Source organism: Seriola dumerili, unplaced genomic scaffold, assembly GCF_002260705.1.
Source record: "Seriola dumerili isolate Sdu_G_001 unplaced genomic scaffold, Sdu_1.0 BDQW01000161.1, whole genome shotgun sequence".
Lineage (NCBI taxonomy): Eukaryota > Metazoa > Chordata > Actinopteri > Carangiformes > Carangidae > Seriola > Seriola dumerili.
Window position 1 is genome coordinate 2,320,835 of NW_019174416.1, and position 144,179 is coordinate 2,465,013.

Below are 144,179 nucleotides of genomic sequence, written 5' to 3' on the forward strand. Positions count from 1 at the left end.
GTAAATAGCCTCTGGTTTTACAACAAGAAATAATAAACATGTTCATGAAGTCAAGAAGAATATTGTTTTCAACTACTGTATGGCCTTTCTGTTAGAAAGCAGCAACCACAGGATTGCAGCTGATGTCTGTTTCATCCAGCTCAGACTCATTAGATGTGTGTGTTCTGGAGTTGAGGGTTCCCGCGTGCTGAACATGGCCGGGGATGTAGATATTTAGTGCATCTCTGCTTACCTCAACGTGCACAGATTAGACAGCAGACCGGTCCTTATCTTGTTTAATGTGTAATGCTCTTTCAAAAACATTGGTTTAGGAAGATGAAAGCAGAGTTCCCTCTGTGAGGCTTATCTAATTATAGACAAGAATCGATTATGTTTGTCAAATTATGATTTGTGAAAAATTGCCTCTTAGCAAATCTCAGAATGCCAATTTCTAATCTTTTTAAGAAAGCATGAACGAATTCCACATTAATTGGCTTTCTGCTGATGTCTTATTACAAGCACTACGCCATTCAGGATGTAACAGTGGGATATGTTATGAATATACCGCAAAGAAAATGTCTTTCAGCTTAATATTTTTCACGACAGTAATATGTAGCATAACATATAGAAGATAAGATAATAAATTAAAAAACAAACTTTTATAGCAATGAAAACATTAGCTGTATTGTGTTCAGAGCCACAAGGAGATTGGGTCAATCTCCAGGGAAACTGATGCATTTTATTGTGAAGAAAATTATGAAAATTGAGATTTTTCATTTGCATTCACCGTTGTGTCAACAACCATTTTAAGAGAGTGACTTTAGACTTTATAAATAAGTGTCTATGTGATAAGGAAAACCTGTATGGAGTTCAGTCTTTTTTTATTTTGCAATTTTTTCACATGATTTAACATATGACGTTTGTTTTATGAACTTTACAGTAACATTACAGATTGAGATGCATTATATAATAGGAATGATATACACTTAAAAAAAAAAGACTGAGCTGTTTTTGACTCTCATTTACATATCAGATGATTTATATTTTTCCTTGTATTTGTTTTAAGAATCTTATCTGATGGGTTTGTGTTTTCCTTCACAGAGGTTTGAAGTACTGATAGTAAAACAATGTTCTCCAACCTTGTGCCCTGTGCGGCTATTTCTGTACCGACCCTGAATCTCACAGTCAAAGCATGAGAACTAGATTTTATTCAGATTGGTTTTTTGAGAAAAATGATCAAAAGTCTATTATTATTGAATTATTTGTGATGTTTTTAGTGGAATTACTGTAAACACATCACAGTGCTGTAGGATGTTTGCTAACCTCTAAAGGCCATGACAGAGCAGAACTGGCAGGCATCATATCATCACTTGTGTCCAAACAACTGATGCATCTGTCACAAACAACAAAATTATTAAAATAATAACAGTATTACAAAGTGACTTCTTCCTCATTAAGTGTGTGCATCATTTTGTCTGCTCCTTCTAACACCTTTGTTAATGCTAGTGTTTCTCCATGAACCTCAATGCCACATAGTCCTTCTCCCTCTATCTGGTTCCTTTATTTCTTTTGAACATCAGAAGGAACAAAAGATAATTAGTAGTGATTTTCCATTGATCTTTCACTTGTTCCATTACCCATTGATAAAAACCTTGAAAGCTTTTCAATTGTGCTTGAAGAACGGCACTCTCTAACTATTCTGTGCTATAATGCATCTAATGATTCCAATAAGGAAAATACTCTAGGCTCTTCAAATTAATAATGATCAGTTACTAATAGCACATACTGATGAAAGCTTAGTGTAACACCAGATCTCAAATGTAGAACCACAGAGTATGTTTCAAAGGCTGAACAAATGTGGTTAACACAACTGTAAAAAATATTGTTATGTAAGAGGGAAACATAATGTTGCAAATGCAGACAGCTGATTGCATCTGCGCTGATTGTGAGGAGGTCCAGCTGGTCAGGTGATGAGCTGAGGCAGGGACTCATTAGCGGCAGCTGCTGGGCAGGTGTAGAACAGCAGGTCTGGAGCTCAAAGGGATGGTTTGGGTTATTTGATGTGGGGTTGTGTGAGGTACTTATACATAGTCAGTGTATTACCTGCAGTAGATTCAGAACGGCGTATTCCCAGTTTTGGAAGTAGACACAAGATACACAAAGCTGAGCGATGTCCTGTGAATGGGGACATCTGCAAAAACCTTTTTAGCCACTTTTAAAAAATTGCCCAATGAAAAAAGTCAATATCAGTTGGTGTATGCTATACTTTGAATATTTTCATCGCTTTATCTTGCCGTCAAACAGGCCTTTCCTTTGAAACTACATTTCCTCAACCAATGAGTGCATCTACGGTGCACACTATACTGTGCTGGTCTGTACCATGAAAGTCGGTGGTGGTACATGCACATCTACCACCCTGACCACCACACCCAATACTGTCTACCTCACTACACACAGGCACCCCGCGTCCTCCACTGGAACTGAACTACTAGACTGAGAGGTGTGGAATAATCCAATACAGATGTAAGAGATAGGCTACTTGGCTGATTTGACAAAAATGATGACAGTATCTCAATGGAAAGGCTCAGTTGGTGGGTGGGGTGATATTGGGAACTTGCTTTCGTAGATCTTCTTTACCTCGACTCCAACTGACCCACAACTCTGCAGCGAGGCTTTTAACGAGAACAAATCATAGCTCAGAGGAGCGCCACTGCTCCTCACACTGAAAAGAGCCAGCTGAAGTCTGAATGGGATCCTCTCGGAGGCCTTCTGGTAAAAAGGTATTCTGGACACATCTAACTAGAAGCTGCAGTAGATAACGCTGGAGAGGTAATATATCCCAGCTTGCCTATAAGCCTCTGGATCCCCAGGTGGCTGGAGAGAGAGGCATGTGGGTCATATTGCTCAGTCTGCAATCTTAGTTGGGATCGTCTAGAGTTGTGCAGGTTGTCAGTAATGTCACTGTGAACAAAATGAGGAATGGGACAGCAGTCTTTTCAAGGCCTTACATGTTTGCATGAACTGACATATCTCCATAATGAATCTCTTGCCTGTCCATTCAATTATGAATTATTTTTATTCAGCTGCTCACTGTATAAACTGGAAAACCATGCAGAATACCAAGTCATGACCAACCAGTTTGATGCGCAGATAAGCATAAAACATTCTGTGGTGTTATGCTTGATGCAAGATCTAATCAAGCAGCCATTGTGGATGTTGCTGTGTATTTGATGGGTTTACTGTGTGATGTAAAAGTCAAATAAACAAACATATATGCCTTATTATATAAAGGCTTTAAAGAGGTCTATATACACTTGTTTTGTCCAACTAAGGCGTTCAGTGCACTGATGACCGGTTTTGAGCCGGCAGACCGAATGCAACAAACATCACCTACAAAATATTGACTGTCAACGGAGAAGATTACTTGCAGCTGAACTGAAAAATTCTCTGTTTTTCCAAGATTTTCTAAATGATAAGTTCCAATATCTGAGTACACATTCACCATCTCGATTTCTGAACTGATACCTACATTGGCAAAACAACATCATTTGTCAGTGCCTCCTAGACCACTACAAATCACTGCAGAGAAATAAATAGTCTCTATGATGTGGCAACACCATGGTTGCAGTTTTGTTAGGTTGAGGCACAAAGTTGTTGGGAAAAAATCATGGGTTGGGTTAAAATCATTACTTCTGTAAGGTTAGGCGACCTTTGTTATCATGTTTACAATAGTTGCGGTTAGGAAACAATCGTGTTCATGATTTCTTCTGTGTTGAACTCAATTCAACAATTTATTGATCCATTCATCCACCCTAACCTCCTCCGTCTTCAGACTTTATGGCTGTATGATAACATCAGCCAACATGGACAAGAGTCATACCTTCATATGGGTATTTGAGGGCTTTGTCATTTAAGTGTTAAATTGTTTTGGTGTATTTGCTGAAACGACTGATGCTCTCATCTTACTTGTCTCATTTACAAATTCTTTTACACATTAACAAATATGAGTTCACACATGGGGTTTGACATATAGGTTCATAACTCCTCATACACATACACAGTTCACACCTCATACACTGTAGGACTAAATGCAGTTGCAGGATGCCACTAAAATACCAAAGATGCTCCCACTGGTTCCCTTCCCCTCTCACTTCAGCGCGTGAAACAGTACCAACAATACCACACATGAAAAGGACAGAAAACATCACTGTGAATTTGCTGGATAACATACATAGAATCCCTGGAACTGTTTATTCAATTGAGCAAATTATGAGCATTTATGGCCGCTCACTGCCTCGTAAAGGCCAGAGTAAACATTGTTATCCCCAATTTGATTTTAGTAAGTATATGTATTTATAGACAGAATCACTAAGATGTGTTGTTGTGTTTGGGACAGCAATATGTCAGTGTATGCTATAGCTGCTTGGTGGAAGTCGAGTCATTCCAGTGAAAGAAAAAGGCAAAAATAAGTGGTTTGAAGAAAGAAAAAGCCCTCATTTTTAATAGGACAGCCAGTGGTAATGAGTCAAACTTTTATTAAAGAAAAATAATTACTGTAACAAATAAGCTCTTCCATGATTTGACTCTTGTCTGACTCTTTTGACACTGCTCTGTGATGGCATTTTTATCAATAGTGTCTGAGCTCCTCCTACTAATGTCCTGACTCCCATGTGTTCAAAAACTATACCTATTAATATGTTTACCATATTTTTGGATGTGGAGAGTTGCACTGCAGGGTAGTGTGCACGGCATTTGATTATGCATTAATAAAAGATTTTTCTTGCAAGTACAATCAAAGCACAAAATCACACTCTGTCTTCCTGCCATGCCTGTTGCTGTTTCATCATGTGGAGTGCCAAATGCTGCATTGTTGAAATGACAAAACTCTTCTGCTATTATTTTTATGTCATTTTGAGTATTAATGCCATAATTATTCCATTCTTCTGACTTCAGGCAGGGCACTTTTTCTTTTTATCCTGACAGCCATCAAAGTGTTTTTATTAGAGAATATAAAATGTCTCCATGCAGTTTATCATGGGTGTGTCTTTTGATGGTTTTGTAAAGATTATAAGTGTACATCAATCAGCTTTCCAGAAATAAGCAAAAGTCAAAGAGCTTATTTTCACCTCCAAGATGTAAAAAAGAAAAAAAAAATCTGTATGCCGTATTGATCCTGCTGGGCCCAGTGGGCTTTATGAATTAGTGCTCACCATCTCTATAGCAAGTGCTCTCACCTCTCTGTAGCATCTGAGGATTCATACAGTGTCTGTGGGGTTTCAGCATTATCAGTATGCAGCACACACGCCTGCAGGTCTGCAAATAACTCTGTGGCATCCCCCCACCACCCACCCACCCACTCCCCCACCCCCCTTTTGTTGATCTATATTTTATTGCTATATTTATGAGTAATATACAGGCTCCAACACAGTCGTTCCAATCAACCAGGGGTTGTGCAAATTTTTCTCCACTAGCCGTAAAATTGAATGCATAATTTGAATAGGTGCTGATGCAGATGGAGCTGGTGGTCAAGTCGGTTTATCTGATTAGTTCTTAAAAATACTATGCTCAAGTTACATGTTAACAGATAACACATGAAGATCTGGTGAAAATGGGATAAATCTGTGTTCGTCTGCAGCCGCCCTCCTTGCCTATGAGCTCTTCAGATCAAGAATCAACATGTCAAAGATAACATCTCTCAGCTGCCTTTCTTTACAGATGTAGAAACTGCAAATGGTCACAAGCAAATCGACCTGCAGCCAACCTTAATCATTGTCCTCTGTGGACTTCAGTGTTTTCATCATGAAGACATGGACAAGCACTAAGCCTATAGGGGGGATCGATAATAGATTTTTACACTCCAGAGGGGAATGGTTTATACCTGACAAGTGACAATCTTTGTTCTGGTAGACATTCATCCACCTCAAAGTGTGACTCAGGCCACGTTTTAGTCATTTAGTCATGCTCCCATACAAACTCAGAGATCACAGGAAACAATAAATGCAGGCCAGAGCTACACAACAAAAATAGCAAATTAAATTAGCGAATTAAAAAAATCACGTTAAGAGGACTGTTCGATTTGGTCCGAACAAGGGAGAAAGTCGACCTTGAGCTGAGGCTGTTTTTGCTGTTTCCAAGGTCAAGCTCAACTTGTAAGTCAACACAGAAGAAAAGTATTAGAGATTCTCAGATTCATAAAAGGTTTAAACATCTACATTTTTGTGGCAACTGAGTAAACTCAATCTACTGATGAGAACCACATGGCATGGTGGAAACTCCACAACAAGTCATTAAGTGGACCCAGGAACATTAAAAGAGACAATGCTGAAGTGTGTTGTTGTTTTCAGTGACATAGTGAATATATTTTGTGTATTAATAGTAGATATACGGTATATTACACAATTTTTAAGGCAATAACTGTTTTTAATAATAAACTGTTTGCCTTAAAACTTTAAAGATTTTTCTGCCTGCTGCTGGCACTGCAGTAAAAGCTCTTTGGCACTGACTCAGCCACTTAATATGCATGTATTTCCACCTACTGGTCAAGTGATAACACTGCACATCATCCTCAACCCCTTTTATTTTTCAGCCCATGATGCAAATCAAAATTACTGCTGCAAAATAGAGATCCGGGCAGATAGTAGACACGCATGTAAAAATTTAGCATATTTATATAATAGATTGCAGTCAGCTGAGCATATCACAGGCAGCCTCTGAGGTTTATGGCTGTTATAAAAACAGGGTGGTTTAGGCCTGTGTTGATTTGTGTCTCTGTTCTCAGGTGTTGCAGCATGTAATTTATCCAGTACGTCCTTTTTTGATCCATGCTGCAAATTTTCTCTTCAACAGGACGACACAGAGCACGGGCCCTGTTTGCAGAGTGTTTTACATTAAGCATGTCATCTAAACCTGTTCTGATGTTTAGTTGTTGGCGATAAAATAGGTGGTGGTGGTGCCCCTCTTGTGGTTCTATTCAATATTACATTGATCTGCAGTTGTCGCCCTTAACTTCTCCCAGTCATTAGAGCTTTTGATAACCATGCTGAGGCTGAAACTGAGCTGGAGCTGCACCTCAGAATCTGCAGTTCATGAGAGAAATGAAAGTGTGTGGATAGCACCTATGTCTCATCTGGGCAAAAAATATCATAGACTCGTTACAGTGAGTATAATGTAGAGTTATGTGACTGTCTGTGATCACAAAGAGAATGTTTGAGAGGACAGAGAAAGAAATCAATGTCAGGATTGAAGTGGTTGCCTTATTTCCTTTGGAGTGCAGTGTATTGCTGATTGAGCGTTCAGACCCATTCAGAACCAAGATTGCCTCTCCTCTTTATAGGCAGCCCCAGCTTGGATTGGCTCTCAGTCTCATGATGCTGGTAAAAATAGCTTTATTCTCAACAGGCTAGATTTAATTTAGCAGGCCTGTGTCGCCACAGTGATAGCTGATGGGAAGAAGTGTATTCATAATATAGGAGTTGGCAGATCATAGTTTAATAGAACAATCATTTTTATTTAAAGAAAACAGCAGTTTGCAGTCTCAGTGATCTCTGTAGCAGAAAACATGACTTTGCTTTGTTTGCATTTGTTTGCATGTGAACAGTTCCCTCTACCTTCATGTTATTGTGCATGTGTTTTCCTTTGACAGTGAAGACAAGTGTTCAGAGTAGCAAATGTTTCTCCATGCGTTCAGAATTTTCTTCTTTAATCTCCTCCAGGGAAGCTCCCAGGCTTGGCTGCAAAGCATGGGTGGCTGTGTGAGTTATGGCATGCCAGCTCTGCAGGAGGGTTTAAAAGAATGGGTGAAAGAGAGGATTTCACCCAAGAACACGCTAATAGCGAAAACTTATCACATCACTGTGCCGAGCAAGAGAAGTCCTCCCAGATACTTACCAGATATGAAAAGGCTCTAATATAGGACAGACATTATCATGCAGAGGGGAGCACTGGTCCCTGAGGGGTGACAGAAAAAAAGCCACAGGAAAGTATGTTTTCTCATGGCAATGAAATCATGAGCAAGGAGACCTGGATTCATTCTTCTTCACCTTCCTGAAGGCACTGAATTTTATGCCTCACTTTCTTTCTCTTTCCTCTTTCTTTGTGTTTATGTGACCGTGCGTGCTACACTCTTGTGTGTGTCTGTGTGTGTATAGGGTGCCGGGGCGTCAGTGGGTTGAAGCAATGCGGAATGAAATTTATCAAAGTCAGTGGAGAATTGTGATGAAAGCTTTGTGAGGGAATTTCAACCACAGCTATAGCCAGGGTCCATGCAAAGTCGTTAGTTTTGTCTTGTTTTTTAATGAAAATTCTCCCCAGCTAGTTTGGTTCACAGGCTCTCAATATAGCTTTAACCTTTGCTGTTTATACTGAATTGGCCGGTGCCATTGGTTGGGCGGGTTGTGAGAATTAGAATCATCCAAAAGTTGTTCAGCTGGCTGAGAATCTGACCAAATGTCTATCTATCTACTCTGTCCCTGGAGACAGATTCTCCATATTCAATTTATATTTGTTCCATCCAGTTTCCATTTGGAAACTGATTGAGTCCGTGCTACTCAGTGCTTCCCCATCCACTATAATCACCAAATAATTCACCTTGTTGTTATCAAGAGGCAGATAATGGAAAAGAAAATAAATCCCAATCTCAATTTTGTTAGGCCAGAACATTACAATCCAATGCTTGAGTTGTTTGTTAGGGAAAAAGGAAGAAAATACTCTCTATGTAACACTTATTTGTGTGATTTCTTTTGTGGCTCTCTACCTGTGTGCTTTGCCTTTGTGTCCCAATGGCTTCACACCTCTAAGGACAGTCATTTATTTACAATAACCCAGCACATTACTGTAAATGGCATGTCTGAGACCAGCTATGATGTCCTCTGCCACTTGCAGAATGATCACAGTCCATTGCCTATGCATTTACAACCTCCAGGTAGAGCACAGGGTATACAATAGACATTAACGCACTACCACTGCAAATGGAGCACAGTAAACACATTCATGACTGCAGCACAATAGCCTTGTATCCGAGCATGATGGATGATATGCCATCAAAACTCTTTTTGATGACAGATTTGCTCCAACGGTTTCTTTTCTGCAGGTTTGACAGTGTTGAGAGGTCCACAGCAGCTAAAAGAAAAAACAAAGTAAGCATCAGCACTGCACTACGAGCAGTGAATTATGTCTCAGTTAACATAATTTATATTCATTTTTTTAGGCGATATTCGATCTGCCACTGCCACTTGCTCAAAGGAAGTGTCTCGTATATGCTGATGTGGAATTTCGTTTTGAGCTGTGAAAAGTTTCAATAGTCTATAATTATTTTCAGATTGGATTATGAAATTCACACCATCGCTGCAGATATAATACGATTTGCTGTATTAGAACTGCGGTTTCATCAGGTGAGCACGTGAAGGCTTTTAGTCATGCAGGCCCAGAGAGAGACACACACACACACACACACACACACACACACACACCAACACGAACACAAACAGAGGCAGCAGCACTTTCTTGCCACATTCTTAGGTTTAATATAGCACATTCATACCAGGCTCCAGACAGATCACAACGTCACTGACTGTTGACTGAAAACCCATATTTTTAACATTTATATAAGACTTGCAAAACACGATGGGTTTCATTTTAAAAATAGTCCACCTCATTAAATTTTTTTCTACAATAGAAAATGTGCCAAATTTACTCCAGCTGGATCTTCCGCTCTGCCACCGTGTTACAGATTACTTGCATGCACCAGTAGAAACATATGTCATTTTTAACACCATTAACTAACAAGAACTGACAATAGTGTTGCTTTCTCCCACTCATACCTCTGGCTATCATATCTGTCTTTGAACTCTGGTCCTGTGCTGCTCAACATTCCTGTCCACTCTGCTGTGAACAACTTTGCATTTCAGTGCAGTGCAGAGAGGATACTGTAAGCCTGTCAATGAGCAAACCAGTGTCAGCTCTATCTCCTCAGCTCATCTCGTCTTGTACATCTAACCGATTTGGTTAATTTCTCACAATAAATGCTCAATCAATGTGCTAAACGTAAAGACCTAGTTTGAAATGCCAAAATGTAAACTTATCTCTCAGATCACCATGCATAGGTGCAGCACAAAGCTCACAACTCCAAGCCTAGTTTTAGGAGGAGTTATATTTTGCACCATATTGTTTCAAGGCTTATTACAAGGCTGAATGCTTATTACCTCAGTTTACTCCATCATTACAACATGTATTTTTAATTATGCCTTGTTTTCAACAACACTGGCCAAGTTAATAGCACTGCACCATAATTAATACATGATGAGTTCGTAGACTGGCACACACACACACAAAAGGTCCATTTTGCCATTTATGCTTGACTCTCATTCACACTGAAAGACATGTATAAATTTTAATCAACAGAAACACACAGAATTGGAAAAAGCAAAATCAATTCCAATCAGCAGGAGCCTGACCTGGTACTGAGTCACTTGCAGTAACTGTGTAAAGCGGAGGCTGACCACATTACTGTGGAAATAAACAGCATTTTCAGCTTGGCGTTAAGGAGGTCTATAGAGTTTACCTCCCCAGCCTTGACAGCAAAACCGTTCTAATGAAAGAGTGCATCGTAACCATAAGTTGTGCTACCTGGTGGCTTTCACTTTGCAACACAGTGTATATGGTTGGACTAACATCATTCTGTATCATCTGATACAGAATGATGTTAGTCCAAGTATGATGTCTAAGAGCTGTACCGTTAGGTCACCTCCCAGGAAGGATTGAACATAAGGATCCTGGTCTTTGGAGTGTGAGAGGGAATGAAAGTATAATGAGAAATCAACACAAACACTGCAAGAACATAAAAACTCTGCAGAAAGGATCAGGACTGAAATTGGAGCTTTTCTGAGAGTTTGAATTCATTGAGTTCATTTCTACGACTGTGAGCTGCAAAGAAATTATTCTGTGTTTAAGTTGAGTGTCATCAGCATAGCACTGTAAACATAATTCATGAATGATTTCTCAAAGTAAGGGATAAAGCAAATCTGTTTCCTACAGATTATGTTTAGATGCAACTAACTTGCAACAGCAAATACATTTTGTATGGTATTTGTATTGATTGTATTTTCTATTAATATAATTAGGAAATGTTAATTTATGCATTTGGCAAGTTGAAAATGTTGATACTGAATGTATCAGGGAACTGGTCGTAGACAATGTGTTTGTTTGCTGACAAAATATCTGATATTGTAGTACAGCATCCATTTTTAGTGACTATAGAATTATTAAACTTTTTTTATTGTTATGTTTAGGCGCTCACAGCACTAGGTTGAGGTTAGAGAAAGATTGTGGTGTGGATTAATACAGAAAAACCTCAGACACAATGTGTTAGGGTTAGGGTTGCTTTTGTTGCCTAAATCTTTTAGAAAACTTTGATAGTCATGCATTGCAGTGCATTAAAAGCAGAAGGGTGGTTTTTAAATAGGAACACCTTTACTATGATGTAGATTTGACCCGATGTTAACAGTGGCCCATTTGTTTTGGTATGTAAAGATTAAAATAAAATTGTTGTAAAAAGAAAAAAAAAAAAAAGAGGACATGCTGAAGTAAATGCTTGATGGTAAATGTTTACATTTTGACCTCAGTTCAAAGTTCATTGTGATTATGTTTCCAGTCTCTACCTTTTGTCATCTTGTGTGAAAGAGGTTTGAGTGTGTGTGTGGGTGTGCAGCATACATATATTGTTCACAGGTTGAAGTCGCACTGACAGTTGTTATTAGTTTGGTATAAAGCTCCTGACCAGACAGTGTCAAGTGGTTACAGGTTCACTGAAATGAAATGAAGCACTAATTCTTTGTAATATGAAAAGATAGATTAAAAAATAGATTAGCAACAATTGAGGTTAATTTAGGATCAGCATTCACTAACAAACTTAAAAACTTGAAAAACTGACATCACACTAGCACTTTCTGGAACACTCCCAGCGTTTGGTGTTAAGTTTAAAAGTTTATAAAGTGTGCAAGGACAAAAATTATGAAATAATTAAATAAGACTGGAATCTGTCAAGAGTATTAACTGTCCTCCTACTTTTTTTAGGAAGAGATTAGGAAGTGGCTCATCTTTCTGTAAAGAATGGCATTTGCTGACGAGTGAAGGGCACTTATTATGAAAAATGTATTGTCTTGATCTACCAACTCATAAGACACCCACACACACCCACACCCACACATACACATATACATACTGTGGGTGTTGTCATTGAGGCTCATAATCTCTTTTGAAATATTAAGTTAAGTTAAGTCATGTTGTACACGTAGTCCATGAGGATGTGATAGTGAACAACCCACAAATTAAATGAAAGACACTTGGGCTACAGTTCTGTATATTAAACTGTGTTAGGGCTGATGTTTGGGCTGAAAATCATCAAAATATGTTGACAGACACACGGTCACTACTGTGTTATGATGTTTTTATTTTTATAACGTATTAGCATACAGTTGTCTACATGAACATCAGGCAGACACATTGTCATATTAGTATTCACTTGGAGAATTTTTTTCTCAATAAATCATACATTTAAGTCAAATATTCACTTTCCTTTTCCTTCTGTTTTAAGCTCCATTAATAATTTTCCTCACCGACAGTAAATGCGTGGGCTGTGAAACTAAAACAATGAGCTAAAACATCCTGAGAATATCTGTAGAGCTGAGGGGCTGAGTGTTAATTCTCCATGATTTTAGCACCAGCAACAACACCTCTCATATCACACATATTTTATTGAATATATATATCAGAAATTATTTATTTAGGGTTTAGGAAATTTAGAAATATATATATATATCTTAGTATGCAGTTCTCTGGTCTAATTTGTGATTTTCAACTTAGGGGGCTCAATAACTTTAATATTAATGACTTTGAAATATGCAAGAACTCATTTTGTGTGAGTCAGTGTTGTATTCTTTAAATGCAACTGAATGCAGGCAGCATTTGAAGAATTTGTCTTCACAGCGAGTATAGATAGCTTTCTAATCAATTCTCTGCTGGCTTAGCCGAGTCTTACATGGCAGGAGCGGCAGACCCAGACATCTGTCCAGATAAATTTTTCATAAGGAAGCCCTCCTTGTGAGCATACCCCCTCCAATAGTGTATGAAACATTTACAACAATCAGTGAAATGAAGCTATAGCAATCAGCAAGAAATGAGTTGAAGGTGGAGAATGTGGTTGTGCAGGAGAAAAGGGCCAAACATAGCTCTTTGACATACTGTACCTGCAACAGGGGAACGGATGCTGCAACACCCAGGCCGGCTGCAGATTTCTCAGATATTCCTGTGCCTCTTCTTAACTAGCGCCAGTCTTCAGTTTGGGTTTTTGCCTTCACTCTGCCCCTCCAAACCCAGTTCCCCCTCTCTGATTCTGTAAAAACACAGCTGGGTCGTTCTTCTCATTCCATTTATTATTCTCATCTTTTCATGCTTCATGCTTAATGGTTTCATTATACTTAAGAGAAGACACATTTTTTGGATAAGCTGCATTATATTTGTCACAGGCTAGTTGTTTTTTTCAGCCTTGTCTCCTGTCACAACATAACCTTGGTTTGTTAAATGGAGCAACAATAGTCCTCAGATGAAACTTCAATGTGACAGTGTCTTTTATTATCACTTCGTCTTGTCTCTGTCTGTCTTCAAAGACATGTCAGTGCCACAGTCAACTGAAGTTTAACCCTGGGATTAGTTTTCGCTACTGTGTACTTTATCCGACTGTGGATGTGCTGCTGCAGAGTGGATGTCAGCTCTGTCACACAAAATGTAAACTGACAGGGTGTGATCATTTTTTTCTGGACATAAATCCTTGTCTTTCAGTTCAGGTTGTTTGTACACAGCCAAGTGTAATTAGAGGACTTTTCAATGAAAGGTCACTAAACGAAATGTCACTTTGCAACACCCATCATTACTGGACACATTTTTTTTTTTTTTTTACAGTTTATCAGTTTATCTATGTCACACATCTGTCGTGTTCAAATTTGAAGACTGAGTACAATATTACCACTACTATCTTTTCAAATTCTTGACTCCATGGATATGACCATTAGCAGTAGTCAATCAATTAATCAATAGTCAATTGAAAGATAATTGGCAGCTATTTTTCATCATCATTTGATTGTTTAAGTATTTTCGGGGGGCTTAAATGGCAAAAATGAAGTGATCTTAGTTTCTCTGATAGTACATATTTACTTATATTATGTGGCTGGATAAGGCAATCTGGTGTTCAAAATCACTGAATTGAAAATGTCCAGTCTAAGAAATCTGTCCATTGATTTTATGCTGCATCACAATTTATCTCCTCCAATGAAATATCGTGAAATTTTGATAATAGACGCATGGGATTCCCTGTTATTGGCAACATTGACGTGTCAAAATAGAAATCCATAAACCTCTCTTGACAGTGCATTAAAGTGGACACATCCTCATGATTGATTAGACATCCAGCTGACAGATACCCGGCGATTGTTTACTGTGGTGGACCCTGGCAACGACTGGACGTTTATTGCTGTCTGGTCCAGCAGTATTTCAACATTGTATCTCACTCCTCAGAGGTACCAGCAGGTTCACAGCCACCACACACTACCAAGTAAGCATCGCTGGTTTGTGACTAAACTGCAACACAGCCATGCTGTTTTTGCCCCGGCTGCCACCTCTGATGTTTCCACTTGCCTGTATATTGCATTTACAGAGAGAATAAGGAATGTCAGTCCGGATAATTTATGGGTAATTATCCATCGCAATTTGACGATCAACATTTTCACTGAATTCCCTTCAGGTTTGTAAGTACTCTTAGAGGAATGAAATCTGCTGTTTACCGTGTTGGTATTGGGAAATGGTAGGCACGTAAAACATTCACTTCAGCTGCATTTGTAGTTTGTGTATTTTTTATTTCGTACACGATTTTTGCATATCATTGGATCAGCTTTTCCTCAATCTCGTATTCATTATTCAAAACACAGCTATTTTTGCAAGAAATGCCTCTTGAATTTTAAAGTCTTCAAGATGGAAGATGCCTTTTGCTTCCATCAGGTGCCGCTAAAAACTTTTCACTCACTTCTGCAGCTCATTATCCATTCAAATCACTGCAGCACATCAGGTGAGAGTGACTGACAACACCTCAAGATGGAAACCACAAATAAACAATGATGCTGGTGACATCCTCCCCACCAGGACTCCTTACATCGGAAAGAATTAATGTCAGACCAATAGAGCATCGCTTTCCCTTGCTGCGTTTTCTGTGATGTGTGAGATTTTATGCTTTCAATGACCCATACTACCCACCGTATCAAAAACAAGGCACAGACCAGTACAAAGAAAGAACAACATTACTTCCCCTCTTTTTCCACTGTTTTGCTGCCTGAAGAGGACTTGTGTGGTTCTGTGAGGTGATTGCATATTTTATATTTGGAGGAAATTTGATTTTACAGCACAATGTGGGAGGTACTTTCTAAGCAGGCCAGTAAACAAACAATGTTTGGGGGTATCAGTTATGCTTGAGCTAAAGACAAGACAAAAAAGAATAGCTGCATTTCAACAAGACATCATCTGAATTGTGTGGAGAGTGGGAGAGTGTGCTCACTGAATTACTACACTGCTGCTGCTGCTGCTGCTGCTGCATTCAACAGAGACTCGGGCTGTGTGGTAGTTGGTATGATAAATTTTTATGAAAGTAAATATGGCGTAAACGAGGGCTGTGGGTGAGCTGGTATTCTGTTCATTTCCAATGGATCACATGGACACAGTCAGATCCTGATGATGTCATGGCTCTCTGCATCATTAATATTGAAAGGTCATTTCCCCTACTTGGAAGTCATGTCTATCTCATACTGGGTTCAATTTCCAATTTGCCACAAGACTGCCTGGGTCATTCTTACTATTTATCTGGGGAAAGTATTGTAAAATTTTGCGAGAAATTAGCTGACTATACCTCTTTTATTGTTCCTATGGAGACATTGACTTGGAGGGGCAGCATAATGTATCATCCACTGTCCACCTACTATAGTCTCATGACATTTTCAGTGAATGGCTTATGTTTAAAGCCTGACCAAATGATACTGACACTGACAATGTTACATGCATTATTAAAAACTGCACAAATGTGCTTTTTATATTTCCTGCACTGAATATTCAAAACCTGCTTTGATTTCGCATGAAGGTATATTCATGACAAAAATCCCACCAACCTGGGTTTCAGGCTTGAATGATATTTGGGTCATGGACACTGATTTATTATCAAGTTTCTATTGTTTTATTTCCTATATAGGTGACACTGTCTGCTTTCTCTATTTTGGCAAATTAGAAGTCACAAGCAACAACAACAAATCCAGAAATAACTAGTTCTGTTATTATTGTTTTTTTTAGGCTGCCTTGTAGTCTTCTAATTAGGAACCTTAGGCTACAGTTGTACTTTTATGCATAATTAGTTTTGAAACCTCAAAGAAGTCTTACTTTCTACCTGCCCAAATCCTTCTATTAATTCTATTTTTATTGGACTTTATTCATTTCTCTACCAAAAGTCAACCTCAGAGCTACCTTTTTTTTTTTCTTTTTTTTTTTTCTTTTTTTTTTTTCTTTTTTTTTTTACAAAAACTGAAGCCTCCCAGTAATGTACAGTCAAAATTGTCTTATTATTAGCTATTTCAGAGCTGGTGATATTGTGACCTTCTACACGTACAAGCGAGCGCCATATACTGTATTTTTGAAGCACATGGATATCTGTATAATACGTTTGGATAAAACGCTTTGAATGATGTCTGAATCTGTGGCTCATTACAGCTCTTAAATGCATTATGTTTCATTTTGTGGCTTCCCCCAGATTCCTCACCTTCCTTTTAGCCTGAATCCCACATGGTAAGCTAGAAATTGGGGCAGTCGCTCCCAGGAGAATTTCGGTATAAAACAAGGTTTCTTGAATAGTGCGTGTACTGTGAATGACAAGTGTGTTTGCAATCGGTGGTCTGCTGGTAATTGCCTTTCAGTCAGTGATCATGGATTGTGTAAAAATGATTATGAACACACTACTGTCTCTCTGTCTGTGAAACATATCCAGAAGCAGATCACATAAAGAGCTGCTGGGAGAGCAGGAACAGGTAATCATATGCACTTATTGTATTGTTGTCAGCAGCACTGTTCCCCTGAAATGTCAACATCACCTCCTTGAGTGGAACTCTTGCTGCGCATCAAACACTTGTCTGACTTTGAAGTCTCCTCTCAGACTAAACAGATCTAAGTTTCATAAGCAACACTTGGTAAAAAGCAGATCATCTTCGCAAATGATACACTATGAAAGGTTACTCAGTAGTCGCACAATAGGCAGAGGCATGCTACAGTTACTTCCTGCCTCTTCGAAAGCCAAGGAGAGGTGCTACACAGACTAACTAAGCCAGAACAGAAGGCATCAGTCTGCATCAGTCTGATGCCATAATCTAAACCAGCAGGTGGAGCTCAGCAGACTGCCAACAATGAGTTAGCAGCATTTGAGTCATGGGAACTGCAACCTTCTCAATGGTCCAATCAGATGTCATGAAACCATTACATCACTGTTCCAGCACCTCATTGTAAACATGTCTGATATGTCCTTCCAAGGGACTTTTTGTTACGTCAGTGTGATAATGTATGTTTCTTCTCACCTCTGCAAGAAAGTCACGGTGAATGACTGCTATCAAGAATAATCATCTGTGTTACTCGCCTGTTGACTTTCCTCTCCACCCCTTAAGTGTCACTGTGGAAGAGTTACGCCTACATTGCACCACACTCATTTCTAATCGTGAAGGTATATGGTCTTTCTTAGGAAGGGAGAGCCTGCAGATGACATCATGCAGATCCATGGACAGCTGTCAGGATGAGTCAGGTGAATGTGGGCAGACTGAAAGTCGCTGTGTTCCTTATGTCAGGGAACAAAATCCTCCTGCAGTGAGGGAGCTTCCAGTCCAGTCAACGTCAAAGGATGAGTAACTAATATGACAGGAGACTATAACATACAGTAACTTCCATGTCTGCAAAACAATAGATGGTAACACAATTGTGAAAAAAGCTTATCAGCATGGAGCAGTGCCAGGGCTGCCTTTCGATAAGACATTGTGTTCCTGAATAGAAATGTAAAACTAATCTATAGAATTACTCAGCAGAAAAGTCAGAGAAAACATTTAATGTAATATGTATATTTAATGTATATTTTATATTTTGGAAAGATTACACCCAGTGCTTTGATTTCAAATGTAAAGGCATATTATAATATTCACCACAGTTTCTATTTTTCTAGTGCCACACACTACAGATTTGCATTTGCTCAATTATACATTCAGTGTGTGACAAACATGTGCACTTCCTCATAATGAGAAGGAATTATTTATAGCATGCTGTGCTCTTATCATTTGTCGGGCCCAACAGGTACAAAAAGATGAAGTTCAAGGACACCCAAACTTGTCCTCTCAGCAAGCTGTTACTTGGACAAACATTCATCATTCAAGCACACCATTGCACCACATCTAATCCCTCTCCACCACAGAGTATTAATTGGATAAACAAATCTCTGCTACACTATGTATGTGGCTGGCCCCTCTGTTCTTGACTGAAATTAATATTACACACAAGATAATTCAGTGATATATCTCTGTTTGCGGGAATTTCATACGCCTGTTTAATGCGTGACCCCTCAGTTTTGGCATGGTCAAAACTCTATGGAGAAAACAATCACTTCGCAAATTATTATCCCAGGAAAAATATTAAGGAGTGCCTTTCCAGAAGATAATTATATTCTGAGGCCTTCATTAAAGAGCTTCATGAGTACATTTGTTAGCTCATTCTCTTCAGGACTGTAATTCATGCTGCACTGGTGGAGCTTCTTAATTAACACCTACTCTAGCCAACAAATAGACGTGTGTTAGTTGTACTTGCCGCAGAACAAAACAACCATTGTTGCTTGTAATGTTCTCTGTGGTCACAACCTTGACTTGCAGATGACTGTCTCCTCTTTTTCTCAGCAATTTTCTCTCTATATAATTGGAATTATATGACCAATCGCACTGACTTATTTGATTATATTTTCTCTTTTGTTAATAGAATTATACTCTAAGGCCACAGAGGTTTACTGAGCACACACACCAACAGGATGGTGCAGGAAAGGATGCAGGCTGTTAAAAAATGTTTTTAACCAAATTACCACCTGACACTACCTTTCTAGTTAGTTTATACAACCATCAAGTAAACATGTTAACATGATTCCACTGTGTAAAGAGACAGTGTATCCATTGTGTGTGTATGTGTGTGTGTAAGGTGAAAAAAATGAGGCAGGAGGGGTGGCACCTGGGCTCTTCAGATAATCTATTTATGGCTTTCACACTTGATTAAGCCCAAACCAAAATACTTGCCTCTTGAATATGTTTATCAAATGTCTCAGTGTTATCAGTCACAGCTGCAACAAACCATAAAAGAGAGACTACTGCATACTGATTATATCTTATATAGTTTCCCTTGACCTTGAAATTGTAAAAAAATTGTGACATATGCAAGCCCTCCCTAGCTATCTGAATAAAAGTTTCATATGAAATGCCAGCGCTGCTGTAGAAATATGTTTATTATATATTAATAAAATATGAGAAACCGAAGCTACAACCTGCTCACTGTGTGTGGGCACCTGATGCTGCGTCAGCTGCATCAGCACTGCCTTTCTCTGGAGTCTTCTGTTACTTGAATTCGTTAAGCCAACATTTGGGCTCATTAACTTTTTTAAAACACACTCTTATTTTTAGTACATAGGATGAATGCAGTAGTATATAATTTCCAAGAGGGTTTGAAACCAAGCTACTCTAAAGGGAACAGATTGGGCCATATGGTAGCCATGAAGTACTACTAAATATGTAGTTTTAAAATCTGGACAACTGAAACAACATCTGACACTTTGACATTGACAGAAATCCATTTTCAGTTCGAAAAGACTCTATTTTGCATCCTGTAAGGACAAACTTTAAAAAGACAACAGTAAAATAAAGCAACCGCCAAAATGATGCATCAACCATTATAAGATATGACACATGAATAGCTGTATACGAAGGAAAAGATACTTTTAATATTACAGTCACACATAATTTGAAAAGATTTAATAATAGATAAAAGGTGGGTACACATGATTTGAGAATGACACTTTTAACCTAAATCAGTTTTTTATTGTGGTGAGCAAAACTGCTGTGTGATGGGCTGGAATGCTGGAGGAGCAGTGGGATCATACTCATCACACTCATACACTGATCATTTTGGTTGTTAGGTTTGACGTGTTGCAGCTGGACAAAATTAAAAAACTAAAGAAAAGAAATAAAAACACAACTGAATTTCACCATAGCAGTAAAGAATTAAAATCCCTGTTCATGGAATGATTTACAAAGTGGCAAAATTGTGCTTTTTTTGTTGCTGTTATAGTAAGATAACCTAAGATTAGTTTTTTTGGGGCAGTTTCCTCTGTAGTAACTAAATTAATAGAAACCAAGTGGGTTGCTGCTTTCAGGATTAAATTAGATATTCATTTTCGTCTGTACTAGGGAGACCTAAGGTGTGCAAATATAGCTTTCGGGTTAAATTGGCACATACATAATTGGCAAACATACTTCACACTTGTTAAAGCACATGACTATGATTCTTGAATAAGTCCCACATGACTATCACACTCCGAGGTTTGTCATTCCTGGTGAGTAGTTCCCTCTTCAGACTGAATGTTAAGAAGATAAAAGTGTTGTCCCTCAGCTTGGCCTGCTCCTACACAAGTTTTATGGAAGCAATAATTAATCCATATATGGACACACACAGTGAGGGCCACGCCCAAAACACCTCCTCGTTTTGTGGGCTTGCTCTGTCCTGTGGTCGCCCTGCCCCGCTGCCAGGAAGTTCAGGAACTCGGTCACCGCCCCAGCCCCCCCTCCGCTTCATCCATTGTTGGGCAATAGTCTGCGACATCGACACAATCTTAACCGAAACTTTTCAGGTAACTAACGGCTGGTGATCATTTTTAGACACACTTGTATTTACTTTTCGATATACTTTCGAAGGGGATGTGCCTTGTAAGGTCGGCAGTTGGGAGCACAACTAAACTGAGTCAGTGAGGGGAGGAAAAGGGAGGAAAACTTTTGAGGCAAGGAATTCCGTAATTCTCATTCCTCCATTTTGAACTTTTAAACTCCAGTTTTTCTAGTGGACCGTTGTCGGTAAGTTCATTGCGTTTTCTTGCGACTCCATTTAGATACATACTTCAGCCATTGTTACGCGAATATTTTATTTGTCACCCCGTTAACACGACAGTTAAGTTTTTTTGCGGCATTAAATCAGGCCAACGGAGCCAACGTGAATGTTTGTTGTGTCGGCTAGCATTAGCGTTAGCAAGGTGCCGTGTTTGGGATACTGAACGTTAGCAGGTAACATGCTAAGTTGGCTCAAATGTTAACGGTGACCCATAAAAAGGAAAAACCTGTTGAAAATCGTTTAACTTCGCCAGCACCGAGTTTAAAGTGTGCATGGGCGCACCATTTACGTATTTCTGTATCAACTGATGTAACTTTAGCTGGGTTAAACAAACATTAATTTGGGTGAAGTTGGCTACAACAGGTGTAACTTCACCTAACGTTAGTTGTTAGCACCTAGCTTCTCAGGCGTTGGACCCGCCCTGTCGCTCTTAGTAATCAGTGTTAAATTTATTTCTTATTTTGGATGTTTCTTGTTTGGGTGACCATAACATACCCTGTCTTGCTGGTCTCTCTTGGGCCAAATTAGTTTAAAGTATTATATCATCCAAATCACACGCATGTACCCTTAGGGGTATCTAGCCTTGCAATTTGTTTTGGTTTCATTTGGTCTGATTTTGAGATAGCTGCCTCTGAATATTCTTTTGCCACACCCAGAGAGAGGAAGTACACGGAATCTCACCACCGATGTCGCAGTTACCTGGAATAATCCATAGGCTAGTTTTAAATGCAGTTATTTCTTTGGTAGTAGTTTCAGTAAAATTGGCCTCAGCGAGGTGTGGATTACAATGGGAGACTGATATATAAAGCTTTTAATGCTGAGTTTACAAATGTTTTTTTCAATTCATTTGCACACCACAAACGGTTACATTAATTGGTGTTGTATCACAGCTGTTTCAGCATTGGAGATTTCAAAACCTCCACAAATCAAAGTATCTTCATGGTTAGATATCATTGTTGTATATTATATCTAGTGGTTTGTGTGAAGTGACCTTTTAATATTATAGTGGAGCTAAACCTTGCAGTGGTTGATAAGTAATTGTAGATTAAAGCCTGGAAGAAGTGGAAGAGCCATAAGATTTTGGTTCATGATAAAATGGGTTACAAATGTGCCAGACAATCTGCATCCATCCATAGTGGCTGGCATTTTTCCCTTGTTTGATTAAAAGTTAAACGGTGTCATAGATCATAACAAGTATAGCTCATCCAAATGCAAACATTAGTCAAGATTCATGAAGCCAAAATTGAAAGCACGCCCACCCAATAAGTAACTGTCTGATGTAATGTCAGGTAGTCATCATTCAAATGTTCTTGTGGTGTTTTTAATATTTTAGCCTCTTTGTTGACAGCATAGGCTAATAGCTAGCTACAACATTGTTCTTACAGTACAGCTGACCAGCTTTTCAGTTGAAGCCCCCCAGCCCTTAGGGCTTGCTGATTATCTCTGCCCTTCCATGTTTGATAGCTAATCAATGGAGCTGCAGTCACTGCCTGAAAAGAGAAATCGAAATTGGGCCACAGTGTTACTGTGCTCTGCCTTTGGCAGTCATTCTGTGAGAGATGAGGCATTGCTGGCTCTAACAAGGACCTTAATATTTTGACTATTGCACAAACTTTTAAAGACTACTCTGAAAATCACAAAGGAAGATTTAAGAAGCAAACTTCTAATTTTTTTACTCACTGCATCTTTTATTGCAGTTTTTGGCGGAGCAAAAAGCCTATCCTTTATAACTTACAACCACAGTCATCTAATTTGACAACAGATATTCAGTGTTTTGGAGGGCAAAGATGTTTTGTTTGATGCAGTCCAAATTGTGTTTCATCATTTCATTTGAAAAATAAAGCAGACTTGGCCCTGGCCATCATTTTTCCTTGACTTTGTCCATTTATTACCCCCAGAATTTCAGACACCATGACAAACATCAACACAGCTAACATCAATTTTAAATGGGACCCAAAGAGTCTAGAGATCCGTACTTTGGCAGTGGAGAGGCTGCTGGAGCCCCTGGTCACTCAGGTAATGTAAACTGTGCATTTATATTTACAAAAATAGGACATGGTCATATGTTGAATGGTCTCAGGATCTTGGTTACAAAAATGCTTGAATATACAATGATTTGAATGTTTATCACCTTTTCATAATTGTTTTATATTATGTGAATATACTGTATTCTACTTAAATACCCAATAAGTGGATACTATTCCTATGATAAGAAATAACTGAAAGCTAATGCAGTAATGTCATTGGCTTTACATGTGAAAAAGAGCTGTATAACCATAACCATAATCTGCTAACTACATTTAAGATCCTTAAGCGGCTGGTTTTGACGTGAGCTGTCACGTTAAGCTGTTTTGTTTCTGGACCATACATAGGTCACTACTTTGGTAAACTCCAGCAACAAAGGCCCATCTAACAAGAAGAAGGGACGCTCCAAGAAGGCTCATGTTTTGGCTGCATCGGTAGAGACGGCTACCCAGAACTTCCTGGAGAAAGGAGAAAAGATTGCAAAGGAAAGTCAGTTCCTGAAGGATGAGCTAACTGCTGCTGTGGAAGATGTCCGCAAGCAAGGTATATTGAAAATACATATTGCAACAGTATGTGGTTTCTAGCTTGTACAGAGTGGTTCTTAAGATAGGAGTGATGATAAATAAATCATAAACTATGTACATATCATCTCCCCCAGTGGAAGACCTTGAAATAAGAATATACTTTGACTGATAGATTTCTTTTTGCTGTGGGGTTTTCAGGGATCCCATTAATAGACTTTTCATTTAACTTTTCATGTTGGCGGTTCATATTCATGTCAGTCTATACACTTTCATCGCTTTACCTTCTACAAGGATCCAATTTAACCATATTTCCCCTCAGAAGTGCATGTGTTCTTGTAGTCCAGTGTATTTGGACTTCAGCATCACCAACCTAATGTGAGATTTGTATGGCATTTTGTGTTAAAGATTATCTATTGGGTCACTTAGTGCATTACCACCTCATTGTATGGAAGAAGTGGTACTCGAGGTATTGAACAACATATGCATACATTTTTGTTTCTGTTTTATAATTAAATGCTTTCCTTTTTATTTGTTGCCACATAGATCAGAACAGGGGAGTGCAAGTACTTCAGGTATAAAGGAAAAAAAGTGTGGAGATGTCAGTGATGATGTCAAATGTATTTAAATGGCTATATCCACCTGCCTGGTGGGACTGAACTCAACCACAGTCCATTTCCAACTCAATTTCATGCCTCCTACAAGTCTTTAAACAGGAATCCACCATCAAATCACCAGCCAATGAAATTACCATTTGTCTTCTGATAGCAGGTTCCATCATCTAACAACCACACTTGCAAGTCTCATTTATTGCTTTCTGCTCTGGATATCTGATCCTCTTTTGACACACTAGCAGACCATTGAGACCAGGGAGCTATGACTTGAGGGTGGCTGTTATCACCTAGTGAAGCGACATCTGTGTCACTGTGTCTCTTTTCCCCAGATGCCCAGCGCGCTAGATGCCCCCTCCTCGAGTTCTGCTCTGAGTAGTTGGGAGGTAGATGACATGTCGCTAGATAGCCTGCGCAGTGCTCAGTGCCCAGGAATGTTACTGTAGTTGTGGTAAGCTGTCACTGGGCAGGAATTCAGTGACTGTTGTTAGCTGGTGCCTAGGCCTGGCTGTCAGCTATGCCATGCTGCTCAGTGGAGCGTGCATAGACTGATAATACGGCCATTTAGTAGGGTAACACCACCCACCCCCACTGGATTCAGAAAACATTTTTCCAACCAGCTGTGGCTTACCAGCTGTTTTAAGTAGGAGAAAAAAAAAATTCTGACATGATCATTAAGAATGGCTATGCATGTCGAATGGAAGTTAGTGGATGTTTTGCTACACTTAGCGCATTTTCTTAGTATCTTAAGATATATTTTGTTTATTGTAGATATCACTAATAGACATCTCTACAGTGACATTTCTTACGCCTTTAAAGATTTTCTTTACTGAGCCATTTCTATCTGCTCTTGTGCTTGTTCTCTTCGTCTTACCCTTCCCTCCTGGCCTTGTGTCTTTGTTGTCCTGCTGTTTGGGAGGCTTATTGTGTGATATACATTTTAATCATTTCATCATGCACTTGGCTGGCCGCAGGTGAACATTAGATAGATGGAAGTTTATTAAAGGAGCACTGATCACTATCTGCCCCCTGAAAATGGCCTTATTGATTTTTGCAATGGGGTGGGGGGAAGACAGCCTGAAGGTGCGGACTGTGTTTAAGGCCTGTGTTGTCGATCATTTGCACAAACTGCTTTAGCTCTCTGTCGGGGTAAAATGGTCAGAATCTGCGTGGGGTCTTTGTTTTACAGATTTGATAGTGCATTTTTTTCCTGTCCTTCACTGAATTTGAAGTTAATCTCCAAATGTGCATTTGCAAATACAGTATCTTTACTGGGAGAGTGAGGAAACAAATGGCTGATTTGTTGATAACAAAAAAAGTCATAAACTTTGATTATCACTCCAAAGTAAGTACTATAACCTCATTTACATCTTAATGTCTTACCCTGAGGATTTTGATGTTTTCTCTATTGGTCTGTTTTATAGCTGAAACAATTACTTGATTGACAGAAAATTGATCTTCATCGATTCTGATAAATGATTAGCAATTTCAGCCATGTTTCAAGCAAAAATGCCAAACATTCACAGTTTGGAGCTTTCCAGATGTGAAGGTTTGCTGCTTTTCTTTGTCAGATATAAACTGAATATCTTTGTGTTTTAGGCTATTTTTGATACTTTATATACTAAAAATAATTGGTGAGGGAATTCTTACTTGAAACACTGTTGGAGTTTTTTGCAAACTGAGTGGAGTTTTTTTTTTTTTTTAAAGATTCAATACTTCATGATTTCATGACAGTTGCTGCGGATGCAGTGATGGTGCTAAAGCCACAGTCACTTCTGCCTCACACTCACAGCTGTGATTCCTCTGAATGAAAAGATACACTTCACTTTCTACATTAGCCATGTGTCTTTTTAGGTTTTTCTTGAACAACTAGTTCGTTCGTTTGTTTGTTTGTATTGGGCTGTGAACACAACATGCCACACAGCAACATTGTGGCAGACTAGATCTGGTGTAAAGACTGATAGAAGACTACTGCAGCTATTGCTGTGTTGCAGATGCGCTGAGCAGGTAGCATGAGTTGGAATGGACACATTCACTACCTTGAAAGTATCAGATCCATCCATGTTTGCTTATTTGTTCTTGTCTGGTCTTTTTGAGCATTAAAAATCTAGGGTCTACAAAATAATTGAAATTACTTAAAATTAAATATTACCAGTAGGAGAAGATTGTTACATAGTGGCATAAATAAGCAATCAGAATGACTTTGATATATGTATATCCCACAGCTTAATCAATACTGGATTTTTGATTTTAAAACCCAAGTCAATATTTGAGTTTTTAAAAACTCAATACAAGCATATTTGCTGATAATTTTTGATAAGGATCCCTTATTTTTAAACAAAAAGTATGGCAAATCAACATACTGAGCAGGAAACTTGAAAATAACCTTTCAGTGGTCAGCGGTGGACAAACAATAGGTACACTTCTAAATTACCTCAAAGACTTCTTTGGCCTAATAGATATATGAAGATTCTGATATCTGCTATCTACATTAAGGTATGTTACTGGTATTAATATTAGATAATGTAGTAGTAAGTGACTGCACAGTTTAAGTATATAATTGTTGAAGAACACCTGCTGAACTGTAAATGCTATTGGGCATGCATGATCCTGACATTAGCCAGGGGGAGTTCTCACAGGTTGTCAGTTTACTTACTCACAAGGAGGGGGTCTATTGATAGCTTGTTGTTGATTTTTCAATTACACCCAGTCGTTTAAGCCCAGTTTTTTCCACCAAACACTGAAGTTTCTCAGTCCAGTTGAGCCTGTAGCTTTGCAGCTTTAGCTTAGACTTATACTGGTCAGCGAGGCTGCAGCTTGTTGTCACAGCTTAATTTAAAGACACAAATTTGATGAATAAAAAAATTTATTTAAATTATCATTGAAAGCTTTACTACCACTAACCAACACCAACATAAAAATGCTCTTACAACCATAATTATAATAATTTCACAAAAAAATTGCACTGACCACTAATGGACTAAAAAGGTCGTGATCACCAGGAGCAGGATGTTCTCATGAAGCTTAAAGAGTAATTTAATACTTCCTGGAAATCCATCATCGCGCATCAGGGATGCTGGGTATGTGCAGAGGTGAAACAGTCTTGAAACTTTCAGCCTGAGAGGGCAGTGAGACACTGTCTGTTGTCAGGTTACTTTTTAAGCACAAATGTCTGAACTTGGTTGGATTCACCAACTGGACATAAATCTAAGCAAATGTGATCAATTCTGATGTTCAGTTTGATTTTAAAATCCTAAATCATATTATGAGGTGACATACATACAAAGTCTGCGGATAGACTTGAACATAGACGGACGAAAGCTCTAGACAATGAAATTACAGCAAAGACATATATTGAGTTGAAAATGTTTCAGCTGAGTGAAAACATGTAGTTATTCTGAGTTGCATGACTCACTGAATGTAAGGCGACAGGGGCAGAAAGGAGATGGTCTGAAGTAAAATAAGAGAGAATGAAGTTCCTGATGATTTTGGAAATCAGTCTCTCTGAGTTGTCACACATACAGTCTCCTCTTGTTCAGTCAGTTTGGGAACTCAGTGACTGCTTGTGGCCACAACTCAGTCTTTGAAAACATTCCAGAGGTCTAAGCCAAGAAGTCACTTCACTTTGTGTCTAAATGCAGCTTGCTCGTTATCTCGGAGTGAGAGAGAGTACACTGACACTTTGACTTCGTAAGAAAACTATTTGCAGCACTTACTCCACACTGCTCACATAGCCAGTTTAGAAGATTTAGTTGATATTGCGATGAATTTTTCAGTGTTGCTGTTGTGATGTTTCATAAAATATCACACCACAGCATTTTGTTATATCTTTATTGGCATCTTACTGTTGAAACCATTCATGATTATCTAAACTGCTTACCCTGTTTAGGGTCAAGGTGTCTGGAGTCAGTCCCGGCACGCATTGGGCAAAAGGAGAAGTACACTGTCTATGAAAACACTTCTTTCTAAGCAGTGGTGCCAGAAAAATAGAGCTGCTCTCTAAATACACGGATGTCATAGAAAAAGTATTTAGCAAGATGGTATCAACTGACTGAGAATAAACCGCTGCTAAATTAATTTTCAGATGTCTTTTTTTCAGAGCACACTTCATCGGTATAAGAAAATTATTCATGTATCGTTTTTTTTTTTTGTCTTCGGTCTCTATGAAGCCGTACGACACTATAGGAAAGTGGACAAGATAAGTACTTGTCTGTTTGTTGGCTTTGAAGCTGTAATGCAGCCACAGCAATAATTTTTTAGGGTTTGAATTTGGCTGTGCCTCCACTGAAATAAACTTTACGGATTGTTCATAATGTGAGCCTACAAATTCTATTTGTGTGCCCAGTCAACTGTGCAGGCCCAGCCAATGTAGGACAAAGCATGGTGCTGGACAATCTGGACAGTAAGCCTTTTGTCATGGCTTTGACCTCTCTCTTTTCTTTTTTTTTTTTTTTAAGAGGACTGTGTGTATGTCAATTTGCAAGCAGAAATTATCAGTGGACACTGGAGAGGTATGGGTGTCTGTGTGTCTATCTTGCTCCGTGTGACACAAGTTGACCTTAGCCAGGCAGGGAAAATGCATCTCTCCCGCACACTCCTCTTCATTTCAAATGAAGACTTCTGACACACTAAACTTGTAGACAGGAACGGACCATGACTGCTCTAAGACATCTGTTGTTGACTCCTGTTGACTACTACTATCACTGCTACTGCTTCTGTTACCACTGTCACTACCATTACTACTACTATAGGCTATTTTTGCTACCACTGTTACTAGTACTGCTACTGTGGGCTAATTTTGCTACTACTACAATTGCTACGGTAGGCTAATACTGCTAGTACCAATAGTAGTGATAAAAACAGGGTTTAGACATGAAGAATATTCTCTGACTTAATGGATAACAGAGGAATGCAATTAATTGCAATGAAAAGCAATTACTATTATTTTCTTTGATTTTGCTAAACATTGACTTAGTTTTTTGGTTATATTTTCATATCACAACCTGTTGGTGAGGCATGTGCTTAGGTAATAAAAATGTTAACATGTTGATGGTAAGATAATTGTTCTTTTGTGATTGCAAACGATTGGAAAGCTGATTACTGTTTTCCACAGACTACCACGGATTAAATCCACTTTCTAGCATTATGAAAAGTAATTCATAGTGGTTCAAAACAGTTTGTATTTTTGAACATTTACTGGTTCAAAAGTCTGTTTTTGAATCAGTTTTTATTTGAAGGTTCAGTTTAAACCTTGGAGTTACAGCAGATGTTTTGTTTTGTTTTGTTTTGTCACTCATTCTCAGGTGATTCAATGCGCCAGGCTTCTGGAGAATTTGCAGAAGACCCCTGCTCTTCTGTGAAGCGGGGCAATATGGTTCGTGCTGCCAGAGCCCTGCTGTCGGCGGTCACACATCTGTTGGTGCTGGCAGACATGTCTGATGTCTACAAACTTCTAGTGCAGCTTAAACTGGTGAGCGAGTTCAATTTTTTTCTGCACATTGTATATTATAAACAAGCTTATTCATGAGCTGTTATAATTTCAGAAAAATTACTTATTTTTCGGACTGAGATTGCACAGTGTTTGTTAGCATTTAGCACAATCTGATGCTATTGATAACCACATTAAGGTATTAATTTTATTCAAGAATTTGCATGCATGGGAGTAATCCACTTCATCCAGCAGTGAAAGTTTACATGAGTTGTCCAATAATGACCAGAAAAATATATGTTAATGTATTTCTGGGTCAAGACTGATTTGTAAGTTGTATTTTTTGCTATGGCATGATCAGGAACTGCTCTTAATCTCTACCTTAGCCACTCACTCATAGACACTACAGGGCCAGGGGGGGTAGGGCCCCATGCGAGTGTAAGTAATGCAGTAAAACCAAATGGGCCAGATTTTTGGAATAGCTCTTCCATGTCACAGTGTCACAGCAATTAGCCAAATGTCCATGCTGGTTTTGGACGAAGAAGTGGCATGGTATTTGCTTAAATTAGTAATTCTTTGTCAGTAACTCCCTTTTAATAAATGGATTCTTAACTAAAATTTAGAAATTCTGTGGTAGAACCCCACTTAAATGTATCAAAACAAAAAAAATGAGTCCTCACATTGATATCAGCTGACAGGAACTTTTCAACTCTTGAAACTGAATATGACAGGCTAAACTAGATAAAATCATCTCTATTGATTGGCTTTATTTTATTTTAAAATTGCCCTTTGAAATGTTGACATTTTCAGCAGGTTAGCATTGTCCAAACTGATCATTCAGTTTGTTAAAAAAAAAAAAAGTACAGTACTTCAGTGCATGTTAGCTAATTTCAAGTATTGTCTACCTCATCTACCATCATCTACCTTGCTCAGGTGGAAGACAATCTGGTGAAAGTGCGCAATGCAGGAACAGAGCAGGACCTGGGGATCCAATATAAGGCATTGAAACCAGAGGTGGACAAGCTGAACATCATGGCTGCGAAGAGACAGCAGGTAATGCACAGTTAGCAAAAAAACTTGAGACAACATCAGAATGTGGGAGCAAAGGAGTCTTGTGGATTTAAATGGGCTGGGAGGTTATTAGGTAGTTGAATATAAGTGGTCTTGTCACCTGTAACAAAACATGCTATCCAAATGACATAGCAAATGGTGAGTAAAACAAAGGCAAGAAGTAAACCTGAAGAATAGTGCCCCATGCTCTAGCTGGACAGCAAAATGCAGTAAGCATGAGCAATCTGGGCATGAACAATCAATTACCAGTTACAGTGAAGTGGGCTGGATGTACAAGAGCATAAAGGCTTGACAAAAATGTGACAAAACCCATTTCCTTGTGACAAGAAATGGCTCCTACATTAGGTACGAGGTAGTCAATAGTGTGGTGCATTTCATGATGCATCTTTCACGAAACACAGCTTCATAAGGTTCTTGGTGCAGAATTGAAAATGAAGGTGAGAGTTGAAAATATCCATTCCCCACCTTCTCGTGGGTCAAATTCTGACTTGTACACATATAAAAGTGTTTTAATACAACTTTGTGGTGGAAATTTATTTGACCGCTCCTCAGCAGTGTTTGATTTTTACCTAATGTCAGTTAGTTCCAAGATCCTCACACCAGCTTTCACCACTGATGCACCACTAATGTACTGTTTGGCTGCCCCATGAGTTTTTTTGGACTGTTCCTACCAATATACAAACTTCATTCAGGCATTGCTGTAGAGAAGTTAGATGATGAATATAGTAAGGTTTTTTCATCTGTCACATCATACTGGAAAAATATTTGAATGATGTAATTGCATCAAGTCAAAAAAGTTGAAGCATCAACGAGTACCAGATTCATGCTTCAAAAGCACTTAACTAACATCTCTAAGTGCAAAATCCACCCGAAGACAAGACAGTTCTTGTTCTCCATATTTCCCCTCTTTAAATGGAAAACTTGCCAAAGTGATCACTGATGATTTTGTGAGCAAATTACTTTTACTTGTAATTGCACTTTTTTATGGATAGCTAAATGTGTTAAAGTGAATGCAGGAAGTAATGGGGCTTAAAGACTGTTTTTTTTTTCTCTCAGAGCATGTCTCAGGCAGTAGAGGAAAAAAGCCCTGGGAGTGTTCCATTTGAAGGAGAGGCTTTCATTTTGTGTATGCAAGCAGGTTTTTTTTTTTTTTTACACTATAAATCTATGCCAGCGATCACTATCTCCTCTCCTCCCTCCTATGAAGATGTAATTGCAATATAATGCTGAGGTCTGAATAGCAACGCATTAAATTGCAAAGGCATATTATAATGGCCTGATTATGACTGTGTTGTGTTACCGCAGGGGACAGAAATAAATCTGGGTCATCCAGAACAAACTCTGTCACACTTAGTGTCTCCATAAGGGCATGACAGGCCCATTTTGAATCTAAAGTACATTACCACCCCGCCCCCTTTAGGTGTTCCATCTTCCAGTTTAACCCTTGATTTTCCATCCTTTTCTTCTTTCTTTTTTTATCTCATTATGCTAGGAACTAAAGGATGTCCACCACAAGGACCAAATGGCTGCTGCTCGCGGGGTTCTACAGAGGAACATCCCCATGCTGTACACAGCGTCCCGTGCCTGCCTGCAGCACCCTGACGTGGCAGCCTACAAGGCTAACCGTGACCTGATCTACAAGCAGCTGCAGCATGCAGTCTCTGGCATCTCCAACGCCGCCCAGGCCACTGCCACTGAAGACTCAGCACTCAGTCAGCCAGCAGGAGGAGGAGAGCTCGCCTATGCCCTCAACAATTTTGATGTAAGTCAAATGAATGGTTTACAAATTATAGCACTTCCAGGTTCAGCCAGATCAATTAAAAACATGAACTTGAAGATCACGTTTCCCCGACAACAGTAAGGCTCAGTTCCAAATGTGTATTAAAAATATTTATTTATTGACAGAGATAGATGAGGGCCTATTCAGAAAGGCTATAGTTAGGTCAGATTTTAAGTTCATAGAGCTAAGCCAACTGAATAATAAAATGACCAAAACCCTTGAAGGGCTTGGGGTCGAGGTGGAAATTAGAATGAGATATGTGGACAAATTGGGACATGGCTTTAGGGTACATTGAATATGTTCATGAGTCACTACTACTTCATTCCTTGATTTGCTTCTATCTCTATGTCAAATGGAGGAGATTTGCAATACTCTAGCTTTCAGAAGGAGACATACATTAGGCTGAACTTATAAATGCATCCTGTGAATAACTCAAGTTTACATGAATAAGGTTTAACCCCTTGTCTGCTACCTTAATCTGCTAAAAACACTTTACATGCTGATGTTTAGTTCCTTGTATATTTGTGCTTAAACCTTTATATCTCTGAAAGTCAGTTGCTGTAATACAGCACAGTTAACAATTTTAGTTTTATTTTGTTTGAATTTATTTATTTCTCTAGTCTTTGTGCTCCACATCTCTGATTGTTCCTGTAACCGTTTTGGTGCTAAAGTGCATTCAGATGCAACCAAGATTCAAACAGATTTATAAGACCTTATCCAATAAAAGGTTGCTTAATATTAATTGGAAATCTGTAACTAAAAAGGTATATAAAAATATGACGTATTAGTCATCATAATATTGACATGAAACAACATCAGGATAACAGCTGGATAAAACATTGAGCTAATCACCTTAATGCTGCCTGTGGTGATAAACGCAAAGATGATTAACCAGATTTTTTTTTTCTCTGCCACTGACTTCTGTCACACTTTCAAAGAACATTTTTTATTTACAGAAGACTGTTCATATTCAGAGAGTTTCCAAAGGCACAGAACACATCCACAGGGATGAATTACAGGTTTCCATTGTGTGCTCTTTCACCAGACACAGGACTTATATTGTGTTAATCAATTTAGTCATTTAGCAAGTAGCACTGTGTAAGGAGGGATTCAGACCAAAATCAGCCCAGCAATAAAATACGATTCAGGAAGTCCAGTTTGAGTAATTGATTAATTTTCTTAAAGTTAATGCTCTTTCAAAGCCTCATGGTTTGACTTTGTAATGTGTTGAAAGGGTGAAAAGTATGTTAAGTATCAAATATTTGTTAAATCTGATGTACTGTAATATACTTTTTATACCAAAATTAGCATGTATAAGCAGGGTTTTTTAAACGCGGGTAAACCCAATAAAAAGTTGATGATTGACACCTTTCACACGGCCAGCAAGTTTGCCTTTCTGTTGTGACTGAGAGGACAAAATTGGCGTGTTCACCCAGGTGTCATGTTTACATCACTGCCAATTGGAGTTGGAGCCAATAAATACCCATGACTACTGCAGAGTCATTTCAACCGAGAGTGAATGCAGATTTTACACTTTCACATTAACGACAAATGCCAGATGTCAACGGGTGTTAGTTGGTTTTTTGTATAGTGTAAAAGGGGCTTAAGTTGTCAAAGGCCGTGTGGCAGTAGTCAACAATATTGCCTTGCAGTTAATGAATAATGCTGGCAAAAACCCAACCAGAATCTGCCCATACTGGCACAGTTTACCTATACAGATTTAAACAATAACTTTTTTAATTTTCTTCTTTCATCTAACTTTGATTTTGATATAGCCTATATGATTGGGAAAAATGAATATTTTTGCATTTATTTACCTTTTTTTTTTTTTAACCAGGAGGTCTGTTGAAATACATACTCTCTTTTTCAAGGGACATCTGGTCAAAATGGCAGTGGAAGATATCGCATAGTTACATGTGGCAGTCCCATGCCAATGTGCCTTACCCTGTTTCTGTCAGAAAACCTGCGTAGGACCATCTTTAGAATCTCCATCTGAGTTAGTAGCTCTTAGCAAGACTAATGAAAAATTTACTTAAGCTAAGCTTTTTAAGAAGCATATGTGGTAATGTGGTGCATTACTCTTACTGAGTATATAAAACCATGCCATTTCTGCTTTCAACAAATTTGTATTTTTAGGGTAATGGTAGTCTGATAGCAAAACTAAGAGAAACTGTGCATTTCATATCATTATTAGCTTCTTGTTTCTAATGTTGAAGTTTTTGTGTTCAGGAAAGGACAGAATGTCATGAACAGTCATGAAAATTTATGTTAAGTTGTTTAAAGCTATAAAAGCATCTCTCTTTAACGATAGATGGTATGCCAAATGATTTATGTGCATAAAACAAGTGGCAACAATGTCTCAGATCTGTTGCATCAGTGATTATTTAACAGTTAGCCATGCAGAAAGTCTTTCCCCAAAAAACTTAGAGGCAGACCTTTTTCAGACTAGCTCGCTTCTGATGCCCAATTTCAAGTGCAGTGCAAAATTAGCACATGAGTCAACCCCTCTCTCTCTCTCTCTCTTCTGTGAGTCTCTCTCATGTGCCTGTTGCCATGGTGATATGACACGCAAGCAGAGGAGGTCAGATGAGACGGAATGGAGGGGGCTGGAGGTGGCTGTGACGGAGGGCGGGCTGCCTAATAAACCACAATTCTAACAGCTTAATTGTTGAATATTTTGTGGCAATAAGGCATCTGCAGAAGCACAGAGTTCATTTGTCATTGGAGAAGTTGTCTTTTTTTTTTTTGTTTCAATGCCACAAGCATTATGGTGATACCTTAACCCTCTGCAGTACCTCTCCAGCATGTCAACTAGTTGCCTCTCTCAGCAGGCCTGCCCCTGTGAAATCAGACATTTAAGTGTTCTCTCTCATCCTGCAGATATAAAAGAGTGGAGAGTGGGTTACTATAACACTTCTGTGACTCAAATCAAAGTAGCAAAGGTAGCACACACATATATATATATGTGTGTGTGTGTAGAAAATCCTGCTATGCTTTCAAATATTTGTTTTGGAAAGAATAGAGCAATTTCATTTGTTCCTTTTTTTTTTTTTGCATAATTAGAGAAAAGACTGAATATATATATCTCATTTAATCCCCCCCCCAAGACATTTAATTTGAGAGTAAGGGGATAGTGTTTTACAATTTTTATTTTTTGATAAAAAAAAGAAAAGAAAACAAAGTTAGATTTTCTTTAACCCTGTTTGAGTACTTAATGAGACATTCAACTCTTACTTTTAAAGTCTTGTATATTTATTATCCACACTAGACTGGTGACATCACTTATTAAGTGCCATTTCCTTGAATTGAAGACAAAAGTGACTGTTATCTTAATTCCTTTCTATCATAAATTATTCGAGAAATGGCACACTATTTTACATTACCCTTCCTTCCTTCCTTTTAATTTTGTTAAAGATGTGGCCACTGTGATACTGTTTCTGAAACAAGTTGTTGGCCCACAGACAAAAAAAAAAGAGCGCATGGCACATTCTTCCCTTTAGGTTTTCCAGCTGGCCTGTCAGTCTGTCAAATCTGCCCTCCCCTTGCCTGCCAGATTTCTCTCTTTGGGCTTGGAGCAGGAGACATCAGTGTACCATGATGACTTTTTGCATTTTTTTCCGTGTGTAATTTCCCCGTCTGCCCCTTTCCTTACAGAAACAAATCATTGTGGACCCTCTGGCGTTTAGCGAGGAGCGTTTCCGTCCCTCCCTGGAGGAGCGCCTTGAGAGCATTATCAGTGGTGCTGCCCTCATGGCTGACTCCTCTTGCACACGTGATGACCGCAGGGAGCGCATTGTGGCCGAATGCAATTCTGTGCGCCAGGCTCTTCAGGACCTTCTTTCTGAGTATATGGGCAATGTAAGTGTCTTACCTTTTCATTTTCTTTCTCTTGCCACACCACCACCTCCTACTCTGTGTCTGCAACACAACAACTCTCTTTAGTTTACCAATTTATCAACCAATTAATTTACAAGGTCTTAATTCCAGGATAGTCAACTAAACCCAGTGGGGAAAAAAAAAAAAAAATTATCAGCTATCTAGTCATTTACCTTGCATTGTCAGTGTTATAAATATTAAGTCTTTTTTTTTTTTTTTTTTTTTTTTTTTTTTTACAAATTCTGTTCATATCTAATATTTACTAGTGTGCTGAACAACAATACAACTACTTACTTTAAGGGGTACTTACCTTTCCTTTACTTATTCTATGAGAGAGTTAATGTGGTTGAGAACAAATGAAAGTCCCTCTTTCAGGTCATTGTCTTCATAATGGCACTATCCTATTATATGATTAATCTATGGAAATGAACAGTGTCACTTTGTCCCAAAGTAAATTGATATGCACGGCTGAAATCAGCAGTGTCTCTTTTAAATCAGATCTTTGTAGTTAACATATAAATTGACTCTGAAATTGAACTTTTGTCATTGTTAGGTTGTACAATGCTCAAAAAGTAATTAGTCAAAATTGAAGTGGCAGTAGTTCTTTTGCTTTAACTTATCATTTTGAAGTAATTTTTTGGTTTAGGAAAATGGCCGTTGTACCATTTCGGGGGTACTCTGGAGGCAGGTTAGTACTTTGCATTTAAAAATACATGACAACTGGATGTACATTTTCAGTGGCAATTGGTGCATTTACACTGCCATTTGAAATGTCTTGTATCCAGATGAGATTCAAGACACTTTCATCTAACCTTAGCCACATATGTGTGACTCCGTTGGCCGTATCACAAATCTAATTACAATCCGTCTTTGGGTCTGCCCTGAGGTTGTAAAGAACCTAAAGCTGTTTGGTAACTGCCAAAATGCTAGAAGATGAATAACTTCTAGGCTGCAGTTAAGTTATGGGAATTAATGCTTTAGTTAGTGTCAGAATGACTTGTCTTTATGAGCTACAAACGAGACAAAAATGTTATCATCCTCACAGGCTTTAACTCAGGTCGCTCTCTCACCCATACAAATCAATGATCTGTCACCCAACACAGATCATTCAGTGGTTGAACTAATCAGGGATCAGATAAATGCCACAATAGCTCAATGTGCCTTGTATTTGATCGTATGTGTTGAAATCACTGGAGCTATTTTCCCTGTTGCTTTAATGAGACAGAGAACAATAGCTAATTTCAGTGTAATTTAGCGTAAGTTTCGCTGCTGTTATCACAAGGACAGAGGAGACAGAGCATTGATGTATTAAGAAAGACAGAGAGTGGGTATTTCCACAGACTGCTCATTGACATAGTTACGCTTTGGGAGGACAAGAGAATATGTATAGTTCTTGGAGAGATGGATCCATTCTGGTTAGAATGTGTCTCAAACCATGTATGGAGGTGGTTTCAGTGTTTGGATTTTAATCAGTCTTGAATGCCTCTTGGATGCATTTACACTTAGCTTTTTTGAGATGTGATGGCTGTCTGATCTGCCCAAGACACATGAAGTGACTAAGTGTAAGTGGGGTCAGTGTAATTTTGGGAAACAAGATAGACTGCTATATTACCTTTTGTTGAACAAATGATAAGCTATTATGCCGTTTAAATCATTTAATCAACCATTTTTCTTTGGTGAGAGAGGTAATTGGGCAATTATCCAACAACATAAAATTCTTTCTTTTTAGCACAAAAATATGAACTTTCAAAATGAATCAGTTGCTATTTTATGTTGTTCATTTACTTTTTTTATACATATACATTGCACTTAAATAATTGAAAGTACATCAGGTCTTTTAGTAAGTAGATCATTGGCTTTGTGTAAAATATTTGATCCAAAAATCACAAATGATGCCGAGTCTGAATCCATCCTACACTGTAAAATCCACTTAGATTCCATTTAGATTGGTTATCAGCTGTCGCTGGCTGTGGAGGCAGTGCACAAGTTGAGTCTTTCCTTAAATGATAAATCTGCAGTCAATATTTATAGTGTAATCAGAAGATCAGTGACGCATCTGAATGTATTATTGTCATGCCTCTTAAAAATCTGTTCAGTATTAACAATTTAGTTACAGCAACTGAAAATCTGCTGTTTTTTGCTGCTATTTTGTTGTCACTGTATTTAATTGAGAATATGTCATCTGGATATTGAAGCACTGTTTTTTTTCTGTTTGTTCAGTATTAGGTTTTTTTGTTTCTGACAAGGTTGGTTGCCCACTTTAAGAAATGATCTGTCATTATTTAATATAAATGAATCTAACTGTTTCGACATTCAGGGGCCGTGAATGGTGCATCATCTTTGATTTTGAATATTTAAATAATGTTTTCACTATATGTGTTATTAGGTCTTTCCTAAGAGATCATTTCAGGGCGGAGGGGGCTTTTATTAATTAAAGAGCAATGACACTGCAAAACTGTTCTTCAACTGTTCTTCAACTTTTACATTATGTTCCTCCTCAGCCCATTACTTATTCAGTTTTTTCTCTTTGTAAACAGCTCAGTGTAACCACCCCCAAATATCCTCCCCGTAACAGCAGAATTTCAGTGTGAGCAGCCATCCAGATAAATTTCATGGATGTGCTAATGCCGTATTGCATCTATGTAGTTATTCATGTTATACACAATATAAGTTAAAGATATCTGAGCATGACCCTCCCCGCCACCACCACCACCAACCTGAAACTGAATTTCTAAACGACATTTTAGATGATGCTATGTCCATTTCAGACTGAATTCAAGAACATATCCAGAACAACAGCTGGATAATGGTCAGTTTCATCATTAACCCATGTTGGTATAATGTACTTAACTCTAGTTAGTAGAAAGCTTTACATTTCTCCGTCTGTATGTGTCTTTCACAGAGGTTGCTCGTGTTTCCTTGCATGAAAAAGCCTGAACCACACTTCCAAACGTTTAGTTGTCTCCGTTGTCACTAAGTGCAGTGTGTGTGTGTGTGTGTGTGTGTGTGTGTGTGTGTGTGTGCGCGCGCGTGTGTGTGTGTGGGTGGGGGGGTGGGTGTGGGGGGGGTGTGGGTGTGGCTGTGGGGTGCACGGCGCTCCAAGGTGTGTGAGAGCGCTGCCCCGCCCCTCACACACAGGGTTAGAGAGAGAGATGCAGATGAACTTCTGCATAGTAAAAGCGAATATGCATCATAGACGAATATCTTCATCAGAAACGGAGTTGGTGAATGTGAAAGAAAACTTTTATGTTGCAACAACAAATACGAAATCTATTTTCCTAATTCCTGCAGTACCGAGAGCGGAACCGTAATCGAAAATAAAATTCGATTAATTGCACAGCCCTAGGCGGTAGTATGGATTTAAACTCTTATCCATGCACACAACAGTAGTGCTGCCACAGCACAAATATCTTACTGCAAATGCTACAAATTGATTTCTAATTAAGCCTGTGGTTTTTTGTATCAAATACTCACCTGCTATAACCTGAAAAGTGGATGCTAATTTGTTGGTGGTGATGGCTAACCAACAAACTAGTAACAGGAGCCGTTTAGGACTGCTGCATAGCTGCCCAGCCAGGCTATTTACCATAACAGAGAACTAGGCAATGGCCTAAGTCTGCCTGCTTAATACAGTGAGCAAATTAGTGTGCTATATGTACTCAATGTGCTCTCTGTCTTCTTAGCCTTTGGCCTAATGCTCTGTGCTATGTCACTGACATCTGTTCAGGAGGGTTTGACAGATTCTGCAAAGTAGGCAGAGGTAATAACTACATATCAAGGTGGTACTTGAATATTTATGATGAATTGCAATACCTTTACAGTTTACTTTGGAGTAGTTTTGTTTAAGTTTGGCTAAGTAGTACTCAGTAGAAGTACGGTAATAGTTTGGCTCACTTCGATAGCCCTTGGGGGCAAGTATATGTCATTAAAAAGATACATTGATGGCGAAATCCCTGATTTTAGTTTTTGCTCCTTTTTATCCCTTCCTATAGTTCTGTTTTCTTGTGATTGGAATTTATGAAATACATTGGCCATGAGAAATTGATAAATATATACATAAATCTGTATAGATGTTTGAATGTCAGTCTTCAGTGTTTCAAAGGGGCTGTGGGGGATTATCACATACATGTTACACAGTACATTTTTGCGTTTAAATATGTTTTCACATACATTGACAAACGAAATGATAAGACTCAGTTTGCATATCATTCTTTCCCAGTACCTATCCTGTCCATGTTCAGGCATTACAGCTGTAGTTGGCTTGCATTGCTCATCCAGAACACTGCCAGTTTATTTTAAGGTTCAGGCCATTCATGCAGCATCTCTGGTTTGCTTCAAAGTTTTCTACTTCACTGGACTCCTCCATGCCACTCAATGTATCCCTGTATGACTTGAGGACTTAGATTTACAGAGGAACACATCTCATCACTGCAGTAATGATGAGTGGACATGACAGGGATTTGGCTACTCATTTGACCAGATGAACAAAACAGATGAGCAACATAATATATCATTGTCCACCTTGTGCATTTAATGGCCTAGTATATTGCCTAGAGAACTGTGGTTGATATGTAGTTAGCATAGTAAGATAGCTGATGTTTCGACCTGGTCCTTTAAGCCAATTGTAAACACTGTGACAGATAGCCTGACTGTGTCTGTCATTAAGCTTGACACACTAAGAAAACACCACAGTGGCTTGATGAGGATGTTTCTGTTGTGATTCTAAGGCAGAGCTGCAGAGATGTAAAGAAATATGTAACTCATGCAGGGAAGAAAATACCCTCTTTGAATATATTATATACAATAGGCCAATACAGATTTTTTTATCCCCAGGGAATATAGTGGTATGATGGCGATGTTTTTTTCAGCATATTATTCTGATTGTACAAAAGACAGTGCAAGTTATTAAACAGTATATGTTGCCATTACAGCATATGGGTTTACACTCACAGCTGAGGCTTTTGGATAGACTCCTAACTCATTCTTCTTTTCTCTCTCATCCCTTCTGCTTCTTCATTCCCTCAAGCTACAAGTTGTTTCTTTCCCCCCTTCTCAATTTTTCTTCCTCTCACTCAGAATCTTTGAAAAAAAATTCTGCTAAAGATCCTTAACTCACCAGCTATTTCGACTATATCCTACAGATATATCAAAGAGTGAAACTTTGTTTTTCACTAACTGCTGTATAGTCCTGTTTAGCATGTCTGCCATAATTTAGTCATTTTTTTACAGGTAACATAGAAGCCTTAAAGTATCCTACAATACAAAAGAAAAAAAAAAAAATTCAGAAAGCAGTGGTCATGAACTAAGCGCCACTTGCCGTTGTGTATTACTGATGACATGTGTAACAGCAACTCATTACAGTTGAATTGACTATATTATAAATAATGACAGATTAAGCAATTATGGAACCAGCTTTACTAAGAAATTCCAAATATCCAAGTATACTGTATATTCCAAGTATTACATGATACAGAGGAAGTATTTGTTCTGGTATCCTGACATCTTTGTGTGGATAATTAGGCTGAATGCAAGTTTTTAGTTTTCTGGGAAGATAAAATTAAATTTGTTACCATGGCAGAATTAAGGCTATATCAAGACCATGATCAGATAAGTTCTAAACAGAAAACAAACACACAGGCTATCTCTCACACACAGCCACAGCCTTTTAAAGAAGAACAGAGGCCAAATCAAAGAATCCTACAACTGTTGGCTAAATGGAAGAGATCAGACTCTTCAACATGCATTATTCACATGAAAGGACAATGTCAAAATACTTTTCCCTGATGTTGATGTTAAAGGCATTCAACTGTTGGTATGGTTACTACGTTTTCTCAAAAGAGCAAACGATGTTCAGAACAAATTTTTCAACATGCATGACATTTTCTTTTTATGTATGTCAAGGATGTTATCATTGATTTTATTTCATTGAGTTTTGTATAAGTTTGTTTTATTATGCATACCACAACAGCTAAAACCCTAGCACCAGTGCACAAGGGATCCATCTGGGAATAAGCAGGTCTGTAGTCATGTTGAAACAGAGCATTAAATTGATTATTAAAAAAGGACATTTGAATCTGCTCTGCAAAAAATGTCTTGATGATTTTACATAGAACAGGGATTAGACTAATAAAAGCAATTAGTATAATGGCTAAAAAGCTCAATTTCAGTCTAACAGACCGTGGAACCATTTTCCTTTTTTTCCAGAGCTAAGATGTCAAGTGTTTCTTATTTCACATATTTTTTTAACCTTGCTTTTTTCATGTTTTCATGAGAACTGTTCAAACTTTCATGCAGCACATTGATTTGGAAAGTGGCAGTAGCCTTGGGTTAAACTGTTATCAGGGAAAGGAAGGTGGACTTTGAGATGAGGGAAACATAAACGTCTAACTATATAGAATACATTATGTTTTTGAATAACTGGGGTACGTGTTAAGTGTTTTTTTTTTTTTTTTTCTGTTCCTGGACCTGGAGTGGAAATTGTGTACAGTGTTAGGATAATCATTTAACAAGACTAGAGCTTGTCCACTCAGCCGGTGAAGGGGTGGGGGTAATGTTGCCCCAGCACTGTCACATATTATGACCTCAATTATTCCATATTGTCATGACAGTTTGGCATAGTGTGTGTTGAGTGTAATTGTTTCTGCCACTTTTTATTAATAATGCATGCTCTTGTTCCCAGCTTGAGGGAGATGATGCTAGGTTGCTTTGACATATTAGGCTACTGACATTTAAATTCCTTCAACTTGAAGTGATACATTATCATTTGGACCTGCATGAAAAGGACATGCCTGTCCACTTCAGTGGGACCCCTGCCTCTCTCTTCATTTGCCTTTTTGTATCTCTGTATAGTCTCCCACTCTGCGTGCTTCAGCATTTCTTACACTTTGCTTTCTCCTTGCTGAATCCTCTTTCCCATTTTCTCCAGCCTAGCAAGCTTTCTCTTCCCGTTTGTGTCCCTCTCTCTCGACAGCCCACTTTTTCCCCAACTCTTGCTGTCGTTTTGCCTTGGGCATCTACACTGAGTGGCAGAATTGTGCTTTATCCCTATTCCTCTGTGCCTATATAGTTGCCTCTCATTTTAAACACATTTCAGGTTGAATGGGTCTTGGACCATCTACAATGCCTACCTGAATATTATGAGCTATGTGTAACCTAACAGAAAATTATCGATTTCAAGTTAAAAACAACTGCACACCAAGTTACCTCTAATTGGTCTACCAGTGGGCATTTTAGAAGTTCATGAAACATTAGGTTTGATGTCAGGTGACAATAATGTGTATGTCTAGGGGTGGGGAGCTAAAAGAAAATGTAGTATAATGGCCCAAATTGTGTTTATCTTTTTTTTTTCCCCCACATGCTTTTAAAAAAAAAAAAGTGGAAGACAGTTCAAAGGGACAAGACCTAACGCAAGACCAGTGTGAAAGGAGTACAATTTATTTAGTTGTAATCTCATCTGAATGCATAATTAAAAGAAATTACACTCCACACAATGTAACAGGGAAAAGATTTAGTGTCCCCAAGGCTTTCGTATATTTACAGCCTCCATAAAACACTAGTCTGTCAGTAACAGCCCGTCAGGCAACGTTTCCCAGACCTGGCCCTTGATCCCTTGCTGGTGAATTCTAGGCTTTTTGATTGGCTTTGCTGGCAGGTAGATGAGATGCACCCCTGTTTTTCACAAGAGCTAAACAGGGTTAGGTCACGCCCTCACAAAGGGACATTTTGTGATATTATCACTGGAGTCTAACTTTTCTAATTTTCAGTTAGTCATGTGGGTTAATGGAGTTAACGTAACTACAGCCTTTGTTATTTCTTTTTTCAAACAAGCTTGTCTACGACTTTTGTTATTGGATGATTTCATTGGCAAATATGGCCAATTAAATTTGTTTCTACAGATTTGTGTTCAAGTAAATGGGAAAGCTGTCTCAGATTTTTGGACGCCACCGTGTATATACTGTATACTGTATATACTGTATACTGTATACTGTATATATATATATATATATATATANTTTGTTATTTCTTTTTTCAAACAAGCTTGTCTACGACTTTTGTTATTGGATGATTTCATTGGCAAATATGGCCAATTAAATTTGTTTCTACAGATTTGTGTTCAAGTAAATGGGAAAGCTGTCTCAGATTTTTGGACGCCACCGTGTATATACTGTATATATATATATATATATATATATATATATATATATATATATATATACACATATACACATATACACACATACGCACATTCACCAGCCACTTTGAGGTATACCTTGGTAGTACCGGGTTGGCCCCCATTTTGCCTGAACTGCCTTATTTCTTCATGGCATAGATTCAACAAGGTGCTGGAAACATTCCTCAGGCAATGTTTTTCCAATCTTCTATTGTCCAGTTTTGGTGAGCCCGTCCGAATTGTAGCCTCAGTTTTGTGTTCTTAGCTGACAGGAGTGGCACCTGGTATGGTCTTCTGCTGCTGTAGCCCATCTGCCTCAAAGTTCAACGTGTTGTGCATTCAGAGATACTCTTCAGCATACCTCGGTTGTAACAAGTGGTTATTTGAGTTACTGTTGCCTTTCTATCAGCTCAAACCAGTCTGGCCATTCTCCTCTGACCTCTGGCATCAACAAGGCATTTTCGCCCAGAGAACTGCTGCTCACTGGATATTTTCTCTTTGGCCGTCCTCTGTGTATTATATATATGTGTGTGTGTGTGTGTAGCTTCCATTTAGTATCCAGTTACAGTTCTTATTATTATCTTAGTATCTTTTCCCCTTTTGTTGTACAGTTTGTTGCACAATGTGTTGTTACCATCTGACGATGCAGTACTAATTTATTTTCCATTCTAAAAAGTTTCATGTTAATATACACTCATTAAAACATAATTATGAATATTATATTCAATTTTTGCCAATAGAGCCCCCTAAATTCTACACACTGGTACTTAGATTCCTCCAATTATCCCTTTTGTGGATACATGGCAGATGTGATGCTGCAAAGCAATTTCAGTTTGGTTACTCCTCAAGGAGTGAAAGAAGTTAGGTTAGGTTAAAAAGGAAATCTTTGAGAAAATCCTTTGATTACTATTAATTGGAGCTGGATAAAATAGATTTTTCAATAATCATGTCTTTTATTTGAATGATCCAATATTCATTTTTAAAATTCCAAAATCAAAATCAATCAAATCTTTGTGCCTTTTCTCTGTAAATATATGCAGTGCAGTCTAAAACCTTGAGACCATTTTGGGAAACTGTACATCAGCACTAAAAGTTATGTATAGGCAGTGGTCAGTTGTAAGGGGTTCATTTAGGGCTGTGTGATGTGCAAAATGTCTAGAGTCATTACAACATCCACAAAAAAGCTATTTCACTTTAAAAAGGAACATAAATAATAGCTGGCTATTTTAGCCAGTCTCGTACGACAGTCTTGTGCTAAGTCAGGATGGTCAGTTGACACTGGTGATCTAATAGTAGGTCTAGAGATCGCATCTTTGAGAGGGAAGTCGACTGACCAGTGTGTGCATTTTACTTACTCCATCTCTGCCAGAGCTGACACTAGCTAACAGCTGTCTGCAGATATCAGGCTGATGTGTTGTCAAGACAAACAGTGCAGATGAATTAGTGAGCAGACTTTTCAGTTTTGTCTGTTGCTCAAAGTGATCATTAAAATGAATGTGCTCTATTTAGTTGAAGTATCTACTACTGACAGTCCATGCGTAGCTTTACGAGATGATATTTGTTTTTGAAGATATGCATATTGATGATGTCCTTGTAAGTTGTCCTGGTCTTTTATTAATGTTGCTCAATTGTTTTTCATAAATAGGAAATTTAAGTTTCCTGGATAAATTCTGAGAAGTGCTATAGGCGACTTTGGTATTTATCTGATGTAAGTGAATTATCACCAATATAATGAAAGGCTAGTGAATCGAAATTAATCGATTTTGGACTTTCTGGATGGAAATCGAATCAGGAGTTCATCGCCAATGTCCAGCTCTACAATCAATCTTTCAGTTTTACAGATTTCAGACATGCATCTCAATTATATTTTACTGTACTTTGTAAATTCATAACAATAAATAAAGGAAGTTAACACACAAGGCTCCCCCTTAACTTTCCTTGTGTTTGGAATTTCAGTCTAGCCTACACCCATTGAAAATTCTTTGAAAAGAAATATCAGCTTCTGCTGGTTGAGACGAAAATTCTGAATTCTGACAAAACCTGTAGCTATAAGGATGAAGATGGGATCTGAGCAGCATGTATTTTGATCAGATATTTGTCATTGACACACTAAATCCTGATGACCCAGGAATATACTTAATATTGCCCATGATCTTTTGCATTCTTTAAATTTTTTTATATTATGCATTTTAGCATGGAATGCAGACTTTTTAGCATGACTGTAGAGCTGGTACAATACGGGAATGGAGTCTTAAAAGTCGCTCATTTTGTCTTACAGCTATATTAGACATAATTGTATGTTTTAGTAAGATACCTTATAATTAGCACTTGTAAATCTTATCATTTGTGACATGAGGTGGTAATATTTACCTCCTCGTAGTCATATTGGTGCAGGGGCTTTAGCTCAGTGCATGGAACCTGAAATGCCAGTAGTTAATGGTGTCAGTTAAAAACCACAACACAGTAACTACAATTTTAATCTAACACTGAATGCTATGTCTTCTGTTGTCAGGGTACCAAATCCTTTTTTAGGTCCAATCCTTTTTGCACCAAATCAGTTATGATATAAAAAAAAAAAACAACTAGTTTCTTATCTTCTGTGAGACCACTTTAACACTTTATGAATTACAGCAAAAATGTTAACTTCCCCATGCACTTAAATAATAATACTGTACATTTCACATCAGTCTGTCAGTTTGAATAAGCCCCCATTTTAGTTTTCCATAGAAATTTCGCAGGGCATCTTTCTGGGTTAGTAACATTTCTGTAATGCTTACCACACAGCTGAGGTCTGAATTGAATGCTGTTACATTAACATAAAGGCCATGTCATGCTTAAGATTAAACCTGTAATAGTTCATATATATTTTCGGCCACAGGGTAGAGGTGGAGATGAACTGTAGACACAACACTGACTGGTTATCATCTCTGAAGCTGGAATGGCAAACTCCTTAGCAAACAGTTGCTTGTTTATACATTGCATATAGTGGACTTTATTGAAGCTAAGGGCAGCGGTGAGACTGAACCAAAATAGGAAAGTTCTGAGCTGGAAAACCAAAACCATAAGTTGAAAGACTCAACAAAACTCCATAGTGCTGTGGGAAACTGCAGAGTTGGATGATGATTCTCTATTGGTTCAGTCACATACAAGTTGTCATGTTAACCATTGTTGATATAAAAATATTGATTCTAGCCACTTTAAACTGAGATATATTGTTCCATTTGTTCCACTCTCCAAGGAACGCTAATACATTTATCTATCACATACACAAATCAAATCAAATCAAATTTAAAAAATGTTTTGACTGTTGTACACTTTGAGACTCTTTCTTACCCCGATAAAACTGATAGGCAATTGTCCTCCAGCCAGTGGCACAACCATTGTTGAAAATGTGAGTGAAGAAAGTTAGAATCTGCTGTTTGCAGGTGTGTTGAGCCAGAGAATTACATTTGTTTGGAGGTGAGATAGACTGAATTGGAGTGAATTGAGCTGTGATGAATGTGTCTCACTGGAAGGCAAACCACATCTATGCATGTTTTAATACACACGCACGCGCGCACACACATTCGCTCAGATACTCAGCTGTAGCAAGTCCCTTTGTTTTCATCAGACATGGCATTGGCCATGGCAACAGGAAATTACTGTGTTCACAGCTCTAATATTAAATGACAATGGAGAATGGGATTTGCTTCACCTTATTATGTTAAGCAAAAAAAAAGATTATGCACATTTCTATACCTGGTTTTCTAACTTTGTTGTGTTCAACACATATTCAAGATGTTAAATATTTTTTACGACATTTAACAGTATCCATCCACCCATTATCTACACCTTATATTGTGCTCAGGGCCCAGGGGACTGGAGCCTATTCAAGCACAAATTCAGTGAGATACAATATATGCCATTGACAGGGGATAGGGGACCAAACTATCGCAAGGCTAACACACCTACACAAACGCTTTGTCACTCACATTCACACCTGTGGGTAGCAGGTGTTCCCAGGTCGTCTGACCTGCATATCTTTGAACTATAGTAGAACTAAAGCACCTGGAGTAACCTCATGGTAACAATGTATTTGTTGTTTGCCATCCATATATTGTGTGCAGAAAACAAGGTTTGTCTAGACATTAGGTGGAACTGTCAATGCTGTTACTTAAAGCAAGTGCTTTCAGCAGTATGTTTAACAACGTTGCCTTCTTGATAGAAGGCAGCAACGGCAGACTTGCCAAATGAGTGCCTGGATTTTTCTTATTTGGGTGCTTTTTAATTGAACCAAAATGACCTCTTTTTGTGTGAAGCAAAGTTGCCATCTTCTCCAAAAAGGTCAACAAGAAAGTTCAGCATCTTGCAGTTAGCCATGTCCACAGACTCTAAAGGGACTTTTGTTTTGCTCATCTCTATTGTTTGCGCTCAAATCCCCTCAATGATGTGGTTGAGGAATGGCTTTAAATGTGTGAAGCAATAAATACATTAGGGTGGTATTTGCTGATGAGAGTCTAGATCAATATGTCCTTCCTAAGCATTTTCTAGATTTATTGGAAGCCTCATAATGAATACCTGAAGCATACATGAGCTCTGAGTCCTTGAACCCTGCAGACTACAGAGGCCATGCAGTCAGACTCATCAGTTTAGTGCCTCCCCCGCCTGGGTACACTCTAAGGTTAATTACCGAAGCTTACTTTCTGTAGACCTCATCAAAAAAGACCAGGTAAAATTGAAGTGGTTCTGACAATTGTAAGCCATGTCTGCCTATATTCCTCACAATCTTTGGATCTTTCAAAACTCCAAACTGCTTACCATAACATAAGTTGCCTTTAATTAAATTAAACTATATCAGTAAACTTGTCTACCTGAAACTGGCTACCTGAGACCTTTTAAAAGAAACACTTATCTTTCTGGTGAATTGGAACAGCTTGGATTTCCTGACAGTGTTGTGGTGTATTAGATATCTTCCCATATCATGTTGTGATCCGAGCAGATTCCTACATAATACAGCTACACAATATACAATGAAAATGGTAAAGCCAATTTAATAAAAAAAAAAAAAAAAATTAAAAAAAAGTTCAACAGAATAATCGCTGTGTTTTAAGAAAATGAACTGTCAATCGCAATTTCTTTTTTAAGGGTTCCTTATTCTGTTTTGTAGATCCTATAATAGTATCCCATAGGCATGTAAACTACATATTGCAGCATGATATGTATTAATGTAACATTGTCACTACATATATACTATAATTGTTATCAGTTGGATATATAGTGCACGTATTCAGACCCCTTCAAAAAAAATGTTCCCCTCATCAGTCTACATTCAGGGTGCCATAATGACAAAGCCAAAACACAAGTTTTTGCAAATCAATTAAAAAGAAAAATTGAAATATCACATTGACACAAGTATGCAGAATGGTTGGTTTCCTTTCAGACATAATGCATAGAATTGGACATCATTCTGGACGTTCATCTCCATCTCCAGCATCTCTGAAGTTCAACCAGAGTGATCATTGCGTTCTTGGTCAACTCTGTGACAAAGAAAATTGCAAATTTTTCTAATATTGTGTTTTGGCTTTATCATAATGGGGTATTTGAGGTGTAGATTGATGAAACTGATATAGATTGACACTACATTCTTTACCTCTAACTTCTCCATATACTTTAGATTTGTTATTGTGGAATAGAGACTCTAATAGTTTTTTGCAAATCATTTTTGTTAAAACCAAGTCCAAAACAAAAACAGAAATAAAAGTTGAAATGTTTCATCTGATGCACAGTGAAAATTTTGAATAGTCTTTGTGTAGTTTATTCACAAATTTTTCATTGAGATAAGTCAGACTCATGGAGTGGTGCACAAGCTGCTCTTGATCTCCATTAGATGTCACATCTATGAATTGTCTCATTAAAAAAAAATATATAACTTCGACTTACCACGTAACACTTGGAGGTTTCTCTTCTTGCAATCTAACTTTGTGAACATAACATGCAGAAAACTGCAATTCTTTTCCCTCAAATGGGCGAACAAGTTTTTACGTAGTCTCTTTCATCAGTATATGAATAGATGACTATGACCTTTATGCTGTAACAAACAATTCATATTTTCTATAGATGAGGTAAAGTTTATGCTTTGATCATGAATATATCCACACATAAATTGCAAAATGCTTGGCTTATCTAACTTTCCTGGTGGATATCACCCAGCTTCAGTTTGTGAATCTGTTACATTTTGAATTTGTGGTTTTATCTTCATTAACATGCATACAATCTGTTAACTTTGAAAACCCAAAGTTGTACCTGTGCAGGTCATTTCTGCATGTCCATTTTGCAAAACCTCAGGGTAAAAAGCCAGCTTTTTAAAAGTCCTTTCAATTCTCCTTGTTCCAAAAAAAAAAAACAAATCTGAAAGTGTTGCTTGCCTCACAGTACTTAAATGTAGTGAGTATAGTTTGAATTTATTAAAACTTTTAATCAGTTGAGCAACCAAATTGATAATTGACCAGTGTCAATGTCATACGGTCAATTTGTCTAAGATGCTACAGTTATTACTATTCTTCAACACTTGAACATGCATCCCAAATCTTATACAAGGGAGGAAATGCAAGTTTTGCTATTGTTAATCTTGTATTGATTTTTACCAGATTTATATAAAAACAATGTGTTGCCATATTGCAAAACACCATAAAAATGTAGTTCAGTGGAGCCTTAAATGATAACTGCAAGCGAACACCCTGATGACAACTAGGCACCTAATTCATAATCTTAAATTTTTTCAGAATCTTGATGTCTGTGAATATCTGTGACATTTCTCAGTATGTTGTTTTTTCTTTGCATGACAAACCCATTGAAATTGAGAGTCGGTTAATCAATTATAAAATGCATCTAAAACATTTGCTGCTGTCATCTGCTTAAATGTAAAGATTTAACTTTTCTCTGTTGTAGATATCATTAATAATTCAATACCTCTCAGTTAGGGTTATTATGTTAGACATTACCTTGGGTTATAGGAATGCTTGGATGGCCATTTCCACTATTTTCTGGCACTTAATAGACTAAACAACTACCCAACTGATTGAAAAAAATATAATTGGTTTGTCTACACTTCTCATTTAAATTTAAATGTTCACATTCATAACTGTAAAAACACTCCATCACTCTGCCTTAAGGCAGGGTTTTCAAGGTTTGGTTTGGTATAGGGATAATACTTTGGATCCACTCATTTGTTTTTAGGGGTCCGCAGAAGTCTCTTTCTACTTTTTTGTGAAACATGAGTTTTGCAAAACAACATCATAGATTTTATTTTAAATCACATTGACTTTTAAACTTGATGATCTAATCATTGTGTTGGTGTTCATTGGTGGACGAGAACTTGAATTAATCTCTTAAATTTTAGTGATTTAAACTGTTACTAGAAAAAAAATCATATTAGAAACTGAACATGTATCATAGTTTTCACAATATACCATTGCATACCAACTTCATCAAGGGTTGGGTTTGATTTGGTGGGATTTTTTCGTAAGCTTAAGATTTATACATTGAACCCAAATGTAAAGAAAGACCAAACCATGTTGTGAGCACCCATCATTTAGCAAACACTGTGTAAATTATAACCATTTTATTTAAAAAATATATGTTTTGAGGGGAAAATGTTTTTTTTTCTTTTTTCTTTTTCAGTTTGGCACATCTTATCCACTATACAGATATGAAATTGTACATATTACAATACAAAAGGAAAATGGGAAGAGAAAAGCATCCATTTTGCACAAAGAGGTTGGGTAAGAGAGAGGGGATTGGTTCACTTGTTTTTTCTTTTTTTATTTTTAGGCAGGGTGGGGACCAGGACTAGAGGATGACAAGAGGAAACAAAAACAGTTTACAAAGAGCCAGAGTGCAAAGGGATGCATATTTCTACAAATTTTGTGGATTTTCAGTCACTTAGTACAACCGTTGTCTTAAACAGTGAAATGTCAAATGATTGACAGAACTTTATAGGAATTCCACACACATCCCCATTACTGCGTTATCAAAAATGAGGTCTCTCCATAATGTTTGCTGAATGACATTAAGAAATATTCAACTCAATTTTGACTTTTGAACATGCAAGACAGATTAGAAGGGCAATAGTAAAAGCAGTGCGAAGCTGGAAGAAAATAAAATTAGAAAGAAAGTGGAGGTGCTTGGCTTTGGAAATCGGTATGATCAGTGTCTGCATGTTTTTCATTGAATTCAAATGTGAAGTGTAACAATTTTTGGTTTACACGCTTTCTTAGAAGATGTTGTATGCATCCTATGAGCATGTGCAGAGAAACATTGACACAAACATTCATTTAGAAGTTTGAAGCCAAATTTGAGACAAAGCCACAAATCGTACCCCCTGGCTACCTCTAGGGGGCACCAGCCAACCAACTGCATCCTAATTGCTCAAAACCTATATTTCACTTCAAGATGCTATTCTCTCAGAAACATCTTGCCATCTTGATGGACTATGTTAAACATAGCCGAAAGTTGACTTGTCGAGAAAATGCCATCTTCCGATTTCCAATGTGAAGAATTTTACTTGTATTTTCACTGTTCTAACATTGGACAGCTCATCAGTTCACTAGTAGTAAAACTGCTGCTGCTGTGTGGTCAGTGTGCATTTCAAGCCCAAGGTGCTATCAGTCAGTATTCATCATTACATTCTCTACTACCTTTACTTAGCCAGAGAGATGCTCGTTGGTTTTGATAAACTACGACATTACCCCATAGTTGCCCCTCGCCATCGTCCCATCAATTCCTCTCTCTTTCACCCTGCCCCCACCACCAAACTGAACACAAAGAAGTGCGGAGCTGCGGCAGCAGCTTTAGTCTGATGCTAATGCACATCCTCTCCCTGCTGCATACAAATGTGTCCTGACCCAGGCTTGCTGTTTGCTTATCACTGGATCTCCATTTGCTTTCAGGGTATTGACCACAGTTTAACTTGACACTCATGACTGCTAACCAAGGAACTGCTTTAATATTTATTATTCACCCTAACCCCATTTTAAGACTGTAAATGACAACTCAGTATCCCTAATAAGAGCAGTGTCTTAAAATAAAAGGTTCAATGATGTTTTTGTGTGGTGTGGAAGATGATTCTACTAGAGCTATTTTTGAGTGGCTGAACAAGCTAAATGTTGCTGGATCACTGGTGTGGGTGACAGAATATTAGATTCTTTTTGCCTTGCCTTAATTGGTTCAATCTTGAGCCTGTCAGTCCTGATTAGAGTGTAAGCAGTAAAGAGCCTGGGCCACTGAGAAAGGCTTTATTTTCAGAGTGAAATGCTCTCCTATCTGGAATTTGCGCTGTTCAGTACCCTTTCACTTGCTACCCTCAAATCTCACACTAGCTTGTCTGTATATTGATCCTGCTATATAATAGCAAATCAAGAAACTGTACTTCGTATGTGAAACTGTTCGAAATATTATGGTCACAGTGTGTATTGCATTTTGATGCTAGAGAATCCATGTACTAGTCATGGAACATTTAAACGTCTAATAATTTTGTTCTTGATGTCCAAGGTGAGGAAGACATCCATTTGTTTTGCTAAGCAGTGTAGCATATTGGAGATTAACTACAGATGAACAGTGCTTAGTGTTTCCCACAGGTTGAGAATTTATTTGTGGCAGTTGCCCCCCATGGGCTGGAGCTCCAACCCCCAACAACTTGAGAGTCAGTTGCAAACAGCATTGCAATTACGAGCTAACATCTGATTAAAGAGGTCATTTTTCCAATTTATATAATTGAACATAAATTTACCATTCCGGCAGTCATTTCAGTCAGTGTACACTTTTAGTTGCATTTGCACTGACACATTTTTGGAAGAAACCCAAATTCCAAAACAAAAAATAATCCTTTTTCTTTGCTAAGGACAGCTATTTTTGGGGTGGGCTGTCCAAATAAATTCTGCAGGAAACACTGAGAGCCTTTTGATCTGATGGAAGGTTATAGACTTGCCCAATTGACTCATTTCTGATTTGGCAAAAGTAATATCATTAATGTATACTGAATAGAATTGTAGGGTCTTCTCTCCTCAAGAGAGGATTTTTTATTGGTAGCAGAATAACAATAATGACATTTATTTTCCAGTTATATTCTGAATTTGAGTTTGGTCTTAGTAGCCTTTAATGTATAATGTATACTTCCAAAACAATGAAACTGTAAATCAAAAACATTCTGATAACTGATCCAATTCATTTGACCCAGTGATTGAGTGATTGGCTTACAGTGCCTGTGGTGCATTTAGAAACATGATTTCAAATATTTTACTTTGTAAAAGAAATAAGATGTAAATCACATTTCTCCACTTAATGTATTCCGTTAGCAGAGGGCCATTTGGCTAAGTATTTTCTCTGTGCTGCAGAATATAGAGACAATGTGGAGACAAATCTCACAGTTTACAATTTTCTTGTTTAAAATGATTGCCCCCTGCCTGATATGAACAACCTTGCATTCATAGAAAAATAAATTTGTGACTATCTCTACCTCATCCCTAAACTGTCATGTCCAACCTCTGTCATTGTAGCATTCAACATTTCTCACATATTCTCAAATCTCACTTGTAGAAATTATGCTTTTTACATTAACTGGAAAAAAAAAATCAAAAAAGCAAACCCTGTATCATCTGAAATGGTCAAATGGCAAACCATATGCTCTAGGAATAAATAAGAGTTCATACTTCACACTCTTTGTAAGGCAGTTGCTGACACTTGCACTGCCCATAGCCATTGATGATCACGAGTGCCCCTTCTTCATGGCTGGGCTCATACTCATTATAGGGTACCTGTGTAGCTAGATCTGCCATAGGCTGCCGCTGCTGGGTCCTCATCTGTCTGCGGTTCTGTATAGCCGAACAGTGGCGTATCCGACGCAGGGTGGGAGGGCAGCACTTCCGTGAGATATACACAACAAAAATGATGAAAAAGAATGAAAATAGAAGGGCCATAGTTCCAATGATAACCCTATGAGTCATAACAGTGTTGTCCATTGCTGAGAAGTCGTCCGTTACAGCTGCCTCTTCCAATGTAGCGGTAGTTGCTTGAGCAGTGCGTGGTGTTTGTGTTGTGGTTGTTGTGGTAGTGACTGTGGTAAAGCTCCCAAAATCCTCTGCATAGTCCTGTGTGGGGGTCGGCTGCATAATTCCAAACAAGGAGCTTGTGATCTCTGCAGCTGTAGTAGCGTCTGTGGTTGTACTAATGGTCTGAACAACTGGTGCTGAAAAATTCTGGCAAAGCTGGAATCCATAAACAGCATCAAGTATCTCCTCACCTTGGGCATATTCAGGACTATGGCAGAGAATGGAATGTTCCCACCTTCCCTTAAAGGTGCTTAGCCAAGTGGCCAGAGAGCAAATCCTTTTGGTACATTCCCAAAGGTTGCTAGACAGCCCAATGGTGCCCAGAGACTGCCACATATCCATGACTTGGGGATCCAGGCTGCTTAGTTTGTTGTTATCCAGCAGCAAAATCTTTAAATTTGGCAGCGTTTGAAACACATCAGCTGTCAGGACACGAATTTCATTTCCTGTGAGGTCCAGCTTCTCTAAAGTGGTCCAGGTCCACTCCATGCCACATGTGAGATTGCTGATCTTGTTCCATTGAAGATATAGAAACTGCAGGGCAACAAGGCGAGGGAAATGGGCCAAGTTGATCTTGGTCAGTTGATTGTGCTCCAAGTGGAGCTCTTTAAGCTTAATGAGCCCAGCAAATCCATTCCGAGCCAGACTCCGTAGACGGTTGCTACTCAGGCCAAGATATTCCAGGCTGCGGCAGTCCCAGAATGCCCGAACAGGTGTGGTGCGAAGTAAATTGGAACGAAGATGGAGTATCTGGAGCTTCCTCAGTCCATGAAACAGTTCTGGTTCCAATGCAGTCATCTGATTGAAGGACAGGTCCAGTATCTGGAGGTTGATGAGGTGGATGAAGGTTGTGTTGGGCAACTTGGTGATACGATTGGAGCTCAGGTTGAGGTCCTTCAGCTTGTAGAGCCCTTGAAAGGCATCCTCTTGTACTGTGGTAATCTGGTTGTGGTCTAGATGTAGCCAGGTGAGCTGGCTGAATCCATAGAATTGATCAGGGCTGAGCTCAGTGATGCTATTGTGGCGTAGTGACAACCCCAGGGCCCCCTTGTCCACACCATCTGGGGGTGCCTGAAGCCCCTGGGTGTCGCAGTAGAACTGCAGGTCCTCACAGCGGCATTTTTGAGGGCAGGTTGTGCACGATGCAGGAGGCAGCAGGCACACGAGGAGCATGCTGATCACACACAGACACAGAGCCGCTGGTGCAGGTCCCACCAATGGCCACCTTGAATGGAAACCTGGGTGGGTTCAAAGATAAGAAAATGAACTGTGGGGCGGGAAAGCTAATCTCTGCAGAGCACTTATTACTAATTCATGGTGGCGATTGTGCTTTTTGTGTGCTCTTGTTCTTTCCCATACATACGTCGGTTTAGGTATTTTACATTGACAACTTAAACAAACACGATTTCTTTGAGCTTATGTTTAATGGAGATATCATTTACTTTGACATCTAATGATCATGAGCTGGACTTTATTTCCACTCCTTTAATTATATTTTTTTCATATTTTGTGCTCTGTAATTTAATGCTATAAATACTAAATTTCTCATAACTGTCATTTATCAATTTTGTCATGTTTTTTTTTTTTTTTTCCTTTTTGAGCAGCACAAGTATGCTGTTGTACTTGGAATCTTTAGGTTTTTCTTTTTTAAATCAATCAAGTTTTTTTTTTTGTCACTCAAGACATCTGGTATAAAATACTAATGGTATTTAAAAAGTATATATTCACAACTCATGTGTCAGTGAAGAAAGAAAATGAAGGACAATTGCAGTAAATAGACTAGACTGAAGAGCTTTTAGTCCTCAGCCTCCTGTGCTCTTACTTGTATTCCCTATTCATGTCCCGACCTGCCGTATAAAGGGGCTAACTTACCCATTCTTTTGTGCACATCGGAGGCTGCATTCAACTGTCCTTTTCCGCAGACTCTTGGAGCAACCAGATGGAAGAAAAATCCAAAGGGAAAAAACCCTTTTGAGTAAGCACAAAAGGAATCAGCCTCTTTGGAAATAAAGCAATTCTGAGCCCACCCAAATGAAACAAAATATGAAATTCCATGTCCCAAGATTGTGTTTATTCCTGTTATTTTACTCAGAGTCCTTTTAAAATCCAAGCTCAAAGAAAGGGTTGAATCTTTTCCTTCATCCCACGAATCCTTGAAATAAATATTTATATATATTTTTTTTTAAGTTGATCAGTTGCATCCAGAGCGACTCCGGTGAACAGACCCCCCCCCCCTTCTCCTTTTTTTTCTTTTTCTTTTTTTTACCCTTTTGTTTCCCTTCCACCGCAATGATGTCAGCTCAAATGGTTAATTGAAGATCAAGCATTCCTCTTTCATGGCTGTGCTCTTCCAACCCTAACTTGTTGATGGCAGCCAGAGATCCTGCTTCCGATGCCGGCTCAGTCTCAGCATAGCCTCTGCAGAGCTGTGAGCGGAGCCCTCGTCTGCTAGCTGAGACGCAGGGAGAGAGAAAAAAGCAGAGCAGGGAGTCAGGGATGTTATTCTGAGCTTTTTGTTGCAGCCACTCACTGCTACAGAGTGGTGGCAGCCTGGCGTCGATCATCACTACTGTTTCTCTCTCTCTTTTTCCCTCCCACTCACACAAACACCCTCTCACTCTCTTGCTCAGTCACTTGCTCTCTGCCTCATACACACTGCTTGTGCACCTCAGTCTTCCTCCACCTCCCTCTGGCATCCCCCCTTCCCTCCCACTGGCTCGTCACCATCGGAATATTGATATCTTGAACGTGTTGCAGCAGCTTGCTGTTGAAATTAACCACAGCTGTAAATCTCAGCCTCGCCTTGCCGTTGTTCTACATGTGCTCTGTATGAATATATACCCGAGACATAAACAAAACAGTATAACAAAGAAAAATATTGTTTGTAACATGTGGCAAGATAAACATGGGCAAGATTGAACAAAGGTGTGCTGCATTGCCATAGTAGTATGCTATAGTAGTGGTAACATAGGGTGTCTGGCTTATATTCATAATTTACATATCCTGAGTGCAGTGCTTTAATTTTTGAGCACAGGCATATGATGTATGGCCAGCTGCTCTGAAGTTAAATTAGGCTAGCTTTTAACATGTAATAGACGGGGCCGAATACTTGCTTGATGGTTTGATACATAAGGTGAGATCAAAGTAACTAAAATGCTGTTAACGGTATTTCTTTGATATTGAGCAAATGGTTTGATTTATGGTTTTGTTAAAAGCAGGATATATTTCAGCACCATTTAGAGTGCTAAACAGAATGTGATGTCTGTTCTGCACTGCATGAAAATTCAGACTTTTCCTTAATTATTTAATGTGGGTGGAGATGGGTGTGAAAGTAATTGCAATGAGCTAGATTTAAAGCAGTTTAAAGCTGTCATTCCTTACTTCACAAAAGCATATTTTACATAAACATAACCTCAGATTGCTGGAGATAGCCACACCCCTTTCTACTTTTTTCTTTGATTATTTTACTGTGTTGTTATATTACATGGATTTTAACTCCTGTTAAATTCCCACTGTGTCTAACTGAAACAAATCTTTTATTTTTATAATTGAAAAGTATATACTGAAGAGCTAAATTAACATCACAAAATCACTGAACTGTGTAGAGAACCTAAAATATTGATGGTACCAAATTTTACTCCCAATTTAACCCAATTAATTTTATTGCATAATTCTCAGATCATAAGACAACACATGCATCTGGCTGTTACTTTTGAGGTCAGCTGACCAGCATGCCGCTGCCATTCTCCACATTTATTGTGCCAGATTACATGTCTCACTGGGACGCCTCAGTAGAATGTGAGAGTGGAAAACATGGGGAAAAACCGCTTAACTCTCAGGGGGCATGATGGATATTCCTTCTATTTGATGGGTGTTAGCTTTCCATTTGGACTTCAAGCTGTTTAAAAAGCATTAGAAAAATAAATAGATAAACAAAAAATTATAAATGGACATCCAATTAACTGAACTTGCAGAAATATCAAAAAGCAATATCACAGAACTCGGTGATCATTTGACTCTCGGAGCATACTTTATTTCCATTGAATTTTTCTATAATCCAGTGGACTAGTGGTTTTGTAGAGAAGGGATGTTCCTAAATCTGTCCTGAAGGAGATGGATAGAGACTCACTTGAGTATCATAAAAGATGCCGCAGAGAAACTGCCTCCATAATAAGCACCTGAAGAAGTGCTTTAGAACCCTCTGGCGTGGAAATGAAATATAGGCTAGGCATGAATGAAATAGGATTGAGAGAGCAGGGGCAGAGCAGACTAAAGCCCTACCACAGCACTGCATCCAGTCGGCACAAAATCACAGGGGATTAGTGCCGTTGGAGCCCCCCAGCCCCTAACTATGCACACAACCCCCCAATGGGCAAGGGGCAATGGGGGATGGGGGTAGGTCAGTGCCACCGCCATCCATGGCGTTATGTCGCAGTTGATTTAAGCATTATAAGTGGGATGAACAGCCCAGAGTCCAACTGGATCTTTGCCTTTTTTTCTGTTGCCCTTTCCTGTTCATCTAATTTTGCTCTAATTTTATTATTCTCCACTATCTGTCCATCTATCTGTCTGTCTCTCACTCTCTTTCTCTCGTTCGCTCCATCCCTCCTGAAAGTTTTAGATGTTAAGTTTTTGCTTGAGCAGTTTGCAGAATGTGACTGAACATCTCTGCTCTCAGTGGGGAGCAGTGGTTAGAGCTTTGACTCCTGCCTAGTGCTTAACTGTGTGACTACTGCCAGTATGTTGCAGTGATACTGTACATAATTTGCACATTTAGCCATGTGGAGTAAATTGTAACCTTTTAATCAGAAATTTCTCATTGAATATGAGAAAAAATACAAATGTGGACAAGAGATTAGAACATTATTTTCAGTTTTACTTAACATTTTTATTTCGGTTGTCACAGCAATTAACGTTTGTACAGCTGCATTTTATTTATTAGCAGTAGAACATGTCCACAGATATAAATTTGTACTTTTTCATCTTAGCTCTGGATGTCCGTCTGCAAACAGCTTCCACGATGGTGTGTTTCATGCCCTTAAATGGAGATCTGTTAAAACACTGGTCTCAGGTTGAAGGGGATGAACACAGCTATTTGAAAATGCTGACATGATTGTCAGCATGTCAACCTCTCCCCAAACATAGTCAGTGTGTCAAGTGTTTTTGCTTGGTAACAATGTTAGGAAGTCAACTCTTTCTCACAAGTCAAACCTTAATTGGTTGAGAACAGTGTTTCCAGGTTCCAGAAAAAAAGTTTATGTAACATTGAGCTATACGAATAACTTCTTACAGTACAATTTTAGTTAGGCAACTGGATAGGCAAATGGATTTTAGAAATAATAGAAAACACTAAGACAAACCTATTTAAAATTAGGGGTGCCCAAATCATCAAATTTTATTAGTCCCATATCCTTATTTGAGATGTTAAATATTTAGAATCGTCACATGTTGCGTTCAAAGGTTTACTCTAATATATTGTGCAGTTGTCTCTACAGTACTCACAGAGTTGCAGTGGTGGGAAGGCTTGGACATGATTTGGATACCCTCTCTTGATGTGTCCATGAATTAATTATGCAATTAAATTCCAGATATAAATGCAGTTTGCAAACAACAGCAGCACTTTTAACATTTCAGTGGATGTGGTGCGCATGGAATGCCGCACTGATACAGATGCAAATCAGTTGTTTTTTAACCCAAAGCAGCTGTTCCTTTTACTGATGCAATGCTTTCAGTGTGTGTATATTATTAATTGAAACTGTTGGCCTTTGTTTGTTTGTGTGCTCCATAGTTCACTCTCAATGCCACGAGTTAGAAAATGATTCCTGTGTTTTACAGAGAGCAATCGGGCGATTTTGACAGCTGGTCTACCCAGAGCACAATGATTTACAATAAATGAAAGGATCAGAAATGGATCAGGCTGCATATCTGCAGAGCACTAGCTGCACTAAAATTTGAATATCACCTCTACTCTAATTCAAACTTACAACACCATATGAATGAATGAATAATATTAATTTATTTTTATGTCTGGTCCTTCACATGATGCAGCCCTTATAACTTTATTCAAACATATTAATTAATATCAAACTAAACATTCTGATATATATATACTCACCAGCATCTAACAGCATAGAATATTAACCTCATGCAGAAAGTTCTTGAAAGAATCTTTTTCAATTTTTTTTTTACAGCTGACTTGCCAGTTTTTAATCTTACAGCAGTTGCACAAAAAGGCCACACATTGCAGTTCTTTTTAGAGAACCTACTGCAAATTCTATCATTTTAGGTAGCGAACACACACACAAATGTTAAAACAATGTTTAGTTGTCCAACTACCCTAACTGTCTAAAAAAAAGTTAAAGAAAAAAAGAGAAAGCAAGAAAGGGATCGAATCAGCTAAAGGAACCATATAGTAGAGATACAGGTTCATTAACGTATCCTGACTACACTGTGTCTGTAGATTTGGTCCTTTTCGCCTTTATTCACTATAGTCTGTAGATTGTTTAATCCTTTCACACTGAGACACATATTGATTAAATTCAGTGTGATCCTTGCTCTCATCACAATGTAAGCATCCACAAATAAAATGTTGAAAACAGCTGCCACTGTACTAACTCTTTAACTCCTCTCCCATGTTCATGGTTCAGGCAGGAAGAAAGGACAGGAGTGATGCTCTGAACACAGCCATCGATAGGATGACAAAGAAAACCAGAGATCTTCGCAGACAGGTTTGTTTTTTTTGTTTTTCTCTCTTTATTTGCGCTCACAAATCTTTTAATGTAAACAATATATAGCCTATATCATTTTTTCACAAGGAGCAAATGTTTATCTGTAGTTCAGCTAATATAGTGTTTATCTTGTATATGAAGGGATGGTATGCTATGTAGTCAGGTGAACAAGCTGAACTGTTAGATGTCAATACATATACACAAGGGGATGTATTATTGTAACAGTGCTGTTTCGTTTCTTACTTCACAGCTGCGTAAAGCTGTAATGGACCATGTCTCTGACTCATTCCTGGAGACCAATGTTCCCCTCTTGGTCCTGATTGAAGCTGCAAAGAATGGCAACGAGAAAGAAGTCAAGGAGTATGCACAGGTGTTCCGTGAGCATGCCAACAAGCTGATCGAGGTAATGTAGGATTCTGATGTGACCCAAACATAGAACATTTTATATTTTTCATCTCCGTCCCATTGGTCATGGACATTTTAACTTAGCTTATTCTAAACATCAGTCTTCATCCAGCTTCTGTGTTCTCTCTCTGTGGCTCTGTTCTCAGAGAATCCCTCGTGATACAACTTTAGGATTACAAGGTCTCTGAAAACAGCAATCTGGAATCTTTTTTCCCTAATGAAAACAAAGCTGTAAACACTAAAATTATTTTCTGTGGTCGCTGTCTTCGTCTTTCACTGTGTGTGTGTGCGTGCGCGCGTGTGTGTGGTGCGTGCGTGCGTGCGTGCGAGAAAGAGAGACATACAACACACACACAAAAGCTTTCTAGCAGCATTTTGTAAATTGAAGGCGATGCTGACTCTAATCTGATGTTGTGATGCTATAGTGAACAGACAAACAGAACATTGTTATTTGTGGTTATAGCAACAAATCACATCTTTAAGCAGAACTAAAAGAGTGAAACAATCACAACTCAAGGATAAATGCTACCTCTGGAAAAATGTAATCCTTGCCACAACAGATAGATGTATGACTTCTTACTGACAAACTCCACGTGTGCTATAGTAATATTTACAAAACCAAATATCTTTAAAAAGGATAAACTGCATCCTGCTTCTTTTCCTTTACTGCAGCTGCTCTCATGTCTTAATAGAGCATGCTTTTTGAAAAGACGTTTTTTATGTCTCCAATGCTGGATACATAGCAACAAGAATGCAAATGCAAAGGTAAGGCAAAGTGATAGACTCAATGAGCAACAAGCTAACAAAAACATCATCTGTCGTTATTAGTGGTCATTCCTTCAATTTCTAGAATGCCTGTGTTAGAGCATCATATGCTGACATTTGAAAGTGACTTCTCCCCATGGGCAGATGACCATGAGTGTAGCTGGATCAGTTAGTTCAGAAAGAGCAGGGCAGCATAAGCATTTACTGTGAAACCGCTGAAGCATCAGAGGGAAAAGGGGACCACACTGGGGAGAAGACCCTTAAGTAGTTCCTGAAGGCCAGAGTGTCAGTAGTGGCATTAGAGCATGACATTGATGGACTTCCCTAATGCTTGCGTACTACTCCTGCTTATAACACTTGGATGAGTAAAACAAAGCAGAACAGCTATGGTTAAGAATTACTCATGTGACGGATAAATCGCATTAAATGAAAATACTTTCCCAGTTGCTAAATGCAGTTGGATATGATGAGTTCTCACAATGACGCCATTAACATTGAAAGAGGCAGTTGTGTGGTGTCCATCTAAGCATAGACGATAAAGGTCATAAAAGTGTTTTTCAGCTGTGCATGTGACAGAACAAACTGTACTCAATACACCAATTAAATATAAACAATGAAACTGAAGGAAAAATGTACTGCAAGAAGTACCGCCATACGTTTCACTTTTTCGCTATAAGTGTTTTAGACAAAATATTTTATTACCAGTCCAATTTACATTTCTACCTAAATCATTAGTTTGATTCCATTCTCAGTAATGATTCATCTGCAAAAGTATTTTTTGTCATATATAAATTAGGATTGTGGTTATATATCCAAGGAGCACCATTGAATAGCATATAGGTGCTGTGTCTTTAGAATTGGCCAAACATGAATTATGATATCTGTATATGATGCATTGAGAAAAAAACGATACTGATTGGGTGAACAAAAGTTAAATTAAAGCTGCAAGCAGCGATGAACGGGCCCTCGCACTCCTGCGCAACTCGGGGGTACTCGTCAAATGAGGATAATAGAACACAGTATGGACACAGGTTTTGGTTATAAAATTATAGAATATTATAGATTAGGGCTGCACAATTAATCAAAATATAATCGAAATCCCAATATGGCCAAGTGCAATATCTAAATCACAGGAGCTGCAATTTTTTTTTGAGAAAGGTAAAATGTGTCACAACATTGTTGTGCTTTGTTAGTACCATATGCATTGTGGTGCTACAGAGATGCCCGGTCTACAAATCATATTCTCCAGATGTACCAAAATGTGTAAACATGTTTGTTTGGTACAAGATATAACAAAAGCACTCATCATTTTAAAAAAAAAAATTTCAGTCAAAATGAAACACAAAAATGACCATTCCAACTGAAATCGCAATATCCGCCAAAATAATCACAATATGATTTCTTTTCAAATCGTTTAGCCCTATTAAGGATGATAAAAAATCCCAACATAATTCTGCTAGTTACACTGTTGTAACCAATAAAACTCAAAGCATTGTACTAAAAACCATGTACTGTAGATGGTTAAAAACCCCTCAAGGAATCTGTAGTGTGTTTTTTTTTTTTTTTTTTTTTTTTTTTTTTTTTACTTGAAAGCGTTTGTTTATCTTGGGTAAAAATTCTTAGTGGCACAGTCAATTCACATTAAGGCACCACTAAAATATATATGAAATTCATAAACACTTTCAAATAACATTTCAAGATAATACACACACAAAAAAGGACATTAATGTAGACCGTTGAATTAATGTTAAGGTATGCTGAGATGTTAAATGAATTCCAGAGGAGGCGTGATTGCATCCAAAGGCAATGTAGAGGCAGAACAGATGCAACCAGCCATTGATTCATTTTTGCCATAGTAAACTGAGGCAGAGATGTGTCTCAGAGATTTCAGTTGAGTGTAGTGAGGATTTTATTAGTAAATTGACAAATGCATAGTTTCTTCTCTAAAATACCATTTTAGGGTTTCAATTACGCAATAGTCAGTTAAAGTTGAGAAGTTGATATGGTAGTAATTATTCCAAGTGATTTTATTGTTTGTAATGAAATATGAGAGGGGTTTGATGCCAGAATGCATTCATTGTGGCTAGGAATTGCGATCTTTTATGAGCAGCCAATGTTGCATTTTATCATTTTTAAGTGAACAATCAAGCATTGAATCATTTTTCATGAAAAATAGAGATGCACTGATTGCAACTTTCTGGGCTGATTTATGGACAATGATGGATTATTATCATTATTATTGTTATTACACTATTGATGGCCATTATGCAAGGCACGCCAGCAACGCTTGTGGTGGGGACACACGTGTGCGAGATGCAGCAGCAGTATATCTGTCTTGCACAGGTGAGATAAGCGATGTGGCACTAGTTTTAGCCACTTTGCTTTTGCTATATTCTTTAAATTTCTCAGTGAGGTAATTGTGTTCGATTAAGTTTGTTCTGAATGTTTTTGTGGTTATTCTTCCATGATTTCCTTTGGCCTTACAGGTATTACAAATTGTGAGCTTTGTGTCTTTTCTTCATTCACGGTGAAGAATTTCCATGTTGACGGCATGTTGGGTGTGTCTGTGTGGCTGTGTGGCTGTGTCGTTGTGTGCATGATGTGAACCATTGTTTAGCCCATGAGTGTAATTTTGACCAGTATTCTAAATTTGATATCTGAGATTGATCAGCCGGTCACCAATCGCAGACTTTCACACTGCAAACTGGCCTTTTCCAATCGGCAGCTGATCGATCAGTGCATCTCTAATGGAAAATATGCCTGTAGAGCAATTCAACATTAATGCAGTCAGCAGAGCAATAGGTAAGTCACAGTAGGACTCTTAGCTTTCACCTCTGACTAAAAATGGTTGACATTTCCCTGCAAATGCATTGTGCAAAGTGGGTATTGAACTGTATTGTAAGTTGCTCAAGAAAAGAGCTTCTGCCAAACACTACAGATGTAAATGAATGATGTTGTGAGGACCCGGGAGTGAGAAAAAAACAAAATGTTTGGTTACTTATAAAACAAAGCCAGTGAATATGTTGGAAATGTAATATGTTCTCTATTCAGAGGCAAGAACAGAAAAGTGCCACCAATCTCAGCCTCTGTTTGTATGACATCATGAGTTGTGCAAGTGTAGGCTGCCCAAAGGCAAATGGTCCATTACTTCACACACATTTGTATGAAAGCAACATTATGACTGACCCACATTCATTTGTAGGCCTCTTCTCTACGCGTATTTGTCAGAACATCAGTCTTTTGAAACCTAGTGTCTATATCATAAAATAAAGCTAAATTAGAAGCTTCACTTAATGGGTTTCATTTACTTGCAGCGTAAAAATCTTACTGATAGCCTTTGTGGAAGCTATCAAACAACAGCCTGAAATTGTATGATGATAAAATTCTCTTCATGTCTGAATGAATAAAATCGAGATTATTTTACCTGACAACAGAGCCCTTCAAATGTAGTCACATTGGAAAGAAAATTATGGCAATAGATGTTGATATCGACATTTGTTGCCAAATCTAGTGGTTTAATGGTTTTCCAATGTTTGTAGGCCATTTAAGCAGTGAAATTCATCATCTTAAGAGCAGAGGAAAAAATAGACTGAGCTTAGTGTTTTTACCTCAAGGCCATCTTCTTAAAGGTCCCAGTGTGCCCAGGACGCTGTGGAGATTTCAGCACTGAGTTAGCAGAGTGAAAAAGTAAACTGAAAAGGCAGCTGAATAAACAGCAATCTGTAATGTCCTCATCAGATACTGGAAATCCATTTGAATGAATTTCTTGTGACAAAAAAATAAGTGTCTCTTCATCCTAATGAGAAGATGTTAAGATTGATAGCTGAAGAATGGTGGGAATGATGAAATGGATTCAATTTGACTTCAAACTCTCAACCTGGCAAAAGGAAGGCAGTGACATTAGATAGGAGGTTTGTTAATGTTATGTCGATAAGTAGATTTTTGCTTTGAGGGAAAATTGTTTTGATTATTAATTTTGGAGTGAAAAGTCATAGTCATAGATATTTGCAACATGACAAGTCAAGATGTAGAGATACCTCCATCGAGTGTGACCAGTGATCCAATGGAATAATGTAATCAGCAGTTGGAAGCCAGAATTTACTGGGAGAACCGTGCTCTGCATTTTTAATTCTTTATAGTATAATTAAACTGGGATAAAATGTTGTTTATCATACATGTTTACAGAGAAATGTAGATATATGAAGCAATGTACAAGTTTTTCTGTTAAAAATAAGACAAAACAAAAATAAGATTTTTAAGCATAACTGACCTTCACTCAAGTTTCAAACCTTTTTACTAAGAGAGCTACTAAAAAACTACAGCGGCACATTTTTACCTCTGATTTTATTTAGCACAACGATGACATTGCATAAAGTATTTAGCTTCCAAAACACATTCTCCTCCTTTCCCCTCCTCTCCTCCTGTCCTCCTTCCTCTCCTGGCAGGCAAGGGGAAATATTTACGATCTGGTATCTACCCCTGTCTGGCTGTACTACTTTAGCTTTCTGACTGCATTTTCTAAGCATTAAAGTCTTTTTATTAAGAAGAAAACAAATGATTTTGCATGATATGTGAGACACAGTGTGATTCATTGAACGTGCTGTTAGTGCATAATTTTGGAATAATGAGACGGTAGTGGTACACGTTTCTGATCACAACAAGCTCTGTTTGTCATCTCATCTATTTTAATCTGTATAATATACATCACATTATACATAGTTGCACACAGCATTTCTACGAAGCCAGTGTGCACTGAATTGTAGTTAAAGAGATAGTACGGCAAGAATTGTATACTGTGATGTGGCCATAATGATAAAGATTTGTGTATCTGCACAGATAGCATAATTTAAATGCTGGTCCTTCCTCATTTCAAGTGATTTGACGATGTTTGTTGTCACTGAATAAGATGCATATTCTTGTACAAGTGTAGGTTTGTACATAACTATAAGACTGGTGGTAATTGTTTGCACAGACTTGGTAAACTCTGACTCCCCTGACACTTTAAATGGTATGATACAGGATGCGAAGTGGAATGGTGTTAGTTGACTTTAGGGTAGAATTTTCTTATTTTGCTTCCTCTACAGTCCCTTTATTCTGAAATGGCTGCTCTCCCAGTGGTATCGTGGTGAGAGTAAGAGGAAACCTTATGTGAAAGATCATGAAAGTAAAAACACAGGTCTCTCAATAAAGTCCCAGTTTTTCTTTATGTACCCACTCTCTCACCCCTCTGGGGCTGCTGAATGTTCTCCCTGTGGTCCCTGCATGTGTTTGCATAGTGATGTGGGATATGTTTATATCAATGTTTTTGTGCATCACCAGTGCACTGGCATAAATGCGTCTCATCAGCACAATTGTAGAATTCTACAAGCAAAAATCTTGTAGAATTGAGGAGAGTGATGAGGAGAGGATCCTTCACACACTCATCCACTCTGCCACTCTTGCAGCCAGTGAGGCATTCCACCACCAACGCTTTAAAGGAATTTTTTTTTAACAACCAGAGTCTTATTTACATAGATTTGCCCCACATTTCTATGCTTTTGTAGTAGCATTTTATCTACCAGCTTAAATCTTAAGACCCTAGAACTCAGTAGAGTTCAGTAGGGCAAACATGAGCAATCAGTGGATGGCACAAGTTGAATGAAAAATTGTGTTTGTAACCTTGTTATTTTGAAGAGAAAATAATTACAAATATTAAGATTAATACCCAAGCTATCCATTATAAACATTCATTTGATTTTCAAATGCAAAGTTTGGCTTTGCTCAATCCGACTATAGCTGTGACTGCATGTAGTACTTAAATGCAGCGTATGATCATAACTGACAGTTCTGTTGCACTCAATTTTAGATGTTATTGTAAAAATAGAGTTTTGTTTACAACATATGAGATTCTCACTGCTTATGTTGCTGCGTGACCCAGATCTCAGCATTTGAATTGGTGAATATAACAGATTGATGGCTGCAGCTACAAAAATAAGGCCCAGGTTTTTTTTTTTTTCTTAAAAACCTTTCAGTCCTTGTTCCTGCTATAATGCAATCAGCCGTTGGTTTTTGCCTTTGTAATTGATTATGTTTCAGCACATTTTCTGTCTATTGGATAATCCTACTTTGGCACAGTTCCTCACATCCCAGGCATTCTGTTTCAGCATTGTTGCCAGCACATCCCAACCAACCAATGGGAATCTTCATAGTATCTGACCTAAATTTTCTGAATATGAGTAGAAGCATAATGTTACTCTGGAAGATGTGAGAATATTTAGAAATAATTGTGGGAGAGCTTGATTTGTTGGTCAATACATGAAAATATACTCACAAACCATAAACATTGGCAGCCACAAAGCAAGACTTGCTTACCTCAGCACTCCAGCTCTCACTCGACTGCTCGGTTTTTGAAAGTGTCAGGAATATTTTCCTCTCTGATTCCAGGAGTGTAATGGCAATCTGGCAGCCTTGTGATTTAGTCGCTGAGAATAACCCAGTCCTTGAGTTAGCAGCTACAACTTATATTTGCATTTTGAGAAAATGAACTATTTTTTGGGAAACAAATACAAAACTTTTATTTTATCTATTCATTCAGTAGCGTAGCTTTTGTTTTCCCTCCTACTTCTGCCTTTTTCCCCTCTGTGGCATCATATTGTATGATTTTTAGCAGCTTTATAAATTAATCCTCAGCAGTGGGTTTGTATTCCACAGGGATTAGTTATGTTGTAGAGCTGCTCCATTTCTGATAGAGAAGAATCTCGAAACCAGGCTCCCATAATGAACTTATTAAGTTTAATTATGTATCTATGTATTGCTCTCTTTTTTCTCAAAATAACTCTGTGTCAGAGTCTCTGTCTGTGGCTAAAAAGTAGATTTGTGTGTTTTTCTTTTATGCTTAGGTGGCCAACCTGGCATGCTCCATCTCCAACAATGAGGAGGGAGTGAAGCTGGTCCGCATGGCAGCATCTCAACTGGAAACTCTCTGCCCACAGGTACTTTGGCAGTTTTGTCCGCAACTTCTACCCAGTTCATTGATTGTGCACCTCTTTGAGTGTCTGCCACATTGTGTTTTAATATTGGCACTAGAGTTGCCAATATAAAAATAAAAGTTTATAAACATTCATCCACTTCTAACACTGTAAATACATAATTAAATATTAATACATATTTTTACTGCAAATGGTTTGACCCAACTCTGTGGTTTTAATTTCATGTACATCATAATGGATATAGAGCAGTCAGGTGGAGCAAGGGAAAAAAGTTGAAACATCAATACCTGAAGTCTTGCTGTCCATGTGTTGTGTCCACCATGGAACCCATCTTTCATATGTCTTACCATGCTAAATACCAGTCCCTCATCTGTACCTCTGAGCTGCGCCAGCTCTCCACTTTGCTGCCACTGCTCTTTTTAATCTCATCTAATGACTCCCATTCATCCTCAGCTTTGATACCCACAGATGTTTCTTCCTCAAAAACAAGCAGCTATTAGTTTTATTTCATTCAATCCTTCAAAACACCCTGTGTCTATAATCACTGCCAGGAATGAATTGGCTTCATGCTGCAGTCCCAACACTGAGGTGGGAGAGTGGGGGGCTTCGTGCAATCAACCTATGCAAATGTTGTGGCTGAGGGCTATGCTGTAATGGAGCTTTAATGGCTATAATTGGGTGATTACAGGTGATTAATGCAGCGTTAGCCCTTGCTGCCAAGCCCAACAGTAAAGTGGCCCAGGACAATATGGATTTGTTCAAGGAGCAGTGGGAGAAGCAGGTCCGCGTCCTCACTGATGCTGTTGATGACATAACATCCATTGATGACTTCCTTTGTGTCTCTGGTAAGTGCTATTCATTTGCATGTTACTGCCATGAAGGGACAAAAGAATGTGTTGTACTGTTGGAACGATCAGGATTTGTGATGTTTTGAAATGTGAAAACAGACAGTGCACTCTTTATTGGTAGACAACACTATTGGTTAGAGTTGAGAGAGATTTGCACACAGCATTTAAGACCTCTCTTAAGAGGAGTTAAAACAGCTGTAAAGGATCTGTAGTATTAGTCTCTTCTGATGAGAGCCATACATACCAAGGCTGATTGGGTTCCACAGAGGAAAGCATTGAAGCATCAGCAGAACTGCGTCTGAAATTGACATCCTGTCACGTGTGTTAAAGCACACAAATGGTTTGTCAGGCATACCCTTAAAGAGTTCTCATTAAGCATTAAGCAGAGTGACTTCTCTCACCTCCAGCCAAGGACAGACTGTAATTTACACAGTGGACATTTGCATTTTACAGGCTCCCCATTAATAAGCAATCTGAGAATTTGTCTTCAGCCCTCCCCATCCTACACTTAAGCCTCCCAGTGGCCCTCTTAATTTCAGCCCTATACAAACACAGAATGAAGGCTGAGAATTTCCTCACTCTGTGTTTTGTCATTATTACTAATATGAACATGTCCCATTTTTGCATTTGCTTCTTTTTAGCAAGTCATGGATGAAATAAATGAAAATACCAGTATACCAGGCAGGCTGATGACATGTTTGGAGTAAAGTGTTCATCTAATAAAAAGTATACACTAATAACTGCATCATTGTTCTGTGTCCCTAGAGAACCACATCTTGGAGGATGTGAATAAGTGTGTCATCGCTCTGCAGGAGAAAGATGTTGATGGTTTGGATCGCACTGCTGGGGCTATTCGAGGCCGAGCTGCCAGAGTTGTCCATGTGGTCACTTCTGAAATGGACAATTATGAACCTGGAGTTTACACAGAGAAGGTTTTGGAGGCTACCAAGCTACTGACTGACACAGGTACCACAGAAACATAATAATGTAATGAAAACCAGTGGTCGGTTTCTGCCAAAGAGACTGTGCATTTACATGTTCAAATTCTCATAACTTAGACTTGGACAGACCATGATTACGTCTCTAGCTTTCGAATTACTGTAGCATCTATGTGCCTTATTTTTGTGATTCTGCACTTGCCCAGTCATAGTTAGTGGATACACTCAAAAGGGAGAACCTATGCTCTTTGCTTAACAGCTGATGCGTCCATATTGGTGGATTACTCGTAAAGCCAGGATACAATGCACCCGACAGGGATGCCATGTTTTGGCAGAGTGTGACGAGAAAGAGGGTCAAACATTCCTCCCTCTTTTTTTATCTTATTTCCTTACATGGTCTTTGTCAGTGATACAGGCGTAGTGAACATGTACAACCCCCTTGAATGTTTTGCTACTTGTTTGCTCATTATGGATTCAACATGTATCAAATTGTCTGAACCTATCTATTATCTAACTTATCTTGGTATGGGTGTCCCATTTATGGTATTTCAAGTATGAATATTAAGTGCATTTAAAAAAGAAAACATTTTTGAGATATACCCAGAACTGGCGTAGAAAAGGCTGTTTTCAGCCATTCCCTTATTTATTATGGATGCTACATTGTGAGATCCAACTACCTCCAACTCAACTGACACTACTAATCTGCACAGCAGGCACTGTTCAGTTGTAGTTGTAGTTTAAGCAGGATTTCTGCTTTGGCTGAGATGGGTGACTGTCAATAATGCAAGGCAATGTTTGCTCATGATCTCAGTATAATGTGTTTGGTTTGGTAGTAGGATGTTGCTAAGAAAAATGATATGACTAAAAGTTGGTTGCAGCCCCTAAAGTTCATTAGCTGTACATTTGACATGGTGAACCATGCATTATTTTGTCTCTCTGGAATGATTTGAAAGAGTCATCAGTAACATGCTGAGGAAAGTGATGACTGTGACTGTAAAAATCCCAATATGACCAGATTTTCACATTTCTTTTTAACATAATTTTCATACAGAAGCCTCCAGGTTATAAACGGTCTGCAAGCACAAAACCAAATCCTCTTTTTTTCTTACTCTTGCTGCTCTCTTCCTCCACATCTGCATCCTGACATCCATGCCTCACCCATGAAGGCCCAGCTGAATCCTAAGTAGTGAATTTGAAATACTAATAATGGAGATGTGCTGGAGAGCCCTCTGGAGCTGTTATTATATCATCAGTGGAGCAAAATACATGTCCGCTGGGACAGCTTTGTGAAACCTTCTATTGGAAAATGCTGTTATGCCAAATCTGGGATCTATTTGCTTCAGCATTTTGTTGCATATTTTTCCTGTAACCACATAAGGCAGTGAGTGAGTAGATCAATGGTGCAACATTTCATCTGTCAAAGTTAAATGTAATCACTTAATTTTTTAATTGATTATTCTGAGGCAGCTGTTTCCATTGTTTTTTTTTCTTCCAACAGATCAGAATTAGGCCATACTTTTATCTCTGAGGGGATCATTGATAATAATCAATAATTACACAATTTCCTTAATAGACTGATTGTGTTGATGATATGTCAATTAGCTTTTGATAACCTGCAGTGTTGGGAGGAATGTCATAGACCTGGAAGAGATGTAAATTCTCACCATAGTGCTAATGATTTCACAAACTCATTGACTCTGTTTCGGTTTTGTGTTGGAGGTGGTGGCTGACAGTTGGTTTATGCAACATGTCATTCTGTCTGTATTCAATTCAAATATTCATGTTACATAACACATGCCTCATTCAAGGTGTACGAATACTGTTTGTCTTCTACGCTGTGCTGTCTTTACTTATGTTCCAATGCTCTCTGTGTTTTTGTGAATTTTCATTGATGTTTTCTTCTTTTTCCATTCTACCTGCCACCCTTCATCTCACCTTCCTTCAGTCATGCCACGGTTCACAGAGCAAGTGGAGTCTGCGGTGGAGGCCTTGAGTGCAAACCCCTCACAACCTGTGGATGAGAATGAGTTCATTGACGCATCCCGTCTTGTATATGATGGCATTCGTGACATTCGCAAGGCTGTCCTCATGATCAGAGTAAGTCACACTATTTTTTCCACCTTTGCAACATGAGACTTGGTTTTCAGATCATTGCAGTGTGAAAATCACTATTTGTCTTTAATGACAGCATTTGCTCTTTTATAATATGTATAGAGTCTTCACATTGTGAGTTGTATTTTATACATTTTTGTCAGTTCAAAATGTCACGAATAAATAATACTCTTTCATATCTGGATGTTTGCACATTTATAGAAAGGTTTCACTTTGATCACATTAAGGAGCTACAACCTCTCTGAAAGCAACAAAAACCCTGTATAAAGAATAACATTCCTTAACCATGGGCAGCGTTGATTTGATGTGGTTTAATTTAAAACATTTCAACAGAAGTTATCTTATCCACAACATTGTGAGAGTCCTTGATTATTGTAGTGTAATGTAATTATATATACATGGCCACTGGTTTGTGGACCAGATTCTATTTTTAATAGTATGCGAGAAAATGTATGTGCGTGCGGTCCTAGAAGCCAATGATTAACTTGTCTCAGGCAAGAGCTGACCTAATTGACCAGACTTGCAATCTAGTGTAACAACAGCCTTAGTTGTCTGTGGGTTAATGGCCTTTGCTTGAGTGGAACTATAACTGAGACAGATGGTAGTTGGGTACCATTCAAGCGTTACCTAATTGACTGACAATGAGCTGAAAACAGAACCCACTGCAGTTGTAAGGAGAAATTGATAGTTCTTAAGGTTTTAAAGTATAACTACTTAGCTACTTCAAATGGCCAAATTTAATTTCTTATATATTAAGAAGTAAGTTGATTTGTTTAAACTGCTTCTCATGTGTAACAGTACCTAATTGTGTATTTACTACATTGAGTTACAATGTGCTAGTTGGTTGTATTATGTCATCTTCCATTATTTTCAACACTTTAATCTTTAGAATTGGAATCATTAGTCTTGACGGCACATTTTGTGTTGACAGTGGTGCTCCAAAGCTGTGCCTGGGCTCTCATTAATAATGCTGCACAGACATAGACAAAAACCAAATGAGAGAGAGACCATTATGCAGTATTTGCATTATAATAAGCAATTGATTTAAGATGGAGGTTTTAATTAGCATTCTTTAGTCAGACCGCAAGCCTGAGAACTACATTCAATTTCCATCTGCCCCAGCTCCACTCTTGTTATCCAGATTGATTAAGCTTTTAACACTGGGCCTGTGGCGTGTGCTGAACACTACCTGGTGGGTGGGTGTGTGTAGGTATGCATGTGTGGTAAAAGTAACGGAGGGTTTATGAAAATCTTGCTTATTTATAATTAATCCTTCAGCTTCAGTCTGCCATTAACTGAGAGCAGGAGATAGCGATGAGACTCAACTTAGACTTCATTCATTATCTTAAAAAAAGAAAAAGAAAAAGGATTCAGCTCTCAGGTTTGCCTGGATTTCATGATCAGGTGTGAGAAGTAATCATCTCAAGTTTTGTGGTTTTCATTCAGCTGGAAATAGTTATTGAATTTTCAGCAGCATCCGCACAGCAGTTTCCTTAAGCCTACTCTTAATTTCTGTTGTCTGTAATGAGATTAGACAAATGTATCAAATACATTAATCTCTGTCCTCAAGAACCAGTTCTTTGGCTGAACTGTCCCTCAGTGGCACATGTGAAACTAGGCATGTTCAATTCTAAGTCCAGAGAAATATAAAATATTGCAAATCAGCATGAGAGGACTATGACACAATTTCTCTCGAGGGCATGTCCGCACACACTCACACGCACAAGCACACACTCCCTAGGCATCTTTCTATAAACCCTCACATGCATGAACTGCACAGTGGCCTACTCTTAAATCAGAACAGACAAGTGTGTAGTTGGGGCTACTTAAGATAGACAAGTCTTTAACCTCTGTAAGTGGTGCATACGCAGTCTGTGTTGGACATCTCTCGGATATTTGACAGGTGGGTAAAACCCTCTCCCCACCTACAGCCACATCACAGAATATGCCAGACATCAAACCGTGTCAAAGTCAGGGAGCCGCTGAAAGCAAGATACAGGGGGCAGCTGTCGTTACCTTATGATTTGTGCAGTGCGTCACAGCCCAAGGTGATTTTGCCGGCTCTGTCCTCAAAAAAAAGAAAAATGGTATACTCACAGAGGCAGAATGAGCAGAATGTCACAAAAGAATAACAATGGGGGATTTTACTGTTGTACTGTCCTGTCCATATCTACTGCAGCGGACAAAAATACTAGATAAGGCTAATGTCTGCTTTTTAGCATTGTCATACTGTAATTTTAACTCTGTCCCTGTCTTCTATTAACTATGGCACTTCAATTACCATCTGGTCATATATGCCACAGAGAGGTGAAACTGAGCATTTCAGATGCTGGGCAATGTATTTGGCCACAGCACGAAAAACAGTATTAACATTTCATTTACTGTGAAAGCACTACTACCTTGTCAAAACCTTTGTTTTATTAAACTGCAGGCAATTGTTGTTGCTTCTTTACAGTAATTTCCCATTTGGTGCTCACCATGAGCTATCATTTCTGAGCCTCCCACATTCACAGGTTATCTGTTGCACAGGCCACAGCAGGTGATATCTCTGCCCCACTGAACAGCATTGTCTGGGTTGAAAGAGATGCCTATGAGTCACTACAGCTTTGTATCTGAAACCATATCCCTATTCCCTTGAGAACAAGAGCATCTCTACATTCCATAAAGCAGTGTAAGGTTGTTCAGAGACCTTCAGCTATTTTTAGATGTGAGGGCTCCAAATCCATTACAGAAGGGAGGTATTGAGACAGCTGGATAAGCACAAGTAGCGGCACAGGTGTGATAATGCACCTTTATCTGTCCACATCATCTTCCCTGTGCCCATATCACCACCAAATACATTTTCCTGTCAGTCAGTATTGTATTTTGCCGTAAGCATGACCTGTTGAGAAATTCTTTTGAATATTAATATTTATGGAAAAATAGTTGCTCGTGGCTTGTTCTGTATTCAATGCTAGGGAAGAGGTGAAAAAACAGAGATGAAGTAGCAACACTCTAGAAGAACACAACTCATGCGTCACCCGCCATATTACAGATAGCAGCGACAGATGGAACTCTGTAGCGTTTTGCTCCCAATATGTTTCATACCAGCTCGTACCTTCATTTTCCCTCTCAAAATGCACAGGCAGCACATTACACTTGATTTACAAATTCATTTAGAGTTTACAGTTTTCTTGTACCAAGCTATGGGGAGGAAGACATTTATCTGACACTGCCCTGGCTGGCAGCGCCAAGGCATTTCTCATAGATAGTAAGCAGGTTGGTTATTTAATCATGCTCAAAGGGCTATAGAATGCCAATATTATTTTATGTTCTCCACACACAACTAACTGCTTTTTCTTAACCCATTTTCCCTTTTCTACATTTCTCTTGTTCCTTTTCCCCACCCTTTTGATCTTTGTCTCCTCTTTTGTCCTTCCTTTGCTCTTTTCTTCTACTCTGTTGTACCCTGACAGACTCCAGAGGAGTTGGATGACTCTGACTTTGAGACTGAGGACTTTGATGTTCGCAGCAGGACCAGTGTGCAGACAGAGGATGACCAGCTTATTGCTGGCCAGAGTGCACGGGTAAGTTCTACATTGCTTCTTGTAGTATTTAAACATTCCTGAGTCTGATCAGACCTCTAAAATCTTAAATTGTGTTAATTGTGTTGTTAATTGTGAGAAGAGGGAGATATTTGCACAAGAAAAACACATACATATTGAAAGTACACACAATTATATTTTTAATATTTTTGATATAGGAGATTGCATTCAGTAGTGCCCCACTGAACAGAGGCGTACTTCAAGATGGTTAAATATTGACCTACAAGCTTGTGTTATATGCTTCAGTTACGGAGTTGAATATTGCCATCCAACTTGATTAAATTAATGTTGCGTGTTTGACAAGGTGTTAGAAGAAAAATGTAATCACTTGGTACAATGAAATACATTTTAGGAGCAGTTTCATACCTCATGCCCTCCACTGTAGTTTGTAATTGTTTTACTTGTTACAGTGCAGATTTATTTATTGTCCTTAGTAACAGTATGTTCATGTTAATGTTCCAGCGACTATTCTTTCAAAACACCCCACTTCATACTTAATGTTAAAGGGTTATGCACAGTTGGCATGGTGCCAGCATAGAAGATGTGACCCAAGTATTTGTAAAAAGTTATTCCTTTTACAACTCCTACAACAAGGTCTTGTTTGTTGTGATGAAAGAGGTGCTACCCACAACTCAAAGACCTGCTTGTCAAGTGAGTTCAAGACAAAAGAAGTCTTCAGGCAGAAGTATCCTTCAGCCTCTAAGTCTTAAGGCAGATTGGTGATCTTTCCATGATGTCTTCCTTTCTTCTGTCTAATCCATGCTTATGGCTTTTGAGTAGGCATAAGAGAGTAACCATAATGAATTATTTTTTGCATATCACATCCTCCAGTATTTTAGAATTATTTCAATTATCTACGCTATCTGTTTTTTCAGATATCAAGTCCTTTTCTGAATTCGTGTTGGCGGTTGATATGTTGATTGCTCAGGTCACTTTTCCAGCACTCAGTAGGCTACCTCAAAAGACTCTCAGCAGATGATAAGTCTGCTGTTATTTGTCCTCTTCTTAGAAGAGGTGAATCTAAGCTCTTGTGTGCTTGAATTGTTGCTCTGTCCGTCCTTTTGTCTTGAGTGGTTATCCACACAGTAATCAACTTGATAGACCAGCATTGTCATTAACTGTGTTCTCATATGAACTCTGGACAATGTTCAAAGAACCGCATCTCTTGCTGTTCCCTGCTGTGAATTTGTCCTTACTGACAGAAGTTCCAGAATGAGATTGTCTCTCCAGTTAGGCAATCCTTCCTCTTCACTCTCGGATGTTTTTATTCTGCCAATTTTGTGCTAGTGGCATAATAGAAACATCATCAACATGCCCTCTTGCTCACTGTGAATTCTCCAGACAATGACCTGCTTTAGTCACACACTGGATCAATCGAACAGTACTAGGGAGCTGGCAGGGTAAAGTCCGTTTTATGTCCGGTCCAACTGATTCAGACATTTGCATTCTCACATACAGCTCCTCCGGGATTTGTCTGGATGAGATCAGGGTTGCAGTGCATGTGTGAAAGCAACTATTGTCAGTGGTTATATCTACTCCCTTGACAAACGACTTTTGCCCATTTTAGACTCACACTTTACTGAAACTTTAGAGGCTTACTGCATTTATGACTTAAAAATACAGAGTAATGATTCGATTTAAAAACCTTAAAAATGATTGAGTGATCCCTCAGTACATTTCCATGATGTTTGTTTTGTTCACCGAACATTATCTGACTGTTTAGGTAGATTGGGGGGGTTTCATCTTTGCACTTCACTGGGCAGCTTTACTTAAGCTTAGGCGACTCTAGAGAGAGAGTCCTATTTACCAGTAATGGAATGGACGCTCTTGCGATGATATTCGATTTCCTGCTCTTAAGTGTCTGCCCACTTCGGCCTCACGAGCTCATTCATTGAATGTCTGATTGCCTGTTTGGAAACTGCCCTTTAACCAGTCTAAGCCTAAGAGGATGGATAGAAATGGTGCTAAACAAATTTGCACGTGATATTAAGTGCCGCTAAACAAATGCCCTTATATTGATCTTCTTCAGTGGACAGTAGCACTGACTTCAATAAGTGAATATATTTTTAGGGGAGGTCAGATGATATTACTTGGTAGGCAGTGAGCCCCATTTTGAACCCAGCTATTGTATATAAAAAAAAAAGATCCCCATTTAACCTGGGCCTATCAGAGATGTGTCAATCTTGCAGCTTTGATGTTTATTTATAAAGAGGAGATTGAAAAATAGCTACATGAATTGCAATCTTAGCACATAAGACCTCCACCCTTAGAAGCGCATTTCAATATATGCTACCATTAATTAACCTCAGTAATAATAACGATAATAGTTTATTTAAAATCCTTTGCAATGTTTTAATAAAAACTGAACATTGTGAGGTTCATAAGGGAAGAATATGCCAAAGCTGTTGCACTGGATTGCATTAGATTCCCCTAATAAATAGTAATACCTAAATAGTATAGCTATCATTCAAGCATGTGTACAAATGTAAGAATGTATGAAAAAAGTCAAACTAGGAACACAGCGGTTCATGCTCTTCCCTGGCAAGAAAACTCTTGTGCATCCATGGAAACCATAGGGGATGATGTAAAACAAAATGCCCTGGAGATACAGAAATGGCCTCAGTAACAGTATGTTGAGGTCTAGTGCGCTAACAGTCTATTCTTTCCATAACTCCTCCTTCAGGCTATCATGGCCCAGTTGCCCCAGGAGCAGAAGGCGAAGATTGCTGAACAGGTGGCTAGCTTCCAGGAAGAGAAGAGCAAGCTGGATGCTGAGGTATCCAAGTGGGATGACAGCGGCAATGACATCATTGTGTTGGCTAAGCAGATGTGCATGATCATGATGGAGATGACAGACTTCACCAGGTGAGTTTGGACTAACAGCTTGGCTCACACCCGGAGCCATTTTTCCTCCCTAGCAAATTATGGCCAATTTTGTAATTGTAGATGTTTTTCTGGCATCAAAATACATCTGAATGAATGATTTGTTGTATTGCTGCACATTTTAAATAATCCCTTTGATTGATAATCGATGTGAGTGAAATTTTTGTGTTCTGTGTATTTGTCTTTTAGTCTTTGTAGCTCTGTCTTCATTCACAGGGCAGATATGCATATGCCATCTTAACCTCTCCTCACATTAATATTCCAGCAGTTGTGCAATTCAAGCAAAATGCCTCCAAGACAGAATGCGTGTTTAAGTTAAGCCTGTGTCAAATACACCCAACATCACCAAATAAGCCTACATTTGTTTCCCAGCATTTGCCCCTATCTGCACAATGCTATGTACCCAGTTTAACACTAGTATTCATGCATCAATGCTCTTCATTTTCCTTAAGCAGCACTGTAGGTAGGATTTTCTTCTTGATTATTTTTCCATCCTTCCTTAATCTTAATATGCACAAGCATAAGCAGTGCGTCAAATCTCCCTCTCCCTGGTTCATGAATAAAGCTGGGTGTGCACTGTAAATCTTAAATGCAGAGCTGTTACAGGGTGGCCATATTCACCCTTGCCAGAGGTTTGGTGAGACAATGAAGATGGCAGAGAAATGGCTGAAACAGAAAAATATCAAGTCATGATGAATGCGGGAATAGAACAAAACATCTTTGCAGAAAATATGGCTTCAAAATCTGCCTCTACTAAAAACAGTACATATCTGAAAGAGTCTGTGGTTGCAAGCTGTGGATATTTGCTGAAAATTTACAAACTTGGTTCAGACTTCACAAGCATTGATTTCTGCAGAAAAGCTGTTGTTGTTTGGCAAATATTGCCAACGTAACTAACTACTTGAGAGATGAAATATTTAAACAGCGCATGGGTTATATAACATTGCAAGGAAAGTCTAAAGATCTAAATGTAAACAAAATGATATGACCACCACCAAAATAAAAACAAAGGTATGTCACTACCAAGTTAATTGGTACCCTGGCACAGACAACACTTATGTAATGATTTCTGATATTGTAAAAACACTCTTTTTAAACCCTTAAGAAACACATGACATAACAGACATAACTAGAAGATTGTAAATTTTTTGTAGTTTTTATTTTTAGTATATTGATATAGTGATCTCCCTTGTGTTGACAGACAACTATAATGAACCATTGGCACTACTAGCAATGCACAGTGTTAAGACTTTCTCCAGCTTTCACAGAGTCTTGTATAATGGAAAACAACCTGGCTACACAAGCATGAACCACGTCTATGTCAGAGTGTATACTGTATGTTTGAATACCACAACACTGTAAGTTGTCATTGTTTTATTCACCATAGCTGTGCTTCCTGTTATGCCTCTAACGAAGAAGACATAAAATCCAGAGGAATCCAGGAAGCTTTTTTATGTAAATGAGACAGAAGCTACTTTAACCTCATTGGCAGACGATCTAAAAATCTATTTTGTGTGTATGATACTGTGAATGCATGTGTGTACGTGATATTGAAATTGGGGTCAGTTTGACACTTTCTGATTAGGATTGGACAGCATTTCTATCTCTGTGCAACCATCTAGCTCACACGGTGTGAATGTGTTTGTGTGTGTGGAGGATTTGAGGGGACATTTTAACTGCCTGACTATATTTGTATGACTGTCTTTTTAAATTTTCAAATGAATTACTCAGAGGACATTTTGTGCCTAACTCTGAGTCACGTCCATAATGATGATGAAATGCTGCCACTCTGCCTTCATCTTCTGAATGGTTCAAAGATCCCGTCTCCTTGGCCAAAGAAGTACAATACTGGAAAGCTGTAACAGAGTTGAAAATATTAACACATCCAGGATTTGACTGAGGTTGCAGAGAATCCTGCAATTTTTATTTGCTTCCTATTCATCCACAGACACAGATGTAAATGATGCTGCTTTGTTTAATGTATTATTATTATTTACATAAAATTATGTAACTATATAGACATGCATACATATGTATGTGTGTGTGGCGTGTACGCTTTATATACACACACACATAGACACATTTCAGGAGGTTATTGATTGAAGTGACATCTTTATATCAACATCAAGGCTCTTTTTCTCTTACAAAGCTGACCCAAAGAATTCAAATGGAAAAAAAAAAAGTTTCCCCTTAGGTAAACGGCACACTGAAGCTTTTTCAGTGCTGCATTTACCAGAAGGTTTTCTCATTTTCTCCATTTATACCATTACAAGCTTACAGTCACTGGCTGAGTGTCACTCCTTATCGAGTAAAAGTATTAATTTTATGTAATTCCAAATTTTGATGATTCAGTGATTTTTGATAGACATTTCCAATCAAAAGCAATAAAACTAGACAGGCAGCAAAAAGCAAAGAAGAACCAAATATGAGCTAAATTGTGAATAATTTGTGAATTACAGCATAGGTCCTCAACACTTTGAATACTGAGATGCTAAGCACTGAATGCAAGATGTGACTGTTTGGGCATTTTTTGTCAGTTAATACTACGGTATCGTAAAAGTATTGAGTTGGTGCCGAACATCTGGTGTCGATTTTGCAAAAATGTAGCTGCTTACTGTAACCAGCAATCATGAGCACTTAATCACAGGGTTCACTCATTAAAAAGAGAATGATAACCTGTGGTCTATTTCACAGTAGCTTACATGAGAGCGAGATGCAAGAAGAGAAATGCTATGTTGCATTGGATGCCTGGAGGGACATTTTATAGGCAGTGGCTGGATTTTGAACAACAACAAAAAAAAAAAAAAACCTCCAAGCCTCTTATCCTCTGCATATTTCATCTAGGATTTAATAACAAACCGCCAGTCTAAATCGGCTTGAAAAACAAGATGTTTTAAATTTGAAATGCAGTTTCATTGTTGCATCTCACCAACAGCTAAGGTTTTCCAAATTAAATATGTATCAGAAGTTTTGTGACATCCTCATCATATGTACATTATTCACAGGGATTTTATAAATTCACATGCACATGTGGTCTAACCTAACCTAAGATCGCAGATCATAAGTTACTTCTTTGTTCTTTAAATTTTCATGATGATTCATGAAATGTGTATGAATATAGAATTCTGAAGGATGCATGATTTTTTCAGCTGTGGTTTTTAATACCTTTCAAAATAATATTGTAAAGTCGAGCCAATACCACAACTTTGTCTTGTTACTTTTTGCTCTCAGACCTTGGTTTGCACTCTGTGTATCCTGGTGTGTGTTTGAGGGAACACACATTGATGTTTGTTGGGCTGAATATATATCTTCATGTTATGCCCTCACTCTTGTATGCAGCAGTAGCACCTGGAAGGTCAGTAGCTGGCTAATTCAGCCCGCACCCAAATTATTGCCCCCTCAACCTTGAGCTGGCACAAAGCCCTGCCAAGGTTAATGCTGTATGAGGTAATTGATCTGGACCTCTCTCCTGACAAATCTGCAGAGAGTGAGAGATTCTTGTTGACTCCTGCATCGCTTATGGCTGTATGGTGGCTCTCATGAATAAGGCATGTGTGGCTTGGAAACATGCAACATATTTGGGAGCCACCTGTCTTAGAGCATTCTTTGCTGTGGAGTGCTCAGTTCAGTGTGGCTTACACCCATCTGGAGGCCTGCAGCTGTCACCAGACCTGAAGTCCCAAGCCGCTTCTCCATGTATAAATCCTCTATGAAAATCTTACAAGAGTGTCCGCTTGTCAGGAGGGTGTCCTGTCTATGTTCATGGCCTCTTGTGTGCTTTTCCCAATCGTCACTTGGCCACCTACACAGAGCTGGAAATGGTAAGGAAATATAGCATCTAGCCCTTCCTTTCTTAGGGCTAAGGGGAAGGGATATTTTTAGGGAAGAAATCAGTGGTTGGGGAGAAATCAGTGGTTGCTGTATTTAAGCATTGTGATGTGATGTTTTTTTTTACTGGGGCAAAGTACAGCATTATACTAGCAACACTCTATTAAAAACACTCTGCTGGCTTTTTCTCCCAGAACCCATCACAGTGCCTCCAGCTCTGTCTCCAGGGGTTTACTTGTCCCCAGAGAGCTTCCAGTATGTGCTCTGACGCGTGGCCTCTTCCACTAGGCCCCTGACTTGCTTTACAGCAGAGCAAGAGAGGGGAAGGGTTGGAGATGGGAGGGGAGGGAAGAGGAAGCGAGAGAACAGAACACAAAATTCCATCTGTTCTGTGTTGGATGGCTCACTTTTTAGCCTGGAGAGAGCAGCTTTGAATCCAATTTGTGCCTCTTGCCAACTGTGTCCCAGAGTCCCTTGTGGGGTAGAAAAAAATGGAAAATGGCTGACAAGCTTTACACTGGGTCAGGTCAGGGCTGGACTGACCCATGTTGGGAATGGCTTTGTTTGGCTCAAGAAGGTCAAGGCTGGATGTGTTATTTTAGGACAATGACCAGTGCTTCAAATTGAATTGTATTCTGATGTCTCTACTTTCAATTCTCTCCTTTGTGTTTGGTCCTCTTTCTTAATCCCATACCTGGATGAAAACGACCATCAAAATGAAGAGCTGGTGTGTGTGTAGAGTTTTTTCGGGCAACCAATATTTCTGCAGCAACGGTCATGAAACCAGTCCAACTTGTTTCTTAGCCTACTAATAAACCCTTTAAAGCTGCTTGAATAAAAGGGGCCAAATAGATTGAACTGATTATTTCCATTTTATTAGAAAGCATATGGCACTGGTGTCCAGAATAATAAGATGGCCTCTTGAATCAGGGTTTCCCCCAGAATTCCTGAGTATGATTGTGCTGCCAGTTTCTTAAAAGCCCATTATCAATATATTTTGTCCATCATATGCTAAACTACTGGAAAAATGGTCTGGTCACAGCCCTGAGATTGAAAGCTGCCCCTCTGCATTTAATGGGTTATAAAACATTCTCAGCTCTGACCGAACAATATGGTGTCAAGTGTGTTTGTGTTATGTGTGTATGGACTCATCGGTGATGTATTTCTGTGACGTTTGCATGAACTATTCCCAGAAGTCATGCTACTCTATCCATACTTGCCTCTAACCGAAAAACACCCTTCCAAAACAAACAGCCGCTCCATGACTGAGATGCAGCTTCTGCATTTTGAATGAGATTGCATTAGATCAGAAACAGTGACTGATCCCTCGAATTTTTCTCCCCAGGGGGAAAGGGCCGTTGAAGAATACGTCTGATGTCATCAGCGCTGCCAAGAAAATTGCAGAGGCAGGATCAAGAATGGACAAGCTGGGCCGCACCATCGCGGACAATGTAAGTCATTAATGAACCACTTTCCCCAAGGGTTTGATGTAGACTACACCTTTGTGTCTGCGACCTCAATATATAATTTGAATTGTAGCAATCTGCCACTGCGACACTGTCAGGACCCAGTAAATTATCAACAAGAGCAGCAACACAAAGAGTGAATAAAATGAAGTTACTCACTTTCTCATGCACAAACTTTACAACATAGAGTGCATTCAAAAAGTATTCAGACCCCTTCACTTTTTTCACATTTTATGTTCCAGCTTTATGCCAAAATCATTTTTAATTAAATTTTTCCCTTGTCAGTCTACTCTCAATGACAAATTTAAAACAGAATTTTATAATTTTTTGCAAATTTAATTAAAGGCAAAATTTAAATATCACTTTGACATAAGTAGATAAGATGTTTCTGTACCTTGTTTGGAGTCCACCTGTGGTAAATGATTTGATTGGACATGTTTTGGAAAGGCACACACCTGTCTATATAAAATCTCACAGCTGACAATTCACATCAGCAAAAATCAAGCCATGAGGTTGAAGGAACTGCCTGCACAAAGCTCAGAGACAGGATTGTGTCAAGGCACAGATCTGGGGAAGGATACAAAAATTATTCCACTGCATTGAAGGTTCCCAAAAGCACGGTGGACTCCATGATTCTTAAATGGAAGAAGTTTAAAACAACCAGGACTCTACCTAGAACTGGCCACCCAGCCAAACTGAGCAGGGGAGAAGGGTCTCGGTAAGGTAGGTAACAAAGAACCCGATGATCATTCTTGCTGAGCTCCAGAGGTCCAGTGTGGGGATGGGAGAAACTTCCAGAAGGACAACCATTACTGCTGCACTCCACTAATCTGGGCTTTATGGCAGATTTGCCAAACGGAAGCCTCTTAGTGAAAGACACATGAAAGCTGCTTCGAGTTTGCAAAAAAAGCACCCAAAGGACTCAGACTGTGAGAAACAAGATTCTCTGGTCTGATGAAACTAAGATTGAACTGTTTGGCCTCAATTCTAAGAGTCATGTCTGAAGGAAACCAGACACTGCCCAATACTATCCCAATGGTGAAGCGTGGTGGTTGCAGTATCATGCTGTGGGGGTTTTTCTCACCCGCAGGGACAGGAAGACTGGTGAGGGTTGAGGGAAAGCTGAACTAAGCAAAATACAGAGATATTCTTAATGAAAACCTGGTCCAGAGCAGTCAGACATTAGACTGGGCCAAAGGCCCACCTTAAGCATACAGCCAAGACAACACAGTAGTGGCTTAGGGACAACTCTATGAATGTCTTTGAGTGGCCCATCCACCCAATGGAACATCTTTGGAAAAACCTGAAAATGACTGTCCACCAACAGTCCACATCCAACCTGACAGAGCTTGAGAGGATCTGCAGAGAAGAATGGCAGAAAACACTAAGTCCTGATGTGCAAACCTTGTGGCATCATACTCAAGAAGACTTGAGGCTGTAATCGCTGAGTAAATGGTCTGAATACTTATGTCAATGTGATATTTCAGTTTTTTTTTTTTTTTTCTTCTTTTTATAAATTTGCAAACATTTTAAAAATATTTTTGCCCTTTGTCATTATGGGGTATTGTGTGTAGACTGGTGATGGAAGAATAAATTTAAACAATTTCAAAGATTGCAACATAACAAAATGTGAAAAAAGTGAAAGTTTCTGAATACTTTCTTAATGCATTGTAAGTCAATCTATTACAAAATGACATGTTTCAGGCAGGGGGACAACATGAAAGATGTTGATAAATGAGAAGCTTCAAAAGAAGTTTTTTCCATTGTAATTATTCTGATGTATTTGTGATTACTGTGTTAGAAGATCGGGGGCACATACTTCACTAATGCAACCCTGCCAGCACAACATTCAGTTATGTATCTATGAGCGGTGCATTTCATCATTGTGGTGCTCATTAATTTACCTCAGAAGTTAAATTTACTATCTCTTAAGTCATGGATGTTCTGTTAACACCATTGAGTTGGAGTATAGTTTTTCATTACCCAAATGCACAATTCATTCTCAGCTCCTATGTTGCAGAAGGAACTGACATTGCCGCGTGCTGTAGTGCTCACACTGAGTTTGAAAAAGCAAAGCATTCATACTGATTGTATCTTGACAGCCCCTGCTTTTGTTTTTAAACGTTGTCCTTAGCAGAGCTGCATGTAAGCTGGATTTAAAGACAAACTTTTATGCAAACTTTTATTTCAGAATATTCTGGTGCTCTTGTTACTTTAAGCCATGTCTACAAAAAGATAATAACGGAACAGCATTCAGTACACGAAATTTCTTTTTGCACACTTGCTTTTTATTTTATCATTTTATTTTTTTCTCATTTTCACATTTATGATCAAATCCAAGTGAAAGGCTCGCACAGCACAGCCCTTCAGATGTTAACAACTGCTATGATTTGTGTTATTCATGAGACACCCCTTACCAGTCTTTACCAATTTCTTTCAGGATCAAACACTCTCTCTCTCTCTCTTGTCCTTCCATCTCCCACCCCCCAATTCCCAATTCCATCATCCCTCCACATCTATCCCTTACCCCAGAGACTATGGTCCTTGACATAGGGAAACACACATTCAATTATCCATGGCCTCATATTTCACTTAAATACTTGCACTGTACCACTCCTCAGGGAGACACTGTACATGATTTATCCCCCAACATATTCATGTGCCATCTCATAGGCAGAGACTTATTCCTTCTGTGTCTGTAATATGTATACATTTTGTTGTTAAATCATGGAAGAGTTTAGTTTGTGATGTTTGCAACAAGATATGGCCGTCCCCAGTAAAGACATTGCTTGCTTTTGTAGTTGAGATATACCATCTGTGGGTTTCTTACAGTTCTGTCCAAGAACACAGTCAGGGAGGCACACACTGACTTCAGATGTTTGCTGTAAGATTTCAATCTAGATTACATTGTCAGTCTCTCTTTTACTCTGGTTTTGTTGACATCTCTACAGATATATTGGCAAAACATTGTAACAGCACAAAGTCTGTTAGCTAAATGACGTGTTCATTCAAATTGAATGTTTCAGCGATGACTACAACACATGGATTTAAATGCTTTGCATCAGTCACTTTTAAATCTGTTAAAGCTTATTTTGCACCATGATGAAATAGTCAAGCTCTTCCTACACAAGGCCGTGGTTAATAATTGATTTAAGGATCATGTAGTTTTATGTCATAGCTTTTTTTTTCTACCAGTTGTTTGTGTAATGAGAGGAGATGTGTTAGGGCTGCTGGGGCACATATGAAGTATATTCCATATGTACGGGCAAAAAAAAAGCCCATGCTTATAAAACACTTCTCTGTGAATTTTACTCAGATTCAAAGGGGGCATAAGAGGTATATCAATTGCTTTTGTCTGATTTTTTTGCACAACCTGGGGTTTCAATTATGCCAACACATGCTGGAAACATCTGCCTTTAGCTTTCAGCAGAGATCACTTCCTCATAGTCAGACATAATGAGCTGCTGGCCTCCACAAGCCCTGCACGTCTGATATTTTATTTAAGGTGCCCTCAGATCCTTAATATTACAGGCCCACGTCTATCACAAAGTAAAAGTCTTACCTGTACTGACCTAATTGCATCCGAATCATTTGAACAGGGAATAAGCTGTTCTGGAAAGTGACTTTTTTATGCCTCACTGCCGCTTTTGAAGATGCTTATTCACTTTAATGAAAACAGTGTAATCCCCCAAAGAAAACAGATGGGAAACTGTGTAGGTGTGTGAGCATGTGTATGTGTTTGTGTGTATGTATGCCAACATACAAACACGTCTGTTGATTAGCTTGCCTCTCTGCAGGCACATGTGTATAGATGTGTTAGATCTGGTTGACTGTTTCATTCTTCCATCCTCAACTATTTGTAGGTACTTGTTTCTTTATCTTTTTTTCTGCCGATGTGTATGTTTGTGTGTGTGCACTATTAGGGGATTTTGGGGTTTGAAGCACTCAAAGTATGAATAAATGAAGAGCTTTGGCTGTTGGAACACAAGTCTTTGCCAAGATCGAGGACCCCTCTAGCCTCTGAACCCATCCAGCTGTCCCTCTTAGCCTTTCTCTCTCAGCAGAGACCAAAACACTAGAAGACCAGGCGACACTCACCCATAACACATCAGCCAGAGCTCCCAGGGATGGACATGGGGTAGAGGGGAGGAGAATGATGGAGAGATAGGAGAGGCAAAAAGAGGGGGCAGTGCATTTGTGTGGAGAGAGGAACATCCCTCCTGAGAGATGAATCCATTAAGAGTGCTTCGCCTTTTAATTAGCAGTATAATTGCCAGGTGGCAGTTTTTATTTATTTATTTATTTGCACGGCAGTTTATATTTAGGGCCGTATCTCTAACAAAGCAGGAGATGCCACAGGCCCACTTTCAGCCAAGGCATGGCATGGCATGTTGGGATAGTCTACATACTCCAGCAGTAGTTAAGTGAGTCACCACCCAGATGCATACATACTGACAGAGAGTCAGAGAAGCAAAGGCAATGCTGGGACTGCTCATTAACCTAGGCATATTAATCACTTGTGCTCTGTGCCTCTGGTCTGGAGGGCCCATGAGGGTTTATTCCTTATATAAAACACATCGGCAGATGGTCCCAGACTGATAGCACAGCATCTTACCCTACATTTCCCTTTGCAAGACTGTGTCAAGACATGTTTTGATACGTGCATATTGTGTTAAACAGAAATATGCAGGTGGACACGGTCTAGTTTGAAGAATGTGAAAAACAGTTAAATATGTGTAATAGAGCCTTATTAAAGTTTAAAGAAATGAGTGTAGTGCAGAGATGAGCTGCAGGATTTAGGTCAGTGCCATACAAAGGTCTGCACTGCAGTTTATTAAGAATTTATGACCCTCCTCTGCAGGGCACCTTATGAGAATTCCATCTGAGCAGGCTGGTAAACAAATAATGCTATGTAATTGAGATTTATAATGCAAATGTGTTAGCCACTATGTAGCCCATAAATTTCTGCTGCTTTTCTGCTCACCACATAAACACTTGCATGTACACATACAAACACATGCACATAAAATAAGGCTTGCATATTTAGAGAATGGGCATGTATTTGCTGTGTGTGTGTTTGTTGTGCAAGCTTTATTCTCATGATGTATACTGACATACATAGTGTACTTCTCCAATTTGCATTCAATCAGTGGAGATTTATGGTGATCCATGGGCTCTGTTGCTGGTCACAGTCCCAGCTCTGGCCCTAGACGCTTTGCAGCAGACAGGGTTGTAAATTACCTACTGCAGTGGAGAAGCAAAATCACCCAGAGAACCCACAAATTCTCAGCTCAGCAGTTCAAGGGTCAAGCCTCAGCCAACTGCAGTTCAGCCCAACCAAGCCCACCTTTTTGCTGGTTGAGAAAATTTATAAACTCCCAATGGATTGTTTTGAAAGGCATTTACCCTTGATAATTCAATAATTTCATGTTTTTTTTTTGTTTTGTTTTTGTGTCTATCCTGAAGTTTGACCGTGAAAGGAAACACTTTTTGTAACCAAAGAGTTCACAGAGGTGGATAATTCAGTGGAAGGAGCAAACACCATATTGAGATAGCTGTATAAAGCTTTTAGTTCCTTACCTGTGGACAGGACATTTGACAGGTCGGAGAAGTGGATGACTTGGAAAGACTAAATAGTGTATAGCTATTTGATATATTTGAAAGTTTTGAGGGTCTATGTCTTTACACCTGCATTTGCAAATCTGAGGTTTTGGAACAGATGGGTATCAAGTGAGACAAAAATCTGTAAATGGTCAGGCCAAGTGAAAGTTAATGTCTCAATGTCAAAAAGTTGTATTATCAGTTTTGCTTACAAGTGCTACATTGAAATGCCTGAGTGACAGGTGCAGCATGAACATTAAAAATTGATGAGGGCCATTTAATTGGTCCCTGTGGTTACCTCTAAAGTTGGTCTTTTTGGCTTGCCCCCAGCTTGATTTTCTCCTGTCATACCCAGACTCTGTCTGCTTCAATTTCACATTAACAGTCCTAAGTGCCAGTATGATTGAATTGGCCCCACACAAATATGGAGCATCTTTTTAGCACATGCAGTGAGCAGAGGAGATGTGGCTATCATCATTCTGTTTGAAATGGATCTTGATTGATATTGGTAGCCCCTGGGAGATTTAGATTTAGCCATTAACAGTAATATAATCAGCAACAGACGGTAGAAATCTAATGTACAGCACATTCACTGTAAAGCCTCATAACTAGGTTGTACACAGAAAACACTTAACATACTCAACTTCAGCACAGGTCCTGTGAAAAGGAAGTGCACTCAAGGTTTTATCCAGTAGTAAAACTGTGTTAAATTTCCACTGCTGGATTTTTTTGAAATTCATTCCCCCCAATGCTTTTGAAGCCCTCACTTCTATCTTCACTTATACTTTTCAGTCATTTTTACCTTTTCATCCTCCGCCACTGTTTTCACAAGTTTTCAATTCCATTTAATATATTAAACATTTTTATGCTACAGTGTATTCATCTTGAAGTGTCTATGGACTACAGCTTGGAAAAGATAATTTCCTATACCTGTATAGCTCTATCTCTTACTTCAGCTGCTGCCTAAAGTAACAGAATGGTCTTTCCAGTGCTTTGTTCGCTGTTCTCCTTAAACTTTGATGTAGATCTCAGTCACACTGTTTTCCCAATGGCACTGAAAAAATTATATATATATATATATATATATATATATATAATAATAATATAATATATATATATATATATATTATATTATATATATATATCTATATATATATTACTTATACACACACACACACACACAACACACACACACCACACACACCTCTGTAACCCCATGGCAGTTTTGAGGTGTAATGGCAGATAAAAGCGCCCTGTGTCTTGTTGTCCTGAAAGTCCTTTCTCAGGTTAGGCACAGGTAATCATCCACAACCCACACACAGGTACACAGATGTTGTGTGCCTACCAGGGGGAGAAAACAAATATCAGGCACACAAATGTTTTGTGCCTGATATTTGTTTTCTCCCCAGGTAGATGTTTTATATGTTAGAGAGCAGTAAACCTTCATGGTGAAACGTGCCAGCTGGTATAAGTTTTGGATCTGTTTTCTTCGCCTTCAGCTCTGGAAATCCAGCCACACCACCAAACCCTTGTAGCTTGCCTGAGTGAAGGTTTCTGTTTGTTTGTTTGTTTGTTTGAGCTTGTCTTTTAACTGTGGCAGGAGGACACTTTGGGCTATAGGTACATTATGATATAGGGTGATTTATAGGTTTGAGGCATAGTTATCAGCATACCTTTAGAAATGTAGCGTCTGTTTTTCTTTTTCAATTTAGTTTCTCAGCTTAATTAAATATAAGCTTTATGGAACAGGTGAAATGACTGAAAAAGGTAGCTTTACATTATCTGGCTGTCTGATAGCCAAGCTACAGTTTAGAGTATAAAGGCAAAGTACTTTCGATGAAGACACCATGCAGAAATACTCAAAATCACCTTGCTTAGATCTGAGAACAATGTAAATATCAATTTAATCAAAAACATATCAGAAAGCACCCTCTCTGTACACTGCCCCGTGGCACTCTCCAACAGGTTGCTGGCAGCCGCACATTAGAATGCTGCCGTGTCAGTAAATATTGGAAATTGGCATTTCCTCTGGGTGATGCGTCCTGAAAGGTCAGTGCTGGGCGGCAGCAGCACAGTGGCTCTACCTCTGTCTCTGGTCTGTATAATGGAATTCAGTGGAACTGCATGACATTTCCAATGATGGGACCTGACCTTCCTGATCATCATTTATATCATGGACATTACCCAACACGTAGCACAGTGAGATCCTTTTGTTCGACATCCTGCTCTGTCATTCTTACTTCCTCATTTGCTTTGCTTATTTGTGGATTTTTGCTTTTGTTTGCACCGTGCTCTGAACCTTCACTAGAGCAACAGTTGAAATGCTAAGGAATGCAAAATAAAGGAAGAGCTACCCACACACTAACAAAGTGAGACGCTCATGAATATGGAGTACACTAAATCATGTACGGGATTGTTACTTGAGAAATTAGGAAAATTAGCAAATTAACATAATGATCTGCTATCTTTTGACACAACTTTGATGTTTCATCTTTGTTTTTCTGGGAAGGCACTTGAAGCCATAAGTGAAGGGACAACAACAACTACACAAGAATCATTGACATTTCTTCCTGTACTCCTGGCTCCTCTTGAAAGATGGTGACTTACCTTTTCTATTAGTTTGCCTTGAAAAGGTATTCAGACTCATGTGATAAAGTCTCTAGTGCCCCTCTTCCTGCTTTGCCATCTCTCAATAGTAGCTGACCAAGCAAGGTTAACTGTCCCACTCCATAACTGGCCACACAGCATGTGGAAAAAGGCTATATCATCAGGCTTGAGGGACATTTCACCGCAGCACTCAGACTAGACGAAAAAAAATTACAATGATGGACTCTAATGGTTGGAGTCACTATTAGAGAAGAGAATCGCTCAATGGGAACAAGAATGATGGTCCCTTTGTTTTTCACACTAGGAAATCTTGTCCTGTGAAATGGAAATGAATTGTTTAAATATGATTTTCAGCATAACTGCTGGGTTATGGTGTTTGCACAACCTGCACATACATTAACATTTAAGTTGAGTAAACACCTACATTACATGCCCCATTTATTAATTGTTATTTGCTCTATTAATTATTCATACCTTCAAGTAAAAAAGCAGGGATCTAAAAGGTTTCTTGGTGGAATGTGAGTTCCTTACGTGGTTTCTGCAAGCGTTATTACACCACAGTGAAGGTCAGTGAGGTTCTTTAGCCTCTGACACAGTCATCAAATTTTGAATACCCCTAGAGTTAATCACAGGCAGGGCTTTTGTTTGCATTTCCAAAACAATCTAAGGTGTTCTTAGCTCTTCTCTGTGCAACTTATGTATTCACATGTCACAGTCAGAGCAGCCTTACAGAGTTTCCTGAGTGCTGAGTGAAGCCAGCAGCTGAGCTGAGTATGAGCACAAGTGATGCTTTCACAGTGCCCTGCTCTCAGCCGTCTGAATACTTCCCCAAGCCCTCATTAGCATGGCTGCTGCATTCAGCCTCATCCCAGGTCTTTGCTATTGCATGTGTGCATCCACACACACACTGTTACTTACTTATACCCCCCTCCCAACTACAGCTGAATCCTCCTGTCTGCGTCCCTTTTCCCCAGTTGGATTTCTCCCCCTTATTTACTCCTCCATACTGTTTCCCCTCTGGCTCACTCTTCATCCTCGTCTTTTCTCCAACTACTTATTTCTCTCTGGTTCTTTTCTCTTTTTTCACCCCCCTCCCTCTCCCATTTTCTCCAGTCTCTCAGCCATGTATTAGTCCTCTCCTGTATGATGATCATCCCCTCCAGCTCCCTTTCCCCTAATCACCTCTCACATACCTTTCTTTAATAGAATGCCAACTCTCACATTTCCCTCCTCTCTACTTAGCTCATCCTTCTATTAATCAGGAGTGAATGGTAGTGATAGCTTAGATCATTTTATTAATATTGTCACAGTACATCTATAGAGCTCTCAGTAAAAAAAAGCCATGATTGCAATGGGCTTAGTTGTTTCTTTGTTTGTGTCACATTTTAATTTGTGTTCAAGTGTATAAATGGAGTGGATTTGTTTTGTATTTATGGTGAAAAGATGTGTTTCTGATAAATTTCTGTGTCCTTATTGAGCTATAGTCTCCCACATTCTGATGTACGCTGCATATGAATAAGCATAGCTGTGTTGGCTGGGGCGGTGTGTAAATGCGTGCATGCGTGCATGGCTGTATGTCTGGGAGTGAGTGCACTATATTCAGCAAAGCGCTCTACACTCCCACCAGGGATACTGACGCGCTCAGCAGGATTAGACACATCATAAATCCTAGTCTGTTTGAAGTGTCCAAAAATTACGATCCCAAATATGTTTCCTCTTCCTCCGTTTGCAAAGAGAAAAGCAAACAGGGATTTCCTCACCGTCTATGAATTAGTGCACTTTAATGGTGGTAATGGCCATTATTGGAAAAAAAACAAAAAAAAACAAAACAAACTATGATGTCCAAACTCTGTCATTTATCCACTTATAGACGGACAAAATGCCTCTCCATTTCATCTAGACACATGCAAACACTGCATACTTAAGTTCTACAGCGCTGACCTCGCCAACTACTTCCTGTAGAGATCCATCAATTAAAATATTGGCTGCGATTCCCTCCCTTTCACCTTTTCCCTGCACTCAGAATTAATAGCTGCCAATGGACTCCTCCTTCAGACAGGCAGGCACCTGCAAATACTGGTGTTTCAGCCAGTATTTTCGCTTGGCTTTGCTCACTCCCATGGTCACGCTGGTGCTATTCACAGGTATAGTTAGTTTAGTGATGTGAAAAGCTGCCAGCCTCTGATTATCTGTAACCGTCTCAGTCTAGCTGTGTAGTGATCATTGCTGACATACCTTTGTCTGTATCAGGTCACTCTGATAATCCGAAGTTCAGTGTCAGGGCCCTATCAGGGTTTTACACCCCTCACTTGAACAGTAGCTAAGAGTACTGTGGCCTAATTACTATGCTGGCAAGGGACTTGTTTAGCAAACTAGGAAAGGGATTGGAAATGGTGTTCCAAGGTAGAGCCCACGTCTAATTATAATGAGATGAAATAATTCAAAAAGATTGCCAATTCTAAATGAGATGCACTTGTGGGGCTCTTCACATCCTGCCACTTTCAAGTAGGCTTTATGAGAATTTATTGGATTTCTTGAAGTTGATGGATTTTTTATGGCTCCAATGTATTTTGTTTTTGTGTTCCTAGCTGACTTTTGACAATATTGTTATGCTTCGGTGGAACCAAGAATAAGAGGCTTTTTCAACTTGGTCTGAACCTATGGTCTAAAAAATTGTTTTGCCACACTTTTTAAGCTACCTCCTATCCCTTGCATATTTCCTCAGAGAATTAATTGGACTTAATGAAGCCTGTTGGAGTGCTTTTCCAGCCCTGGGCAGTTTATTTACAACTTCACACCTGAAGTCACTGTTTAAGTTGTTAGGATAGAGTCTTCTCAAACATTTGTGTCACAAGAATGCAGATTACTGACAACTAGGATGATGACTGTCACCTGTTTTAATTTTGAAAATGTTCCTTAACTATGCACAGGGCTGCTGTTCACACTCCAGAGCAAGTAGTTTTGTTTCCAAAGAGACTTGATGCAAAATTATTACCACCACCTAAAACGCATTGATTGACAGCAAAATTTGGCTCCTAATAGAATTTGCATTCTGTGTGACTTGATCATGCTTAACCTTGTGAAGATGAGTTATCAATCTACCAGGTTGTGGGCGTGCGTTTGTCATTTTGGCTCTGAGCACGTCCCTAATGTGGGTGTCTACCTTACCTGTCACACTGGTACTAACTCATCTTGATAAAGTGCAAGATCATTGTGTCTGTAGAATCGCATAAATATTCAGATTGAGTAGTAGCAGCAGATGAATAAGTGACAAAAATTGATTCATTGTACCACCTGCAAGCAGCTAGTATTATAATAAACAAGTATTATAACAAACAAAGCTTAGATACTAATTGACGTGCACATTAGTTGACACATGTTGTCTTTCTCTCTCACAGTGCCCCGACTCAGCCTGTAAGCAGGATCTGCTTGCCTACCTGCAGCGTATTGCCTTGTATTGCCACCAGCTCAACATCTGCAGCAAAGTCAAGGCTGAGGTTCAGAACCTGGGAGGAGAGCTGGTTGTCTCAGGGGTAAGTTCAACATCATTTTAACTGTGGACACATTGTCTACAATTTGCTGTCTTCATTATGAAAAGGCCCCACAGTAACTAAACAGCAGTTGAGCTGTTAGTAGTTAGTATTTTCCTTTATTTTAACTATTCACTAAGCTTGTTTTGATTACTGCAGAGGGCCATAAGAGTTGGTGCCAGTAATGCGGTTACAAATTTAGCAATGTTCCAATAAGAGACGAAAGCAGGGAGACAGTGTAGGTTTCAAACATTTACAAAAAAGGGTAAAAATGTAATGAAGCCTCAAGGATACAGACATTGCTCTTTTTGTGAGAAACAATGAATGTAAACAGAACTGTTTTTAGTGAAATATCCGCAGGATACCTTTAATTCCTAGCTAGAAAGATTATTAAATCAATAAAATGCATTGGCTACTTCCTAAAGTTTTATTTTCTGGTGTTACCCAAATAAATTAAAAATACTAGGACTTAATGGCACCAGCTGGTGGTTGTGTTGAGTTAATGATTCATTCTCCGCGCTTTTATTTGCAGCTTATATTTTATATATAAAGTGATAACAGAAATAATGGGTTTCTCTGCTGGAAAGGACTAATGTTGCCCAAATATTTCCTAACATTTCTAGTACTTAAGATAACGTTGTAAAAGGCCAGTGTTTGCAAACCCTCTTAAGCATTAATTAACTACTTACTTGCCAGTCAGATTAATTAAAATACAGTGCCTCTGTGTGCAGGAAATAATGAATTCCTCTGTCCTTTCTCTTGGGCTGAGTATGCTTCCTAAAGTTTCAGTCAAGTGTCACCAGTGTCTCTGAGGCTATTAAACTGTGGAGATTAAATTGGTGTGACCTTTTTCCATATTCTCCCAATTTCTCACATCTGTTTGTATGCCAGACAAACTTGGAAAGGTCGTTAATTCTTCAGTACAAACACTATGGTTTTGGTTTTCCCCTGGAAAACTTGCAGTACAAAACAAGGCGGCATTAGAAGGACAAGAGCAGTTTACTTTCACTCAACATGAATTCAAAAAGGATGTAAACAACAGCCTTTGCTTTCACCATTTTACAAGGCTAATTGTTTCTCTGCTCTTTTCTCATGTCCCTTCTGTGTTATCAGTTGGACAGCGCAATGTCCCTCATTCAGGCTGCAAAGAACCTGATGAACACAGTGGTGTCCACCGTCAAGGCCTCCTATGTTGCATCCACTAAGTACCAGAAGAGCAAAGGCATGGAGTCCCTCAATATGCCAGCTATCTCCTGGAGGATGAAAGCTCCTGAGAAGAAACCTCTGGTGAAAAGAGAGAAGCAGGATGACGGCCAAACCAACAGAGTCAAGAGATCCTCTCACAAGAAACATATCAACCCTGTGCAGGCTCTGAGCGAGTTTAAAGCCATGGATAGCATCTAGACTTTTGATTCAACAGAACACAAAAAAATGACCAATGAGTTTATATGTAGGTTGAGCTTGTCATTCTATCAAAAAGAAAATGTTTTAACATATTTGTTCTATCTTTGCATAGACAGCTTGTTTGTTTGACCCATTATATTCCTACACTGCCTCATTTCTATTCCATGAGTTCAGATGTGTTCTAGTCTGTACCATTAACTGTCTCTTACCTGGAAAATACAGTTAGAGGGAAATCAACTGGACAAAGGCATTTTTTTTATATTTTTCCATTTTTCTTTCATCTTTATGGGAAGGAAGGAAGGAAGGGGATTTCATAGATATTATGAGAATTAATTTCAAGAGGCTTTTGATTATTTTGTATTCTAACCAGTTTTATAGTAATACTGTGGGGATTGTGGTGATTTACACTATAATGTTTGATTATGGCAAAATACCTTCTGTACTGCTAATATCAACTATGCAAAATCTCAACTGCCTTATTTTAACTCAAGCAATAATTGTAGTTCATTTGGATGTGCTGGGCTAACTGCTAACATTTAGATATGTTTTGGTTCAGCCTTTAAAAAAAAAAAAGTCAATATATTTCCATGTGTGCCTGCTCACTGCTTTTCTAACTGTATACATTGTTATGCCACTATAAACAGTCAAATAAGTTTAAACTGACGTTAAACACTTTTTTTCAGTGCTGTATAATTAATGATTTGTACCCTCTGTAACATTTGGACTGGTAAATGTCATTCCTCAATCATTTAAGCATCTCAAATTATTTTTTTCTTTGTTTTTGTTTTTTTTTTTCATGTTCACATGATGCAGCAAACCAAAGGTGACGGAGTGTTCTTCTCAGCCTTCTGTTTTTGCTACATGACTGGTACATGTGCTTGATTCTACACACAAGGCACACAGATAACCCAGTCACACTTTGTAAAGAAGCCTTGATGCCTCTGAGTCTGGGGAACCCAGTGGGCTAAACAATGAGTAGAGACCACATGTCGGTCTTCTCTAAAGCCGACAAGCTTCATTAACTGTCAATGAGACCAAACACCTCCACAATCTTAAGAATGTGTCCAAACTGAGGGATCAATATGTTTTCTCTTCTCAGCTTAGAGGTAGGCACGGAAAGAACGAGACTCCATTGACTTTAAACTCTCCTTGCTGTTTGTATTCCTTGTCCTTAGGCTTAAACACTAATCAAGATTTTGTTATGTCATGCACAATCTTAAATCATCATAAAAATCCTACAAACAAGTTGCCAAGTGTTGGAGCTTTAAAATGAAACAGGAGAAAGTTTTTTTCTTTTCACTTCAGGTAACAACTGCAGGGTGGACGCTCTCTGCAGCTTGTTCTCCAGTCATTCGTAGCATTCTGCTGCATAGTGGTGCATTGGTGTACAGCGAGGCTTTGAAATTCTGCTGCTTTGGCCTCAGGGCTGAATCTTTGTTTTGCTCGTTTGACATCTGTGAACTAAAGCAGGATGGGCAAGTATGGTTATTTGACAGGTGGATATTTTTTACTGTAGAACTGAGCATTTCGATTGTTTTTCAGTATGTTCTTCACAGTTTGTCTTTTGCTGTATTAGAGTTTGGATTTGAATCTGGAGTGATATTAAACTACTTTGCTGTGGATTTTTTGTTATTGAGAGCTGACTTATTAGTGCACACGTTTCTTATATTCATGTGCCTGCTTTATATCTTAATAAACAATTGAAATGAAAGTGCTGTTTTTCATGTCTTCATCTGTACTGCAGAGTAATGCTTCCTCCCCTCATTTGGTTTCACCATGGTTTCCTTACATGCTTTGTTTTGCCATTATACCAGATTTGTTTTGTAGTAATAAGCTTTGGTACTTGGAGAGTGAAAGCCCTAAAGAGTTGTTTTCACTCTAAAATGTAAAATAAGTTTTAACACGCACCCCAAATATGCTGTTGTGCATAATTAAGGCATTATATTATGTATACATACCTCCCATATAGTCTGTATTACTGACTTGAGGGCTATATACAATATGCTCTTGTAATTCCTGTAATTGGGTTGCTCTACTGTTGTGGGTTATTTTCCCTTTAAAAAGTAAGTGCAGCTTTTAACATCAAACACATTGTTCAGTCCTCTGGTGGTGTTTTTTAAACATTACCCTGTGAAGAAAATGCAGTGGTAGATCTAAGTGCTCTGAGAAGATAAATATATCTGAAGCAACAAAGGGTTTGGGATGAATTGTCTCTTTTACCCACAAAGTGCTGTAGTAATCGCACATCAGAGTCTGTTGTGAATCATCACTGAGAGGACACTGAGAAGACAAATCCATCTTTTCATATTCTAACACAAGTCAGTTTAGGTATCCCTATGTTTTGTGAAGATTTTTATTTATTGCATTGATTAGATAGACCCCTTACCCCACCTTATCTACATCCACCTAAGATTCCTATTGCTCAAGTTCCCCAGAATAACTGAACAACCCACAGACAACTGATGTGTGACAGGAGAGAACTTATCTTGAAAGCTGCATTACTTTAGGATGTAATACATTTTGCTTTGTCAGATTAGATGTAAATACATTGACACTAATAAATAAGGATAAGTATTGCAAAGCCCGAGGTGGACAGTAATTGACTCAAATAGTGTGCTTAAGTGCAATTTGTGATTGCTGGGAAATATATGGAAAAAATACTGATCATTGACTCAAATGAAAATGAAAACTGGAATCATACTGGAGAGGTTTATAGCTTTATAAATAGAGTATATATCACTCCTCTCTAACTTTAGAAGAAGTTGACTTGATCTTTCATTGCACCTTTTTCCACATGGTTTGCAGTTGCACAATAATAAAGGTGTTCTGGGAGAATGTTACAAAATCCCTGGGTTAGATTATGTGACATAACATCCCCTGTGACCGAGTGTTATGTTTAAAATTTAATTAGGCATTTTATCTAACTTCAGCAAACAATAAGGACTGGGTGTGCAGCTGCAGAAAAATATAAAAGCGAGCAGTGAATTGGAAGGATGCAGGAGGTCCCATAAAACATCATTGCTCCACTCAGCTTTAGCTTCCATTCAGTCTAAAGAACTGAATAGTTGGTACTGTGAATATAGCTACACGTTTTGGAAAGAGGTGGTTTTATTTGTAACTATCTAAGACTATGCATTTAAATATTAATATTTGATTTTTGGTATTCACAAAAGCACTAGGCCTAAATATAAAAACATTTTAAACTCAAATGCAAGTTTAGAGAAGTGGAACGTTTTATATCCTTTTGTAACTATATGGACTTTTACATTAAGACTACCTCCTCATCAGCAATACATTATTTTAAAAGTGTATCAGCATTATATTTTCCCATAATGCTTATGTTTTTATTCCTGTTGTGTTGGGGTGCACTGGGTAGAATTTTGGGCAGATTTGTGAGTGATAATTGAGAATTTGAACTGGTCAAAGCAGGAAAATCACAAAATTAACAATGGTTTCATCCCATTAAGTGTGCCAGGAAGCCATGTCGTTGAATGATCATGCACAATACCAGAGCCCTGGAACCGGCTCACCTAAATGGACTGCCGCCATCATTTATGTTGTTATTTGCACCTGTGCTTCAACAAGTCAAAATGTCTGCCCTGGAGAGGGTCTGTTCATGACAGAGGAGCCACCAAAATTGAGTTAGCTGACTGAAAAGACTGTTTTTCTTCCTGACCCAGAAGTGTAAACAAGCAGAGAAGTGAGTTGTTGTAGCACCGGAGTATACGGTCGAGGCAGAGGCGAGTGCTGCAGGGGAGTTAAATACGCCATGTTTAAACAGAGCCACATCAGTGTCAATGAAGACACCTTCGGCGGAGGACCTCGCTCAGGTGCGGTCTGTCAGCCGCCACTGTCCGTTTCCACCCGCTGCCCTTTCTGCTTCTCTGGGGCGACCTTTGGGACCATCAAACCAAACCAAGTGTGTTTACATCCAGTCTATGTTCACATAGGTAAACGGTGCTCTGTTATGAGCCAAGACTGAGCAGGAATGCTGCTGCTGCTCGATGCCCGGATATCAGTAGACCCAGCCATCCTTAAATGTATACAGGCTGCCCATGCCTCTAATTCCTGCTAAGACATTGCCTTTTCAACTTGTAAAAACTTGGAAATAACATCAACAAGCCGTGCTTTACAAACTGAAGGACCAGTGAAGCCAGCTGCTTAACTGGAGGCCCAGCTGACCTGAGAGAGAAACATTATCTGCACTAATGACTGAAAGGCTGTTATCTGGAGATGAGTTCAACGCCTACACTTGCTGGCCTCAGCCCTCAGCAGTCTCTATGGTAAGTGAAACTTATTCTCCTCCTGTCACTGGTATTATTGTTGTTCTGTGGATTATTTTGCACATGGCACACACGTGCTAGCTTACTGTCTGCTTTTGTGTCAACACTGATGTTGCTATATCTGTTGTTGATGGATGGAAAGACAGCATTGCATTGGTTACACACACACGTCTCACATTCTGTGGTCTGTTGGTGCTTGATGTGTGGTTATGTGCAGCACTGTGAAAAAGTTTCAGGCACTGAAAGTAAAACGAGGATGCTTTTAAAAAATAGTGTCAGAAGTAGTTTGTATTTATCCCTTAACTTCATACAAAGTGCAGTAAACAGAAAAAAACCCTAAATCAAACCTGTATGTGCTGCGACCAGGCTTTTACTTTAAAGCAGCACCAATGCTTCTCGGTACACCTTTGCACAGTTTTTGAAGGTACTTGGCAGGTAGGTTGTTCCAAGGCATCTTGGAGAACTTGCCACAGCCCTCCTGTGGATTTAGGCTGTCTCAGTGTCTTCTGTCTCTTCATGTAATCCCAGACTGACTCCATGATGTTGAGATCAGGGCTCTGTGGGGGCCATACCATCTGTTGCGGGACCCCTTGTTCTTGTTGTCTCTGAAGATATGACTCTGACTGTGTGTTTGGGCTTGTAGTCATGCTGCAGAATGAATTTGGGACCAATCAGATGCCTCTCTGATGGTATTGGGTTGATGAATAATAATCTAAACATCTAAAATGCAGAAAGCTTTTGCATGGCGCTGTACGTATAGTTCTAATTTGGTCTGGTTGTTCCTCCTTGTTCAGCAGCCTTGAAGCTTGTCCATAAATCGTTGCTCATGCAGTTGTGTCAAACAATGGGACACTCATGTTGCACAGTTGGGTGCATGTGTTAGCATACAGTGTTTGGCCAGTGGTATCAGAATGAGGGCTGTGTCTCTGAGTCTGAGTCTGTTTGGTTTGTGTAAATGCAACCTCAACTAAAAGTTTGAATGCCAGACTTGTAATCCACAAGTTTTAGATTGTTATGCTGCTACTTTAACTTAAATGATCTGAAAAGCACTTTCCCCACCACCACAAAGTTGACCATGCTGAAAAAAAAAGAAGAGGGGGGAAAAAAAACTGCCTGGGCAGAACTATTCAACATGAGCTGCACATTTCAATGCATAGTAGGCCTGAAGTTCCATAATGGCCCATTTAATATGATAATTAAATTCATTATCATGAATGGAAAAAAATGTAAATCTTCCACTTCATCTTTGTGTAAAGAGGGCCCTCACTGACTATTATGAGTGGCCATGTTAAGAGTAAATCTGCTCCCTACAATAGATGCACTTCCATTAACCTGCTCAATGTGCAATTTGAAATTGTGAACTTAAATATGAGTAATGGAAACACGTGAATTTGGAAAAGACTCTCAAATGTTGCAAAAAAATGAATACGCTCGCATGAGGTGGTTTTTCAGACTATTCCACAAAGCAATATTTCGCAAAATTAAAATGGAAACACTTTTTTCACATTCAAGTCATGATGCCTGCCATATCATGCCCCAGGGAGTCAATTCCAACAGAAATGCAGATGCTGAAAATCAATCGTCATGTTTAATTGGAATGATATCTTGAGAGGAGAAAATTTGCAATTGTGTTTTATCGACTTTTCTAAAGAATCACTTCTGTTTTGTGCAAAACTGCAATGGAAACCCAGCTAATGTTTGTATATCCAAGGTGGTTTGAATTAGTCAACCTGTAGAAAAAAGCAGTAAAAGTTTGAAAATGTAAAGCCTTCACACATCAGTTAAAGCTAAGATGTATTTCAAGGAGACATGGGTTGACAGTGTCATAGTGTGAAAAGAAAAAAATTGTGCCAATATTGATTCCGATACCTGAACTTCAGCCGATACCAAGTACTACCATCACTACCGTTACCACCAGTGATACCATTGCTTTGAAAACATTGATTTTTTTAACGGCTGTATACTTCTAATCCTGTATGGATGTGATGTGATTACTATTATTGATATATGGCATGGCACAGGTTAAACCCTTTGTAAAACAAGAACAAATACACGAAGACCACCCTGCACAGGAAGTTGCACTGGTCAGCAACTGGCAACTACTCTTTTAGAGTGGTGAAGAATTGATTTCTGGGAAAAACTATACAATATACTATACTATAACAAAAAAGTTTACTAATTAAGTAGGTGATATCGCAAATCAAACTTACCAAGAAATGTGATTGATTTGTCACACTTAAACACTCCTTACTGTTTGCATACACCTACAGTGTCTACTGTCCATGTTTTATGGATTCCCTCAAGGGCCATACTAAAGAATTGTGAAAATAACTATTGCATTCCCTTGTAATAGTTTTTTTGCCTTCCCTCAAAAAGCTTTGCATTCTTCTGCAAAATGTTTTCCCAAGAGCTGACTGATATTGCTATCATTGTGCAATTCCTTATCAGTGTAAGCCCAAATCCCTGTGGTCCAATTACAACTCAGTTGTGATCTGATATGAGGCTGTATTGTAAATATGACAGTTGAACTGTCAAATTTACAATATAGCCTCATATCAGATTACATTCTGTGTTTGCAATTTCAGGCATAAATGCTGCCTTCAATCCCAGATTATTATAACTCTGTACTACATTCACATGTTTAACACTGTTGTTTATATTTAATAGTAGCTGATAGTGAACCATGGGTAACCTGAGGTGTAGCCTCATGGACACATGTCTATCCGATAGGACTTAGAACACATATTGGCAAGACCTTGTGCTGTCCATTATTTGAATGGGTTTATAACATGACACATTTTTAGGGCACTCCTCAAAATGGTTTAGTCCTTTTGTGTCTCTCATCACAACTGCTTTACTAAATTCTTGCTCTGTTAGGCAAGCTTTCATGTGGTGTTAGCAAAATGGTCATACAAAACATGATTAGTGTTAAAGTTGTCTCAGGTACGTTAAAAGTGTCTGCATGTATATATGTTTATGTGGCTAGGCTAACAGATTCTAAACCACGTTTAGCATTTCATTGCTGTAATCCCACTTCATGTTTAAGATCCACACTTGTCCTCAGATGAACACATCTCTGTAAATATGGCTGGCCCCTCGGGAGTACTTGAGTCTATCATCGATAAGAGGACGGGTTCCCCTCTGATGTGAAACAGGAGACCTAAATCTACCAGGGCCATGCAGAGTAAAACAATACAGTGTGGTTGTATGAAGCATTTGAATGCAGATACAATGCAAAGGTGACAGCACTGAACAGCCCCTCATGTCAAAATCCCCCGCTGCTAGTTTCCTCCCATTTGTGTTTTGCTGTGTCACTCAAACTGATGTCGTCACATGACATGCTTGAATGAAGTTTTATCAATCACAGTGGCCAAGTGTGACAGTTTAATCAACAGAGTAAGTTTTCCAAGAGATTTCCATTATTTTAACATTAGAGGACTGGGCTGTGGAGGGAGGGAGTGGATGGAGCGAGCAGGGTCGTCTTATAGCTGTCGAGCTCTGCTGTACATAAACATAGGAATAGAGAAGCTTCTGAAGTATTAGCCCTGAGAATTGGCAATAAATACAGCCTGCTGGACTGTCAATCTGTCAGTGGCGAGGTTGACGTCTCAGATAGATAGACCTGGCTCTGTTGGAGTATAAATGTTAAATATGACCAGTTGAATGGAACAGTGAACCACACAGACACACACATGCAGATACCAGAGTGCAATCATGCAAAACAAGGTAGTCCTTACTAAAATGTCAATAGCTTTACACAGGATCCAAGAGTCCAGTGAGTCCAGCAGGACACCCAGGGAGACTATCATTTACTTTGGAGTTGTAATACTTTTGGGTGTCTACAAACACAAGAGCAGCTCTTTTGTTTGTTGTGCTGAGCTACTTTGTTGTGAAGTCATTTGACTGGAGAAGGCTTCAGATGTACACTATCAAACCAAATGAGATAGTGGATCATAGTCTGCTTATTCAGATGAGTTACTTAACAGTCACAGCACAGACAGTGAAATCGGTCCTCTCTGTTTAACAAACAATAGAGGTAACTGAGCAAAGTCGAAACCTTATATGGGATGCATTTAATCTAGTTTGTAGGTCTTCTATCAGTTTCCCAGGCCAGATTATCATTAATAATGACACGTTCACATTAATAACCATTTTTTGCCAGGAGCTGTCTGGAGAAAAAGGTTCCCGAAGTCCCCTAAAGCCACAGTTACAGGCTGAGGGCTGGGAGTTTGGGAGAACATTAATTAGCTGAGGGCCAGCAGGAGAAATGCTAACTATTGTAAGGTACTGAATTGTATATAGGCCTTCCTGTGTCAGGTTTATAGTAGCACAGTAACCCACTTATCATGTTTAATGGAAGTATTGTCCTTTGGGGGATTTCATTTTGCTTTTCTTCGTAGAAGTGTAATTAGTGATGTGGTATGGGGCTTTCAATCTCCTTAGCGTTCATCTCATAAAGTTTAAATTTCTCCCTTGTTGGCTGGTCAGAGATTTTTATTGTGACTGCTGAGTCTTATGGTCAGTCTTTTTATAGGCATGAGTCTGCCCATGGTGAGCCATGTTAGCTAAAGCCAGGAAGGAGTTCAGCATTACATGCAGCACTGTTACTCGGCCCGTCAGGACTGGTTACGGAGACTGAACTCTACAGTATGAAATGGGACTTGTGATGGTGCTTTTGATATTTGAGATGATTTAGGTTGAAAATCATGGTTCTACCGTAAATTGCAGGTAGTAAATACTGGTGGAAATGCCTCATCTAGCTGTAAAATCCATTACCTTCCCCCTTATAAAGACGCACCCCCACCAACAGCCATATGTAGCTGTCTCACTGAACACAATTTCATACCTTCACCTTTTCATGGCATGGCTTCTGAGACCAGTTGCATAAAATCTATACCCTAAAATCACCTCTTTCTAATGTGAGTGCAGGACCAGGGCACTCATCCTTGGGGTTGTAAGTCTGAAAACAGACTAGAGCTGGATGCTATGTAATCCAGTGAAATGGTGCCAGTATTAAAAAGAGCACTATCTTTTCATTTAAAGTCACTTTTATAATCAGCTCCCAAGGAATCACAAAAAAGGCAGTAAAAAGTAATAGAATCAGCAGTGGCACAGACATAGGTAATTATGTTAAAAACTCCTTTCACAACGCAAGCTAGGAAGAGAAAGCTTAATACTGTAAGCCTTGCAGTGAGGGCTGCTGTCATTGTATTGCAAATAAATGGCCGTGGTGAACATGTGTGTGCTGTCTGAGACGATTTGTGTGATGTAATTAGATGTAAAATGCTTTTTAGCTGGCTCTTTAATTGACTTTTGGCTAGAGTGATTTGTGGCTATCAGGTTTTCCCTCATGGCACGGTGTTGTCTTCAGTCAAGGCCAGTGGATTATTTGCAAACACCTAAATCCAGTTTCTTGAGCCGGACTCGTTCGATCAGCTCTTCAGCTCTCTCTTGTGTGGAAGTGATTTCTATAACCTTAAGGAAGAACTGCTTTGAATATACTGTATATTCCTTACTCCAGGTGTTAAGATTCCCGCAATGAAAGTGCTTCACTTGAAATACAACTTGACAGCTATTTAAACAGACCTAGATATTAAACATTCAGTTGAACACCTTTGCATAAGGTAATCCAGTAGTGTCATACAGCATTGCTGACTACCAATCATCTCATATGTATTCCGGGTACCCACTTTAGCCGGCACTGTATTTTAATGGCTGACATCTCAGGGCTGCAATTCAACTGTGATTTATATCTTCTCAAGTCATCAGTTACAATCAGATCCAAGGATCTGACTTTATGCTCACTGGACAAGCATAGCTAATACAGAGGGGAGGAAAAAGAAAAAGAACTGTGTCACAATCCCAATTTTTAGTGAAAATTTGAATCAAAGGTGCCTCAGTAGGGGTGGAGAAGGTTAGATGGAGAGAGTAAGAGACGGGTGACGGGGCTCCTCATTGGTACGCAAGCATGTGTCTCATCCTTAAACCAATTTCCTTCCTCAATACTCAGGGGAGTGGTCTGATTTGCACCGTTTCCTTCTCCTCCTTCTCCGAGTAAGTGTTTATCCTGCTTTTACAATTAGATCTCGCTCCCAGCTGCAGCATTAATCAAATAGCCAGACATATTCTCTGCATTTGGAGATTGAGGGAATGTGTCCTACATGTCTTCCTCTGTGGTAACAGGCTGTGAAGCAGCAGTTATTTGTTTAGTAAGCGTCTCACACATACTGTACACAGATTTGACGGGGCAAGAGGATTTCAGTGAGCTCTGAGTGTGAGCCAGATTGAAGGTTATTTATGGTGCTGGGAAACATGCTTGTGACCTATCAATTATATTAATATTACGCTCCTTCATCTTGGTTTTGTATTTTTGCTTTGTGTTTAGACAATACTTAAAAGCATAAAATTGTGTCATGACACTGTTTGAAAGCACACTGTAAAAAATATTGTTTGATAGACTAAATGGTCAGGCCTTTCAATAATATCTGGTCCTCAATGTAGAAATGTGTGTTTGGACCTTGTAAAGTAAAGAGTAAGGCAAAAGAATACTTTGATCATTAGTTGTTTTTGAGACATAAAGCCTAGCACTACATAATAGAGTAATTTAGCAGAGAAACCATGGACCTCATAGGTCATGGATGCAATATTGTGTGGGTGGGTGTGCATTCCTCTCTCTTCATAGCACAATGTCAATAGAAATCTACTACAATCACTTAATGTACTCTACTGCCCCACTCTACATATGGGCTTTAAATGTTTTAATCGAAGACCTGCTCATTTTTATTGGTGTTCTTTATAGGTAAGGTTAGTGATGATTTTCAAATGCACTCAGTGATTTGTGGCTAATTAGGGCGAGAGTTAGTTAGACCACAAAAATGTGTGTTTGCTCGGGGGCAGCGAGTTGGCTGGTGGTGAAACAAAGGCCACAATGCACAGCGGGACCACATCTCCTTTGTAGACAGGGAGCGAAGGCTGTCTAATATAGTACAGACTGCAGATGAAAAGACCAGCATGTAGTGCAGTTACTATACCAAAGGAGAGAGCAGCATTGTGAGGTCTCTCAGAAAAAGATGATTTACCAATCGGGCAGTTGCCTCTGTCACCATGGTTACCTGTGAAAGTTGCGCCATTCAGCCAGGAACATGCATGATAACCGCTTTATTAGTCCAGAAATATTCTTGATAGAGCCAGAATTAGCAGTGATGGATGGGGATAGTGAGATATAAATCACTAATTGGTCTGTTTCTTTTCCTGTGATGCTGTCTGCTGCGTGTGTCAGATGTTAATTATTGTAAGTGAGACCTGCAACAGCAACTCCAGCAGCAAAGCTTATTTTTCAGTTATTAATCCTTCCCCAGTTCTCAGCTTTATCTGCTGTGAAACCTGTCCCTCTACACTGGTGTTGTTTATTCTGTATTTTTCCCCACTACGAGTGCTTTCTCTGCCAGCTATATAAGCAGCTATTTTGCTGTGTTGGCCTAATACAGCCCTCAGGTGAGGAGTTAACACGTTATGTGTATTTCAATATTTAATGAGCTAAATGCCAATTCTTCCAAAAGAGTCTCATAAATGTCTGTGAAATGAGCACAAACTCTGTGATGCAAATTAGTTCTTGTGGACAGGAATTATATGAAGATAATGTTCCTCCACCACAAATTGGATTGTGGCAACAACACAGATTGGACAAGCTATTTCCATCTGTGCGACATGTGGAAGTGTTAGCAAGTGGTCAAGTGTAGGCAACCAGAACAACTGTGGTTTCAGTGACTGTTTGATTTATGCCACTAAAACTTTGATCAAAGAATAATGAACTTTCTTCTGAACTTGCTTTTTCCTGCTTTTTATTAAAGGATAAATCTAGCAATATAGTATATTTTTCTTATTGTTAACAAATACTATGAAAAGCCCAAAACCATCACTGTCTTAGTGCGACTCTTTATACTTTATGAATTGCCTAGCATATCTCTGGCTCTCAGTTCCAAACCCATTTGTTCCTACTGAAGATGTAAATCTTTAAAAACAAGTCACAAATAATTTCTTTAAACAGCTGGGTGCTGTAGTATTTAGCAAATGTTACACAAACAGAAGTAAACACTGCATTTGTTGGGGACTATTTTCAGCTGTGGACTAAGTGCATTGGTGAGCATTTATGGCAGCAGGACAGTGTATGTGGAATTGACTCAAACTAAGAGTCCCATGTTCATCAGAATGAAGGAGCATGTCACCCAGTGCAACAGTGTGGCTCATTGGTATGTTGGAACTCGATGACTACACAGGCAATGCTGATCAGTTCATTGTTGTTTTTGCTCTTTATAAAATGACAATAAGAAAAATATAGAATATCACCAGACATACATTATTACATTAAAGATATTGGCAATGTAAGGCCCAGGTTATCAATAGTCAGATTGATCCTTTATGGTTAAGCATTATAACAGACTAAGATGAAGGTTTGGGATTTGGTAAGTGTTAAATAAATAAATGAAGAAATTCAGCCTTGGGCATTATGAAATACTTATAGTACAAGATGGGAGTTGAAGCTGAAGATGAAGGCAGATTGTGATTCATACCTCCGACCACTACACCCTTGTTTTGCACTTGTCTTCCAGTGTCTGCAGTACTGTTCCTTTAATGCTTGGAAAAGGTTCTCACTTGTTGTGCATGGAGCACACATCATCATTCAACGATATTTTGGAGGTTCAGGCTGGTGCATTAAGAATGAATTAATTCCATGAAGGGCAGGTTTAACCTTCAGAAAAACAATGCCAATGCCTAAGCTCCCTTTACTTGGTATCTCTTTGGAGGTCATTTAGACTAATGCATCGCAAAGACCAATGCCATTCTTATTCTGCTGTCAGTTCCCATATTACTGCTGTCAAGTAAGCTGTAATGTTTGTAGGCCTGCAGTAGCACCAGTGAGCGTGGGGGTGAGCCTGAGTGGACACAGACACGGGCGTAAATGCCACTGAACTGCACTGAGCTTGAAATACATGAGCAAATCAACCTTCCATTGTAATGAGCTGCTGTGTAGGCTGACTTAATTAAAAGTGATGTTAAATAATTTCTCTGTGGTGATCGTGCCATGAACTCGCCTCAGCCTCACAGTACGACCTGGTGCTTTTCTCCACGCCTGATTTCAGTCATCATGCACACATGAGAAGCTCTATTTATCAGACAGGAAGTGTTTATCTCACCTAAGAAAACCACCCTCAGCATTCAATTTGGATTTGTGACCCCACCCCCCACCCCCCCTGTTAACACTAACCCCTTGCAGGATGAGTGAATCAGGGTGATTGCACGTCTGTATATCTGATGAAGCGGGACACAGGACACCACAAAAATGAGGCTCTGCTTTGGAGCAGTGCTTCAGGAGTCTCTGCGTTCTTGCCTTGATTGCTCTGTGTTCCTCGAAGGCTCTGTAATATGGACGACAGTTCAATATAAAAGTAGAGGGAGGGAGTACTATTAAATTTGTTGAGGGTTGAGTGAACTTGTCATGGCAACCCGCACAGACACACACACACACACACACACACACACACACACACACACTGGCAGTCCTATCCTGTTTTTCCTGAAGATTGATTCCGTCGCACAGAAATAGGCTTAGGATGAAGTCATATATTACAACATGATTCAGCCTCATTAGAACCACTTCACACGGGTTTGTAGAGGATGATACTGCAGACGTATCTTCAATTTAAAAGCAACAATTTTTTAAAAGCATAATAGGGCAGACATGATATCTGTCTGTCATGCAGGAGACCCTGTAAATGTGTGCAGAGCTCTCCTGATAGTAATGTAGTCGTGTTGGATACATGGATTGTTTTTATTTTGGCCATCAACTGAAAAAAAAAAAACATTTGAAATTTAGATAAGTTGTAATTACCATGTCAAATAAAAAAACAGAAATATGAGTTGTCTGAAGAGAATCGTTAAAAATTAACTAGTATCCCTTAATGCGTACATGCTTAATTTAAAATGTAATTATTGTTGGAAGTGTGTAATTTAATATTCTTTATCTTGTCATATCCTCAGTCAGCCTGTTCTCAAACAGCCCCCAGCCCCCATCAGCCAGTAGAACAGCAAAGTGCTGACAATGCAGCCGCCGTCACACTGCTTTTATAATGGCATACATCAAGCCTTAAACGCTTCGGAGAAACACTCCAACATCTGCGTGCGGGTAATTTTTGTTGCCCTATAGATTCTGCCCAGACAGACAGAGTGCAAAGTAATAGGTGTGCAGCAAAGAGAAAGAGCACTCACTGTTTCCAGTGGCACCAGTGATTTTTGGATTTTGGTAATCAGTGAATCGGTGGCAGAGGCCTGATGCTTCTGCTCTTGCCTCAGGCGGTGCAACTCAGTTGAAGTGCTCCAGTATGTAGAATCCTTTACAAAGGGCCTCAATGTAAATACTTAATAGCGTGTTGAGTGGCCCTATGAATATGTGATAAGGATACAGTCACCAATTCAAATGAAACATTACACGAAGTAACCATTTGCACTTTATTTAAGACATAAAGTTGCGCCCTTATGACAGGATTTGAATAACAGCAAACGGTTGGTTTCATCTTTGAATGCATTTACTGTTATGCCATCTGGTTTTATCTATTTTAAATTACCTTTTTAGTGAGGTGTGATAGCGTTGTTTGTAAAATGTAATGTTGTGTAGCAGTCAGCCATGGCCAGCCAGTGGCCACCTGAAGTGCACTGGTGTTCAGTGTGACAGCTGCACTGGCAGCCGTCACTGCACATCATAACTGATGTTGTGCCGAACTCAGTGCCCATGACTGCAAAAATTATTGGTTAATTGACCTGCAGTAACTCCGGTCAGCGGCCCATCTTTGCCTCCCTGCATGGTCAGACAAATCCAAATATGCCCTGAAAAGCTGCCATGTTTATAAATAGACACAGGCATTGTCTGGATCTTTTTTCTTTTTGGTCACACTTGTTCTGTTCCAGGCAAAAAACCTTAAAAATAGGGAACAGTAATGCAGTACATCCCAAAAGCTTGTTAGTTTGTCCCTCAATAAGTGTCGGCCACCAAAGTGAAATGGGTGAGTTCCTTTGAGTTCTGTTGGTTGACATGACAACCGTGCCCTGAAATAATAACAGAACGTCTGTTCAGTCAATAGCTGGACCTGAGCTCCTTGTTAAAATGTCTCACTATGCATCTCTGCAACCAAACCTGTACATCTGAGGAATCTGCTAATTCAAATTTCCCACTAGACCTTTCACTCAGAATTGAATTTGTGCTTGTGTTTTTATACCAACACAAACGTGAAGTGTTTGCTCAGAGGACAGGAGTTTAAGTTTGTGTCCTGCCGCAACACACAATGCACTTACCCATCCGGCTATTTTATAAACAAGGTTGATTGTGGGTATGTGCATCATTTCCATAGACACTTTAATTTTAGTTTCTTGCAGCTGCAGAGGATACACACAAGCAAGCACCAATTAATGAGGGAGTTAAATCATGAGCAGACTAGACTTAAAACACACTACTAGCCAATTAGCTTCTCCACCAGGGTGTGATCCCAGGCTTTGCACCACACTGCCTCTGGCAGTTCTCGCTTGTCCTGCTCAGAGAGTTTTGTGAAGTCCAGCGCATCGCCCCATGTGACCTGGAACTGGCTGAGTCTCACTCTTTTTTGTAGACTTACAGTTACAGCCTGACAGTGACGTATTTGTTGCTGCTGGCAGAATTAGATGGATAAATGCAAAGAAATCCGTAACACACCACCCTCAGAGTCTGTGTGTGTCTCACTTATTGATTGGGTCATGCACCAGTAGATATCCATTTGCCTCTACTAAAGTACATGGTGCTTTTTTTTCTTTCTTTTTTTGAGGATGACCCTGAGGACTTACAGACATGAACTAAAGTGCCTCAAATTTCAGAGATTACATATTACATGACATGGAGGAAAGATGCACCAAAACTTAAATATCGCCTCGTCCAAATTCAATAATTGAAACTTTTTAATATACAGTATTTACCATGTTTATTAGATAGATCCCTCTTGTCATGAGCTCTCACATAGAAACTATTGTAGGCAGGGAATCATGTGACAATGTACGATGTCAAGTTGCTTTTATTGCAGCTTTGCTGCCAAAGCCCAGTAGTGTTTAAACTGGATCATAGCACAGCAGGGAATGATGGATGTTTGGAGCTGCTTTTCCACTGTGTGGTTATTACATAGCTCTAGTGTGAAAAATCCTTAGGGACATAAATTCTCACATACCATTAAGTGAAATGTAATGTTGGAGAGGATATTCATCCGAAAGTGAAAGGGGGGGGGGAATACAGAGGATGTAGCTTATGAAATTAAGGTCTGGCTTCATATACGTGACATGTATTATGAGACTAACACTCATCCTAAAGTGTCAAATAAAAAGGAAGAGGGAAGAGGTAAGGGAGAACCTTGTCATAGAAGTGCTGAATGACTCATCTTTTAATTTTACCTGCTACTGTGTAGAATTGACTTGTCCTCTTTTTTAAATGAATTACACACTGAACCTTACAAAATCACAAAAACAGAAAGTGCATCTTTCAACCATTTGTGTTGCTGTTGCATCACATGGTTCTTTAATCTCTGCTAAATATACCAACGCTGTGAACAGATCGCTGCATTCTCACAGCTCAAAGCGCAAACCCCTGCATCTTATCTGGAGGGTGTACTCACTTTTTCACAGATTTAAGGACTCTGGACCCCTCATCTGCATTTATATAAGCAACCATAAAAGCTGGTTTCTGGTCTTTTTGCTTCCTTCTTCTTTGGACAGTCTTGAACAGGAATAGAATTGAGATGCTGGCATCGGCTACTTACTCGACGGAGGCAGCAGCTGCATAAACAATGCTTTATTTCACATCCTCTTAATGTTTATTCACTGGCTCCCATTCGTACACTGATAGTGCTGAGTCACACCCTCATGTGCACACTCTAATTATTCTGTACCATAGCAACCGTAACTTAGCAATTGCTAAACCTCTTCCATTGAGGGGTTTAGAAAAATGTCATTATTTTTCTCTATTTATCCTATCAAACTCTGGAAAGTATGAAGATAAACCAGCAGTGGCTACATTATTATGAATTTCTATCTCCCCATCTCTTCCTGAACCCTAACTCACAAAATCCCTTTTGTGATATGCTGATATAAGGTTGTTAGAGATGAAGTGAAGTCATTAAGATTGACTTGACTGACTTGTAAATGACTTGTAACTTCATGTAAAATACAGAGAGTACATTGTTTCATTAAGGTTTAGGCTATTAAAATGTAGAAGTGACTTATATCTGATGTCTTTTCTGCACAGCCATGCAGCACTGTCTGGAGGAGAGCCACTATGAATTCTGGGCTCTCTGACAACTAGTGACACTCTCTCTCAGCAGATGTGTCTTATACCACTTTGACACACAAAACTGTGAATTGCACAGGGTATTAGACACTCATCTAGTGTGACCATTCATGGCAAAATTATGGTAATAGATGAATACCAAAGAATTTCCATTCATACAAGATCCTGGTCTGTAACTTTTCATACATTTCATTGCCACACCACACAGTTATTATACATAGTGAGGTTCTTAAAAGGGCTGTCATATTTAAATGTCAGTAAAGTTTAAAAAAGTGGTTTCTACAGTCATAGTTCTTACAGTTCAGTATGGTGGACAATGGGGACAGTCTGGTGTATTTTGATAACATTTCTTTATTCAGTCTGATTTTCGACCCTTTGTGCACAGACTTGCATTTTGTATTCAAGTAGCTTTACAGCTGAGCAGAATGAAGTCTGAGGCAGACGGAAGTTGCCAGAAGTTGGTAAATTCAATTGACTGGACATGATTTTGAAAGTTCAGTACAAGGCATCTGTCTATATAAGGTCTCACAGGTGACAATGCATATCAGCAGAAACCAAGCCATGAGGTTCAAGGAACGGTCTGCAGAGCTCAGAGACAGGATTGTGTCGAGGCACAGATCTGGCGAAGAGTACAAAAACATCTCTGTTGCACTAAAGGTTCCCAAGAGCACAGTGACCGCAATCATTCTTCAGTGGAAGAAGTTAGGCAGGTGTGTGCCTTTCCAAATCAATTGAATTTACCACAAGTGGACTCAAACCAAGGTGTAGAAACATCTCAAAGATAATCAAGGGAAATGGGAGGCACTTGAGCTAAATTTCATGTATCATAGCAAAGGGTCGGAATACTTGCGTCAATGTGACATTTCAGTTTTTCCTTTTTAAGAAATGTCATTATGGGATATTCAGAGTGGATTGGTAATTTCAGCATAAGGCTGCAACATTACGAAATGTGAAAAAAATCTAAGGGTTCTGAACACTTTCTGAATGCACTGTATGTGGCTTTATTTGGTTCCCATTTTATTGCAGCTATTTACTAAAGCAGAATAAGCACAAGACAAACACCTGCTCAGTAGCACTGATGTATTGGGCTCACACAGATAACAGCAGCCCAGCTGCCATAGCTGAGGTTATTGATGGGCTGTCGCTTCCACTGCACAAGCCAATCATTGCTAACCTGGACACAGCTCATTTACAAAGCCCCTTTGTTTTCTTTTTTGAAGCTGATCTCATGATGCCAACTTTTTAAAAGACTTGGCAGCGGAAAGTTCCTCCTTCTCTAATTTCTAATACTAAAATAGAAGAAGATCAGATAACCTTTGCTGACCATAGACTGTATATAAAAATGGACGGAGGCTTCGTGACATCACCCACAGGTTTCTGAAGAGTGGTTGTGAAGCTCAGTTTGCTGCTGCGCCGTCGCCATCATGTCAGTGCCTGACTCCACCTAACTCTCAGCTAATCCAAAAATGGGCAAAAAGGTGGGGAGTGTGTGGAGCCGAGGCTTCTGTGAACGCTTTGGTTTGCGGCGAGCATACACTCGCCCATCTACCACTCAAAGCGGCATGCCGTCTATTATTCAAATCTTTAAGCTGAAATAAAATTTTAACAGGTGAAATTTTGCAGTTGTCATGAAGGGGGAAATTATCTTTACAGACTTAAACCGTTTTTTGTACCAGACTGTAAACATGTTTATTTCTGCTGTAAAGTTTGGCATTTTAACATGGCAGTCTATGGAATTGACTCACTTTTGGAGCCACCCTCAAGTGGTTATGCAAAGAACTGCAGTTTTTGTCAGCCGGAGGTTGCTGCTTGGTGCTGACCTGTTCATTTAACATTAACAACAAGAGGTTATTTAGAACAAATCTTAGAGGAAAGGTCAACTTTGTAGCATTTTTTATTTTTGGTTCATTTAGCGTCCCACAGCCCAGTACAGTGTCATTGAAATTGTTGTGTACTTTTATTGATAATTTTTTTGCAAGAAGCAGCTGTGAATTTAATAGTTTTAGTATCATTCAGAAGAACTGCTATGTAGACGAATGGTGTGCAGAGTGCAGCATGGATGTATTCTGTACAAATACAAGCCAAACAAGGCAGAGATAAATCAAAAGGAAGTCAGTGTAACCCATTTTCATTCCTTTTATTGGACTGACTTTTGGTGAACTGTCAAACCACAACATTAGAGATTTCTGTGATTAAGTAGAAGTTACAAGGCTACTGAACTGCTATCGTTGCTAAAAAGGATGGATATTGATTCACTTTACCTTGTTTGCCTTTTGGGTTCATAAAACTAAAATTAAAAACACATTAAGAAACTGCTGAAATTGAGTGAACATCATTCTAGCCTGTGTTCTGTGTTCAGTTTCAACATTTTCATACACTGAAGTCAAGTAGGCCTGTACAATTATGGATAAAATGAGAATGACAATTTTCTTGCTTAGAATTTATATCATGATTCTCTCATGATTTTTTTTTTTTTTTCCAATATAAATATGTATCGCAATCATTTATGTCATGCAGAAGGAAATGCAACAGAAACCATGGTGGTGCCTGATATAGAACTGTTACATCAACAACAGAAAGGGAATGCTCCTGTTTTTAGCTTGAATGCAGCAGCTTCATGCATGTGACACAGAACATAAAAACACTCAACTTCAGTCTCTTGCTGTCTTTCACACAACCTCTCTAATGTCCTTGTGCCTATGGGAGCTTTACAGGTTTGGTGATGGTGATGCACTGTTTAAGGTTCCCGTCATTTAGAGGCAGGGATTTTCTGCTGACGTGTTCGTGACCTTTACAGCTTTGTCAAATTTCAGTTTGTGGTGACGTTTAAGGTGATTATATAAATTTATTTAGTTACCCTGCAGCTGCTGCCACTGTAAACACTGCTTGCAATGTGTTTGCTTTTGACTTTCATCATCTTGTCTGAATCCAAAAAACTTCAGGAGACCTCAGAATGTGAACCTTGGGATTTCTCTTCCTCATCACCATCCATTTGTTGAGTAGCTGATGTATCTTATGAAGATGCAGTAGAATCGTTGTCATTTAGACATGAGATTGTATTGAGGTATGATTAATCGTGTTTTATTTTTTTTTTACATTTAGAGAGAGAAGTGTTTTGCGGTTGTTTTTGTGCAGGCGGTTTAATTCAGGCTACCCTCTGACTGGTAACACAAGAGACACAGATTCTCAGACAAACCTAGTGCATTTATTTGGTGCACACCAAATAATGCCTTTGTTGACACCTGCTCAAACAGCCAATTAAAAGGAATAAACTCTGCCAAATTCAACTAAAGAGCCACAAAGTGCTTGATGTGAAAATGCCCCCATGCCTCATGGCTTGGAGCATCACCTTGCTCATCTCAAGAGCTTCCTCTGGTTCAAGATCCCCTGAAAATTTTCCCTCTTTTCCTCTTTTCCTTCACTGACTGTCTTATCTGGTTTGTTGCTGCCCAGTCTCGAAGCTCGACTGTGCCAGATATGTTCTATACACACACACACACACACACACACACACACACACACACACACACACACACACACACACACACACCACCACACACACACACACACACACACACACACACACACTTTTCCTCTCCTGCCCTCGCCTAAGGGTTTGGTTTGATTCATGCCCTTTGTCAGAGTTTGAGTGGGTCTCAAAGAAATAATGGTGTGACTTCCCTGGGAGTGTGGCGCCTTCCTTAATTGGTGTCTTTTCTCACATGTACATCACATTCGCCCTTGTTCACTAGAAATCACACATCAAATGATCTAAAAACTCATCTCCTGCAGTGTCGGCTTGAAGTTCATACCACTGAGGTCCTGATAGGAGCTGGGCAAATTTTGAGGAAAGAGAAGAAGGGGAAAACGACTAATTGAAGACAGTTTTATATCCACAGTATACATGTAATGTACACAGCGTGTACTTAAATCATTCCTTTGAGATTATCTCTAAAATCTGTGGCATTAAACACACTTACTGTAGCCTATAACCTATAGCCTATATAGCCTAATATCACAAATTTCCCTCAAGGGGCTTTACAATCTGTACAGCATACAACACCCTCTGTCCTTACACCCTTGAATCAGATGAGGGAAAAACTCCAAAAATACCCCTTTTTAAAAAAATATATTGGGGAAAAAACTCAGCAAGAGGAGGGCAGACATGGACAGACATTGAACAGATTTGCAGGATGACAAAATTATATGCAATTGTAGTACTGGGGTCCAGGCAATTGGACTCAAATGCACTCCTCAAAAGACAGGCAGTAGAATCAAGACAATGTTTACTTCACAGACCTTCAGAGTTCGCTACAAAAAAGTCCAAAAAGAACAGGCAGAGGTATCAAAAATGCTAGGCTGGAGCAGGGTCAAAAATACAAGAAAACAGGTCGTTACCACAGGGAATACATGAGGAGAAAACGTCTGGAACGCTACAAACAGAGTAGAGACAACTGGCACAAAGGGATGGGAACACAGAGAATAAATACACAAGTTGAATCACACCAGGGCGGCGCAGGTAATCACAATTTGAAACTAGAGGTGAGTCCTTTCAAAACAAAATAGAAAATAACTGGGGCTAGAAACAAACTAAGGCTGCCCCCTAATAGCTGATCAAATGCTAGTCAATGAGGAGAGTCTTAGTCGACTCAAGTTTTGATTTGTCGATTTGATTTCCTGTTCACCAGTTCCTGTTGAGTTCCCTGCAACCAGTCAGTCAGTCACCAACAAACATCATTTACACAGCTGGTCTCTGTGGTTATTAGATAGTAATGTAACTGAGGATTTTGGGTCTGCATTACTGGGCATATTTAGTAATAAAATATTAAGTGGAACATAGATACCTGGTACAGTGAATAGCAGCAACAAATTCTTTATCTTTACTAACATGTGTGACAAGGAAGACTCCGATGGCAAATCCTGCCTTAGGCAACTCTTATGGAACAGGCTTCCTCAAACATAGAAACAACCTGTAAATACAAGACAGTTTTACAGGAATTATATACCGGTATGTCAGGCAGGAAATGTGTGGGATCATTTCAAGAGGCTAAAAGATGACCCCAATTAAGGTGACATACAAAGGTGGCAGGCAAACATTCACCCCTTTGTCGACCTGAAATTACACTTGTCATTTGAAACATTTAAAGTAGCATGGCCAGTTCTCCTTGGTGGTTGTTCCAACACATTCAGAATCATTACTGACTACCAGTTGGAAAATCTGTGGTTGGGGGCAGACTTAAAACAAACGAGCATGAGCTTAAACAGCATGAAAACAGTAGTTTCATGTCATCATCGTACAGCTTTTTATAGAAGAAGAAATTACAAGTTTAGAATTGAGCTTTGGCATGTTAAGCGTGGTTCAGAGCTTCTATGTGAACACAGATTGTGTAACAAAACAGTGGATCACTTATTATTATTCCAATGTGACTTGACACATGCCCTTTAATCTTGAAGAAACAAGATTTTCCCCTACCACTTAAGGCGAATGTTGCATGGTACAGCGGACTGAGTTTGTGTGGTTCAGAAATGGCACGGCACCTGAAAACCACGACTCCACATTTTTATAACAATTTTCTGTGTTTCTAAATGTTCTAATTTCATTCAATCAACATGGAGATGGGGAGTTGGATTCTGTGTATTTTTTTTTTTACAATTGTTGTATTCATGATCAGTCATGAATGAATGATCTCTCTGTCAGCTGTTGTTTTGTTTTTTACCATCCCACACATCAGACGTGGCCAATTAGAGTTAGTCATCCTTAAAGTTTCACACTGAACTATGAAATCTAAACACACAAGAGGTCTGTAAGAAGACACGTCATCTGATAAAATAAGTGAATAGATAATTATAATGAAGTAAATGTGATGTCTTCTCCAGCTGCTGCATCTCTTGAATGATGGGGCGCATATGTCTCGTACACGATGGTTGAATTTAAGCTGTGAGTTTTTCCCTGTCACCAGCAAAAATGAATGGTCATGTTTTTATCCGCTCAGGTGTGAAATTGCTGCTGTATTTGGCAGATCGGTGTGGGTTAATGTACTCTCTGAGGTCCTAGCTCCGATCCCTTTGCACCTCCCTGGCTAGTATCAGCAGTCCATATCACACATGGTGTAGTGGTTTAACGGCGGCCACTCTGGTGATAGGGCGCTTGTGTGCAGGAACGTGTTCAAACGCAGAAACATGGCCACAAACTGCTCTGATGGATCTGCCCAAATGGCTGTAACTCCTCAGTGGTCATGCTGGCTCATTTGCTGGTTCTCCCAAATGAGGACAAGACTGGAGTTTTTCTCTCTACAGTCAGAATGATATAAGTGGCTGTTTAATGGCTGGTTGTTTTAGGGGAAAGGGGGGGCAGGGAGCCATTAAAATAGTCCTGCACCTGCCTGTTCTGTACTGCTCACATCTCACTCTGCTGTGCACTCAAATACCCAGGTTGGAGTCATTTGGTAGCTGGTCTCATCTGTGCATTGATTGTTCTGTTTTGGATCCTCTTTCATCTATAAATAATGTAGTCATCTGCAGAGTGTACTCCCTCTGAAACCCCCCCTGTTATCAGCACTGGGGAGGTAATCAGCCCTATAAGGCATGTCACTCCTGTCTATGATAATTGTTTTATGGATGCCACTCTCCCTTTCTGTCTTCTCTTTGTGTTTTTCTCTGCAGTAGATGATTGCATGTTTTAAGGTAGAGTTACTGTTAAGGGCTTATTCTCCCAGTTCTGCTGCATCTGAAATGCCTTCATACCTACTCCATGACGGTCACTCATAAGATCACTAACACTGCCTCAGAAGCACAAAGGCCACAGCTCGTAGCCAACTCCACTAAAGGGGTAAATAAAAACAAGAGTTGACTCTGATGCCTTGTATTTGCCTGCAAATATTGCCCAAATAACACTTTCTCTCTCTCTTTCTCTCTCACTCTCTCTCTCTCTCTCATTATCAATGCTTGGTTGCGTGTCTTACCCAGTGTACTGTAAATGCTTTCCATAGCAATCTGGGAGGGCTGAGAGTGTTGAGATTTCCATTCTGCTGCACATTTCTCTCTGCTGGTCTCCAGAGAGAGTCGGGGGATTGCCGGGGCTCCCCTGAGGTTGGACACCAAACCCCCCAGGCAGTGTGAACAGATTAAGTCCAAGATGGAAAGTCAGATTTCTTCACTTATTTTTTTTCAAGTAGATGAAATCCATTCTGTTGTCATGGGGCAGGATGGGTGTTTGATTTGTCATCTTATGGCGCATTGTAAATAACTGTAAATAGAAATGTTGTTATTCATGTTATGTGTTCACATGCTATGTGTTGTGAGATTTTGTTGAGCAATGAGATGTTATATAATGGTGAAGTGCGGTTGTTTTTTTTTTTTCTCCGTACACTGGCACCACTTCACTTTAAAATATGCAAATGATGCAGGAGTTGCAGAGCTGACATGGTTGCTCAGAGATGTTCCTGCTTTTTTGTCATGTAACCTGTGGTGGGCCTCTCCAAAGCGCCTGCCAAATATGAAATACCATAGTTCGTTTGATTCCTTTGGAGGGCCAATGCTTGTATTCCAGTTTAATCTGGCTCTTGGACTATTCACAAGCCAAAGAACTGTGTGAAGCAGGATTCATCTTTTAATCTTTCCCTTCATTGCAGCACCACTTGACATGGGCAATTTCCCATTATGTGGTTTTGTTGTTAGGATTAGGGGCAGGGTCCTTTCTAATGAAATGTGATATCTTAAGTAAGAAAGTAAAAAGAGAAATTATGAATGAAGCAATAGAAAGAATAGCTTGGAGTCTCGTGTTTGTATCAGCAAAGTATAGATTGATTCAGTTGCTCTTTATCTCACTCCCATCTTACATGTTATTGCCAGGAAAAAAAAGAGAATATTTTCCCATAAAAACTGAATGGGGCTGAATTCCCAGTGTCACAACTGTATGTCCAGACTAGATATCTGTAATCTCCTGACATTTCTCCTGCCAGGACCCCACTTTCTTTGCTCTGGACCATATCTCTGTGAGAATAGTGCTGCGTACTACCGACTGATGAATTATTCTGTCATGGTTTTGAAGACACGCTTGGCTAAATGGCTGCCAATAAACAAGATTCAATGGAACCAAATCACCCTCCCAGTCATCCTGCTGCAGTCACAGTTCTAGAGGACAGGTACGAATGAGCGTAGCATTTTCTTTCCCACAGAGCTGAATAGGAAAACTAGCGAGAAGAAGCAACTGTGAATGCTGCCTTTTTAATAACCAAATCTGTGGATGAAATGTGGCGTCCACTGTTAAAACATGTCAGACTTGAATGTGGCTTTATGTGGGTTTTTATTTTCTTCACTGAAATACATGAGACACGTGGACTGAAAGCATGAGATGTGATAAATAATGTATGTTCTATTTTGACATGCCTATGTGCGCTGGCGGCAGATGACATTTTCTTTCAAGGATGTGCCTGTTACACATTTGCCTCTGCTTTGAGGTTTGTAGCATTAAACCTCAAAGACAACACTAACAGCTGTTGACACACAGCACATAAACCTTCAAATAGGCTCATTTGCAGTATTGTGTTTCTAAAGTGGTTTAATTGAAGGGTCAGATCACCCCTGGTGGTGTCTTGCCTTGCAGATAGTTGCAGTTTTATGTGCTGAAGTTCTGTGATATTTGCCTCTGAAAGTTCAGTTCAGTTCAAAATACTTTTTCAACCCTCCAGCTGCAATTAAAAGCAAGCAGGTATAAAAACAAAACAGTTTACAAACACATAAAAACAACCTAAGCATACTTAATATGATAATGCAAAGGAAAAATATTATTTATGATAATATATGATCATCTGTAGCTGGCTAACAATGTTCAACACCACTTAAGAACAACATGTCAAAAATTGCAAATACACTCATACTTGACTCTTGACTCTTAAACAGTCACAAAGGACATGTGTGAGGTCACTGATAGTCACACTGCCTGTGCCTTTGTGTAGACTTCAGCTGTACAAAGGATGTCTTTGTTTTGCCAATAATTTTTAGAGCTGAGGTTAACAGCACTGTCCTTGTCCCATTGACAAAGGCATGTATACCCGCAAATAAATAAAAAATTTTGAATTACTTTAAAAAAAACAAAACAAAAAAAACAAAAAGAAGCACAATTACATCACATCACAGACATTATTACAATCACATTAAATCTCAATACATTATCAAACACTATTCCCAAGTATTTTTTCCACACTTCTATCAGCTCTATAGCACCAGTTCACAAGTTCTGCATTCTTGGTCGATATAGTTAATCTGACTGAGAAAACAATAACATGATAACACTGTCAACAGCAAATGTTGCTCTTCAGAATGGACATTATATATTTACTTTATATTTCATCTGTGTTTTTAGGTGAAAAATAAAGGAATACAGTCACAACTCCACGGCGAGGCAGTAGAAATACAAAGGGTACAAGGCCATGTATATCTACTCTCTTCTGTTGGAAACAAGAAATAAGTTTTTTTTTTATTTATTTATTTTAACACGAGCCAGTTGAAATTTTATTTGTGTTGCTAAAAGCAGTGAAAACTGAATAGAATACATTTGAAAACCTCCACAACATATTCTCAGCCTTTGATAATGTGACAGAGAAGATGAAAATGATCTTCATAAGAGGCTGTGATGTACAAAATCGATATTCATCCCTTTGGCTTAAAACATCACAATTCATAGTAGAAAAGGAGATAAAGCCTGGAACCAAACTTTTTATTGTTTTTAACAATATCAAAATGTTTATACCCAGAAACGCACAGTAAAGTGTTTCAGTCTAATCCCTGAAATATGTTTATAATCATACTCATGATTATCATGTTGATGAGGAGCTAGTGTTAGCAGCAGCAGAGGCCGTGCTTCCAGCCACAACATAAATATTACAAGAAAATGTAGTTTTGCTCTGCTGCTGCAAATGGACTGGGCTGACAAACATTCTTACACTCACCAGTATATTAATACACAAGATTAAAATACAGGAAATTTGCTAGTGCAACGAAAATATCAAAGAGAAACAAGAAAGAGAGAGGGAAGGATGTTATAGCCGCTGGATAAATTGTGCTTAATAGTGTAAAAACCTTTAAAATTAATTGAGCAGCCAAATGTTACTTCATCCGTCTCATGTGTGCTTGCAGCTATGGAGAATCCTACTGCAAATGGAAACGGTTTGTCCTTTGTCTCCGAGCCCAGCGAATGTGTGGACATCATATTTATCACATTATTCTTTTTCATTAGGACCTGTGATGTTAATGTTTCAAAATGCACTTGCCCTGGTATGTGCTTGTACGGAGGTGGTAGGTTATGGGAGACAATGTCAACGGCACGCTGCAGTATTTTACTGTGATCATGTTAAACACCAACAATCAGTAATGGCACAGCAATCAGCAGCTATTAACTGGTTGTGGATTTGCATAAAGAGCAGATGATTTACATGATCAGACTATACCATAATTGATCGTTGACGGCAGGAGGTCTTGGCCCTTTTACACCATGAGCTGTTTAAGCAATGCAAAGACATGTATGTCAAAACCTTTTTAAGTGGCGGCGCAGCTTCCTTTTTTAGAAAAATAATAATTGCAAAGGGAAATTTGATGTCAACGCACATTTGAGGCTGAGGAGACTACAACTATAGGTCGAGTTTTCAGGAGCAGTTTTGAGTCACTAAGCTTCAGTCCAGCGTTTTCAGTTATCTCATCCCAGCTTGCTGGACAGTAGGTGTTGGCCAATATGAAACTCAGGCCACTATATTGTATCTGTGTGGTCTGAGATTGTTAGATGACCCAGTATTCAGACAAGGCTTCATGCTTCACTGAGCCTCTCTGCAATCTACTCCACTGTAGCACCCATGAAATTATGGATGGGAGGGAGCTACAGTAGCATTGATACATTTCATCTTTGCTCAGAGGGCTGTCTCTCTCATGCAATCAAAAAGCTGGGGCCCGGCAGCCAGAGTGTTCAGCAAAAAAGAGCTATGAATCCTTGCAAGGTCATTTGGGTTTTATAGGTTATTCGCTGGGAAGTAACAATTATTCCATCGTGTTGAATGCATGTACAACTGCAGTGTGGCGTACCACATGACCATCTTCCAGATTATGAACACATCTGATGCCAATGACAAACATTTTCAATCTCTGTAAATGGATGTACGCTCTGCTGTGAGTATGGCTCTACTGCAGTCATTACCTTACCTTTTATAATGTCTAAGAAAAAAAGGACAATGTTGTACCTGAGAGCCGCAGATGGCCTGAAATGACACTGGTAAAAATATCAGCTCTGATGAAACATCTTACAGTCTTGGAGTCATAAAGATGATGTGTACTCGTCAAAGACGAGACAGAAATTGCAGTGTTGTGCGGTGACTAAGACCACATCAAATCTACATGTTCTGTCCCCAGAGGCTCCAGGGTTCATTCTCTTCCATCTTAACTCAACGAGTGGGTAACGTGGATCCAGCCTAAGATAAATCATATCAGTTTAAATTGAGCAATGATCTAATTTTTGAAGTGCTGAAGGACAAGAGAGGAGGAGAAAACACTGATCCTACAAAATGCAATTTTATGACTCCTCCTGTCACATCTAGTTGCTTTGTCAATTTACTGCTAACACTGCTGCCTTGGGGCCTCGGCATGGAGACGTGGTGTGTAGATGTACCAGCGCCGGTTGCCTCAACCGCTGGAGCATGCAAGAGTCCACTTCACGCCTCTTAGAAATACAGTTAGTTCAAAAGGTCAGGCATGGGGAAAAGACAATTCAGTGCATTTCTAAGATGAATAGGCTTGCAATTAATAACTTTGTATCCTTGAGATGATTGTGTTTCTCAAAGTGAAGTGTTTACAAAACCTAAATAACTTGAATCTACCACTGGAGAGAGTCGTCTTTTTGCCACGGTGATGAGGAATACCATTGTGGCTGAACATTCTCTAACTGGTCACGTGGGGACCTGGAGCTGATGGTGTGTGACAATGGTGACAATACTGTGTTTAGCAGCTGCCAGGCTGCTCTGTGCTGAATCACTTGTCTCTGGGTGTGGGGTCTTTACTTTTGTAAATGGCCATTTCACTACAGTGTTGCTGATACTCGAGCTGTTTCCAGGTAAAATACAAATTATAGCCAGCCAACCTACTAATTGTTCCCAGACAGTACAGAATTACGATCACCAAGCTACTGCAAGGTATATGTAAAAACACAAATTAGCTTACATTCTTATGATCTCAGCTGAAACCAGCTGCTGGACAATCAAAATTAGTTTTGACATTTTCTCTGTTTCCAACATTTTTGTTTCATGGAAACATGACAGAGTTTGCAGTGTCTTCACACTAAAACTGACAAAATGCAGTACACTTAAAGATATCAGTATTTGTTCTAAATTATTTTTTTCTTTTTTAATGTGTGCCGCTGATAGACACTATTGTCCCAAAATGTTATTCACAAAGGAGAATGGATTGCATTTTGTAGAAGCATTTTGCTTTTACCTTGTATATAAAAATCTCTGCACTTCAGTTCTGTTCTCCACATTTTTCCCGTGAACCTGCAAAGGTCTATCTCAAAGGAAAATGGAAATAGCATCTGTTGTTAATGAACACCATAGAATGTGACCAGGAACAATAGATAGTGTAACAAAGTCACTGTACATGTAACTCAGGACTAGGTCAAATCCTAGTACATAGCTCACCGAACAGAGTAGCATTACTAGCGACTCTCATGTAAGTAGCCATAGTTTGCCTTTTTTTCTGAAAAGGCCACTAAACGGGTCTGAAAAGTTGGTTAATCTAGTGACAAAAAGGCGCTACCTTGGAAACACTGCTTGTTTGTGCAAAATTATTTTGAAAGAGCAACGGCCAATGAGAAAACCGACCAATGGTGTAACCTTATCACACGACATGGCTTTTGCACTTAGTCAGTCAGCGACATTCACATTTATAGGGCTGGTCCTGCTGTTGTGGTCCAACCAAAAAGTGTTACAGTCTCTCACTGTTACGTCAAACAGCGTTGTCTCAGTTTCACTTGTGTCCGTATCTCCTTTTCCTCCATCTCTGCTCGTCTCATGTTGCTGCTACTTAATATATGAAGTGAATAGGAGGTGCTGCTCCTCATGGCCACAGCTGATTAATGTGATAAAGACGGTTACTTCAATAGTCTAAACCTGTGGCGGTGTGATATCCTGCCCGCGCTCCTGGCTTGATGTCACAAAGTGCCTCCGCAGGATTCAGCGGCAGTCACTGAATAGGTTTCCATTTAATATTGACAGTGACATTTTAACCTTTGTGATGAATTTTCCAGATTAACATTACTTGCTGTCTGTGTGTGTGTGTGTATTGGTGGAGGCTCAACAAGCGCACAGGAAGAGTTCAATACGGAGGAGAAATAATCTGCTTAGAAATGGCGGGAGAGAAGCGTCAGCCTTCATCTTCTCTGTGCTCTCTGTGCTCTGTGGAGATGTCTGTGGCCTTGACAACAATATTACACGCTCACCAGGCGAGGAGTATGACCCCCACCAGCACCTCCTCCCAAACACACACACACACACACCCACCCACCCACCCTGTACCCGCCATGCAAAGGCTTATCCTCACAAGTGTTATCTTTACCGAAGCCTTTAGAGAATCTAATCATGAGAGCCCTGTGTGGAAACCTGAGTGCAGTTTATTCTGCCTAGCTGTACTCCTAGATGGCTCTCCACAACACTCCTCTACACACACGCCACATGCGACGCATGCTGACATTAAGTCCTCACTTCAAACGGATGACACGCCTCAAACAGAGAACACAACGCGCCGCTGCAGACACACACAGATAACATTGTATTGTCAAACTTTTTGTAATAGAATCACGGCTCTTGTGGCTCTGACTGTAAATGAGCTGCAGGCTGACTGTTGCCTCACAGAGCAGAGATTCTCCAGTGGATGAGTACAGCAGCAGGTGGGGCCTCCTGTCCCCAGAGGACGGGCAGATTCTGGCCATGCCTACAAACTAGAAGCCCTCTAGGAGGCAGAGAGGCTGGGAAACCCCAGGGGGAGGAATGCACTGGCGGTCACATCCCCTACAGACATTGTTTTCGGCCGTGATTGTTTCTACCTCACAGAGGACGATACTTGGATATTGTATCTGTCTCTTTCTGCCTCTGTCCTCAATAGAATGAGGCTGAGACATGATGTCTGCATGCTAAATTGGATGCCTCTTGGTGACGGTGACATTTGAGCTGCTAATTATTATGTTCTTTCATGCACTGCTCCTCTACTGGCTCTAAATCTCTCTTTGAACATCTCAGGTCAGGAGCAGTCCTTTTCTCTGAGTAACAAAAAATTTCGAGTCTATTATGAATCAGAATGCAGTCTAGTAATCCTGAACATGTTATTAACTGCCCATTGTATCACCAGACATGTAATTTGGAAACTTGGATCTTTAATTTTCACTTTAGACTTTTCTTTTTTATTTCAGTCTAAAAGTGTTACCTTTTAATTTAGATATGACAATTTTGTACCGGAAATTAAGTTTTCTTTATCTTTTAACCTGACAGTGCTCAACCCTACAGCTGAATAAAACGGATACTGCCAGCAGTAATATACCCACAGTAACTGTTCACTCTCATCCTCCCTGCCATTCAAGTAAAGAAAACAAGAGGAGACAAGTCTATACATAAAATGACCCCTGTATTTCAGAGAGCTCTTTACCTTGAGAAGCATCTGTGGTCGTGTCAGGGGAGAAGGAAATGGGTCGATGCAATTGGGCTGTAAAAAATGTTTCTATCATAGCTTTAATCTTGTTTTCATTTGGAGGCCACTGCATCTGAAACTAGCTCTATTAGGCAAGTGCGCAATCAGATCGAGAAGTCTTCAGCTTTCCTGTCAGACGTTAACTCTGCCTGCCGTTGAAGCCACATCTTCAATCACTGGACGTCCATCTGTTCAATTGGCCTGCATCGTAACATGTTCTCCTTCAACCCTGTGATCATTATCCACTTCCACAGCACATTCTGTGAGCACCTGTTTGACCCAGTGTTGCCGTCTGACCACAGAGAATCACTGTATTACGCCCCACCACACAGTCTCCACTGGGACATATCCACTTCTTTCAAATGCGAGAGGATTTTTTTTTTTTCATCTTCAAAGGATGCCAATTTGAAATTCAAATTTCACAGACATGTTTCACTGCACGCAATAAAGAGCCTGCTTCCAAGTATTCTATTCGAAATGACTAACTACAGAAACAATTTTTATTTAATGTCTTCAGACACCGTATTTAGGCGAAATGACTAGGGAGATGTGTGCAGGACAAATTCAGTACATGCAGTCTGCCTAGGATTCTCATCAGCTATCACCTACACAAGAGCTTTTCCTTTGTGTCCATTATGCAGAGCGTTGGCAGGAATTCTTTCAGACCTTCAGGATTAGGACAATGTGACACAACAGGAGAAGGAGAGACATTGTGGTTCGTTCATAAATGGGCTAATGTATCTTCCCCCTACTTTTTCACTGGAATTGCTGTTAAAAAATAAGCTTACTCAGGATTTGAGAATGTAATGTAAAATACTTATTCAGATATATTAAGTCAATCTTTATTTAATGTTCCTTGTTTTATTAATAATACATGTGAAAACCCAGCCACAACCATATAAAATCAGAAAAAAACAACATTAGGAGTTGTACATGCAGCTGCATCATAAATGATAATTTCACATTTTAACATTACCATTATACACTGAGAGAGGTAGAAACTGTCTCTATACACCAAAGTATCTCATAATTTAAATTACCGTATGTTTAAATGATATTTGGAAGGATATAAAAGATAATTGACTCCAGCACTTTGATGGATATCTGCAGCCTGCAGGGTTTGTCCCAGAAGTGCTTCACCTCCTTGATGTATGATGATGTGCAGGACTGTAGGCGTAAGCTTCTTGAACGGAGCTTGGAAGTCTGGGAGGAATGTTTCCTTCAAAGTCCAAGTATCCACCTGAGCCCCAGCTTCTGGGACTGGCCATTGAATTTTCATCTTGCTTGCTGCCAGTTTGTACACAAATTTCTGTCGGTGGGGTTGGATGTTGTCAATCCACTGTGCACCGACTCATCACGTCACTGTGGTCTCTTACATGTGTGATTTGTTTTTTGTGAAATGACTGTTTAAACCCTGGTAGTAAGCTCATGGGGCTCTAATGATGTGAACCTTGACTGGTCATTTGACTCTTATGTTTAAACCACTTTGGCCACACATGGTCCGATAAGCAGCACTGGCTTTAGGAGCCCTGAAGGGGGGCTTTAGACTTAAACCTTTTTTGTAAGATTGGAACTTGTATTATCTACAACCCCTTAAGCAGAGGGGGAAGAATCAACTGGTTTCTTGCTGTCATTTCCCTCTTTGTCTCATTTCACATTACCCATAGGCCAATTTTAATTGTACAGTTTGCATATTATCAACTTAGGCCCTTTCTATAAAATATAAAATGATACTGAATCACATTAGCTAATACACTTGTGAGAACCAAAAAAACATCACTTAACTTGTCCATCGCAGTTTACAGACTCAGACTTAAATGCAAACTATTTTGCTCTCATGGTGCACTTTGATTCAAATCATACATGTGCAGGGACTCAGTTATAGCCATGAAGTAATAACTGAGATGGGACATCAAAGAGTTTAATTATGTATTATTACTTTATACGCAATAGCATGTTGGTAAGTCGGTTTTAAAGCTCACTGGGGTCCTTTAAACAGTAATGTGGCTTTAAATTACATATCTAATGACACACACTTTGCATTGAAAAGTGATTTAGATGGGTCACATATTGGAGAGGGTTGAGGGATATGATTAAATAACTCGGCTGTTTTTAAACACCTCCCCATCCAAGTTAAGTGTTTTTATAGGTCACAACCAGAAATCAAACCGTGGTCACACGTCTGAAAGAGTAATCAACTAACTAGTGGCCCACCAGGGAACTGCTTAGCAGCCCACCCATGATTATAATGGTTTTCCTTATGACAATTAGAGTATACAACATGTCTGCGTATTTCATTTACTTTTAATGTATTCAAGAGTGATAGAAAATCATAGAAATCTCAGTGTGATTTGCATGGTCTGCTCATGCATAAAGAATAACATACAGGAGCATAATGTAAAGGTGGGATATGAAAGCTGGTCACTTGTTTTCAAGACTTCCATACATAAATGAATCATTGCAATTTATGGCTTTCATAAAATAACTTGATAAATTTGTGGTTTCCCCAAATCTTTCTCTAAACTAGACCTGTACCTTTCAAAACCACTTGAACCCCTGATAATGTAACAAGACTTTTTGTACTTTTTGTTGGTGTGAACACATAATTAATTTCACTCAAAATACAAACTACAGTAGATATGTTGATTCCATACATGCAGACTTAACAATAGGCCCTCTGTCATGTCAAAGTGGGAAAACCATGGTTGTAAATAATGTAATGGATTTATTTATGAATAATGAGTGAGTTCCATTTAGCTGCTTCGGTTTCCGTGTCCTGGTAAGATGGTACCCCCTGTAAGGGTGTTATATCATCTAATATCTTTGCTTGACTCAGTCTCCACACAGCCAAGACCACAACCTGAACTAGTAAATTAGCAGTTAGGAGATCACTCAAGAGCTTTTCATTAATTATTTTATCTCCTTACATGACCTTAATTTATTAAATTTATTAAATTATTTATTTATCATTTATTTCAAACTCAATATTTGTTTTCTTTAACTGCCTCAGTCACATAAGAGGTAGACTTGCCTCTTTTTTCTCTTATAATTTCACCTGCCCTAAATGTTCTTTTGTGATTTTTTTTAACCTTTTGAGACCATAACTGTAGTCAATAGAGTACTTTTACTCACTCAACTGTGGTGTGTGTGTGTGTGTGTGTGTGTGTGTGTGTGTGTGTGAGTGTGTGTGCGTGTGTGTGTGTGTGTGTGTGTCTTTTAACACTACTTCTTTTCACATCAGTTGACACAAACTATGAAACTACATTTTCATGTGTGGTGCATACTCCTCCACCTAACACTGACTCGATGGATGACCTTGGTACAATTGGTCCTCACAAATAAAAAATAAACTAAATTATGAATAAGAAATTTCTTTTTGCCAGTTGAAAATGAATTGCTACAAAGCCAAGAGTCAAAGGAGGAAATGTCCAATTTTAACATGTTACATTTAACCATATCAGATGACAATTTACTTACAATAATGGTGTCAGTACAATAGTGTCCTATCTTCCTCAAAGATAGTTTCAGAAAAAAAAAAAAAAAATTTCAAAGCCTCTATTCTCTTCTTAATCTGTCTGTTGCTTTTAAGCCGAGTAATGAAATATTTCATGTTAAATGATGAGAATTATTTTAATTTCTTAAATGAAAAAGTTGTCACCATAAGAGTCAGTAATGCTAATGTGCATATGCCAGTCCCTGAGATCTCCCTGTCCATGAACCTCCACCTAGAACATCATCCTATAATATGATGACAGAAGATGCAATCAGTGTTGCAATTAGCAGGATGAAGTCATCCACTTGACCCTATTCCAGCCAAGCTGTTTAAAGCCAACTTCCAGTGCCTTTCCCAGGGACAACCATTATAATCAAGTGTTATCTAGGTTTAGACCGCTTCACCAAAGCTTTCAAAGCTTTCACTGCTATAGTAAAAACCTCTGCTTGCAAATTAGTAGCACTTACCGACTCCTCTAATCACTCTTTTGGAAATTGTTTTGAAACCAACTGCATATTCACCTGAATATATAAATAGCACATCAGAAAAGTCTGATTGCAGACTGTTCACGTTCATTTGTAAAATATGTTCCTAATGTTTCCTACAAGAGTGCCGGTGAGGGTGTGAGGCTGCCCTCTGTTGGACCCTACATACTTTTATTTTCCAACATCACTAACTTATATTGTTTGGCCACTTAGGGGCAGCAGAACAACCTTTAAACACGACATTGACTTTATCTTTTGTATAAAGTTTTTTATGCTAAACCTGCTAGGAAACAATTACCTACTTACACATACAGCAGACATGGTGCAACATTAGCATTCATTTTGAGTTGTGTTTTCAGCCATCCAACACATGTAAGTTAAACACTGACTCTTCTTTTAGCCTGTGGTCTCTACCAGCTTCTGGGGGAAATATCTGCTTGTTAAGCAGTTAAATTTTCCACTATGGTATGTTTGCTAACTAGTTGCTAACTTGCAACTGCAACTGGGAATAAAGAGCAGTGAGACTGAAACACAACAGTAAAATAAACCATGAGACAATGAGTTGAAAGATGCTATAAAATATTGATATGTGCAGCTTTAATAAGAAAATAGACACAAATGGGTTAATCAGTGGCACTTCAAGCATGGTTTGTAAAATAAAAAGGAATTTTAATGGTGACAAAACTTTTATAAAACCAGTTTCAAAAGTGTAAAATTGTGTATTTGTGTATATATGCCAATAAGGGTTTGTAAACACATGCATCCTATGGCACAGGATGTGTGTGTGTGGACACAGTGGTGTTTGAGGAATAGTTCTCTACATGAAGTATAAGATCCATCATACCTTATCAGTTCAGTTTGTCTTGTGAGAGGGAAAGTGCTATGCTTTTCAATATGTCACCATTACTATAGCATCCAATTCCCCTCTGGGACTTCAGTCTTTAGGTCTCTGATTATAGGTTGGCATAAATACAGCACTCCGTGGTTCATAAGAATGAAATATTTTTGGCTCGAGCTGAATTTAATCTTTTTATTGAAGTAAAGTCCCTACCAAAATATTTCTCTCTCCCACTGTCTTGGTTTTGCACTCATGCCAGTGTCTCTAATAGTCATCATAAATTCTAGGCAGGCACGACCATTCCCTAAAATCTGCAATTTGATAGATGTATTGTGGAAATAGCTGAGAGACAAATTGATCATGCTTTGGCCTAGACCTCGATTGTGCGAACATTTCCAAGAGGATCTTACAGATGAGTTGGCTAGATTCAAGTATGAATCCTTGTGTTACTTGTATTTTTGGTAGATTCTTTTTAGTTCAGGGAGTAGAAAGCAGATTCGCTTCTCAGTGAAGTGATGATATTCACAATATTTACCAATGAATTAAGTGCATGCATTGCATGGTGTGGGCAGTCATATAATGTTTGCTGTGTGGTCAGTCAGAAAAAAAAATCCAATGCATAATTTAATTTCATACACCGATTAATATGGAATTCTTGGCATTGGCTCGTCTGCTCCACATTTCCCAAAGCTGCATTTTGTTGTGATACTCAATCAAATTAGCTTTGAATGCCAGTGATCATCAGACTCATTAAAATGTGTTTATATTGCAATCAATTTTTCCATGGCTCAGTAAAAAGACTGCTGCACAGTCTTAGTTATGTGCAGCCAATATTCCATCCCTCTGAAGTTTGAACAGCCTTCTTATTAGGAAACAGTTCTACGCAAGCCCCTGGCACATAATTCACTTTTACTTGTTACTTGTTGAGTACTTAATAGTACAGTATTTTATGTAGCCCATGTTAGTTTGCCATTGTAATTTAATGGCCAGTCCATTGAAAATCCTCTGCACTTTGAGATACTATATATAATAAAAAATAACTCCTGATAGATTTATATGCTTAGTGCAAATAATAAATCTAAAGCAGATATGTAATTCAATAAATCTGGATTACATTAAGAGAAATGCATCTCACAGATTCAATTTAGGACTTATGAGGCTTGAATTATGAAAGACGATTACTGTCTGCTTTCTGCCATGACTGCATGAGAACCGAAACAGAGAGAAGCGTTTTATCAAAACAGACAGTTAATACAAGTCACTTTTATAAATAAACTGTGGTTAAGATAACTATTAGGGGTGATGAGTGTTTTGGGGAGATGCTGGTTTACTTTAAAGACTTAAAAGCCAATTGAGGTCAGCATCATGGGGTATATATTTTCATCAGCAATGCAATTGCAGAACAGTTGCAGCTGTTTCGCAGCGATTAGCCTGACACATCATGTGGTGTGTACAAAGTGCTACCAGGCTAACAGCTGAGTCAAAAGTAGAGGGTCAGACCCGCCTAATGGGATTTTCAGAGGATGACTTTTTTCCTCCTTTTTTCATTTCTCCTTCTGTCTTAGTGGGTGTAAGTGAAAAGTAAAGTATCCTCCCTTAAAAGTCTCTATGGAAAGTGATTTGCATTGTATTATTCAAATTGCAGTTAAGTGCATAATATGCTCTAATTACACGGTACAGTACTGAGTGTGTTTTGAATTCATGCATTTCATTTTTCAGGCAGACTAACAGAATGAATCACAGAAAGTGAATAATGGAAAGTGGCTTTTGTACAGATGTAAAACAGTTCTTAGTACTCTTGATTTTTACAGGGAGAATGAGGAGAAAATGCACATTTGTATGTGCAAGTAAATATTTGAGCATTTGTACATGCTCTGTTCCTGCCTGTTTGTTAACCAGTGTGTGTGTGTGTGTGTGTGTGTGTGTGTGTGCATGCGTCTGTATACACAAGGGAAAACCTGTTTTTGTGTGAGACCCTGGTCAAGTAGCATTTGCAAATTAATGCTAAGTACTCATTTACACGCAAACACAAACCTGATGGACATTGTTTGTGTACAGGACATTTGAAAAAGGTACTTGATTTTCAATGATCTACCTTTCTGGGGACTATAGTCTTAATTGCATTGATATGGTAATCCCCATTCATTGGGTATGTTAAGCAAGTTAAAATAAACGGTTAATCTTATATTTTAGTATCCTGTGTGTGTGTTGGGCGGGATCTCTATGAAGCTGAAATAGCTAAAGTTAAAGGTGCAGTGAATAAAATGTTTACTGTCACACTGCACAGAATGACCATAACATACCTACAAGTGAGTTTGATAGGGATGTTGCTCAAAATCAATGAGTCAGTTATTGCTTAATGTGCGTTTTAGGCCGAAAACAGTCCTGGGTTAGAAAAACACAAAGGGGAGGTGTGCAGTTACAGTGAGATGATGAAATACATACCATACACTACAGCTTTGACTATTACATCAATGACTTGGGGTTATCAGATGTCACAACACAGAAGGTCTTACAGCAACAATAATTTTACACTCAAATGAAATATAAATAGTCAAATGAAGCCATTTTCTCATTTCAAAGTAAGCTACAAGGAGGTTTTTTATGCATTGGAAATTAATGAGATGTCTGTGTTTTCTCATGCAGTACTAATGTTGGTCTGAACATGGCCTTAGCCAGGTGGGAAGACTTGTCAAAACTCACTTCCTAGCCCATACGTTTTGTCAGCTTTACTTAAGCTATGTTACTTATCTTATGTAACAGGGCTCCAGAGTGCAAGTCTGTGAAGTACAACTAATATTTTCATTGGTCGTACTGGTGTGTGTGTGTGTGTGTGTGTGTGTGTGTGTGTGTGTGTGTGTGTGTGTGTGTGTGTGTGTGTGTGTGTGTGTGTGTGTGGGGTGTAATTTTTTTCTTCCCACCCACATTCTGCCTGTGATTGGCTCTGACCCTATTCTTCTTTTAAATAAGGCTATACGCTCACTATGCACGTTTTGTAGAGCCCTGCAAATTACGTGAGGGCCTCACCTCCCCCTTGAGTCAAAGCAGGTGTCGATATTTACAACTTCGATGAGAGGAAGCAAATAACAGTGACGTCACTTGATGTGAACCTTTCTGAGATCTGTCCATCTTGCTAATCTCGCTTAGTATGTCTGTGTGTTCTGTGACTTTGTGCTTGACCAAGGTGAGAGTAAAATACAGTTATTCCTGTTGTATTTGACGCCAACGCGCAGCACTGCTTATAATCTCTGTAAAAAAACACGGGATGTGCGTGCATGAGATTACACTTGGGCTTTAGAGCAACAATCTCTGTGGTAGTCTTAGTGGTAAATGGGGTGAATTGTCATCCTGTTGCTCCACTTGACATTGACTAAAAATATTCAATTTATAATGTTGATTAGCTGGGCACACTGGGTAATATGGATGCACATCTCTCGGTAAATAATGACCATTAAGTATTCAGCCAAGCCATGGTATGAAAATGTATAAAAGTAAATCTGATGGAGCCAGTTTGAATGGACCTGATGCAGCTGATAAAATTAATAATAGAATTGTTCTATTGTGACAAATACCTCATCACTGATTATGGACGACACATTGTAAAGAGGACGCTCAGTAATATATTCACAAATGGTCACTCAGACACATTATTCCCCTCTGTCATTGTGGTGAGTGCACACACCACAATAAAACTACAATCACAACTTTTACGCACATCCACTGCAGTAATATGTATGAAAACAAGAAACGCTCTACGTCACAGTTTAGTTATCTGAGGCCAGTTTATTCATACTCATCTCACAAAAAAGGGTTTTATTATAGTGTTACCATAATCTGATGTTCCTCTCCTGCACAGTCCCTGGGTCTCAAGCAGAGCTGCTGCATAATGCTGTCTTATATAGAGGCATATCTATATATGCACATATCGACCTGCACCTCTGTGCTGATGGTACGATGTTAAACTGGGTCATGTGTTGTTATGTTACCTAATTCATGCAATCGCGGTAAGTTTTGGGATTTATTTAAGTCAGGGATTTGTGTTTCCTTTCATGAGTTACATTTGTTTAATGTGAGAACTGGCATCTTAATATATGTTTCAAATATATAATATATCATTTTTTATAATTTATTATAATTGCGGGAAATAGAAGATAATTGATTTAATCAAATTTCAGTTGGTCTATGGGGCTGGGGCTGAGCAGTTATAAGCCTCTGGCCACCAAGGCTCTTGGGGGTGAGGCTCTTTAAAGGGTTGGCTGTAAACCAGATGAGTGACTCTTGCAAGTTGTATATATCTATATTTTTCGGTTTTTGCTGTGAACGTCATAGTGTTTTGCCCCCTCACTTTAATTGCGGATAAAAGCGCCTCGATCTATTTTTGTGACTCAAGCCATCTTGTTATTTTTCTTAGAGCGTTGACTCACAGTTTTTTGTGACACAAAAACAGGTGCTGTGTGTTTTCAGTAGAGAAGATGCTGCATCATCAGCCAGACCTAATGACCAGGCAGCAGAGCCAAAGCTCAGTGCTTTATTTTATTACTCTCTGCATTTTATGTTTTCTGCAATTTCTCATTAATGTTAATGCAAATATTCACTTATATTAAGATTCTACAGAAAATATTCACTCTCTTCAACTCTTTTCAATAAATATTACTTATTCTTAGGCCGACAGATTGAACAAACTGTTTTAAAGGAGGGAGGAGTGTAGTGGGAGCACTGCAGAGGTATGCTGCTATTTGTTTAAGTAGCGGAGTGTGCATGTGCACATTTAAGTTGAGGCTTGTGTCAGAGGTTATGTAACAATTGTTCCTATGGTCGCAAGGTTTAGTTTAGTTAGTAAACTATTACCGTCGAATGATTTAATTTACTAACTTGTACTCAGCAAATGAAGCCACATTTGAGGCCAAGCCAACGTAGCTAGGCAAGATTTCATTTCCAGCAGGTATTGTGGATGCAGCACTAGCTGTCCAAGTGAAATAGGCTGCTGTAATGTTTCTTTGCAAATGCATTACAAATGAAAAAATGTCAGGAGAGTGAATGATGGATGAAAGGATGTTTTGATCCCTTTTCATCTTTACTAGTTAATGATAGCTTAGTAGAAAATATAATTTAAGTTACTGTGCCGCTCAAAAGGCTACCGGTAACGTTTAAGGTGGAATATTTTATTATATGTTGCTTAATGCATAAGTTGACGTGAATCAATCAACACACCTTAAATGTCAATATGACCGTGTTGATCATTTAATTCATTTTTATTGGCTCTTTTTCATGACATACACGTGAGTCATGATTCGATCATCAAGCGCTCAAAAAAATTTATGAATTTCCACTGGATTATATGAATTGAGATTATTCTGTTTCCTCAATCTCTTCCAATGCTCCCTGGCAGCACTACACCTGTGGAGCACTGGGGTGTCAAGTGTGACTGTATGGCAATGGCAAATGGTTTATGTGGCTCACAAGTCAGTTAGGACGGCCCCATAGCGGAATATTGCTTAGGGCAAAAAAGGTAACACATAAAATATAACATTCTGGTTCCAAAAGCTACAGTGTAAAATTTCAGATGCACCTAAATGAAAAAAATAACGTGCGCCAGTGCAACCAATGTAAACAGATGGTCTGGACCCCTGTCATGTAATGCACAGGAATGTGGTGTTTTCAAATGTCTTGATCAATCAAATCTAGAATTGTTGTGATTTGTATTATTTTGTCTTTAGACAGAAGAAGCACTGAGCTTTGGCTCTGCTGCCTGTCTTCAGACAGAAGAATACAAATTGTTTTAAACTAAACCTTGTGTAGAAATAATGACAGCAGTTTAGAATTAACAGTATGATTGTGTGCAATATTTGAACCTGCAGTAAGACGACCCTACTTGGTCAAAAAAGAAAAGCTCTATCACAGGAAATCTTAAAGTGCCCACATGAGCTGATAGCTTTGTACTTTGTGGTGTATTACTCGTCAAATTATTGTTGCTGCATAATGTTTTAAGTTGTTGAATGTCTGGTCTGGTAGACTAAATTAGCACCGGTGGGTGCTTTTTGCTGCACAGAGCATTTGTTTTTATGTCTGCCTAGCTGGAGTGGGAGTTAGGTTATGGTTGCTCTGTGTTCACAGTTGGACACTGAGATTCAGCTGAGACAAAACGAGCATGCACATGATTTAGAGAGGAAACCAAGTGAGACAACAGACATCCTGGTGTTAACTCTGCCTGCTACTGTTAACCAGATGCCTGCTGCTCTTTGAGGTGATGGCATGACAGTGATGTCAGGATACCACGGGAGAATCCTATACATGTCTGTCTATCATGTTTTCGTTTATTTTTCATACCTGTACCACAACAGAATAATGCCTCCACAAAAATTTGGAAGAGCAGACATTTTGTGCTTAAGAAAAGCAGAGGTGTTTCTAATAACATTAACTACTGCTCTTTTTTATTTAAGTGTCCCAGTGAGACATGACAGTGTGACGGTGAACCAGCATGCACAATACCAGGACTGTGACATGATAAAATGACTTGTGAAAAAGGCCTCCTGTTGTTTAATTAATTTTTTTATGATTATCATATTCTTTATTTATTGGATAAAATATAAAGTGTTATTTCCACTGTGTCCCACTCTCAACCAGCAACTCTTGCATTGAGAACTGTTCTGGTCACCAATTATTTAAAATTCATTTTGACTTGGCATTTGTGTATGTGTTAGTTGTGTCGGTGGCCTCACCATTCACTCATAGGAAATCATTAACAATGGCCTGCAAAGCGTGATTGACAAGTTCATTAATTAGATGGCTAGACTTGAGAGAATGGTGATTTGCCTTCAGTGAAGCAGGATAAATATTTTATTTGTAGATGTCAAAGCCTCATGTCTGTAGGCTGCGACTGGAGTTATAACTAAAATTCCACGTGTTTAGTCAGCAAAAGGAATTTTACTGTATATCCACAATTATGTAATCAAACTTACCTTGTTATGCAGAAGTGTTTAGCTCATCTGGTTTAAATGTAAACACACAATGTATGGCTGTACACCAAGGCTAATCAGCCACTGCATTCCTGCAACAACATCCACGTTTGTTTGGGTGATGTCTTCAGCTTGTCTGCTGTCTAGATTTAAATTGCATATAAAAAGAATTCCACGAGGCTATATTTGCTGTAATCGTCTTACTGCTGCAGAGAATGACAACATTCAAAAAGTTATACATCTCAGCGTAAAGCCCAGACAGACTGCGCTCGAATATTGCCAAGGAAATGAGAGTCATTTGGAGTAATGGCTTCCTAGAGCTCCCCCTTACATCAGCATGAGTGTAAAGGCGGATGAGTGGCAAGCCACCAGGATGTTACAGTGATGTTTTCACAACTCAACAGGATTCGCCACCTATTTGACGGGAGTGCAATCACACACAAACTTGGACTCCAACTGTGGGTACAAGAACAAAGATAACACCACACTCATTCACAGGGCCTTAAAGTGCACACGCACACCTACACACACGCTCACTTAACTCTTAATTATCACGGATGCTCTGGTCATCAATTATTAAGCACACTCTAGGCGTTGCTA

At 39.0% G+C, this 144,179-nt stretch overlaps 2 protein-coding genes across 3 annotated transcripts; one reads left to right on the forward strand and one right to left on the reverse strand.

Moving 5' to 3' along the window:
* The first annotated feature begins 20,887 nt into the window (after positions 1 to 20,887).
* ctnna1 (catenin alpha 1) lies at positions 20,888 to 100,072 on the forward strand. Of its 2 annotated transcripts, none has more exons than XM_022752103.1 (18): positions 20,888 to 20,968; positions 23,121 to 23,238; positions 23,595 to 23,790; positions 29,683 to 29,849; positions 30,741 to 30,860; positions 32,371 to 32,640; positions 36,313 to 36,516; positions 62,436 to 62,516; positions 62,767 to 62,919; positions 70,565 to 70,657; positions 71,343 to 71,499; positions 72,268 to 72,468; positions 74,386 to 74,537; positions 78,008 to 78,118; positions 80,820 to 81,001; positions 86,193 to 86,298; positions 97,920 to 98,054; positions 99,165 to 100,072. In XM_022752103.1, the coding sequence occupies exons 2-18, from the start codon at positions 23,134 to 23,136 to the stop codon at positions 99,453 to 99,455; spliced, it is 2,724 nt and encodes a 907-aa protein (XP_022607824.1). In that variant the 5' UTR covers positions 20,888 to 20,968; positions 23,121 to 23,133; the 3' UTR covers positions 99,456 to 100,072. The 2 variants fall into 2 exon arrangements, with proteins under 2 accessions (XP_022607824.1, XP_022607823.1); XM_022752102.1 differs by having other exon boundaries at positions 20,904 to 21,188.
* On the reverse strand, positions 55,210 to 56,996 carry lrrtm2 (leucine rich repeat transmembrane neuronal 2). The gene is made up of 2 exons (XM_022752104.1): positions 55,882 to 56,996; positions 55,210 to 55,827 (listed from the first exon to the last, which is right to left on the reverse strand). The coding sequence occupies exons 1-2, from the start codon at positions 56,959 to 56,961 to the stop codon at positions 55,384 to 55,386; spliced, it is 1,524 nt and encodes a 507-aa protein (XP_022607825.1). The 5' UTR covers positions 56,962 to 56,996; the 3' UTR covers positions 55,210 to 55,383.
* Positions 100,073 to 144,179: the final 44,107 nt, after the last annotated feature.

Bases quoted from the DNA above. Each gene is read 5' to 3' on its own strand.
- ctnna1 (XM_022752103.1), top strand. From the start codon at position 23,134: ATGACAAACATCAACACAGCTAACATCAATTTTAAATGGGACCCAAAG. The intron at 29,850-30,740 runs GTGAGCGAGTTC...TACCTTGCTCAG, and splicing joins TTCTAGTGCAGCTTAAACTG to GTGGAAGACAATCTGGTGAA. The intron at 86,299-97,919 runs GTAAGTCATTAA...TCTCTCTCACAG, and splicing joins GCCGCACCATCGCGGACAAT to TGCCCCGACTCAGCCTGTAA.
- lrrtm2 (XM_022752104.1), bottom strand. From the start codon at position 56,961: ATGCTCCTCGTGTGCCTGCTGCCTCCTGCATCGTGCACAACCTGCCCT. The intron at 55,828-55,881 runs GCTGCAGAGATC...ACCCCCACACAG, and splicing joins CAACCACAGACGCTACTACA to GACTATGCAGAGGATTTTGG.